We start from the raw sequence: 144,179 nt of genomic DNA on the forward strand, positions 1-144,179 counted from the left end.
ACCCAGTTGCTATCAATGGAAAAAAAGGTTTAGTTAAGGCCCTCTGACCTCCATGTCATTTCCAAGGGGCATTGGAGTGCCTCAAAATTTTTGGTAGGCATTGCACTCACTGTATGCCCATTAACAGTGTAGCCGAACCGCTCCTTTTATTACAGAAACATATCCTACAAGACATATGTGGTTGACTGGCCTGATATTGATGTGAATGGTCCCTGTTCCTCCTGCTCTTTCTCCTTTGTCCATCATTTATCACCTGAAGCTTTGTTTTAACGGGAGTCATAGAACTTGGATAGTAGCAGGAAAACATCCAGCAATCGTCGGAGGAGGTAGGATATGCGCCAAAACGCTGACCACCTCAGGCTTAGCCGCTACTACATACATGCACTTGCATTTCTTGAAAACAAAGCAGATGCTAACTTCTATCATCCTCATCATGCTCCTCACCTTGGCACTCTCAACTCCCCTGATGGAGAAGCCAGGGCCTCTGGTTCTCTGGAGGGCTCGTCCAATGCTGCCCTAAAGCAGGCCGGGCTAAGAAAAGTGTGTGGGGGGATGTTCCAAGGAGAAATAGGGGCGGCTGGGGACCGAGTATGGACACCCGGCCGCCCCCAGGCGACTGGGGACCGTGTGTGGACACCTGGCCGTGGGGCGGCTGGGGACCGAGTATGGACACCCGGCCGCCCCCTGGTGGCTGGGGACCGAGTGTGGACACCCGGCCGCTGGGCGGCTGGGGACTGAGTATGGATTCCAGGCCGCCAACGCAGCCATGACGTGGTGGCCAGATTCCGCCTCCACATGCCTAAAAGGCCCAATTTCAAGTGCAAGCAAGCAAGCAGTATGGTATTGCAGCCTGGGGGTGGGTGGGTGGCAGACTGCATACTTGCGCTTGCATTGCAAGGAATGGGAGAGGTACAATTGAACACGGCCCTGGGACAAGGACTTGAACGGGGATAGTTGCAAGTCTGCGACGTCAGGTGCAGGGTGGGAGGCATCTTCGCATGTACCATGAACAGGGGTTTGGCATGCACACACTACAGCGGAATAGGCTGTCCTTCCCACTAAATGCACTGGGGAGGGCACAGGTAATATTTTGGTATGCGCGCTTAATCTTATGTATAAGGCACGCCGAAGCCGCAATGAGGTAGTGGCCAGCTTCGGCCTCCTCCAAACTAAATGGTCCCATTTCAAGTGCAAGCTAGCAGTATGGCATTGCAGCCTGGGGGTGGGTGGGTGGCAGGCTGCACACTTACGCTTGCATTAAAAGAAAACAAAGCAGATGCTAACTTCTATCATCATCATCATGCTCCTCACCTTGGCACTCTCAACTCCCCTGATGGAGAAGCCAGGGCCCACCGGAGGAGCCTGGTTCTCTGGTGGGCTCGTCCAATGCTGCCCTAAAGCAGGCCGGGCTAAGAAAAGTGTGTGGGGGGATGTTCCAAGGAGAAATAGGGGCGGCTGGGGACCATTTATGGACACCCGGCTGCCCCCAGGTGGCTGGGGACCGTGTGTGGACACCCGGCCGCGGGGCGGCTGGGGACCGAGTATGGACACCCGGCCGCCCCCTGGCGGCTGGGGACCGAGTGTGGACACCCGGCCGCCGGGCAGCTGGGGACTGAGTATGGATTCTAGGCCGCCAACGCAGCCATGACGTGGTGGCCAGATTCCGCCTCCACATGCCTAAAAGGCCCAATTTCAAGTGCAAGCAAGCAAGCAGTATGGTATTGCAGCCTGGGGGTGGGTGGGTGGTGGGCTGCATATTTGCGCTTGCATTGCAAGGAATGGGGAAGGTACAATTGAACACTGCCCTGGGACAAGAACTTGCACAGGCATAGTTGCAAGTCTGCATCTTCTGATGTGGCAAGGATGACTTCTGATGGGCACACTTTTAGGCAGTGACCTGGGTGTCAGAGATGCTTCCAGGGGTCTTCCCCATGCTGTTCCCATGTCTTTTCAGCACTGTATGCATGTATCACACAGCACATGGCCAGATAAGGATTGTAAAATGTTAAAATGACATTTCCCGGTGAATGCATTTGTCTGGTTCTAATTTGTTTTACATAGGACTGCAGGTACATGGATTGCATTAATACAAGACACAAACAAGACAAGACACAAACTCAGAGGTATTTACCCTTTCGCTGCCAGCTAGCTAAACAATCCCTTGTCGCACCCACTTCGCCCAACGTTAATGAAAGTGTCTCAGTCATCAAAGAAGAGTCTTTGAAATAAATGAATAGATAATGAAGACCATATATATTACTTTTTCCCACCCCATGGGATTGTTTGCATGGGGAGCTTCTGCCATTTACAGGGAACTCAATGAAAGAATAAACCGACTGATTAATCTGGTGATCTGAAGAGGTTTTTTTTTTTAACTAATCCAAAGTGAAAAGAAACCACTCGTCCTTTTTTTCAATCACAATTAGAAGTAACAGCTCAGAAGAGGATTACCCTGTATAGCGATATCCTATAGCCTGGGCAGGGGTGGCGGTGGTGCGTGTGGTGTAGGGGGGGTGGGATATAAACTGGATTAAATAATAATTGTATTTATTGATTTTTTTGAAACAGGTTGAAATGAGATATGAAGGTTGGGATAATAGTATTTCACATGACTGGGAGTTTATTTGATAAAGAATTGACCTTTTTGGCCCAGGTTTTAAATCTGTTGAAAAAAAAAAGAATAAAAAAATAAAATAAAAAATAAATAAATGCTCCACAGTTGATTAAACTCTGATGTTATGATGTGCCGGTTAAGATGATTGATAGTTTATAAGAAGTAATAAATTGAGATGTTGTACTTTTAAATTGGATTCTAAATGGCTTGTGTGCCAGTTTGCATTGGTTAAACACTTGTGCGTGACGTCACGTTTTCCTGACTCATTGACATAGGAGTAAACTGTGTCAGGACTCCGGCCCATCAAACCGATAAAGAACGGCTGATTTCCCAGGAGACAACACAGGAAATTAACTATGTGATTGCGTCTCATAGTCAACTGTCTAGATTATCTTCAAAAAGTTTCTTAGACCCTAAGAATTAACGGAGATAACAAGTAGAAATTTCCATGAGACTAGCAATTTTTATTTTTTAATGCTTAGCAAAAAGCAGTAACAAATCGTTCTGGGTGATATTCTGAACAAGAGGTAGTCAATGATCAGGTGAAGAACTTGTAGCAATGGAGACTTGCAGCGCTAATGTCCTGGGTTCAAGTCCCACCAAGGACAACATCTGCAAGGAGTTTGTATGTTCTCCCCATGTCTGTGAAGGAAGGCACAGGGCCGGTTTTAACACATTGTGGGCCGAAACTGAGTTCTCTGTGCCCTGAAACCCCCTTCTAAAAAGGACTGAGAGTGGAGTGTTTTGTGTGATGGAATCTGTTCTTTACTCACTGTTACTTCGGGAGTCCCCGTTACCTCTCTTTCCTCAGGACTGGTACCGGCTGCAAACGAGGCAAGAGACTTGCAGTCCGGGTTAACAGGTTCATCTTTACTGTACAATTCATTTACACATGGCTGCAGCATACAGATTAAGACAGTCTTTTTGTGGTGATGTTCCCTTTGTTTTGTGTTCTAACAGTCTTCGTCCGAATCCTGTCCAGAGATTCACTATCTGTTTCTCACCTGTGACCCAGCTGACATTTTCCTCTTCTGGGAGAAAGCGTCCTGATTATCAGGCCCTCTTCCGGACTGTAAACCCAAGACTGTCCCGGCATCCAGTTGAAATATTAGTCATGCCCTCATTCTTCTCAGAAAGCGCACACTGACAGAACACTTTCCTTTCTTGCTGTATCTGCTTCTAGAACATGTTTACCTGCTTGTTCAGCCTGCTTTCTCCCACTCCACTCTCTTTTACAGGACATACACTAGTCCTGTGCAATATGAGTCATGGACTCAGAACTGTGGTATGTGTGTCATGAATGCCATACCCTGACTACACTGCCTTCAACTGGAAACCTTTTCTATATCTACTCTCAACCCCTCCTAACTGGTGAGCTAATTCCAGTGTTAACAGTCTAGTGTCCTATGCAGTGTAATGAAACATATGTCCCTATTTATTGTATTGTTCCCCTAGTGGACAGACCTCCTGCATTCCCAGAAATGGCCTTAGGCAGAGCCTGCAGGAGAACCGGCATATAATAACGGCCATAGGGATAAAACATAGCACAACTTTATCACACAAATCATAACATAAAACATAGCACATAACTTGCAACACATTTAACCCTTATGTTGCCATGGCATCTTCTTCAGCCCACCATTCTCCTTCATCTGCGTGGGTTTCCTACTTGTTCTCCAGTTTTCTCCAACACTCCAGACACATACTGATCGGGAATTAAACAGGGACAATAGGGACAGCGATGATGATGTCTGTAAAGCAAAGTGAAAATTAATATAAGCAAGTAACATTAAATTAGCCCAGAAGAGAATACTTTCACAGTTCATAGAACAGATTACAGGGGCAGATTGGGGCACCTTCTTAGCTTCTTATGTCCTAATGATGACCCTTCATCATCTGATGCTTCCACCTATGCAAGAGTAAAGATACCTGAGATATGTCCACGTAAAAAAAATTTTTAGAGAACAATACTAGGTTTCCATAAACCTCTCACACGTTGCTGTATTATTGGGCTTCCATGAAGGCACATGAGGCTCAGTCTCCGATTACATACAGTATGTACTGCAACATAGTCACTCAGCTGCCTGAGAGATACTTCACACTAAAAACATCTTCAGAACTTTATGGAATCTCACCAAGTCCATACATCATCAAATCGAGGCCATATTGCTCCATATAAGTACATTTGTGTGCCTATTGTGAATTGCCTTGCAAGTTCTGAGCTCATGGCTACTCTTCTCTAAAGATGGGACTGATTTATCAGTCCTGTCTAATTTTTAGTTCTCAAAAACGAATAAGTCTAAAAAAGTCTTTAGAGACTTTACACCACACTTTACCCCATTTATTGTTTGGCTTAGTTTGCTCCGATTTTGGTTAAATGGTGTCATTTTAAAACCAAGCCTCATTTACTGTAAGTCGTATCTGTTTTCCAGAGAGATCATGCCACCCTTGTTGAGCATTTCTCAAAAGTGTTTAAAATCTTATAGGCAAGTATTAAAGGGGTTGTCCATTACTAGAAAATCTCTTCTTAAATGCTATAATCCCTTACATAACATAAGAACATATTGTGACAACACAGTATTTATTCTTAATTATGCCAGACTTATTGTTCAGTAGGTCCAAGGGACATGAGCCATTTTTCATATGAGCCTATACGTTGACTCTTGTTTGTTAATCTGTGGAATTTCTGCTGATAAGGTATCGTATCAGCCCCCTGCGGTTTACTAGTCTACAAACCTTGGAGGACAAATACGCAGGTTAATGGAATAATCAATGTTTGTTAATTTGTTCAAGGCCTGCTGATTACATATTGTATCAGCCTCTGTGGTTTACTAGTCTACACAACTTAGAGGACAAATATGCAGGTTAATTGAACAATAGAACAATGAGGGATTACCTTCCCCCAATCCTGTGGGAGAAACCCTGAATGAGAGCTCTGGGTTTAAAAGGGGCCTGTCTCCCTCTCCAGTGAGACTCTACAGGACAGCAACCAAGGGACCATGGCTCCAACTGGTGGAATACAGATCTGCTCCACTGCCCATCACTGAACCTACAAAGACGTTTGGAGAACCCAGGTTGGAACAATCTGGTCACCTGGTTACATACCTCAGTGTACTCGGTCAGCTTCCTAAGCTTGCCACTATCTCCTCTCTGTGGGTGCCCACCAAAAGTGGGGTTCTAGTGGTTGGGGTAATTGGCCCAGGATGCCCTGAACTCCCAGATGTTCTAATCTGCAGCAAGCCAGTAGAAGGGAGAGACTCTGTCATTTGCACCATCTTGTGTACTTTCTCGGACTGTAGCATATGTTGTTGACTGTTGGTGAACCAATAAAGTATTACCGCAGTGTGTTACCCTCACCCTGTTTTGTCCGAATAGTATTTTGGCCACTGGGAAGGAGTACGGACGTTCAGTGGGATGAGCCCTAGCCCATGCGGTCTTTCTAAAGATAGCCAGGCCAGCAGACAAGAGCACCCATTGACCCTCGTGTCTCCACACATATACTTACCTCCCGGGCCGGCACAACTCCAGTGATGATGCTCTGTTTCTCCCAGTGCTCACATCATAATATTATGACAATGTTGTGTTAGTGCCAGTAAACACAGCGCTGTCATCACTGAAAAATTCCCACTCCGGGAGGTGAATATAAGTTTTTCTTATTTTATAAGGGGGATTATAGCATTTAAAGAAACCCCAAAAAAATTAGTTTGTTACCTTGACAACGTCCCAGTGCTCCTCTGAACTTACCGCTGTTTTCCATTTAACATTTCATCCCTTTGTTCAGAGATACGCCCTTTTTCTTTTTTGCCGCAAAGTATGCTTGTTGTCCAAGTGGGCATGTCACAAAAATTTTCTCTGTGAGCGTGTAGCTCTTCCATTCTATGATGCTGTCCAACCACTGCGCGGTGATCTCACACTGTAGCCTTTCTCCTCTATGAAACTAACCAATCACTGATTGGTAGCTTCTGAACATGGTTGAACAGCGTGAACTTTTTGATGCCTGTAGAAGAAATTATAAATTACCCTTTAATGTGGTACAAGACATTTATGCCATTTTGGGGCAGCAAATTGTGCCAGACAAGTGTAAGGATTGTGCCTTCTCCCAATAAGTGTGAAGCACTTTCTTTACTCTGACCTTGGCCATTGTGGGCTTTATGCTCTGGGAAACTCGAGGGGGCAGAATGTTGGGAGGACTATATTTAGGACTTATGCCAAAAGCCTAAATTATTCTGCTGTTCGTATAGTTCCTGCCATATCTGATTTTATCTGTTTATTTAAAAAAAAATTGCTGATTTTCAGTCAAGGACTTGAAGAATATTTTCCTGACTCCCAACAGTTGGACCTCACGCCTCATCTGCCCCCGGCGTAAGCTCTTCATGGATAACAGGGTTTTTCAGCAGTAACGTAGTAAACCGGTGAGACAAACACAGACTTCTTATCCCAGTATACACCTGTGCTCTGGTAAGGCAATGTTCTTGCATTATACATGACAGGATAGTCTGGTCTGTATGATGGACATTCTGTACACTGTGCCAGATAGCACAAACATAAACTTGAATGTCAGGCAATGTGATGTCTAGAGATGTATCATTTACTCTGTAATAGAACTGACATGTAGTCCATTCTCCGGTGATTTCGCTGTAGTAAAGAAATGGACAAGGCAAATAAGGATCTGTCTCCTCGTAGAAAACAAAAGAAATGAAACATTCAAAGATACTGATTCCAAACACAGATTATTATTACATAATATTTTTGATAAAAAAAAATAACATGCACAATGCGACGAACAGTGCAACTAATTTCTCCCACTGAGGCTCGAAAAGGCAAAAATCCTTGTGTTCGTTGGGGGTGACACACAAAATTATTAATTTTTTTCTTCTCATAAAATAAAAAGCTTTAGTGATAGATATAATTATTAATAGATATTCCCTGATATATTGTGTTATAAGAAGTTGAACAGGCAATGTAACCCCATCCAATATGTCCTGTTAGGTTACATTTCAAAATGAGGTTTTCAGACTTGGATCCTCAGATCATGCGCCAATGCCGAGAATCACTAGAAACTAAGGCATATAAATGGGGCACAGAAATATAGCATGTGGTTAGAAATACATTGGATGCATGTAATTTTACACTTTCCAAGCTTTCATTCGTTTTGGACAAGCTCACCAAGATGGACCTTCATTTTACCAGACTTGTTGGATCTATAGCTATCTTAGGACCCCTTTACATGGTCGTATAAAACCAGTACCGGAAAGAACAGCAGCGGTATAAGTGTTTTGGATCAGTGTATCATCCGTATTTTTCCGATACGGATAAAGAAAGTATTAAATTACAAAGCTTCTCCTATACATTACAGTGTTAAACACGTACAGCACATAAAGTACACACTGATGCCATTTCTGTGCTGTACGTGTTTTTCACGGATCCATACACTTGTATTGTCATCTGTGTGGTCAGTAAAAAACGGACATGTCTCCATGTGGTTTACACAGACACATGATCCATGTAAGGACAAGGACATGTGCACCGCAACATAGGTTATAATGAGTAGTGTTGAGCCACCCCCGTAGTGTTCAAGTTCGGTTCGGTTCGTCGAACACCCGTGTGTTCGCCGAACTGTTCGTCGAACTGTTCGTCGAACACCTTCGAACACCGTTAAAACCAATGGCAGGCAAACAAAAACACACAGAAACACATAGAAAACACCTTCAAAGGTGTCCAAAAGCTGACAAACTGCTCAGAAGACACAACTAACATGGAAAAGTGACAAGTACATATAGTCATGCGAAAAGAAAAGAGGTGGAGGAGTAAAAGGAGGGGGAGACACAGATATAGGCATGTCATGCCTTTCTAAAATCCAAAAAGTGAGAAGCCGACACGTTCAGTCCGCTCCTGCCCGTGCCACCTCCGTGTCGCCGGGTTTGTGCCAGAGCCGCGGTGAACCCTGACGGCCAGCCCTCCTCTCCCAATACTGGTGCCTGTCCGCTGGTGGGTCGAGCGAGCCCCCCTGTGGTGGAGGCAGCTCTAAGCTTTTTAATTTAAATTGTCTCTCTAATTTGAATGAATACACTTTAAATCCATTTACAAGGATCTATTGGAGGGCAAGTCTCATGCCAGCAGCCGCGTAATTCCAGCTTCAGTAGCGTCCACTAAAGCTGCTGCAGTTAAAAAGCTTTTATAAGGATCGAGCTCGGATGTCCACCGCAAGGCATCCTACTGCCAGTCCCAGCCCCTATGCCTTGGGGTGCCTCCTGATGCTCTTCACTGAGTATCCCGTGGTCCCGAAGCATTTCCTTTGAAAAAATTAAGTGTCCAAACTACAGGTGGTGTAGCTTGCTTAACAGCCGGGATAATCCGCTGACTAGCAGACACTGCTACTAGGCACAAAGTATTTCCTGGGCTAGATGCAGTTAAAAATTTGTAATTAGATACTCTCGTTGGATGCTGAGAAAGCATTCCATAGAGTCTCCTGGCATGCCATATATGATTCTCTTAAAAAGCTTGGGGTAGGGGTCTAGGGGACCCTTTTATAGCCAAAATCACGGCCCTGTATCACAATACGTCACCTAGGCTGAAGATAAATGGAATTGTAGCACCCTGAGGGCTCGGTTGCTACAGAGGTATTGCACCTCACCCAGAGGTGTGATATCTCACTCTCAGGTAAGGATGGAGTGTGGATCAGGACCCGACACCTGCATGCATTACACCACATTGCTGTGGGGCAGGGCGACCAATATGCCTCTGAGATGGGCACGACAGTCCCTGTCCCTGGCTGGAGTGGGGGGAGGGAACACTGAGGAAGGGGAACCCTGTAGTGCAGGAGCAGGGAGGAAGCAGTTCCTGGGTGCATTGAGAAGGGAGTATAAAAGGTGGGCACCATCTTAGTTCAGTGCAGAGAAGTCTGAGCAGAAGTGGCAGGGAGCAGGGGCTCTGCATGAGCTCTGCTCCGGAGGCGGGCCTAGTAACAGAGGCCCAGGCCTGGAAGAGGGAGAAGGAAGGAAGAGGAGCGGAGAAGGCTCCAGGAACGAGGAATGAAGGGATCCCAGGGGTGCGGACGGGCGAGTTGCCACCGCACACCCGAATCCACCTGCGTGGAGGGGTCAGGCCAAAGGGGGAGACCGGTCCCCGAAACTAGTGGAGGCAGGAAACGACCCTCAGGTAGAAACCGGAGGCTGTGACATTTTATGTGGCACAGCCCCTCGCTACACCCGCTAGGAAGGCACCACATAGGGTCAGGGAAACTGGCGCCAAGTTTACCAAGAGGAGGCCCGAGGCAGCCGGACAGAAGGGTTGGTAAGAAAGGTCAGACAAAGGACGCACAAAGGGGGTCCTGTGAAGCGCTCCAAAGTTATCTGGGAGTTGTCTGAGCCCCTCACTTGGTGAGCACAGTAAGACGTGGGCAGCCGTTACCTGCAGACGTGGTCTGGATAATAAGAACTGTGAGTAAAGGCCCTGGACTGCATCACTGACTCCGTGTCGTTACTGCTGCTGCCCTGCACCATCACCCCCATCCTCCGCATACACTGCCCTGAGGCTATACTCCTCCCGTGGGGAGTTATGCTACACTTTGCTGCACCCACAACACCAGCCTCAGCGGTCTGCCCTGCAGCGGCGGTTCACTCTGACCGCAATCCACGGGTGGCGTAGTCGGACATTTAAACATCAAAACCACATAAATAGTTCCGCCACTGGTTTGAACACCCTGAGCCACGGAACCGGGTCGCCGCCACGAAGACTACAACCACCAGCATCCACCAAAAAGGGTCCGGCTCCGGGTGTCCCAAGGCCCAGGGGGTGCATCAGAACATTTTCATCACCTTTCACAATCACCAATGGGACAAGGCAGGGATGTCCTCTGTCCCCTCTCTTATACATCCTAGTGACGGAGCACCTGCTCTCATCAATTCGCCATAACCCCAATATTAGGTGGATTGAGGTGGGAGGCACCGAGTACAAGTGCTCTCTATTTGCTGATGATGTCCTAGTATATATCACTCAATCACATATATCCATCCATGCTGTTATGGCTGAAATAGATCACTTTGTTACATGGTCAAATTTTAAAATCAATGCAGTGAAGTCTGAGGCCCTCGATGTCTCCCTCCCCAAATCCATATAGGATTCCATCCAGTCCAACTTTCCCTTTGCCTGGCCCTCACAGGGTATCAAATACTTAGGAATTCCTATTCATAGAGACCTCTCCCATCTATGTTATCTTAATTTTGGGCCCTTCATTGAACAACTCCATACAGACCACGGTTGGCAAGTTAGAACTGTAAGATTCACTACGTGAACCACTGGTGTTTTGTGGAAAAGCACATGTACACTGTGTTCCAAATTATTATGCAAAAAGTGTTTAGGAGTGATAAGGGAAGAATTTGTTTGTTTGTCAGTTAAACTCATTGATGGTGATGTGTGTCAGGGCTCTTTATATCACTGTAAGCAATTGCAGACACCTGTGCTAATTAGTTTGGCAGGTGTGTCCAATGAAAGGCAAGACTACTTAAGAAGGCTGTCTCACATTATTAAGCAGCCTACATTTTCTGCCAAAATGGGAAAGAAAAAGGATGTGTCGGCTGCTGAGAAGCAACAAATTGTGGAGTGTTTAGGTCAAGGCATGACTACAATCAACATTGTGCGATGATCAGGATGAAGTGTCTTGGCAATCAAGAAGTATGTAGCTGATTCACAGTACACACGTGTGCGTGCTGATAAGGGCAAATTGAGGACTCTTTCCTACAGGCAATTACGTCAGGTTAAAAGAGCAGTGGCAAAAAAGCCTTGTCATAGCAGCAGACAAGTTTTTGAAGCTGCTGGTGCCTCCAACGTCCCCCGAACAACAAGATGCAGAGTCATTCAGAGGTTTGCAGCTGTGCATACGCCATCCTGTCGACCTCCTCTATCCACTTCACACAAGCAGAAACGGCTCCAGTGGGCCAAACATTACATGAAGACTGATTTCAAAACTGTTTTGTTCACGGATGAGTGCCGTGCAGCGCTCGATGGTCCAGATGGATGGAGTGGAGGATGGCTGGTTGATGGACACCCCACGCAAACACGGCTACAGCGCCAACAAGGAGGAGGTGGAGTAATGTTTTGGGCTGGAATCATGGGGAGAGAGATTGTCGGCCCCTTTAGGATCACTGAAGGCGCTAAAGATGAACTCCATAATGTATGTGGATTTTCTCAAACAGCACTTCCTGCCATGGTTCAAGAAGAAGAACCGTGTATTTCACAGCAAGATCATTTTTTTGCATGATAATGCACCATCTCATGCTGCACATAAAACATCTGCATCTCTGGCTGATATGGGCATAAAAGGGGACAAACTTATGGTGTGACCCCCATGCTCCCCTGACCTCTACCCCATTCAGAACCTCTGGAGCATCATCAAAAGGAGTGTCTATGTTGGCGGGAGGCAGTTCACATCTAAGCAACAGCTCTGGGAGGGTATTCTGTCCTCATGCAAAACAATTGAAGCAGAAACCATCCAAAACCTGACAAATTCAATGGACGAGAGAGTTCAGAAGCTCCTTTCAAACAAGGGGTCCTATGTGAAAATGTAACATCACCTAGAATAAAGTTGTGAGTTGAAAACTGTTTGATTTCAGTTTCTAATAACCTGCTAATGCTTATAATTTCAAAAATGACCATTTTTTTGGTCTTTATTAAAATGAAAAGGTTGATCGAAAAGTTTGGGGGATCTAAGAGTGTGGCAACCCAGTAGTCATGATTACTTCGAATTCTGACAATATGAGGGTCATGTTGCAGGTAGTGCAGCAAGAAGGCAGTTATGTGTCTTGCGCATCTCGGAGCCCCAAAATTATTTTCCGGACTAGATGCAGCTAAAAATTATTATTAATTTTAAATCTGGTGGAGCTTAGTATAGATGGTCTAATAGGATCAGTGCTGCACACTGCTACAAAGCCCAAATTATTTTCCAGTCAAGATACAGATAAACATGATTAGTAATTTTAAATCTGGTGGAGCTTATTATAGATGGCCTAATAGAATCAGTGCTGCACACTGCTACAAAGCCCAAATTATTTTCCAGCCAAGATACAGATAAACATGATTAGTAATTTGAAAGCTTAAAACGGTTGGTAGGGTGATTTTAACCAATCATCATGCTTTTACTCTCCCCAGGATGACACAGGGGTAGAAAAGTCGTTTCGGATCCATGATTTGTTCATCTTTATGAACGTGAGTCTGTCTACATTATCAGTGGAAAGCTGCATGCGCTTATCTGTCAGCACACCACCAGCAGCGCTGAACACACGTTCAGACAGAACGCTGGCTGCGGGGCATGACAAGATCTCCAAGGCGTAAGTGGCTAGCTCCGGCCATTTATCCAGATTGGAAGCCCAAAAAGAGCAAGGGTCCAGTGACACAGTCATGGCTTCAATGTTTACTTGGAGATACTCCTGTACCATCGTCTCTAGGCGTTGACTATGTGTCAGACTTCTTGTCTCCTGTGGCCTTGCAAAGGATGGGCTAAAAAAGTGTGAAATGATTCCGCAAAATTGATGTTACCAGCAGATACTGTGGTTCTGTTACGGTTTGAGTGCTGAACACTTGACGGTCCCACTGTTGGCAAGTTGGAACTGTGAGATTCACTACGTGCACCACTGGTGTTTTGTGGAAAAGCACATGTAAGATTCTGCAACAGTCTCTGCTGATACTCCTGCATGCATGCATCCCTTTCTATGGCAGGAATAATTTCTGCAAATTTACTTTTGTACCGGGGATCTAACAGTGTGGCAACCCAGTAGTCAGGATTATTTCTAATTCTCACAATTCGAGGGTCATGTTGCAGGTAGTGCAGCAAGAAGGCACTCATGTGTGTTGCGCATCCAGGAGCACCAAGTCCCTGTTGTGTTGGTGGCGAGGTAACAATCATGCTTCCTTCCTCTGTCCTCTCCCCCCAACCTCGCACAACAGAAATGTGATCAAGGTCTCCCTCATCTGATGAGTCTTCCATCAGTTCGTCCTCCACTTCTTCCTGGGCTCCTGCACCTTCCTCACTAGTTTGGCTGCTACCATGCGCCCTGGTAAAACCATCTCCCCCACCCTCACATGCCTGCCGCCTTGGTGCTGCCGACCGTCTGGACCTTGCAGATGTTAGCCCTTCCGCATACAACTCCTCCTCTACTTCCTCCACCTCCTCTTGTGCCACCACCTGACTCCGAATTCTGTTTAACATGTGCTCCAGCATGTAAATCACCGGAATAGTCATGCTGATAATGGCATCGTCAGCACTAAACATCTTCGTCGCCATTTCAAAACTGTGCAGAAGGGTGCATAGGTCCCTGATCTGAGACCACTCCTCCAGCGTGATTTGCCCCGCCTCTGGATTTCGTTGGCCCAGGCTATACGTCAGAACGTATTGCACCAGGGCTTGTCGGTGCTGCCACAGTCGCTGCAACATGTGCAGAGTTGAATTCCACCGGGTAGGCACATCGCATTTTAGCCGGTGAAGTGGCAGGCCCAACGACTTCTGTAGAGATGTAAGTCGCTGAGCTGCGGGATGCGAACGGCGGAAGTGAGCACACAGCGACCGTGCCCTCTGCAGAAGGCCATCTAGTCTGGGATAGTGGGCTAAAAATTGCTGGACAACCAGGTTCAACACGTGAGCCATACAAGGCACGTGTGTGACATTGCCCCGGCGAAGGGCCGCACCCAGGTTTGCAGCATTGTCGCACACGGCCTTCCCTGGTTTCAGGTCCAGTGGAGACAACCATTCATGAAATTGGTTCTCCAGAGCTGACCACAACTCCTCAGCTGTGTGACTCACATTTCCCAGACATTTCAAAGTAAAAACCGCCTGATGACGTTGAGCCCTACTGCCAGCATAGTAAGGAGGTGTGCAGGATCCCTTCTGCGCAGTTAGAAAGCTTGTGGCATGACCAGACAGGCTTTGGGTGCAGGTGGAAGACCGAGAGGAGGTTGAGGAGGCAGAAGCAGTGGAGGAACTTTGACATAAAGAGGATTGACGCACAACTCGTGGGGACGGCAAGACTTGGACAGCAGCCCCTTGTCCTGCTGTCACCATAGTTACCCAGTGCCCAGTCAGCGACATGTAACGCCCCTGTCCATGCCTACTTGTCCAAGTGTCTGTGGTGAAATGCACCCTGTCACACACAGAGTTTCTCAAAGAAGCGGTGATGTTGTGTGCGACATGCTGGTGGAGCGCAGGCACACCTTTCTTTGAGAAGTAGTGCCGACTGGGCATCTGGTACTGGGGCACTGCGACGGACATAAGGTCTCGAAAATCCTCTGTGTCCACCAGGCGGAAAGGCAGCATTTCTGTAGCCAAGAGCTTGCAGATGGTGAAATTCAACCTCTTAGCTTTCTCATGGCTAGGAGGAAATGGTCTTTTACTTGTCCACATCTGAGGGACCGAGGGCTGGCTATTGTGCTTAGACGGGGTTGATAAGGGTGTCCCCGGCAAACTGCCGGTCTGTGAGGAAGATGCAGGCGGACATGTTAGGTTGCCTTGATCCAAAGGTGGTGCTGTCGATGTCGGACAGCGCTCAACACCAGCTGGTGTTACCACCTCCAAAGAAAATGATGACCTGCCAATCACGCTGGCTGTTGCGGGTAAAGAGGTGGCAGGTCTGCGCCCCAAAACAGGTGTGACTGCTGTCCCCCCAGTCACAAAGGATGAAGAGGCCGCGGATGCACAAGATATGGCAGACGGTGGTTGGCCCGGCCGGCTAGGCCGCATTGTAGCACACTGAGCTTCCCACTGCAACTTATGCTTCATGTCCATGTGCCGGTTCATGCATGAAGTACTCAAACTATGTATTTTTTGGCCTCTACTTAGCTTTTGCTGACAAATGTTACAGATAACACGAGTTGGGTCATCTTTATTGATCTGAAAAAATGCCCAGGCTATGCAAGGCTTAGCACCCATGCGACCTGAAGAGCCACCACGACTTGTGGTGAGAGGCAGAGTTGTGTTTGAGGATGCAGTTGTTGACGTGCTTCCAGTACTACGTCTCTGTCCAGGAAGGCGCAACCTGACCTCGTCGTCACTAGCATCTTCCTCCACCTCCTCTGCTGACCTCATCTCTTGGCTGACTGTGGGTTGACAGTAAGTGGGATCTCCAACCTCATCATCATCACCCTGTGCGTTATCACACCCGTCGTCCTCAGAGCCAACCTGTTCCTGCCCTGACAAAAAACTAAAGTTGTCGCTCCAATCAGGTATTTGAGTCTCATCATCGTCTTCCTCATTGTCTCCACCAACAGGAGTTACAGTTTGGGAATGAGGGTCTACATTATGGTCAGAACCTTCTGCGTCTGGTCCTGGATCCGACTCATAAAGATTCTGGGCATCAGTGCAGATCATTTCCTCGTCTGGATTCACAGAAGCGCTGGAGTCGACCTCTGATTCCCAGGCTATAGTATGAGTAAACAGCTCTGCAGACTCAACCATCTGTTCTACCTCATACTCAGACGGGCAGCTGGAGATTTGGGAGCTGTGAGGAAGCAAGTGCGATTGGGGTGACACCTTTGAGGACTGGAGTATTTGTGATGTTGAAGTTGATGTGGAGGAGAGCCCACTTAAAGGAGCACTTGATATCCGTTGAAGCACCTGTTGTTTTTGTGCCTCATCTGGAATTTGTAGCGATTGGCGTGGCCGTAAGAAAGGGATCTTATCACATTGTCCGCTAAAAGAAGTAGACATTTTAGTTTGGCTGGAAGATGGTCTTTCTTCTGCAGATGTTACTGTTGCTTTAACACCTACCCCACGGACACAACCTTTTTTCCCCTTCCCAACACGCCTATTCCCCTTTCCACCAGCAGCAGGCCTTTTTCCACTCATTTTGGTGGTTAACTAATTCACAACTCTGGAGTTGTTTGCACAAAAAAACAATGGATGGGAACCGAGCAGAGCTGAGTGGCCAAACTGTGGTATTAGGCTAAAACTATTGGCTGGGTTAGATGCAGAAAAAAATTATATTCAATTTGCAACCTGATGGAGGTCAGTATAGATGGACTAATAGAACAAGTCCCACACACAGCTAGAAGCCCAAATATTTTTTCAGAGGTAGATGCAGAAAAATATTGTATTCAGTTTGCAACCTGATGGAGGTCAGTATAGATGGACTAATAGAACAAGTCCTACACACAGCTAGAAGCCCAAATATTTTTTCAGAGGTAGATGCAGAAAAAAATTATATTCAGTTTGCAACCTGATGGAGGTCAGTATAGCTGGACTAATAGAACAAGTCCCACACACAGCTAGAAGCCCAAATATTTTTCCAGAGGAAGATGTAGAAAAAATATATATTCAGTTTGCAACCTGATGGAGGTCAGTATAGAAGACTAATAGAGAAAGTCCCACACACTGCTAGAAGGCCAAATATTTTTTCAGAGCTAGATGCAGACAAAAAAATATTTTGAATTTGCAACCTGATGGAGGTCAGTATAGGTGGCCTAATAGAACAAGTCCCACACACTGCTAGAAGGCCAAATATTTTTTCAGAGCTAGATGCAGAAAAAAATTATATTCAGTTTGCAACCTGATGGAGGTCAGTATAGATAGACTAATAGAACAAGTCCCACACACAGCTAGAAGCCCAAATATTTTTTCAGAGGTAGATGCAGAAAAAAATTATATTCAGTTTGCAACCTGATGGAGGTCTGTATAGATGGATTAATAGAACAAGTCCCACACACAGCTAGAAGCCCAATATTTTTTCAGAGGTAGATGCAGAAAAAAAATATATTCAGTTTGCAACCTGATGGAGGTCAGTATAGATGGACTAATAGAGAATGTCCCACACACTGCTAGAAGGCCAAATATTTTTTCAGAGCTAGATGCAGACAAAAAAATTATTTTTAATTTGCAACCTGATGGAGGTCAGTATAGATGGACTAATAGAGAAAGTCCCACACACTGCTAGAAGGCCAAATATTTTTTCAGAGCTGGATGCAGATATAAATTATTTTTAATTTGCAACCTGATGGAGGTCAGTGTAGATGGACTAATAGAGAAAGTCCCACACACTGCTAGAAGGCCAAATATTTTTTCAGAGCTAGATGCAGAAAAAAATTATATTCAGTTTGCAACCTGATGGAGGTCAGTATAGATGGACTAATAGAACAAGTCCCACACACAGCTAGAAGGCCAAATATTTTTTCAGAGGTAGATGCAGATAAAAATTATTTTTAATTTGCAGCCTGATGGAGGTCAGTATAGATGGACTAATAGAGAAAGTCCCACACACTGCTAGAAGGCCAAATATTTTTTCAGAGCTAGATGCAGACAAAAAAATATTTTTAATTTGCAACCTGATGGAGGTCAGTATAGATGGACTAATAGAGAAAGTCCCACACACTGCTAGAAGGCCAAATATTTTTTCAGAGCTAGATGCAGACAAAAAATTATTTTTAATTTGCAACCTGATGGAGGTCAGTATAGATGGACTAATAGAGAAAGTCCCACACACTGCTAGAAGGCCAAATATTTTTTCAGAGCTAGATGCAGATATAAATTATTTTTAATTTGCAACCTGATGGAGGTCAGTATAGATGGACTAATAGAGAAAGTCCCACACACTGCTAGAAGGCCAAATATTTTTTCAGAGCTAGATGCAGAAAAAAATTATATTCAGTTTGCAACCTGATGGAGGTCAGTATAAATAGACTAATAGAACAAGTCCCACACACAGCTAGAAGCCCAAATATTTTTTCAGAGGTAGATGCAGATAAAAATTATTTTTAATTTGCAACCTGATGGAGGTCAGTATAGATGGACTAATAGAGAAAGTCCCACACACTGCTAGAAGGCCAAATATTTTTTCAGAGCTAGATGCAGACAAAAAATTATTTTGAACGGACGCCATGTCACCTTTGGAGAGCCCCTGATGCGCCTAAATAGTGGAAACCCCCCCACAAGTGACCCCATTTTGGAAACTAGACCTTCAAGGATTTTATCAAGGGGTATAGTGAACATTTTGAAACCAGAGGCAGGACAGAGAATTTTAGGTCATCATATTGAATAAGTTGTCATTAGTCTTGAGCGCAAGTGATCGCTACTAGAGTTTCCATCGGGTACTCGGGTATGCACCAAGTATCGCAGGTGCTCAAGTGACATGCTCGAGTCCCCGCTCCGCATGTTTCACTTTTATTAGACACCCCAAAAAAAAACATGTGGGGATCGCTCATACATGGCGGGCAATCCATTCAACCATTTTTGGCCATGAAGCATATGAGGCGGAGACTCGAGCATGTCACCCGAGCACCCGCGATACTCAGTGCATACCCGAGCCCCCGATGCAAACTCAAGTAGCGAGCACATGCCCTCAACAGTGGTTGCCATATCGTCATAATTTTTTTTCTTTACATTAGAAAAAATCCCAACCCAAAACCTAACACAACCCTAACCCTAACACAACCCTAACCCTAGCACAATCCTAACTCTAGCACAACCCTAACCCTAGCACAACCCTAACGCTAACCCTAGCACAACCCTAACCCTAGCACAACCCTATCCCTAGAACAACCCTAACCCTAGCACAACCGTAACTCTAATCCTAACCCTAGCACAACCATAACCCTAACCCTAGCACAACCCTAACTCTAGTGACGCGCCCAGGGGATGGGGACGACTCGGTACCCGGGCCTTTGCCTGGTTTGGGGATGTCGCAGTGGTCGGCTCCCGGGCCCTTACCCTGGGGTCACTCTTGAAAAAGGGGATTGGAACTTGGATAAAATAAATAAACAGTTTGTGACGCCACCTGTGGTACCTGGTAATGATTACCAGCGCTGCTTCAGACCTCCGGGGGTGTTGGGATGGCAGCTGAGGTGTTTCTGCTCCCCACAGGTGGAGCGAGCCCCCGGGGCAGGGATGGTGTGAAGGGATGCAGGAGAGAGGGGACCCAGCCGGGTCAGAGGAAGAACAGACACACACACCGGGGCTAGTTTCAGTACCTTTACTGCAGATGGTAGTCAGGTATGGTACGGGGTACTTGTAGGTGGTGTGCACTTCTGGTCTTGCTCCTCAGTGAGCGGGTGTAAGGCCTCCTTTCTGTATCTTCCTGTCTCTCTCCCTGGAGCTTCTGACCTGCCTGGAACAGGGTCTAGCTCCCTTGATGTTTCTCTCACCCGTCTTGCTTGGCGGCGAGGGCTTTCCCACTGGTTACCACGATACCTGGACGCTGGGGCCTTCGTGGTACCTAGTCCTCTGAATGTGTGGTATTCACAGGTGGACTGAGGGATATGAAATCCTCCTCAGTATGCCGGATTCCCTACTGGGCATAGAGATCCCAATAGGCTCGGGTCCGGTGACCGGCTTGCATCAGGGGACGAACCTTCTGTGCTTCCTCTGTCCCTCATGGCTCTTTTCTTCTCCTTGCCTTCTAGCCCACTCGAGACTCTCACTGGCCAGACTAGCCCGCCACTTGGGCCTAGCCTGGCTTTCAGCCACACAGACCTCAGCTTGTCTGGTGCTGCAGCATGGTGTCACACTCACTGCTTCCCACTGACTGACTTCCTGAACTCCACCCCCCAGTATCTATATACCTTACAGGGCTCCATCTAGTAGACTTGGGTGGAGGTGTCTGCATGTATTGAGGCCACTGGGGAGAATCCGTCTGTGCAACACCCAAGAGTTCTGTGACAGCCTGAAGCCGCAGGGCGTCACATTCCCCCCTAGTAAAAGTCAGTATTCCCGGACTGAAACAAATTTTTAAATCAGGTTACAATGATATCCATAACAATTTTATGGGCATAACTATTTTCCTTCCCTTTATGGGAGGCACTTGGCTTGAACGTTGCAATAACAGATTTAATAAACATTATTTATGCTTTACTGTAGCGAAGATATTTTCTTTCTTTTTAATATGTATAAAATACTTTTATAACAATTGAGCACACGCACATTAGCAGCAACACAACTTTACTTTCTGCAACGGTCAGTTTTGATGAGATCCCTCCTCGGGTGTGTCCCTCTCATCCGGGTAAGCTGGCTTGTGGGGGATCTGCTCCAAATCCCCAACGAAGGTCCTGGGCGGGCGGCAGGACTGGTGTAGGACCACTAATTCGGCCACGCCAAGCAGGTTTCAGTGGTGGTGGTCTTGTGAAAACCACCAGGGGGCACCTCAGGAGGTGCAAACTATGTACAATGGTGGGACCGCTCATAGTTCACGGACTCCAAGTTCAGGTTAACTTATACTTAACATGAGAGCTACCGGGGGAACTAGTAGCTCAAGGGTGGCCCCTCCTGGGCTGCGCCTGGCTATGGGAGGTGGGTGACCCGTCCTGGTCATCCTCCCGTTCAGTCAGGGTGTCCTCCTGCAGAAGTTCCGTCACCCTCTGAACATCTAGGGCATACGGCAGAGCCATGGGCATGATCCGTGCCACAGCTCCTGCAGGTGCGGCGACTGCTCCTGCCCGAGCAGCACTGGACAAAGATACTCCTGTGGGGGCGTTGTCGAGGGCCGCAGCGTTCTGCCGATCATCCGCCATCGCTGCGCCCCCCTAGTTAACTGCGGCCTACCTTCCTTCTTGTAGAGCCGGCTGCGGTCCCCCGGACGGGAAGAGGAGAACTGCTCGACTAGCAGTTCCCGGTGCAGGACCTGGCGTCCCCTTGCGTCTGACTTCAGGGCATGCGCTTCCTGGCACGGCAGTCTCCTTCCAGGACCTGACGCTGCGTCAGTGCGTGAGGCGGGGCCTGGACTTCGTGCGTTTCCAGCAATCACGCCTCTCTGATTCCCGCGGTTACGCCCGTCTTCTTCCCGCGCGGCGACTCGAAAATGGCGGACAATGGTGGGAAACAGCGGCAATTGGCGGGAAAATTTCACCACGGTATGCGACACAGTTCTTTAAGGCGCACAGTACCCGGTGGCAACGGGCACGAAATCCTGTTCGTGACGCCAGAAAGAGTATGACGCACCCAGGGGATGGGGACGACTCGGTATCCGGGCCTTTGCCTGGTTTGGGGATGTCGCAGTGGTCGGCTCCCAGGCCCGTACCCTGGGGTCTTTCTTGAAAAAGGGGATTGGAACTTGGATAAAATAAATAAACAGTTCGTGACGCCACCTGTGGTACCTGGTAATGATTACCAGCGCTGCTTCAGACCTCCGGGGGTGTTGGGATGGCAGCTGAGGTGTTTCTGCTCCCCACAAGTGGAGCGGGCCCCCGGAGCAGGGATGGTGTGAAGGGATCCAGGAGAGAGGGGACCCAGCCGGGTCAGAGGAAAAACAGACACACACACCGGGGCTAGTTTCAGTACCTTTACTGCAGATGGTAGTCAGGTACGGTCCGGGGTACTTGTAGGTGGTGTGCACTTCTGGTCTTGCTCCCCAGTGAGCGGGTGTAAGGCCTCCTTTCTGTATCTTCCTGTCTCTCTCCCTGGAGCTTCTCACCTGCCTGGAACAGGGTCTAGCTCCCTTGATGTTTCTCTCACCCTTCTTGCTTGGCGGCGAGGGCTTTCCCACTGGTCACCACGATCACTGGACGCTGGGGCCTTCGTGGTACCTAGTCCTCTGAATGTGTGGTATTCACGGGTGGACTGAGGGATATGAAATTCTCCTCAGTATGCCGGATTCCCTACTGGGCATAGAGATCCCAATAGGCTCGGGCCCGATGACCGGCTTGCATCAGGGGACGAACCTTCTGTGGTTCCTCTGTCCCTCATGGCTCTTCTCTTCTCCTTGCCTTCTAGCACACTCTAGGCTCTCACTGGCCAGACCAGCCCGCAGCTTGGGCCTAGCCTGGCTTTCAGCCACACAGACCTCAGCTTGTCTGGTGCTGCAGCATGGTGTCACACTCACTGCTTCCCACTGACTGACTTCCTGAACTCCACACCCCCAGTATCTATATACCTGACAGGGCTCCATCTAATGGACTTGGGTGGAGGTGTCTGCATGTATTGAGGCCACTGGGGAGAATCCGTCTGTGCAACACCTTGGAGTTCTGTGACAGCCTGCAGCCGCAGGGCGTCACACTAGCATAGCCCTAACCCTTGCACAACCCTAACTCTAACCCTAGCACAACCCTAACCCTAGCACAACCCTAACCCTAGAATGACTCTAACCTTAGCACAAACCTAACCTTAGAGTTTATTTCTAACTCAGTTCCTCGTGCAGTATAAGTGATTAGATGCCATTATTCCTCGGGTCGGTGCGATTTCAACGATACCAGATTAATATCGGGTTTTTATGATTGACAGCTGTTGTATACTAAAAGACGTTTTTTTTTGTTGCAAAGACTAGTTTTTTTATCGCCATATTTTGAGAGCTATAATTTTTCCGTATTTCGGCCGACAGAGTCATATGACGGCTTGTTTTTTGCCGGACGAGTTGACGTTTTTATTGGTACCACTATGGGACTTTCACTTTTTGCAGCCTGATTGGCTGTATAGCATAGAGAGCAGCAGCTCCCTAAGCTATGCAGCCTGTCAGCGCTGTATAGGGAGAAGCTACTTTGGTCGCGCACTGCGCATGACCAAAGTAACTTCCTGCTGTCTGGTGACCCGGAAGTTGTCATGACGACATTGGGTCACCATGACAACATCCGGTAGACGCTGCAGACAGCGCGAGATACCGGCAGAGGAGGTAAGTATCGTCGCTTACCTCCCCTTGCCCCCGCAATGCTGACATCAACTTCGATCACAGCATTTCTGGGGTTAATGTGCCAGCAGCGGTGCAGGACCACTCCTGGCACATAGCATCGGGTGTCAGCTGTGAATATTAGCTGACACTCTGCGGCGATCACCCCGCACCGCTTGTGTACAGGCGCAATCGCAGCGTGGATAATAGTACGTAGGTGGTCCATAAGGCCCAGGGCGCAGCTACGTACTATTACTTACTTGGTCGTAAAGGGGTTAAAGTATCCACATATTCCAAAAGTGAAAACTTATTCATTTTCCTGTCTGAATTTTTTTTTTTTGCGGATTGGGGTGTATAAATCAGGGGCATCATTTTGGGTATTTGAATCGTTTTATTCCTTGTATAATATTTTAGAATAAGTAGTTATACACTGACTGCCAATCTACAGGTGCATCTCACAAAATTGGAATATCATAAAAAAGTAAATTTATTTCAGTTCTTCAATACAAAAAGTGAAACTCATATATTACATAGAGTCATTACAAACAATCTATTTCAAGTGTTTATTTCTGTTAATGGTGATGATTATGGTACCAACCAGGTATTGGTACATATAAATCTATCTATCTATCTATTGTTGTAGGTCGACTCACTCGGCTTCGTAAAAAGGTAGACACAGGAAATGTTTGTATTAAAGTTTAGTTTATTGCACTCCTCATAAACCACGTCACCAGAAAGCTTAAATACAGTCTTTGTCCGGCGCAAGGTAAAACATAAAGTAACAAGTCCATACAAAAGTGCTGGTTAGCCCACCTGGCTTAGAGTCCAGCTTCTATGTTCTCCAGCAAAGGACATTCAATCCAGGAGACCTGCAACCTCCATACGTCCAGCATGTGTGTAATAAACAGCTCTCAATTTACCCAGTGAATCCCACTCAGGGGTGGAGATATGGTGGTGAGCAGCCGTTCAGCTGCTCCTAATCAACCTGTCATGGCCAATTAACCTCTTTTAGTCCTATATGCATTAAAGCATTACTTCAAGTTTATCTCCCAACCACTAGGTGTCTAACAGCCACGTTACATACCTCCCTCCTGTGCCTAAAGCCATGGCTTGGAACCTTCTACCACTAGACAAGGGATTCTCAAGAGGGGATTAGCATTATCATGTAATTCCTGGCTCTATGTTCTACATGGAAGTGGAAATCCTGTAGGGCTAGAAACCAGCGGGTAAGGCTGTGTGCCCACGATGCATTTTTAAAGCGTTTCCGCAGCTGCAAAAACGCTGCAGAAATGCTTAAAAAACGCTTAGTAGAAGGCCTGCCATGTTCCCCAATGATAATCCGCATGTGCTGTGTACATGCTGCGGAAATTTCCGCTGCGGATTATCATTGCGGAAAAAAACGCAGCACTACCAATTATTTTGCGGAAGTGCTGCGTTTTCGCCGCCATTGACTTGCATTAGAACGCACCAATTCCGCAAGACTGCATCTGTACTTGCGTAATTGGCGCGTTCTAATGTGCGGATGGTACCCGGGTGTGGAGGACAGGAGACTCTCCTCCACACCCAGGTACCATTAAAAGCTGTAAAAAAAAGAATAAAATAAAAAATAAAGATTATATTCACCTTCCGACGGCCCCCGGACTCCTTCCCTGTGCTTGCCTACAGATCTCGCAGGACTGAAGGACCTGCGGTGTAGTCACAGGCATGTGACGGCAGGTCCTTCAGTACAGCGTACCGCGATCTGCCGGCAGCCAGCACAGGAGCGCAGCAAGTCTCGCGGGCCATCAGAAGGTAAGTATAGGTTTATTTTTAATTTTTTGACATTCTCTCGTGTCACACTATATAAATCCATGCCGTTTGCATGGATTTATATAGTGTGACCGAGTTGTCAAGCACTTTCCAAGTGATGCTAAAATCGCTTGGAAAGCGCTTGACACCCACATGCGGAAATGCAAGTGAAGAATGCTTCACATCCGCATGTCCCTGGCAGGAAAAACGCATGTACAATCCGCATGTACAATCCGCATGTACAATCCTCATGCGTTTTTTCTGCCAGGGAGATGCAGAACTGCTCAGGAAAAAATTCTGAGCATTTCTGCATCGTGGCACATAGCCTAATGACGCACCCCCTGGGCCGTGGGAGTATTCGGCAGCCGGGCCTCTGCGTATGCTGGTGGGGGATATCACGGTGGCTGGCCCGGTCCGTGACCCAGGGCGGTCAGTAAAAAGGGGAATATTTATAGGGGATTTGGAAAGTTTGTGACGCCACCTGTGGAATGTGGCAAAAGTGGTGCCGCCGCTGCGGAGCAGTCCTCTGGAGCTGGTGTTACGGCAGCAGGGATGGTGTGGCTCTCCACAGGTAGAGCTATCTCCAGGGCAGCGTAGGGTGTAATGGAGGATGCTAGGGAGAGACGGCAGGACGGTCCCGGAGGAAAGACGGACGCTCACACGGGGGTAAGCTTTAGTACCTTTACTGGTGATGGTGCAGGCACGGTCCAGGGTACTCCGGGCGAAGGGTGCACTTTTGGACTCTCCCCAGTGAGCGGGTATAGGGCCTCCTGATCCATGGCTTTTCTCGTTAAGCTTCTGGCCTGCCTGGAACTAGGCCTAGCTTGGTTACTGTCTCTCTCTCCCTTGCGCCTGCTGACCTGGTGGTAAGGCCTTCTCTTTGGAGATCACTCTCCCTGGACGCTGGGGCCTCCATGACTCCTAGCCCTGGTACTGTAGTCAGCGTTTGGCAAACCTGGGACCTATAGTCCTCCAGGGGTTCCGGTGGTTCCTACTGGGTGTAAAGAGTCCCTGTAAGCGCGGACCCGGTGTCCGGTATATATCTTGGGGTGAGCCTGGCATGCTCCTCTGCCCCCTTGCTACTTCTTCCTTCTCCTCTCGCCTTTGGCCCACTCAAGGCCCTCACTAGGCCCTCACATGTGCTGTAGGCCTTGGCTCGCCTAAGCACAGCAGCCAGCGTGCTGCCTCTTCGCTGCTCTCTGAGCGTCAGCACGCTCTCAGACTCTCTCTCAGTCTGTCTGAACTCACTTCTGACTAACAACTCACTGAGCTGCCTGGCTCCACCCTCCCTATATATGTCCCTAACGGGCTCCCTCTTGTGGTCTGAGGTGGTAGGGTGGAGGTGTGTGAATGTGTGAGGGCCTCTTGTGGAGAAGTCCATCCATGCACCCTTCTGGGTTCTGTGGCACCAATGCGCAGCAGGGCGCCACATTCCCCCCTTGTAAAACTCAGTACTCCTGGACTGAAGCATTTTTATCAAAACAGGTTAAACAATAACAACAGCATTATAATAATAACAATAATAAGGTTACAATAAGTCCCGTAACCTGGTGTCCATTTCACCGATGAAGGAACATGAGGAACATGAGGGACCCGCCTGAAAACCCTCAATGTAGGCCCTGGGCGTGGCTACAGGGCATAGGTGATCCAGGTGCTGGACCACTTCTTCGGCCACGCCAAACGGGTTTTTATTCCGTGGTCACTTAAGGGGCACTCCAGGTAGGGCAACTATGTAGATGAACAGTTTTTGGGCTGCTCACAGTCCTCAGCCACCGAGTCCTTTATATATACCCTTACGGGTTGCTAAATAAACACATATATTTCAGTTTATACAATAAACATTATGCAATACCCTACTGGGTAACTATTTATACTGCAGGTATTTTTTTAACTTACTCCTTATACCTGACAGGGGTCTGGCCTTTTGTGCTACGCGATGACCTACGTAGTACTGGGACGGGACTGGCAAGTATACTGGCTACTGGGCCTACTGGCTCTGCTTCAGCCGGTGACCCTTCTACAGGGGATTCTTCCTGAGCAGGCTCTTCTGGGGCACTTACAGGTCTTACTTGCAGTGGAGGGTCTTCTGGCTGTTGGTAGAAGTGTATCACAGGTATTATTACAGCTCCATCCAGTTGAGGCCAATCTGCCGGGAGACAGTATGGAGTACTTCTTCTTTAGGCTCCTCCAGTACGGTGAGAGGCACTTCCTCCTGGGCTTCAACAGTCTTGGGACAACTTCAGATGGTCTCTTGATACCGTTGCAGTTGTTCTTCCTCCGTCTTTGCTAATTAGACAGGTTTTCCTATTGTCGAATCTGGAATTCAACACAGTGTAAGGTTCTCTTTCCCACTGGTCGTCAAGTTTGTGGTTTCTACTTTTTTGTTTTAGCACAACCTCTCCAGGTGTTAAGGGTTCTGCTGGTGCACTCTTGTTGTACTGTGCTTCCTGCTTATCTCTCACCCTATTTAGACTGTCTTCGACACAGGCCTGTACTCTCTTGTACTGCTCCTGTCGAGTCGTATCCCAGTCTTCAGTGGACATATCTGCTTCTGCCTCTACCACTCCAAGCTCAAGGTCCATGGGCAACTTTCCGGGTCTTGCTCTCATGAGGTACGCTGGAGTACAATTGGTGGAACTCACATGTATGTGATTGTACAGATCTACCAGGTCATGTAGTTTGTCTGGCCACTGGTTTCTTTCTTCTAGAGGTAAGGTCTTCAACAGGTCGATGACTATGTTATTCATCTTTTCACATAACCCATTGGTTTGGGGGTGGTACGGTGTAGTCCGGAACTTCTTACACCCGTACAGATGGCAAAACTCTTTGAACAGCTCGGCTTCAAAGGCAGGGCCTTGATCCGTCAGCACCTTATCCGGGTATCCATGGGGCCTGCAGAAGTATGCTTGAAATGTCCTTGCTGCAGTTTCTGCTGTCAGATCCTTGACGGGGGCTACCACCAGGAACCGGGAGTAGTGATCCACCATGGTCAGGGCGTACGAGTAGCCTGACCTGCTGGGTGACAGCTTGACGTGATCCAGAGCGACGATCTCCAGGGGCTGGGTTGTCTTGATGGACTGCAGGGGTGCCTTCTGGCTGCTGTAGTCTTTTCTTCTGAGGCTACAGGGTCCACAATCCCGGCACCACCTCTCTATGGAACTCCGCATTCCAACCCAATAAAACCGATTCTTCAGGAGGGTTTCCAGCTTCTTCCAGCCAAAGTGCCCTGCTTGATCGTGGTAGGCCTCCAACACCATCTGGATGTCTGTCCTGGGCACTACGATCTGCCATACCGTCTCATGGGTCCTAGGGTTGACATACCTTCGGCACAGCTTCTCTCTATAGATGAACAGCCGGCTTCTCTCATTCCACAGTTGCTTGGCTTGCGGAGGAGCATCCTTCTCCAGGGAGGAACCTTCCTGGGTTAGTTCCTTGATACGGCTGACAACCGGGTCGCTGTCCTGGGTCTCCTCCCAACTGTGATGAGGTAAAGGGTTTAGTGTCTTACCACGATACCTCCTGGAGGTGCGCTGCTCGTGGACCATCCCATTTCTGTGGAAGGCAGGTAGCTCAATCTCCTCCAGGTCATCCACTTCTTCTTCAGTATCCGACTGGTGCGGAATTCTGGATAGGGCATCGGCGTTGGCGTTCTTGTGGCCTGCCCGGTACTTGATGGTGAACTGATAGTTTGACAGCCGGGACATCCAACGCTGTTCCATGGCTCCCAACTTAGCTGTCTCTAGATGAGTCAAGGGGTTGTTGTCAGTGTAAGCCGTGAATTTACTGGAAGCCAAGTAGTGCTTGAATCATTCAGTGATGGCCCAGACCAAGGTCAGGAACTCCAACTTGAAGGAGCTATAGTTTTCTGGATTCCTCTCGGTCGGACGAAGCTTCTTGCTAGCGTAGGCAATCACTTTCTCCTTGCCACACTGCTTCTGACTCAACACAGCTTCTAGTCCCTCATTGCTGGCATCAGTGTACAGCAGGAACGGTTGGCTGTAGTCAGGGTAGGCCAGGATTTCTTCGCCGGTCAGCATCTCTTTCATCACTGAAAAGGACTCAGCCTGCTCTCTACCCCACTGGAAGGGGGGGGGTTCTTGCCTCTGTTGGACTGTCCTACCAGGAGATCTTGCAAAAGCGCTGCCTTCTTGGTGTAGTCCTTCACAAATCTCCGGTAATATCCGACCAGTCCCAGGAACTGACGTACCTCCTTGAGATTCTTCGGTTCTGGCCATTTCTGGATGGCAGTGACCTTCTCCAGGTCTGGTGCTACTCCTTCTGGACTGACGATGTGCCCCAGGTACTGAACCTTCTTTTTGAGCAGGTGGCACTTGGAAGGCTTCAATTTCATCCCATACCAGGACAAGGACTCAAATACCTCCGCCAGGTGCTTCAAATGGTCCTCATACGTCTTGGAGTACACTATCACGTCATCCATGTATAGCAGCACGGTCTCGAAGTTACGGTGTCCCAAACAACACTACATCAATCTCTGGAACGTTCCAGGGGCGTTGCAGAGTCCGAACGGCATACTGTTGAACTTGCAGAGTCCCATCTGGGTAGTGAAGGCCGTCTTCTCCCGGTCCTCTTCTGCAACTTCTACTTGCCAATACCCACTAGTGAGGTCAAGGGTAGAGAAGTAATTTGCAAACTTTAGTGCAGCCAGGAATTCCTCTATACGGGGCAAAGGGTATGCATCCTTGTGTGTTATGTGATTAATCTGTCTGTAATCTACACACATCCTCATGCTTCCATCCTTTTTCCTGACTAGGACCAGGGGAGCTGCCCAGGGACTACAGCTATCTCTTATTACCCCTGCTTTCTTCATGTCATGCAACATTTTCTTTGCTTTCTGGTAGTGTGCTGGTGATATGGGCCTGTAACGTTCTTTGATGGGTGGATGGTCACCTGTGGGTATATGGTGTTGTACCCCTTTAATCCTCCAGAAATCAAGTGGTTGTTTGCTGAATACTCCCTCGTATTCCTGAACCACCCTGTGTACACCTTGTTTCTGATGGACAGGAGTGGCGTCAGTCCCAACATGGAGCTGTTGACACCAATCCCCCACCTGGGTTTCCGAGTCGTTATCCTCCACTCTGTCTGGTGAGGTTAAGGACTCCACGGTGTGGATAGCGTTGTTATTTACACTGTTCAATCTGGCAACAGTGGCATATCGTGGTAATTTGACTTCATCCTCCCCACAATTTAGGAGACGTACGGGTACCCTCCCATTGCGTACATCAACCACCCCTCTGGCAGTTAAGAGTGTAGGTCTGTGCTCGGAGCTAATGGGCTCCACTACCGCCTGGTAGTTCTGTCCCTTGAGACCTATTGCTGCCCTACACCAAATCAGCATTTCACTCATCGGGGGAATCACAATGGGTATCGGGTCTGTCACCCGTACATTACCAATTTCACCACCTGTTAGCTTTACCTGTTGCTGGTACATAAGGGCTCGGATCTCTTTCTGGGGAACCCTCCTATGCCCTGGTTTGGCGGTGTCAGCAATCTGTTGGAGCAAAAACAACACTTCCCCCAAACAGTTATCGACAATATTTGTACCAAGTATCATAAACAAGTCTGTATCACCAGGATTAGACTCCACTACAATCAGTCCTTGGTCCTTTAGTTCCGCTCTCCCCACCATCACTTCACGTTCTTAACCCCTACTAGGTTAAGAGGAAGGCTGTTAGAGGCATACACGGAGAGGTTCGGGGCTGGTGGCTGGAGTTCAACTACGGACCAGTACCTTTTGTAGAGGACATCAGGTATGATGGTTACCTGAGATCCAGTGTCCAGCAGGGCAGGTGTCGCGATGCCATCCAGCACAATGGACAGGAAAGGTCTTCCTCCCACGAACCGATGGTACCAGCCCAATGGGCCTGCTTGATCTACTCCTGGGTGTCGGCCCTCGGCCCCAGGGTTTGCTCGTTTAAAGGACAGTTCCGCACTGTGTGGCCTGCCTTCTGGCAGCGGTAGCAGATGAATTCTCCTGGAGGGTGACGTTGGTCGCTGGTCCTCCCACGGGGTGGCGTTGCTCTCCTTCTTCTCCTCATCCAGGGGACATCCTCAGGGCTGTCGGCTAGCAGGATCCTTCCCTCCGGCTCATGCTCCGTCTGTAGCTGCAGGGTGCTCAGGACAGTGGCCTGGGTTTTACCTAACTGGCGCACTTCAGAGCGCAGGCTGTCCAGCTCGCTAGGAGGCACTGTCTGCATCTTGGCTTCAGCTGTCAGCGAGGGAACGGTGGACGCTGCGGGCACTGGGGTGGCCCCACCCTGGTAACCTTGGATAGGAGTATCTGTTGTTTCCAGGGGCTGCAGCCCCTTTATAGCCATGTCCTTAAGGGTGTCAACGGTGGCATCTGGATGATCTAAGGCCCACCACCGTACAGTTCTGCTCTCCTCCTGGGACCTCAACCCCCGGATGAACTGTTCCATCAGCATTTTATTTTCGTTTTGTATGCTGGCTGGACTAACCTGTTTCAGGGCTTCCTGTAAGCGCCAGGCATAGTCCCGGATACTGTCCTCAGGATTCTGGACATTGTGGTAGAACCTCATCCGGAGATCTGTCTCAGTGCGGTTTTCAAACACAGTTTGCAGTCTCTTAAAGATGATGGATACTGATTCCTGGTCTGGCCAGGTTTCAACTTCCCGCTCTGCGGCACCAGTCAATTGTCCTAGTACAACAGCAGCTCTCTGTTTGCCAGTCATAGAGTACATATCCAGCACACCGCATATTTTTCTCTTGAATCCGGACAGGGTGTCTGGTTTGCCGTTATACTGGGGGAGCCATTTCACTCCAGGGATATACGGCAGGGCCATGGGTATCAATGGGGTCACGACCCCTGCTGGTGGAGCGGCCGCTCCGGCCTGTGCAGCGTCGGGCGCAGGTTGGGCATCAGGAGCGTTAACCGGTGCTCCGGCGGCTTGCTGGTTGTCGGCCATGGTTGCGCCCCCCTAGTGAACCGGAGCCTACCTTCTTCACTTCTCATCCGGTAGGCCGCAGATCCACAGGCGACGGTCTTCTTCCAGGACCTTGCGTCGCTTGCGTCTGACGTCAGAGCGTCCTCTGGGCTCCTTCCAGGACCTGACGCTTCCTGGTTCGACGTCAGGGGCGGGGCGTGTCCTGGGCTTCGCGTGCTTCCAGCGGTTACGCCTCTCCAATTCCCGCAGTTACGCCCCTCTTCTTCCCGCGCGGCGATAGGAAAATGACGGACAATGGCGGGAAATCTCGGGAATGGCGGGAAACCTTCACTACAGTGAGTATCACAGTCTTTTAAGGCGCACAGTACCCGGTGGCAGCGGGCACACAATCCTGTTCGTGATGCCAAAACATGACGCTCCCCCTGGGCCGTGGGAGTATTCAGCAACCGGGCCTCTGCGTATGCCGGTGGGGGATATCACGGTGGCTGGCCCAGTCTGTGACCCAGGGCGGTCAGTAAAAAGGGGAATTTTATAGGGGATTTGGAAAGTTTGTGACGCCACCTGTGGAATGTGGCAAAAGGGGTGCCGCTGCTGCGGAGCGGACCTCTGGAGCTGGTGTTACGGCAGCAGTGATGGTGTGGCTCTCCACAGGTTCGAGGGCAGTGTAGGGTGTAATGGAGGATGCTAGGGAAAGACGGCAGGACGGTCCCGGAGGAAAGACGGACACTCACACGGGGGTAAGCTTCAGTACCTTTACTGGTGATGGTGCAGGCACGGTCCAGGGTACTCCGGGCGAAGGGTGCACTTTTGGACTCTCCCCAGTGAGCGGGTATAAGGCCTCCTGATCCGTGGCTTTTCTCGTTAAGCTTCTGGCCTGCCTGGAGCTAGGCCTAGCTTGGTTACTGTCTCTCTCTCCCTTGCGCCTGCTGACCTGGTGGTAGGGCCTTCTCTTTGGAGATCACTCTCCCTGGACGCTGGGGCCTCCGTGACTCCTAGCCATGGTACTGTAGTCAGCATTTGGCAAACCTGGGACCTGTAGTCCTCCAGGGGTTCCGGTGGTTCCTACTGTAGGCGCGGACCCGGTGTCCGGTATATATCTCGGGGTGAGCCTGGTATGCTCCTCTGCCCCCTTGCTACTTCTTCCTTCTCCTCTCGCCTTCGGCCCACTCAAGGCCCTCACTAGGCCTTCACACGTGCTGTAGGCCTTGTCTCGCCTAAGCACAGCAGCCAGCGTGCTGCCTCTTTGCTGCTCTCTGAGCGTCAGCACGCTCTCAGACTCTCTCTCAGTCTGTCTGAACTCACTTCTGACTAACAACTCACTGAGCTGCCTGGCTCCACCCTCCCTATATATGTCCCTAACGGGCTCCCTCTACTTGTCTGAGGTGGTAGGGTGGAGGTGAGTGAATGTGTGAGGGCCTCTTGTGGAGAAGTCCATCCATGCACCCTTCTGGGTTCTGTGGCACCAATGCGCAGCAGGGCGCCACACTAACACAAGCATTTTTCTCTTTTTTCTCACTAATCCACCTGAATGATCCATGGTCTGACACTAATTTAAATTCTAGCCCTAAGAGATAGTATTGCAATGCATCCACTGCCCATTTTATGACCAGGCATTCCTTTTCTACAACGGAATAATTTTTCTCACATGCCAACAGTTTCCTACTCAGGTAGAGAACAGGATGCTTTTCTCTGTGTATCTCTTTAGAAAGTACCGCTCCTAATCCGACTTCTGAGGCGTCCGTTTGGGGCAAAAATTCATTCTTAAAGTTGGGGTTAATCAGGACTGGCTGCTTATACAGTGCTACTTTCAGTTCTTGAAAGGTCTTCACTGCCTCCATGTCCATTTAGTCATGACTGATTTTGTCCCCTTAAGGGGGTCACTCAGAGGCGCGGCCACCATGGAAAGTTTGGAATAAATCTTCTGTAGTACCCCCTAACTTGCTTCTTTGAGAGTGGTTTCGGACAATTCTGGATTGCATCCACTTTATTTATCTGGGGTTTGATTTCGCCTCTATCTACTACATATCAAAGGTATTTGGCCTCTTCTTTTCCCATGACACGTTTTTTTCAGATTTATAGAGGACCCCGCCTTCTGGAGTGCATCAAACACTGCCTGGAGCTTTCCCTGATGACTTCCCCATTCTGGCATGAAGATTATGATATTGTGCAGATATACCACAGCGTAATTCTTGTGGGGTGTGAGGATCCAGTCCATGGCCCTCTGGCCAGAGCTCCCTGCAGTCCGAACGGCATTCGGACATATTGGAAGCAACCGTCAGGCGTCGAGAAAGCCGTCTTCTACTTGGCTTCTTGTGACATGGGGATTTGCCAATATCCCTTTGTTAGATGTAAGGTGATTATATACCTTGCCGGCCCAAGTCTCTCGATCAGCTCATTGACATCGGATATCTGCCAAACTTGGAAACTTCATTCCGCTTCCGATAATCATTACCGAATCTCCATTCTATATCGGGTTTTGAAACAAGGACAATCTGGCTAGACCACCCGTTCTTAGATTTCTCAATGACCCAGAGATTCAGCATATGCTTCATTTCCCTGGAGATCTGTTCTCGGCGGGTCTCTGGAATTCGGCAGGGCTTCAAATTCACCAGCACATGGGGTTCTGTCAGAACCTCGTGTTGTATGACATCTGTACACTCCGGCAAATCTGAGAACAGGTCCCGATTCACACTTTGAACACAAACGTTGCCTTGTCACCATGGGTCAATAAACCACTGAAAATTGGACTTTGGAGTGCTGTCTTCATCTTTTTGAAAAAAAAAGTATATATATATTAATTCCATCTTTTCCAAAGTACACAGTTTAAGCCATCCATTGCTTGTCTGACAACTATCTTTCTTGACTTCCCCATACACAGGATCACCATTGGAGATCCAACATGCCAATTCTATTCTCCCTCCACATTGGGGGAAGAGTTGTGAGGCCACTATGCACATTAGGACCTCTTTCATACATCCGTGATCATTGATCCGATCTCAGATCACAATGTACAGACTGGCCGTGTGTTTCACGACCCCAAATGTAAAAGCCTCATAGATATATATGAAGCTGTCACGCTCGGGGGTGGGAGACACACAGCCAGTCTGTATATTGTGATCCAAGGTCGGGAGGATGATAACAGATGTCTGAAAGAGCCCTATGTCAGCCCGTTCCACCAATATCAGTGGGTTAGTCCAACTTTAGTCTAATGTGCATGAAGGACTTTAAATGATCATAATAATCTATAAAAATTTTATTAAAAAAAAGGTCTGCTATCTATCCATCTGTTATTTTTCTGGACATTAAACTTCATAACATGCACATTACATAAGTATTGGCTATTTCCTTTCTGACATTTAGTTTATATTTGTAAATCCAAATATAAATTCATTTTCGCACAAATCAAAAATTACATTTCCCATAATGGAATGAACAGTAAAAAGGTTAATACAAAATGTCTAATGTATCTAGACTCCTGGATAGGTGGACTTTTCAGTAATAGATTCAAATGTCAAAGATCAAAGTTGGATTAATTTTCATAGTCGGGAGAACTTTGACTTTTGAATTAAATAACTGTCAGTAATGCAATAACATAAAAACCCATTATAAATAATGTGATTTATAAAACTACAAATGAATAAATAACATCGGCTGTGGAAGAATTCAATGGAAAAAAAAACACGTATAAATACAATTATACCCAAAAACTTTTTGGGACGTGTCAAGTAGAAATAATAATAATAACAATAATAATAATAAGAGGAAGAAGAAGAAGATTTTTTTTGCAAACAGGAATGTAGAAAAAAAATTAAGTTTAGTCTACAATAAAAGCTGTGAAAAATAGAATACAAATAAATAAATAAAAGTGAAATTAGAATAAAAAGTTGACAAATTTTCTAAATAACATGAAACCACTATAATTCTCATGAGAAAAAAAAATACTTTTCCATGTTCATGTTGATACTTTGTGATAGGAAATGGCCCACGAGCTTATATAAAATGAATACTGCGCTTTATTAATAGACTTGACCTGGGTTTGCTGGTCTTTTACAGATAATGGAAGTCATTTATCTTTGCAGAATTTATCTTACAAAGGACTTGGCAAATGAATGTTAATTTCCATAATGAAATCTGTTTTCCATTTTAAATAAAGAAAATAAAGACGGCAAAATGTGGTGATTTTGAATAATAATTCTTGCAATTTTTGCTGGCCCGGATGAGCTCCGCAGAAGAGCAGGCAGAAATCTATTGGCACTTGCTGTATATAGTAGATAAATTTGTTAAAAATAAATAAAAAAAAATAGTAATTCATTATATTTGCAAAAATATAAAAATAATTTGTGAAATATAGCTTGTGAGATTCAAATACGATTAAAAAATAATTTAATATGAATCCACATAGGGTTTGTTCTCCGGGCATAGAATGCAAATTAAAAATTGGAAATTAAAATTCTAACCATGAAATGTTTAAGCTTTTTAGTTAATAACTATAATTAATGCACTTTAAAATTAAAATGTATCAGTTTGTTTTTGGGGAATAATTGGTATAAAAACACATTTCATGGTTATTTTTTTTTAATTTGTTCATTTTATTTTATTTCTTAAACTGCACAATTTAATTAAAGTTCTTGACTCATCAACCCAACTCAAGTGATCTTAAACCCTGCTAACTTTACATCTACACTGCAGCGTTCACTACAGTGAGAATGTAGTATTACATTATATGCATAGCCATTTAGGTCAGGTATTTACTAAAAAGATGAGACAGACAGTGAAAGTTTTTATTTTGTTTGCAACTTTTCAACTCTCAAGCAGGAGTCCTTCTTCTATGATGTCCATATGCTTTAATAAGACATATAGCATATAGACAGATATTGCGGTAAGACGACCTCTTTAAATATTTACATTTAAAGGGAATCCATCACCCCCAAATCTTGATTTAAAAAAGTACACAATCCTATAGGGGACAAAGTCCCTATATAGCTCATGCCTGTCATATAGATTTCCCATCTTTAATGGTACAGAAAAAAAAGCTCTAATTGCATATGCAAATGAGGGCTCCTTGGTGCACTGTTGCACACGGGATTACAAAGTAGTGTGCAGCTATAAGGAATAGCCCAAGGTTTCACATAGGATTTGATATGTGTAAGCACTAAAAATCCCTGTAGATTGGTGGCTTTTTAGACCCCAACTAATCACTCAATAAACTGATTGAAGCACTGAGCTCAGGATGCAGAAGCCACAAACCCCTGTAGGAGTACGAGTACACAGTGGTGTATAGGCTTCATAGAAAGTCTATGGGTCCCTAAGCTTGCATTCATGCAAGAGTTAAGCGCTTCTGTCTCCTGAGCTCAGCGCTTCTGCTTGCTAACGTGAAGGCATCTGAATGGTCTTTTGAGCAATCGGTGGGATTCTTAAAACAAAGACCCCACCAACTTCCCGGATGATTAAGCCTCCACAACACATAAAAAGTGTTATGAGCTCACCTTATGAGGTGGGTCAATTAAGCCCCAGGGCCAAGTGGGCACATGGGCGAAGGGTGTCGGTGCAGCAGGCAAGTAAGGCACGCGGGAGTGAAGAGAGAACACTGGAGGCCACAGGCAGACAAGATTCAGGAAAACAGATATCAAGCAGGTCGTGGTGCACAGATAAACTAAAACTCTTAATACCAAGACACAGGTGTGTGTCTTGGTAGGCCTTATATAGGCCAAGGTAGAAGATTGCATGGGAGCTCGCTGGGCCATCTGCAAAGCCAGACTTGGACCACCACTCAGTTTAGCGGGCCGGAGTGAAGGGCGCAGATCCCAGACCCAGGACAGGCATGCAGCAAAAAGACTTGTGAAGGTGTAGGTAAACTTCAAACATTTGAAACTTACTTTATTTCCAATTGAATCCAATTATTCTAATACTGGCCACATAACCTGATGTCCCCGACCTCCATTGCCAAGCTAGATCACATACCGTAACACATGAGGCAGATCTGCTTGTTTTTGCCCTTAATGTATCTTTTGTCTGATCTGACATTACTTACATGTGCAAGCTTAAACATGAATAGATTAGTTTTCACCGTGTGGTAGGACTCTTGGAAAACTACTCTAAATGATTGATTTCTGACTTCCTGGAGTTTCCACTAGAGAGAGCCTAAGAGCTCATCGCATACTGTTTCTACATTGAACTCAATAATAACAGAGTATGTAGTAAGCTCCCTCTAATGGCAGCTGAAGGTACTGTAGGAAAAATATTTAATTCAGGAGTTTTAGTTGCACTACATACAGATAAATGATGAAATTAGTCAGCTCGGAATGTTGAACCTAAAAATAAATTTATAATAAAAAGTGGAGGGATATTCACTTTAAAATATTTCACATTTAAAAAAACACATGTATTTAGCATGCATTATCAGCTGGCACGGACTTTGGCACCAATCTTGTTCAATTATCTGAGAATAAACTGTAATGATTCCTCCCTACAGTATGTACTTTAGCAAACAAGAAACACAAGGAATTGGCAGAGAATCGTAAACTGTCAATCTTCAAGTTCAATCTTATTAAAATGTCTTGGATGACACAAGCTAAGTGTGTATCTGCATTTTGAACAGTCCCAAAGAGACTTCTTAGTGACAGATTATATCCAGACATGGTCCCTGCACTGAGATAAGTCTTTTGTTGTCTTGCAAGGAGCGTGCTGGATTTCAAGATAATCAGCCGGTAATCACAATTTTGTTATGCGCTCTCATGATGGTCTACTCTCATTGACTCAATTTCTGCCCAGATAACAAATGATGTCTGTCTGTTTACCATTCACTTGCAATATTTAGTTTGCCCAGCAAATGAAGTTGGCATGCTGACATATGCCAAGGAAGGAAAGATTTAACCTTAGTATTCGGAAGTCACAATTGACATTCATACCGTCTGTTAAAGGATTTAGCAAATGATTCAGATTTGCATGTATGGAAATGATTTAAGGTTGAGCTGTGCTGCGGAGTTTTCTATAAATACAGTGAGATATCCTTCCAACCTATAGGAACCCTGTGTGTATTAATTAACTCTCTTCGTATTAGTAACGCAGAGACATCTCTGTCCTGGCTCCAGTGCTGGGCATTGCGCCCTCCTCTTGCCTCGGCCGACTCCTTCAGCTATTTTACCATTGCAACCTTATTCTCATTTGCACATGGAAACACGAGAAGAAATGGAATGAAACTGAATGGGGGAAGATACAGATTAGATATTAGAAAAAAAATTTAACAGTGAGGGTGATCAATAAGTGGAACAGGCGGCCATGAGAGGTGGTGAGTTCTCCTTCAATAGAAGTCTTCACACAGAGGCTGGACAGACATCTGTCTGAGATGGTTTAGTGAATCCTGCATTGAGTAGGGAGTTTGACACGATGACTCTGGAGGTCCCCTCCAACTCTAATATTCTTGGATTCTAACCCAACTTGCTCCTGTGATGTCACACCATCAGGCCACATAGATAGTTACCATCAATGCCACTGCCAAGGACTGCTTCTCTGTTTTGGAACCCCAGTCAGGTTACAGTATCTGTTTGTTTAGTCAGTTACTACTCTGGAGTCCAAAGGCGTGATCTGTCCAATTTTGCACACACTTCTGATTTTAAGTGGAGCCTCTTAGTGTGTGCATAGAATATGACCACATAATGAGGTCAAAAGAGAACATCTGCCTGCAGTTTACAATATAATGATCTGAATGATGTTAATCTCGTTATGGAAGGTTTGGAGTCATAGACACTTTAAGGACAAATTGAATGGACATTTTTGCAAATTAAGATGAGAATTATATTTAATAAAATAATATTTATTATTATTATTAATGTGACATGCAGAAGTAGTGCTGTTACTTTAAAAGCATTCAGCAACTATTAGAAGTAACACAAGCACATGAGACAGGAAGTGTTGTGCTCCAGAAGCATCAAGCAACTAGAGGGGTTAACACAGTCACAGGAGAAGGGGAATGTTTTAGCAGAGCCCCAGGGGGATTGTGGGGAAGTTGTTTACTGTCTGTCTGGAGCCGAAGAGAAAGGTGGCTTATGATCTGTATCTCACAGAAGGCAATTGCAAAGGATTCAAGTCAGGAGTGAAGCTAAGCACGGGTCAGGTAGAGTTCCTCAACTAGCAGTGCAGAGTATTGTCAGGCAGAAAGATAAGAACTGGAAGAAATGGCATCACAGGGATCATCTTCCTCAGCAAACCCTCCCCCCTCCTCCATCTCACTGTGCTGTAAGGAATGCTGTGTTCATTAATGTGCCTTTGCATTAGAACTGTGCTATCTTGTACTACTGGGAAGACTGTGAACTGCTATGCTGCTAAGGAAACTGTACTGTTTGTCACTGGAGCCTGTTGCTCATAAGACTTAACTTGCACTGGCTGTGCGGCTTCTTATTAAATGCTACTGTCCTACCGTTTATGAGGACACTTGTCAAGTGTGTCTGGTCAGCAAGTGAAACAACCTACGTGTCTGTGCCTGAGGGTCAATAGCCCTGTGTGCCTGAGAGAAGCTGCAGCACATGGTCTATGGTCGCCCAGAGTAACGGTTCCCCCAGGATTCCAAAGAATTCATGTAACCTGTCTCGCCCCTATCTGAACCTAGCGGTGTGCGTGTAACATTAATGATATTATATAAATTTTTTATAATGCACATCATTTAATAAAGTCATCATTGACTTTCAATCATCTGGGATAACAATGAAGTTTGCAGTTCCAACCCTACATTTGGCCAAGAAGCTTCTGACACCCGGTATGTACCAGCTCAAGGTACATACAACTCCAGCCCTGACTTTTTAATAGATGTATGCATTTCAATTTATATATAAGAATAAATAGCACACTGGTGTGTAGAAGTATGATGAAGGTCTACTTTGTGGTTCTTAAAGGGGTTGCTACTGATGGCAAAAGCAATACTCTACTATTGCATAATAACATTGTCTAGAGACACTAAATGGAGCTCTCATCATTGGCCAGTAGATGAAATGCCAAATAGGGACACCTCCATCTTCCCTGTCAATATAGGGAAGATGGTGGTGTCCCTATTTGGCATTTCATCTATTGGTCAATGATGAGAGCTCCATCTAGTGTCTCTAGACAATCATTAAAATACGTGAACACCTAGTTAACAACCTTCTTTAGCTCGACTGTATCCTTTTCACAGTGTGGAGCCAAAACTTACACGTAATACTCAAGACTAGGCTTTACAAGGTATTTCTAGAGGTTAAACAATTAATTTGATTACTAGATATATTTGCTTTTGCAGCTGCTGCTTGTCATTGAGCACTGCCGGTTATTTAGCTATTAACCAGTATAATCAAGTCCTTTGTCACCAGTTGTATCCTATCGTATAAGCACCCTTCTTACTACATCCTAGGTGAGCTACTTTTTATACATTTTATCTGCCATTTACCTGTCTAAACTGTCAAGTTGTCAACAGTGGAGTATCTTCAATGGTAGAAGGAGTAAGAGCACCATTGTGTAGGGACATGTGTGTGGGGGGCTCTGTGAGGGCTTCATAATGTATGCAAAGGAAGGTGATATGAGAAGGGGTGTAGTAGCATCATGATGTATGGGAGGAAAGTTGTGCGGGCATGTTTGTGGGCACACTGTGGAGCATCATAATGGGGCGGGTAATGCGCTATGGGGGTATCATACTACATGGGGTGACATTATACTGCCTTGGGGGTACTATGGGGGCATCATACTTTGTTTAGGGTACTGTGGGGCATCATACGTTGGAGGCATTGTGAGGCATCACATTGTGCTTGGAATGCACTGTGGGAGCAGTACGATGTGTTTGGAGGGAATCAGACTCCATGATGGCACTGTGGGGGCATTATACTGTGTTGGGGTCACTGTGGTGGCATCACACTGCATTGGGGCACTCTTGGGGATAACATATGTTTGGGGCATCAACTATGTAGAGGGTATCATACTTTGTGGGGGACATCATAATGTGTGGGGACACATCATACTGTGGGGGCCCTGTGAGAGCAGTATACTGTGTTGGGGCACGGTAAGCACATCATACTGCATTGGGAGTACTGTAATGGATATCATATGTGGCTGCCACTGTGGGGCATTATACGGTATGGAGAACAGTGTAATTTGAGTGGGGACATCATACTGTGGGGCATTATACTGTGTCAGGAGCACTGTACAAATATCATACTGCATTGGGAGCACTGTGGTGGATATCATACCTGGAGGCCACAGTGGGGCATTGTACTGTATGGAGGACATTATAATGTGAGTGGGGACTTCATACTGTGGTAGCATTATACTGTGCTGAGGGCACTGTTCACCATTTTGTGGGGGTAAAGCACTGTGGAAGTAATCATACTGTTTTGGGGACACCCTAGGTGCATTATACTGAGTGGAAATGTATGTGTAGGCATCATACTGTGTGGAGAGACAATATATTATACAGGAGCCGTGAAAATAGCTTTGTAGTGGATGGGAACACTAAGATGCTTCATTAGGGTGCTAGGGCTGGATTGGGTTAAAGAGGTTGCCCACTACTTTTATATTGATGGCCTATCAGACATTGATGGCCTATCCTAAGAAAAGGCTACCAATGTAAAACTAGTGGACAACCTCTTTAAGGGTGTGGCTTAGCATAAAAAATTGCATGAGACACGATACATATCCGTCTTTCTGGTCTTTATAAGTTGGGAGGAGAACACTTGTATGACAGTGACGCACCCAGGGGATGGGGGAACAACTCGGCGCCAGGGCCTTGCTGTTGGTTTTGTGGATGCCGCAGTGGCCGGCTCCTGGGGCCGTACCCTGGGGTCACTCTTAAAAGCAAGGAAAGGGGAAAAGGTGTATGGGAAAGGGGGAATGTTCGTGACTCTACCCATGGTGCCTGGTGAGAGTCACCAGCGCTGCTACAGTCCTCTGAGGCCGATGTTCAGGCAGCTTAGTTGATGTGGCTCCCCACAGGTGGAGCGGGGCTTCAGGGCAATGTAGAGAGGGTTTCAGAATAGAGCGCTGGCGGGTGGAGAGCCGCGGACGAAAGAACAGACAGAGACAGTAATTGAAGTCATCCAAGTCTTTACTCATGGTGGCGCTTTCTCAGCTCAGAGCTTCTCTCTGCTGTCACACGGTGAGCTGCGGCCGCCAGGGTGGGGTTCAGCACACTCCAGGTAGTTCAGGAGCGCTTGACAGGACCCCCGCTCTAGTGTGTTCCTCTCTTGTTGAACTTCTCCCGCCTTGAGCCCCCCACTGAGTCCCGTACGGGTACTGCGATGTCCCTTATGGGTAGCGTGTAGCTCCCGGACCGACTGGGTGCCCTTTTTGGTGACTTGTGGTGAGAACGTGGCGTAAGGCCAGGTCCCTCTGGATAAACTCAGATTAGGGCATTCAGGTAGCGACTCCGCTCCGTCCGTATCCCCCTGGGATCCACATAAGCCTCTGGACTTTTCCGACAGAGACGTGAAGTGCAAAGTCAGATAATCGGGGACCAGTACCCCCTCTTGCGGCAGGGTCTCTCTGGCAGGGCCAGAATAAGGTATGCAGGTGGCGACTCCGCTCCGTTCGCACCCCCTGAGATCCTTTAGCCTGTGGAGCCTATCTCCTCTGCTCCCCTCCTGGGCCCTCTTGGTTGGACCCTGACCGGGGCCAGAGCCGGTTATAACTCTACCCCGACCCCCAGTCTCGAGGCCTTAGACCGGGAACCGTGGACCCTCAGCCGGCAGCAGCTTTGTACTGACTTGCCGTACCAAGAACCCATGACCAAAGACCCGGTTATAAAGATGGCCTCTAGTTATATATGATTCTAATAAGTGCCTAAGTCAAGTGCTTCCTCCACCCTCACTCACTACGTGGTTCCCCCTAACTTTGGTTCCCCCCAACTCCTCCATTCAGGCCCGGGGCAGCACTATGGTGCTTTTAGGCCCCCTTCAGAACTGGAGTGGTGTAGTGTTGAGTGTGTGGCTGGGGTCCTGTGAGGTACTCCATCCTTACTTGGGAGAGGAGATACCACACATTGTTCTGAGGTGCAGTACCCCTGTGGCGACTGAACCCTCAGGGGCGCCACATTCCCCCCTGGTGAAACACAGCAAGTCCGCGGGCTGCAATAGAGCAAAGACAGGGTATTTTCAGAGATTCAAAAAATTTTAAAACAAAGCAATAACAATCTTCCCTTTATGGGAGGCACTTCACTTAAACGTTGCAGGTTATATATTAAAACATTGTATACATAGGAAACAGTAGAAAATTATTATTTAAGTGCAAGTTCAGCAGCATGAGGGACCTGTCCAAAGCAAACCCTCAACGTAGGCCCTGGGGTGGCTGCAGGGCATGGTGATCCCAAGTTGGACCTCCGCTTGTGCCACACCAGACAGGTTTTTGATCTGAGGTCTGGTGTTGTGCATATAAAACCAATAGTGGGCACCTTAATAGGTGCAAACTATTTACAATTCAGTTTGTTGACTGCTCACTGTCCGCAGGCACAATGTCTTAATAAAACAGAAACAGTAACTGAAAAATAAGGACGTTCAGCCTACGGGGCCGCACTAATGATGGTATCCCCACCAGGGGTACGGCTCGTGTTTGCCCACAGATCCGGACCGGTCTCCAGTGGCAATGCGCAGGGGGGCATCTTCCTTGAACACCCGGTGCACATCTAGGGCGTACCATCCACGGACTCCGTGGTGGCGGGTGTACGAGACCAAGTCTCCCGGGTAGAGATTGCGGTCGGGGTGTCTTTGCTCCAAGTGGGGCTCAACGTCCCGCCGATTCACAAAAACGTCATGTTTGAACTGGGGGCTGTGGATGAAGCCACATCCCGCTTCCTGGTGGAACCGGACGATTAGTCCTTCCTCCCGGGGGCTAGGACGGGAGGCCTCCGCCTGTCTGGCTTGGGCCTTGGTGGCTTTTGACGCACCTCCAACTGTTCACAGAGGACCCTTCAGGTACGTCGTTCCCTCTCTAGCTGGAGGAGCTCGCGTTCACAATGCTCCTCCCGCCGTCGAGCCTCAGCTTGGGTCTCCCGGGGAAACCCCATTAGATCCCCCCCTTGTTGTCCCATCTAAACTCCTCCCCTCTTTTGCAAGCAACCGGGGGTGCTGGCAATGGCATTAACGGGGGCCGCAGCTGGTCCTCCACCTTCCCGGACCAGTCCAGGTTCGGGTGTGTGTACTCCCAGGCGAGGGCAGGTGCTGTCGGTTGCGGGAGCGTGAGGGGTAGCAGGCTTCCGGTGGCTGCGGCGGCTTGGGCCTCAGGTTCCGGGGCTAGTAACTGTTCCCAAACGGTGGCGCCCGGAGATGGAGGTGACGGTAGGAGGTCCAGGAGCAGGTCGGCACACTCAGCGCCCGGGGCAGGGGTTTCACTCTTACCCGCTCCTGGGCTGCATGCGGCCTCCTGGTCTTCTTCCTTTTCCGCCTGGACTGGGGCATCGCTGGTGGGGCGCGACGTATCTTGGCGTCGGGCCGCAAGCTTCCCCAGCAGATCCTCTCTCCACTCCGAGACCGCTTTCCGCTGGGCCTCCTCTACTTGTCGGGTCAGGTCCTGCGTCTCACCGCGGAGGAACTCGGCCTCCTCTGCTGTCAAATGAACGCTGTATCCGTCCAGGGTGAGGGAGGTGGCTGCTGGTGGGCCAACGACGGAGGGCACATCCTCTTCTCCTTCCATCGCGGCTGCCAGGGGTGGTCTGTCTAGACTTGCCCAGACCACACCTTGTCTCCATCTCTTTCTCCTCCTCTTTCGGGGGCGGTTCAGTGGCTGCTCGCAGATGGGCACTCCTTGGGACGTCCCATCCGTCTTGACGGACACAACTATGCGGACAGTCTCTAAGGTAAGGAGCGGTCTGAGCTTTTAGCTCCATTGGGGAACCTGGCCCACGATGGGAGGGCTTAAGTTGTTGTTGTCTTCTCTGCACATAATGGTGCCCGTTCTTCTTGGGAGGGCGCCACATTGAATGTGGAAATACAGTCTTTAGGAAAGGCGCACAGTACCCAATGGCAATGGGTATAGATTTCTGCTGTTGCCACGGGCACGAAATCCGGTTGATGACGCCAGGAAGAGATGACGCGCCCAGGGGATGGGGGAACGACTCGGCGCCCGGGCCTTGTTGTTGGTTTTGGGGATGCCGCGGTGGCTGGCTCCTGGGGCCGTACCCTGGGGTCACTCTTAAAAGCAAGGAAAGGGGAAAAGGTGTATGGGAAAGGGGGAATGTTCGTGACGCCACCCGTGGTGCTGGTGAGAGTCACCAGCGCTGCTACAGTCCTCTGAGGCTGGTGTTCAGGCAGCTTAGTTGGTGCGGCACCCCACAGGTGGAGCGGGGCCTCAGGGCAGTGTAGAGAGGGTTGCAGAATAGAGTGCTGGCGGGTGGAGAGCCGCGGACGAAAGAGCAGACAGAGGCAGTAATTGAAGTCATCCAAGTCTTTACTCACGGTGGCGCTTTCTCAGCTCAGAGCTTCTCTCTGCTGTCACACGGTGAGCTGCGGCCGCCAGGGTGGGGTTCAGCACACTCCAGGTAGTTCAGGAGCGCTTGACAGGACCCCCTGCTCTTATGTGTTCCTCTCTTGTTGAACTTCTCCCGCATTGAGTCCCCCACTGAGTCCCGTACGGGTATTGCGATGTCCCTTATTGGTAGCGTGTAGCTCCCGGACCGACTGGGTGCCCTTTTTGGTGACTTGTGGTGAGAACGTGGCATAAGGCCGGGTCCCTCTGGATAAACTCAGATTAGGGCATACAGGTGGTGACTCCGCTCCGTCCGTATCCCCCTGGGATCCACATAAGCCTCTGGACTTTTCCGACAGAGACGTGAAGTGCAAAGTCAGATAATCGGGGACCGGTACCCCCTCTTGCGGCAGGGTCTCTCTGGCAGGGCCAGAATAAGGTATGCAGGTGGCGACTCCGCTCCGTCCGCACCCCCTGAGATCCTTTAGCCTGTGGAGCCTATCTCCTCTGCTCCCCTCCTGGGCCTTCTTGGTTGGACCCTGACTGGGGACAGAGCTGGTTATAACTCTGCCCCGACCCCCAGTCTCGAGGCCTGAGACCGGGAACCGTGGACCCTCAGCCGGCAGCAGCTTTGTACTGACTTGCCGTACCAAGGACCCACGACCAAAGACCCGGTTATAAAGATGGCCTCTAGTTATAAATGATTCAAATAAGTGCCTAAGTAAAGTGCTTCCTCCACCCTCACTCACTACGTGGTTCCCCCTAACTTTGGTTCCCCCCAACTCCTCCATTCAGGCCCGAGGCAGCACTATGGTGCTTTTAGGCCCCCTTCAGAACTGGAGTGGTGTAGTGTTGAGTGTGTGGCTGGGGTCCTGTGAGGTACTCCATCCTTACCTGGGAGAGGAGATACCACACCTCGTTCTGAGGTGCAGTACCCCTGTGGAGACTGAACTCTCAGGGGCGCCACAACAGCACCTACAGGCTATGACCCCTTCTGACCTTGCCAAATAATTGTTTTGTGGGTTCTTTGGGGTGTAGAGGGGACCTAATTTGTACTTTGCAATGGAACCTCATGATTTATGCTCTTAGTTATCCAGTTAACTAAGATAACAATGGAAAGAGATGATTGAAAAGAATTTGCAGAAGGAAGGTAAGAGAGGCAGACGAGTGAGGATACATTGCTCGGGAGCAGCTTTGAGTAAGCATTTGCTGTAAATAGATCTATATGCTGAATTGACACCGGCCACATAATGACTTGTTATGACCACAGATCCATCTATGTAATTTTCAAGTCGGCCATTAAACGTCAATACAACTCAGACAAAAGGCATTGTGTGGCCAGCTTTGTTAGGAAATCCCATATGGTTGATGTCTGGGACATGCTAACGTTTAAACCTCCTTAAGATTAAGTTGCAAGGAACAGAGGTTACGGAAAGTGCAGATTTGTTAATGGTCTGGACGGTAACCCTATCAGCAGCATATTGTTTCTAAGAAAGATTTTTCTTGACCTTTTCTTAAGATATTCTAAAATTACAGTTCACTTCAGCTGTTTTTGCTCTAAAGGGAAATCTGTCAGATCTTTCCCAGTGATGACGGTATCAGCTGCCGCAAAAGCCGCCTGTTCTGTAAAGTGATCATTCTAATGGACTATGGGGGGTACTGTCAATTTGTGAAGAGGTTTTCATTCTGTAGATGCAATCTATAGATATTGAAAGCGGCAAATCTGTCAAATGTAGCAGAGCTGAGATTGTTACCCATCCTCATTCGTTATGGTATCTTAAAGGGAATCAGTCTGCAAGATTTCACCCCCCAAACTATTTATATGTGCATGTAGCTCTTTCAAAAACAAGTCCAGCAATACTTTAACATGGCCAGTCCATTCCTAATGTTACTACGAAATCAGCATTTGATTTCATATGCAAATGAGGCTGAAGAGCTATGGTAGATGTAAAGATCTGAGGTTGTGGGTTGTAAGTAGTCACCTAGGCAGGTTAACGATGCAACAATATTTTATTGATCACATCAATGGTAATACAGAAATTCTAGGTAAATGGCCAAAATACGGTTCTCTCAGTCCTTAAGTTCCCAACCTGGGAAGTTCCACTGGCTTTGTATCAGGTGATACTCACTGTCTCCCAACTTTTGGTTGGCCCACAGATTTCGTATCTGCAGCCACAGTCCACAATCCTCCAGATGACAGATAAAATGATGGAAGCACAGGTATCCAGTGGCAACATTCCTTCAAGAAAGTTTAAATCCAAATGACATATCCACAACTGTAGCACGTTGTAGACATATTGAACTGACCTGGAGAATCATATTACCAAGTAATTTTTTAACACACAATGAACAACATAAAAACAAAACCCCAAAAAACAATGGAAATAGCATCTTTTTTTGTAATTTCACCACTCTGGGAATTTTTGTCTAAAATTTTCAGTACAACAAAACAAGATTTCATATTGCTATGTTAACGGAAAAAAAATAAAACAAAGTTATGGCTGTTGGTGTTGAAACAAGGTGATGAAAAAAAACAAAAGAGCAAAAATGAAAAAAAAAATCCTGTTCATTAAAGAGTTAATAGCTTTGGGCATGGTTACTTCTTTGGTGACACTATTACTTGAGGGAGCTTTCAGAGGGCATAACAACTTGTTAGGGGGGAATTTGGAACATTATTACTTGATATGGGGCACTTTAACTTTAGGGTTAACATAGGGGGCTGTAATACTTATATACAGTGGGGAAAATAAGTTTTTGATACACTGACGATTTTGCAAGTTTTCACACAAGGTCCACTTGCTTACGCCAGCACATATCCAGGCCCATTTAAAGTTCGCCATTGACCATCTGGATGATCCAGAGGAGGCATGGGAGATAGTCATGTGGTCACATGAGACCAAAATAGAACTTTTTGGTATTAATTCCACTTGCCGTGTTTGGAGGAAGCAGAAGGATGAGTAAAAGCCCGAGAACACCGTCCCAAGCGTGAAGCATGGTGGGGGAAACATCATACTTTGGGGGTGATTTTCTGCAAAGGGGACAGCATGACTGCACCGTATTGAAGGGAGGATGGATCGGGTCATGTATCATGAGATTTTGGCCAACAACCTCCTTCTCATAGTAAGAGCATTGAAGATGAGTCGTGGCTGGGTCTTCCAGCATGACAATGACCTGAAACACACAGCCAGGGCAATTGAGTGGCTCCGTAAGAAGCATTTCAAGGTCCTGGAGTGGCCGAGCCAGTCTCCAGACCTGAACCAAATAGAAAATCTTTGGATGGAGCTGAAACTCAATATTGCCCAGCGACAGTCCCGAAACCTGAAAGATATGGAGGAGTGGGCCAAAAATCCCTGCTGCAGTATGTGCAAACTTAGATAAGAACTAAACGGGAAAAACAGGAAACGTCTGACCTCTTAAACTGCAAACAAAGGTTTCTGTACCAAATATTAAGTTTTGTTTTTCTATTGTATCAAATACTTATTTCATGGAAAAAAATGCAAATTAATTATGTAAAAATCATATAATGTAATTTCCTGGATTTTTTTAAGATTCTGTCTCTCACAGGTGAAGTGTACCTACGATAAAAATTACAGACCTCTCCATTCTTTGTTGGTGGGGAAACTTGCAAAATCACCAGAGTATCAAATACTTATTTTCCCCATTGTCTGAACTATCTTCAGCGTAAAAACGCAAAAAAGCTTGAGGAGTCCTGGAAGTGATGCTAGAGCCCTACATCCAGAGAAGATCTGTGGTTAGTTCCTTCAAATATTATGTGCAAGTACAAGAGTTGATTCCATTTTGAAGACAAACGGTGGTCGCACCACATATTGATGTGTTTTAGATTTCTCTTTTGTTCATTCACTTAGCATTTTGTTAATTGATGAAAATAAACTATTAACATTTTTACTTTTGGAAGTTTCTTACTTTACAGTATTTTTTCCACACCTGCCTAACACTTTTGCACAGTATTGCATATAGATATATACAGTATATAATGGATCTCAGTGTATTCACTTGTCAGGGTGCTTAGCAATAAACAGATTCTACGTTCTGCCCTAATTAGAGAGTAATGACCGCATACAGAAATTCTCCTAGGGAAATGCCACTGATAGGGTTCAGAGTTGGGTTTAATTTAGCAGTACTGAGGGGCTACATCTGTTTCCATAGGCATTGCAGGATTATAATTGTTTTTAGCTGACAGCAGGTCACAAGAGTATTGGCTTTTTAATTACGACTGAAATTTATTTTCAACCTTGAGATCAAATTTAATTTCAATATTTTTGTGTTTTTGTTTGCCAAAAAATCCCCGCATTCTCGCCTCACCAAGCATTTCAATGAGACGGGGGAAATGATGTTGCCGTTCACACAAATCTGTCTTTGTTTTTAGCATTGGAAACGTGTTTTTCATAAAGACAAAATTAAACTTTATTGCAACACCTCAGGGTGCATCTGATGGAACCATTTCTGCTCCACCTTGTGCTGTACGCCCGCTGTTCCTGTCACACTCATCTACTCTATGGTCTGTTGCAGTTGAAGACACGCTGAGTTCTCTAAAACATCTCTCAGCATAAAAAAAATGTCATCAGTGAACCTAACTTTTGTCATTTCCCCTTGTCATTAAAATTTAATGATTACGTTAATATGACTGAATTGATTAAAATCTAATATGCCTTTTCCTATAATCATATCAGAAATGCGAAGTGGCAAATTTACAAGAAGATACAGGGCTTTCTCCCGGTGGATTAGGTCCTTTGGCAGCAAAGTCATGGTTGGTCGCCCGTTTTTCTCATATTCTGCTTGACTAGGGTATAGAATTTTTATCCAGATCCCCATGGGTCCTCCAAGCTAAGGGCTCATGTTGATCTGGATCTCTCGTTTGCCAGCTTCTGGTGCCCACCTTGAGAATACTGATACTGATATTGGTGAGTTTGTACAGGCTCCCAAACATGAGAGTTCTCAAGCTTGGAAGTTATCTCTTATATGTGAGATAGGGGAGAACTTCACAATCACTTGGGGTCTGACTAATGGAGCCACCAGCAATCCCGAGATATGGAGCTCTGGAGAGCCCCGTGTGAATGAAGCTGTGGTCGATCATGTGCACTACCACTTCACTCATTCTTAATAGGACCGCCAAGGTTAGCTGGTCTTAAGCACTCCCATAAGAATAAATGGAGTGATGATGCGAATGGTTAACCACAGCTCCATTATATTTTTCAGGATCACTTTGGACCCCACTGGTGAGGACTCCAGCAACTGGGAGGTTATGCCAGATAGAGGTAACTTCTAAACTTGAGAATACTCTTTTAACTAAATATTTGCCCAGATTGAATTTCCTGAAATCAGAATCACAAAAACATGGGTGTTTTTTTTAAAAAAAAAAAAAACAGTGTCACATCTGTTCACAAGATGTGTGTAGTATTGGAACTCAAGCCATTTTTTTTTTCAAAGTTATCTGTGCCATGATTTTCTAACCTTTACAAACCTTTTAAGGAGAATATCCTTTGAAGGCTGGTTTCACAAGGTCCATACTCAGATTTGATCACACTGGGTCTCCTGACCTGAGCTGATTGCCTCATAGGCATGTATAAGGCAGCTAGCTCAGGTCAGAAGAACGGGCAGTCGTCCCGAGTAGCTTTATCCAAGCACAGACTTTTTTGATGGGCTAATTAAAAATTGGAATTTTTTCAGTCCACAAATTATTCTCATGGGGTCTTAGGCCCCATACACACTCCTGTGTTTCACACATACCCATTATATTCTATGACTGAATTCCTATTTTTTTGTGAACTGTTGGACTGTGAAAGAAAAAGTGTAGACATGTCTGAGTGCAGTCTGATAGATGGACCAACTTGTCTATGAATGGAGCTTTGATTAATGGAAAACATATGCCATCTGTGTAGAATTCGTGTGCTATCTGATAAAATTCACGTGTGAATGGGGTCTTAAGCTTGTCATATGCATCAGATTGTTCGGCAGCTATCTCTGACAATTCCTCAATACACGGGAACACTCGGTTTATGTCCCCTGACATCATCTGTCTAGGGGCAGTCAGGAGGCCCCCAATACAATTAGATGTTCGGCCGATCCTGACGAAAGGGTTTAGTAGACTTTTATCTAATGTGTAAGGAGGCCTTTTAAGTTCAACCATTTCTGCATTTGGTCATTTTGTATATTAATAAAGAATACTAAATTTTCATTGTGACAACAGATGGTCCCAGGGCACTGCCATGATGTCGTAGTGGTCATCCGGTCCTTGGAGGATACAACATTGAGACAGATTTATGAAGCTGTCGTTGTTTTCCCCATAGCAACCAATCACAGCACAGCTTCCATTTTTAAAAAGCACTTTTAGAAATGAGAGCTGTGCTGTGATTGGTTGCTATGGGCAGCACGGTATATCTCTGTGCCTCACAACGTGATGGCATTCGATTAAGTGCTTTAACTCGTTCACACACCCTGTGCAGTGGGCTACAACCCTTCCCACAAACAAACAAGCCCTCATATGACTGTGTCGAGGGAAAGATTAAAAAGTTATGGTGCTTTGAATTAGTAAAAATTAAAAAATAAAGTACAAAAAACGGAAAATTATCCTTTAGGATAATTCTATCAATAAAATAATAAAATATAAAGAATATATAAATAATATTAGCTAATCATAATAATACTACTACTACTAATAATAGAAGAATCTATAAAGAATATTCTACGAAAAACTAGTTTCTCCGGAAAACTCCAGACTATCATATTTTTATTGCATTTTCTAAGCTGTAATTTTTCGCGGCCATAAATCACATTTTGTACAATAGATATCTATATTTCTTAGTCCTTTGACATCCGGATGTGCCAAAAAGCTGGGGCTTTGATTAATTAGGGCCACGCCACTGAGAAAAAAAGCCATCAGCGCTTCATATTATCACTTGTCGGCCTGAATTTCGTAGGCCCGAAAAAAAAAGCCTCATTGAATCTCCGTGAGTCTGACCTGAGGCGACGCTATTGTCTCTCGGATGGGGACGGCGAGGTTATTAGGAGGCAGTAAGATTACTGAGCAGTGTCAATTACAGTTAATTACATTGACTGGTCAGAATACATACAGTAGTTATATTTAATTAAGTGCGGAATAACTAGGTAGGACTCCATAGTAAATCCCACGGCGGTTTAATTAACAGGAGATAACAAGCGCTTGTGAGTTTATAGGGAGATTAGGAGATGGACAGAGTCGGCATAAATCTTGGTTTGCGACTGGAAATCTGATGTCACTCACACGGGGGTTTATTAAAACACTATTGCTAATAAGCGCCTTATTACATGGCTGTAATGCGGGCACATTTTAGCATCTGTGCTACGACTACAGTGCCCAGAACCCCTACATATATATCTACTGAACCAATTTTAAATTTCCCATATACGTCAGATAACTTTTGGCCAAATCTTCATCCAAACCACTCACTCCACACACATGTTCAACCAAGCGTAAGGATTGGGCATTGAAATTCAATATGTCCAATCTTACCCACACTCTCCCCATTGACATTAGTTGGTTATTTTTTCCTTTCGAAATCCACAGGATCAGCTGCCACAAATATATAAAGGTCCCTTTAGAAGAATGAACTTTGGCCATTAAATGATTGATGATCAGCTATATATATATATGTTTAGATAGGCTGCGTAGAATGATCATTTTTACGATTGCATAGAATGTCGTTGTTATCGGTAGCACATTTCCTATTTACACAGGACAATGTGCTGCTGAGAACTGATGATTTTAATGCAGGCATGAACTATGGGCACCACGCTGGCTCAGTGGTTATCACTGCAGCCTTGCAGCGCTGGGGTCCTGCGTTCGAATCCCACCAAGGACAACATCTACAAGGAGTCTGTATGTTCTCCCTGTGTTTGTGTGGGTTTCCTCTGGGTTCTTCGGTTTCCTCCCACATCCCAAAGACATACTGTTAGGGAAATTAGATTGTGAGCTCCAATGGGGACAGTGCCCATAATGTCTGTAAAGCGCTGTGGAATTAATGGTGCTCTATAAGTGCGTAAAATAAATAAATAAAAACAATCCAATCACCTGATGAATGAGCATTTTGTTCATTTATAGGGTGATTGTCAGTATGTTTATGCAAGCAGATGTTGCCGATTACCTGTGTCATGCCAGCCTCTCGCACACCTTCTCAGCGCCACCCCACTCACTGCGTTCACCACTCTGTTTGCCCGGCATCAGATGATCTCCCTGAGCTGCCTTGTGCTCACTGCCATCTCTGCTGCTAGGGAATCTCCACCTAGCTGTCGGGGAGCGCGGCCAGATCCTACCGGAATTTAACCCTGATGTGTCCTGCAGGGTTTGCCTTCTCCAGCCTATCCCTAGGCAGCAGCAGGTTTAGTAGGCAGCTCCTTCCACCACTCCTTGCTCGATCGTTGGTTCCCAGTTTTTTGTCTCTGGATCCTGTTGGTGCATGTTAGTTCTGTCTCTCCTGTTATTGACCCGGCTTGTATTCCCGTCCTGTTTGACCTAGCTGCTCCTGACCTTGGTTTTATACTCTGATAGTGTGCCGTCTGCCCTTACCCCAGATTGACTAACCACATCTTTGTCATCGTCCTCCTGTAACTCGTGCCCGTGTCTCTGACCCAGTAGTCACTTAGTCACGCTCCTTCAGGGTAAACCCGGCACGAGGTGCAGTGGGTCCACACCCATCAGTCTTACAATCAGCATGTCTAAATAGGCATTTAGGGATGGCTTTAGATCACCATAGATTTCTGTGATTCTCGAAATATGATTTAGAATAGTTAAGGAGGATCCTATCAGGGCATGATACAGATTGTTGGGTCCCTAGAGCCTACCTAACCCAACACAATGTGTGAACATAGCCTAAGTAGTAGGACCCCACTACCGCTAGTCTAAAAGCCATTAATGTCCACCTATGGAGTCCAGAACCAATTTGGATCCATCCCCTCAATCTCAAATATCATAGTTTCTACCCCAACTCCAAGGATTCCCTCCCATCATAAGGTTCCGGTGACAGTTAAAAACAACAGCTGACCAATCCTATTTATAAACTTACATATCCCCCTATCTTCACCACCCCTCACTATGAACTGATTTTATCCCATCAATCCCAATACCTGGAACCTACCAGCTAACACTTCACTTTCTCCCAAACCCAGTCATGTAGGCCATCCCCCTGTGCCTGGCCTAACTAGAATGACTCCCACAAATGATGGCATCGACTTATTCCCCTCTTCCTATCGATAACACATGCATTCTCTGCAGTTGGGAGGGATAGCTGCTGGCTGAAGCTTTTTTGGTCATCAGCAATCTAAAATGTATTAAAGTGCACCTGTTAGCAGGAATGTGCTCAGTAAACTACATACACTGTCAGGTGGGCGACATTACACTGATTAAAATGATAACTTGGCTGATGAAATCCATCCAGTGGTTCTTGTGTAATCTTTACTTTCAGTTTGGAGATAATGATATGCTCATGCTTTGGGGCGGTCTGTGGGGGGCGCTCTATATGGTGCTCTGCCTCCTATTTTACATAATGCATCTAGTAGTAAAGGGCTAGGTAAAATAGGAGGCAGGTCAGTGAAGGCACAGTGAGCTGTCATAAGAGCATACAGATGAATATGTAACGAGGGCTACAGATAGAGCGCCCCCCACAGGCCGCCCCGAAGCACAAGCATATCATTGTCTCCAAACTGAAAGTAAAGATTACACAAGAACTGCAGAATGGATTTCATCAACAAAGGTATCATATTAATCAGTGTAATGTCCACCACCTGACAGTGTATGTAGTTTACTGAGCACAGTCCGGTGTTTACTTGTAATCTTGGAGATGGGAATACCCCTTTAACACTTTTATAGTAGGATTATATGTTTTTTAGATCTTTTCCTTAAAGCGCACCTGTCAGCAGGATTGTGCACAGTCCGGAGGCCATAGGGGTTAACTTCCAAAGCTTTGCTCACTCAGAGATGTTAGCGGGAAGGCGACTCCCTGCTCCCCGCGGAGTCCTGCAGCCACCAGGGACGGGGGTCCGACCACCTCTGAGGAAGTCCAGTGTTTGGTAGCGACCCTGCACCAGAGTGTTCCTGCACTACAGACTTCACCCTTTCCCGTCTGTGCGTGTGTAGATAGGCCGGGTCTCCCTCTGAGCTCCTCTCAGGTGTAGGGCTCGGGTAGCAATTCCTCTCCATCCGACGCCCGGTGGGATCCTCAGGGCCTAACCGGGCTTTCCCGTCCTGGACGTAGAGTACGAGGTCGGGTGTCGGGGGCCAGTACCCCTCTTGCAGCCGGAATCCCTCTGAATAGATCAGGTAGGCGAGGACAGGTGGCGTGCTCCGCTCCGTCTGCATCCTCCCCGGGACCCATTTGCTTGGGAGCCACACTCTAAAGCTCCCGGGCCTTCTTGATCCTGGTCCTCGGCCGGGTTGAGACATTCCTTGCCTGCAACCTACTTCTCATCCCAAAGATCGGGGTACGAGGGCTGTGTCCCATGCCGGTGCAGGCCCACACAGGATCTGCGCTCCCGGAGGGAAGTCACATTACACACAGTATTTTGACAGCACAGTGACAGCCGACAGACTAGCAAAGGCTAGACTGATGGACCAGAGAAGAACCGACTAACTAACTAGGACCAAGATCAAAGATGGCATTCTATTAAATATAAAATTAGAAGTGTAACTAACTAACTGTTCCTCCACCCACACCCACTAACTGGTTCCTACCACTTTGTGTTCCCCAGTCTCCCTGTAACCAGGGGAGCAGCACCTAGTGCATACTAGCTCCCTCTGGTGGAAATGTGGTGTTGGATGTGTAGCGCCCCGAGGACTCGGTCGCTACAGAGGTATTGCACCTCTGCCAGAGGTGTGATATTCCACTCCCGGGTAAGAATGGAGTATGGGCCGGGGCTCAGGTAGCTGCATGCAGCACACACACCCCATTTCCGAGGGACAGCTCAACGGTGCTCCCATTAGACAGTAATGCAGGCACGACAGAATCTGTCCCTGGCTGGAGTGGGGAGTGGGGAGGAAAACCCAGTAATGTAGGAGCAGGAGGGGACGGTTCCTGAGCGTAGGTAGGAGCCCATTGGTTGCTGGTCACCTGGGCTCATGTTCTAGAGGGAGGTATATAAGGCAGGCACCATCTTAAGTCAGTCAGTCAGTCTGTTCAGTCAGAGAAGACAGGGAGCAGAGGCTCTGTAGGAGCTCTGCTCAGAGGTAGGCCAAGAGAAAAGGCCGGGGCCTGAGAGGAGAAGGAACAGAGGAGAAGAGAAGGAACAGAAAAGGGAAAGAAGTGGCCAAGAAACAGAAGGGCTCAGGAACAAGAAGGTGGAAGGGACCCTAAGGACCAACGTGAATCGGGTGACGGGTCAGGCAAGAAGAGGGTACCGGATCCCAAATTGGTGGAAGCTAATAATCTTCAGCCAAGAACCGGAGGTCGCGACCATCACTTGGTGCGACCCCTTGCTAAACCTTGCTAGGAAGGCATACCATATAGGGTAGCGGGAAACGGGGCCCACGTTTGCCCGCATAGACCCGCGGGAGCTGGACAAAAGCTTGGTCACTGGCGGGGCATGAGCCGAAGGAAGGATAGGAAGGAGCTCTGAACCATACTCCTGAAGTGCCTGGGGGTTGACCGAGTCCCTCACCTGGTGGACACCGCACGGCTTGGGTGGTCACTGCTGGTGCTGAAGTGACCCGGAGCATATGAACTGTGAGTAAAAGCCATTGGACTGCAGTACGTTGTCTATGTACTCCTTGCTCCTCCCGCACTAACGGCACTGGGACTCTCTGCACCATCACCCCCACCATCCTCTACACTGCCCTGGGGCTGCACTCTTCCCGTGGGGAGTAACACTACCTCAGCTGCAAACACCATCAGCCTCAGCGGTCTGCACTGCAGCGGCGGTTAGCCCTGACCGCAATCCACGGGTGGCGTAGTCGGACATTACCTAAAAACACATCATAGACTACCACTGCTCTGACCACCCTGAGCCACGGGACCGGGTCGCCACTACTACTCCCAGCATTGCCCTGAAGCCCGGTCCCGAGTGCCCCACGGCCCAGGGGGCGAGTCAGATGCAAAAGGCTAGATCACTACCATCACACTGGCCTTACCTCAGAGGAGGAACACCACACTCCATTGAAGAAGTGCAGCATTCCTGTGGCGGTTGAACCCTCAGGGGCGCCACAGGTTTATAATCTGTTATGATACCTGTGATATATATAGTATCTGTGTATAATGCCCATTAATTTGGTTCAGTACTCTGACCATTGTCATCACATTGGGACTGTATGAGATTTTGGGATAGACACCACCCCTGCCCAGGATACCGTAGATGGGCCTGTAGCCTTAAACACCTGAGCGTCTGATTGACTGTTTTTTTAATATGTATTGTTGTCAGTTTTGTTATTTTTATTCTTTGTAATAATTAATAAGCTTTGGTAATCTTTCTACTTATGGACTATGACTCCATGTCTCTTGTAGGATGCATATTGGGATAGAATCTTGGAGATGGGAATACCCCTTTAAGATTAAAGAGGGCCTGTCACTTGCAACAAATATGATATTTGTTTTACTTGGTCTAAAAGCCGCTCTTCTCCTGAATTTCTTTGTTCCTATGCCTCTCATTTCCTGAGATTTAGTACTTTCCTCCCTGTATATAAATCTAGTCTTTTTAGCCAACTGGGTGTGGCCATTCTCCCATAGAGAAAAAATGATGCACACGCCCATTTGGACAAAAAGACTAGATTTACTTACAGGGAGGAAGGTGCCATATCTTAGTAACGGAGAGGCATAGGAACAAAAGAAACACAACACCAAACTTAGGAGAAAAGTGGCATTTACACCAGGTAAAAAAATACAGATTTTTGGCAAGTGACGCGCCCCCAGGGCCGTGGGGGTACTCGGCAGCCGAGCCTCTCGTTGCCGGGGGATATCAGGGCAGTGTAGGGGATGTACTGGATGGTGGTGCAGAGGAGAGACGGCAGGTCAGTCCCGGAGGAAGGATGGACACTCACACAGGGGTAAGATTCAGTACCTTTACTGGTGATGCTGCAGGTACGGTCCAGGGTACTCCAGGTGAAGGGCGCACTTCTGGACTCTCCCCAGTGAGCGGGTATAGGGCCTCCTGATCCGTTGCTTTACTCTCTAGGCTTCTGGTCTGCCTGGAGCTGGGCCTAGCTTGATTACTGTCTCTCTCTGCACCTGCTGACCTTGTGGTAGGGCCTTCTCTTTGGAGATCACTCTCCCTGGACGCTGGGACCTCCGTGACTCCTAGCCCTGGTACTTTAGTCAGTGTTCGGTGAACCTGGGACCTGTAGTCCTCCAGGGGTTCCGGTGGTTCCTACTGGATGTAAAGGGGTCCCTGTAGGCGCGGACCCGGTGTCCGGTATATATATCGGGCTGAGCCTTCTATGCTGCTCTGCCCCCTGAGTTCCACTCTCCTTTTCTCCTCTTCTCCTCGCCGTCGACCACACTCGGGGCCCTCACTACTTGGCAGCTGGCGTGCTGCGTCTTCACCGCTCTCTGAGCGTCGGCACGCTGTCTGCTCACTCTGAGCCGTGTTCCTCACTGAACACTAAACTGAAACTAATCTCTAGCTGCCTGGCTCCACCCTCCCTTTATATATCCCTAACTGGCTCCCTCTGCTGGTGTGAGGTGGTAGGGTGGAGGTGTGTGAATGTGTGAGGGCCTCTTGTGGAGAAGTCCATCCATGCACCCTTCTGGGTTCTGTGGCACCAATGCGCAGCAGGGCGCCACAATAGACTTAAAGGTGATTCTTTACGGTTACTGCGACCAACAGGAACAGATAACAACATCAGGCAATAAATTCACTGTATTGCACTCTCATTAGATGGTGCGTCAGTGCATTATACCGCATTGGCTTGAAGAACAGTAGTTTATGATCTGGGTTGCTTAAGGAACATGTTCCTGAACAGCACTCCATGTGGTTAGGCATGGAATTGCAATAAAAAACTATTAATGGTTTCTTGTAAAACATTACTAATATATGAAGGATTATTATGAAGCTTGACCAATGCAAACGTTTTCAGTAAAATATGTTGTATCTAAACACATACATTGACTGCAAAATCTTTCGTACTAAATTACCATATGAGAAGGGCTTCTATGTAAATCACCAAGGTATTTGAAAGAGCAGCTATGTACAGTTCAACACTTTCTAGACAAGCTGTGTATTGGAAAAGGCAATTCCATCAGGACTTCAGTAGAACTGTTAAAGATTCAATTGATTTCTTTTGTAGAGCTGATAAAAGCCAAGCGGGAGGCCACAGCAGCAATTCTGTGACTGTGTGAATAGACCCTAATGAACGGCAGATTGCATGGCTAATTTGAATGTCTCTTGCTGGCACATTAATATGTGAAATTGTTAGCAAAATTTCATCCATGGAAACTAAACAAAATTACTGCACCATACAAAATATTTTCTACCTGCATTAAAAATATTTGTAGTGGAGGTGACTGATTGGCTTCGAAAGGAACAAGTGTGGGTGTATGGCTAGAGATCGTGTAGAAACCAAAAATAACCAATTAACCATGGTTTATGCTATATAAAGGTGTAGAAAATATTAAAGGGGTATTCTCATCTTTTACATTTATGGCATATCCAAAAAATATGCCATGAATGTATAACTGATGCGTGTTCCACCTCTGGGATCCATCTGTGTAGAGAACAAGCCTGGTCCTGCTCCCATGTCAGTAGAGAGGTGGCCACACATGTTTGTCTCTATTTGTTTGTAATGAAGGTCCGACCACCTTTCCTGTAACAGTGGCCGCAATAGGTCCTTATTCTCAGGATAGGTATGGGTCCCATCAGAAGGACCCATATCAGATATAGATTTATGGCATCTCTTGTTGATATGCTGTAAATGTTCATGATGGGACAGTCTTCTCTATATGACTGTGCATGCAGAGATAACTGTCTGTCACTATGTATAAGTAGGTCTGCCCACTGGACTCATATCAGTAGGACTGCCCACTGGACTCATATCAGTAGGACTGCCCACTGGACTCATATCAGTAGGACTGCCCACTGGACTCATATCAGTAGGGCCCCCAGTGGACTCATATAAGTAGGACCGCCCATAGGACTCATAAGTAGGGATGCCCACTGGACTAATATAAGTAGGATCGCCCATTGGACTCATATAAGTAGGACTGCCCACTGAACTCATATCAGTAAGGCTGCCCACAGGACTCATATAAGTAGGACTGCCCACTGGACTCATATCAGTAGGGCTGCCCACAGGACTCATATAAGTAGGGCTACCCACTGAACTCATATCAGTAGGGCTGCCCACAGGACTCATATAAATAGGGCTGCCCACTGAACTCATATCAGTAGGGCTGCCCACTGAACTCATATCAGTAGGGCTGCCCACTGAACTCATATCAGTAGGGCTGCCCACAGGACTCATATAAGTAGGGCTGCCCACTGAACTTATATCAGTAGGGCTGCCCACAGGACTCATATCAGTAGGGCTGCCCACAGGACTCATATAAGTAGGACTGCCCACTGGACTCATATCAGTAGGGCCGCCCAGAGAACTCATATAAGTGGGGCTGCCACTGAACTCATCAGTAGGGTGTCACGCTGTCTCTGTATACTGGAGGTAGGGGGCCTAAGCTGACCCTAAGCTGGGGCCCTGACTAATCCCTCAACCAGGAGGTACTGTTAAAGGTACAGAGGTCCAGGCCGCCAGCGTAACCCCTACCTCCTGAGGATCCCTGCACCTAAGTAATCTAGTCCTGAGAAGGACCCCGATCACAACAAAAGGGGACAAGTAATAATATGCCCACACACAGTACTTAGACGAACGAGACAGTACAAGGGAAAAACCAAAACCACCTTGCATACAAAAACTACACAACTACAACAGAGGGAACACCAACGGGAAAGGAGATAAATGATAAAGCGAGGAAGGGAAAAAACTCACCGAATACACTTATCTCTGAAACTCCAAATACCACGATCCACTCTGTTAGTCTGCATGAAATGCTTTCACCGACACTTCCCTAACAGACCAGCAGGCATTTGAAGGAGTCTCACTACAGCAGCATTGATTGCAGCTGGGCGAGGCTGGACCTCGTCTAGCACAGAGAGAGAGAGAATTAACTCCCTCACTGCCGAAAAACACAAAGCACCAAAAAGTCAGCTGCGAGAAGTCAGGCTGTGTAATCGTGACGATCTTCGTGGCGACACACCCGTGACAGTACCCCCCCTTCTACGAGGGGCCTCCGGACCCTCAGGGCCAGGTTTATCCGGGTGAGTCGTGTGGAAGGCCCGAACTAATCGGTCTGCGTTAATATCCAACGCAGGAACCCACATCCTCTCCTCAGGACCATACCCTTTCCAATGAACCAGGTACTGAAGGGACCGGCGATTAAAGCGTGAATCGATGACCCTCGATACCTGGAACTCCAAGTTACCCCTGACCACCACTGGAGGGGGAGGTAAAGGTGACGGTACCACCGGCGCCACATACCTCTTAAGCAACGATCTGTGGAACACGTTGTGAATTTTAAATGTAGGGGGGAGGTCAAGACGGAATGCCACCGGATTAATAATAGAACTGATTCTGTACGGCCCGATGAACCTGGGACCCAGTTTCCAGGAGGGAACCTTAAGTTTTATATTCCTGGTAGACAACCATACCCGATCGTTCACACTTAGGTCCGGACCAGACACTCTCCTCCTATCAGCCATACGTTTGTATCGGTTCCCCATAGTATTCAGATTCTTCAGCACCCCTCTCCATACTGAAGCGAGTGATGAGGAAAATCGTTCCTCCTCAGGAACCCCCGAAGAGCCCCCCTACTGAAAGTACAAAACTGGGGGTGAAAACCATATGCCCCAAAAAACGGGGACTTACCAGTGGACTCGCTCCGCCTATTATTAAGAGCAAACTCTGCCAGAGGTAAGAAAGAAGCCCAGTCCTCCTGGTTCTCTGACACAAAACACCGGAGATATGTCTCCAAGCTCTGGTTCATATGACGCACCCCCTGGGCCATATTCTTTAGGGGGAATACCCGGAGCCGGATCAGATGGGGGTTGTAGTCTTCCGAGTGGCTGTGACCCGGTCCGTGCCCAGGGTGTCAAGCTCAGAGTATGTGGCAGTCCTACAGATGTTATAAAGTTCTTTATGTCGACTACGCCACCCGTTGTATTGCGGTCACTACGGCCGCCGCTGCAGCAGGGTCCGCTGAGGCTGATGGTGTTGGTGCAGCTTTTGATAGTATAACCCCCAACGGGTGGGGTATAGCCTCAGGGGGTCAGGTGCAGAGGATGGGGGTTGTGGTGGTGCAGCGTAGATGTTAAGTGAAGACAGAGTCGGGTTGTGCAGTTTAGGGTATTTACTCACTGCTGATGTTCCGGTCACTCCAGCTTCAAGTGACCACCCGAGCCGTGCTGCGTCCACCAGGTCCTGGATTCAGCAAACCCCCAAACAAGTCCGGAGCGTGACCCTGAGCTCTCCTTCTGTCCTTTCCTCTGGCCGTCCCCACTAGTGATCCACCTAGGTCCAGCTCCCTCGGGCCTTCTGTTGGGAGACCCTTGGCCTTGGGTTCCCTGACCCTCCACGTGGTCTGCCTTCGGGGTGGATGTGGTGGGTGGCCGTGGCAGACGCTGCCCACGGCCTCCGGTCTCTGGCTAGGGTGTGCTTTTGCCCCCACCAGTTTGGGATCCGGTACCCTATTGCCGACTCTTCACCCGGGGATTGAATTTGGGTTCTCAGAGTCCTTTCTTTTTCCCTCTCTGGGTCTTTCCTTCTCTGCTCCACTCTCTCTCTGCAGGCTCATCTGGACCTCTGCTTCCTACTGACTCTGACAGACTGACCCTGATCTTTGATGGTGCCCACCTTATATACTCCCTCTATGTGTGAGCTCAGGTGACCAGCACCCAATGAGCTCCTAACTTTACCCAGGCTGCTCCCCCTATCTGCCCCTACACTACTTGGGATGTTCCACCCCCCTCCCACTCCAGCCAGGAACAGACTCGGTCGTACCTGCACATTTCTAAGTGGGAGTACCGTTGGTCTGCTCCTCGGAAATGGGATGTGTGTAGTGCATGCAGCCTACCGAGCTCAGGTCCACACTCCATCCTTACCCGGGAGTGGAATATCACACCTCGGGGTTGAGGTGCAATACCCCTGTAGCAGCCGAATCCTCAGGGTGCTACATTCCCCCCTGGTAAATCACAGCACGTCCTCGGGCTGTAAGAACAAAACACCACAAAACATACAAATTTTTGCATAAACATATAAAACATCATACAAAACATTATATATATATATATATATATATATCAATAAAACTTTTCATATAAAACATTCTTGTAGACTTTTCCTCGCTTCTAGCTCCTCCTCCGGTCACTGTGCAACTGGTGACCGGGCAAAGTGCGACAGTCTCTAGAACTCGTGGCTTTCCTATAAAACCAGTAGGGGCGCTTTAGGACGCGCAACTATTTACAAGGGAAGGTGGCCGCTCTCAGTCCTCGGCCAGGTATTAGGGAGGAATGACCGCTCTCAGTCCTCGGTCAGTGGGATTTAAGGGTTAAACGGGTAAACAGTTCACACTTGCTGGTCCCAACGGGGACTATGATAGCAGCAGTAACAGTTCACTGTGCCCCGACGGGCAACTATATACAGCTTTTGCTTCGCTGTACTTAACGACGACGTCCTCCTGCTCTTTCTTTATGGTTACCTTTAACTTCAGACCCGTCCGGGTCCTCTTGTTCTTCCTCCTCACACCGCAGCTCTTCCTCCGTCAGGCGATGCACATGGAGGGCGTAGGGTCCTTTGGCACACTTGTGCCGGGTGAAGGTGACCTCGTCCCCGATGTAAAGGTCACGACCTCTGTGTCCCTCCGGTAGGTGGGATTCAACGTCTCTCCTGGTTACAAAGACGTCGCCTGGGGTGCGGTGGTCTCGGATGAAGCCCCACCCATGCTGCATGTTAAACTTGATCACAGTCCCGGTGGTGCGGGGACTATGCGCTGCACGGGGGTCTCTCCTGGCCCGGCTCTTCTGCTCCGCGCTCCTTATTTGAGCTTGCTGTTCCCGGACCCGCCTCTCTCTCCGCTCCCTCTCGAAGACCTCGAGCTGTTGGCGGCAGCACTCAGCACGCTCCGCTGCAGCTGCCCGAGTCTCCTGAGTGAACCCCATGAGATCTTCTCCGGTGGGGTCCCACTCAAATTGGGCCTCTTCTAGCGGGGGCGAGATCCTCTTTACGGGCTTTGGAGCCGGGATCAGGGGTGCACACATGGCCCCAGCCTTCCTCTGCCGTTCCAGTTCATGATATTCCTGGGGCCAGATGAAAGGCTGCCCATCCGGGCACGTGTGTTGGGTAAACAGGTCCTCTCCCAGATGCGGCACTCTTGGTCTTATGGGCGCGGTGGTGTTAGCGCCCGGGTTGCCCGGGCCTTGCGGCCAGGCCTGGGGTATCTGGAAGGTGAAGGGCACCGTAAGGACGGCGGCACCCTGGGCTACTTGGCCCTGCGACCAGGCCGGGGGCTCCGCGGAGGTAGGGGGCGCTGTTGGTATTGCGGCGCCCGGGGGTACTAGGCCTTGCGACCAGGCTGGTGGTACTTCCTGCTTGGTCACGCTCGGGGTCGAGGCGTGTGACGTCACAGGGGTCGCGGCTCCCGTTTGAGGCCTAGTCTGCGGCGGTGACGTTGCAGCGACGGGCACGGCAGGGGATACTTCGGGCTCTGCGACGGGGAGCTGGGGCAGGTACGCGGTTTCCCGGTTTGGGGTATAGACATCCCCTTTACCTGCCTCCACTCGTTCGGCTCCCTTCTCGGCGCCGTCTCCGGCCTTCAGTCCTCCCACGCCATCCTCAGAGGCGGTCTGTCTCCTCGTCTCGGGTGGCGTGCTCCGCTGACAGGTCTCGGTCTGCTGGGCCATCTCACGGCTCCACGCCGCCAACGTCTCTCGCTGCACCCGGGCCATCCTCCTTGCGAGGCCCTCCAGAGCGGTCTGTGCACACTCCCGGTCTCGGGGGAGCTGTGCTAGGACCTCCACTAGGCCTAGTGGGGTCGTTGTTTCCAGCAGGCTCCTGACCAACGGGTCGGTGCTGCTCTGCTCTCCTTCCACTGTTTCCAGCAGGCTCCTGGCCAACGGGCCGGTGCTGCTCTGCTCTTCCTCCTCTGTTTCTAGCAGGCTCCTGGCCAACGGGCCGGTGCTGCTCTGCTTTCTCGCCATCTCCGGGTAAGCTCCTCCGATACTCTTCTCCAGGCTTCTTGCCTCCGGGTGCGCTCTCTCCAGACTGCTCCAAGCGACACCCATCTTTGCTCTCCTCTTCTCAGTCCTCCCACTTCGAGGGCGGTCCCGGGGCCACTTGGTGATTGTCAGCTCCAGGGGCAGTTCTTTCACGCTGACAGACACCTCTAGCATCACAGTCTCTGTTGGTGGGGGCGGTTTCCAGTTTTGGCGCCATTTTCGGTCCTGGCCCACGATGGGAGGTGGCCTCTTGCCATCCTCTGGCACGCCCATAATGGCGTCCGCTCTGACAAGGCGGGAAACCTTTGGAAATGGCGGGAACCGCTTCCCAGTGGCGGGAAACTCTGCAGATGGCGGGAAAAAGCTGTTAATGGCGGACAACCGGCGGGAATCGACCTGTGATGGAGTCCGATGGCGGGGACCCTCCGGAACCGGCAGGAGACTTCTTTTTGAGGTAAACTTGCACTTTTCTTCAGGCACGCAGTACCCGGGTGTTGCGGGCACGTGATCCTGCCGACTACGCCAAAGTTGACGCACCCCCTGGGCCATATTCTACACATACGTTCCGTCTGACCATTGGTCTGAGGATGAAAAGCCGATGAGAACGACAAATGCATACCCCGCCGTGCACAAAACGCCTTCCAGAACTTGGACACAAACTGAGACCCCCGATCAGACACCACCTCGGAGGGTACCCCGTGAAGCCTCACAATCTCCCCAATGAACACCTGCGCAAGAGTTTTAGCATTAGGGAGAGCCGGAAGAGCGATAAAATGTGCCATCTTGCTGAACCTGTCCACTACAACGAGTATGACCGTTTTACCCGAAGACGGAGGGAGGCCCGTAATAAAGTCCATAGACAGATGAGTCCAAGGATGCTCCGGGATCTTCAAAGGTAAGAGGGCCCCAGACGGACGGGTATGTGAGGTCTTAGAGCGCGCACAAACCCCACAGGACGCGACAAAAGTTACCACCTCCTTATGTAAGTTAAGCCACCAAAACCGACGCGAGAGGAGATCCACAGTTGCTCTACTCCCCGGGTGTCCTGCAAAAACTGAGTTATGGTGTGCCTCGATCACCTTTTGTCGCAACTGATCTGGAACAAACAGTCTCCCCGGAGGTCCAACAGGGGCGTCCCCCTGAGCCTCCAATACCTCCTCCTCCAGCTCAGAGCATACTGCCGAAACCACCACCCCCTCCTGAAGGATAGGAATCGGGTCGTCCGTATTCCCGGCCCCAGGGAAACTACGAGATAAAGCATCCACCTTTACATTTTTTGACCCAGGACGATATGTAACGACAAAATTAAACCTGGTAAAAAACAATGACCACCTAGCTTGTCTGGGATTCAGACGTTTCGCGGACTCCAGATATAGCAGGTTCTTGTGATCGGTGATGACGGTGACCGGATGGACTGCCCCCTCCAAAAAATGGCGCCACTCCTCAAAAGCTAACTTAATGGCCAAGAGATCCCTATTGCCGACATCGTAATTCCTCTCAGCGGACGACAATTTTTTAGAGAAAAAGGCGCACGGATGCCACTTACCAGGGGACGAACCTTGTGACAATACTGCTCCCACCCCTACCTCGGAAGCGTCTACCTCTACAATGAATGGCTGTGACGCATCCGGTTGAATGAGTATGGGTGCCGAGGCAAAACATTTTTTCAAGGAGGAGAATGCTTGACAAGCCTTGTCAGACCACCTAGAAAAATCCGTCCCCTTTTTAGTCATGTCTGTGAGAGGCTTAACCATGGACGAGAAATTACGAATGAACTTCCGGTAATAATTAGCAAACCCCAGGAAACGTTGTAGTGCCTTAAGATTCTCTGGCCGATCCCACTCAAGAACTGCCCGCACTTTCCCAGGGTTCATACGAAAACCGAACGCTGAAACCAGGAAGCCTAAAAACTGGAGTTCCTGTACGGCGAACACACACTTTTCCCATTTGGCATACAGTTTATTATCCCGCAAGATCTGTAACACCTGCCTAACGTGCTCCTGATGAGACACCAGATCCGGCGAGTAAATTAAGATATCATCCAGATATATGACAACAAACTGTCCCACCAGGCGGCGAAAAATGTCATTAACAAAGTGTTGGAACACCGCCGGGGCATTAGTCAGACCGAATGGCATGACAAGGTTCTCATAATGCCCCTCCGGAGTGTTAAACGCCGTCTTCCACTCATCCCCCTCCTTCATCCTAATCAGATTGTACGCCCCAACTTAGAGAACCATTTGGCGCCCACGATCTGATTAAAGAGATCGGGAATAAGTGGGAGCGGATACGGATCTCGGACCGTAATCCGATTAAGTTCACGGAAATCCAGGCAAGGGCGTAGGCCTCCATCTTTCTTCTTAACAAAGAAGAACCCTGCAGCCACCGGTGAAGATGAAGGTCTAATATGCCCCTTAGCCAGACTTTCTGAAATATAATCCTTCATGGCCTGCCTCTCAGGACCAGAAAGGTTATACAACCTAGCTTTAGGTAACTTGGCCTCAGGGAGCAGTTTTACAGAACAGTCATACTCGCAATGAGGAGGTAGTTCCTGACACCCTTTCTCCGAGAATACATCCTCAAAGTCCGCCAGAAATGGAGGTAAGACCCAAGGAGTAACCGCACCGATGACCGTGTTCATGCAGTTTTTATTACAGAATTTACTCCATTGGCTTATCTCTCTGGTTTGCCAATTAATAACCGGGTTATGCTTAGTTAACCAAGGAAGGCCCAACACTATAGGAGTGGGAAGACCCTCCAACACGTAGCAAGACAACAGTTCTTTATGTATCGCCCCCACTTGAAGTTTTACGTCATGCACAGCTTGCAAAAAACTTCCCTGACCGAGAGGCCTGGCATCGATCGAGAATATGGGGATGGGTTTAGCCAACTCACTCAATCGCATACCTTGAACCCGGGCAAACCGAGCATCAACCAGATTAGCCCCGGCCCCACTATCCAGAAGAACAGATATCCTCTCAGTTCTCGTACCCACCACCACCTCCGCCGGTACGAGAAACTGAGACGAACCTAGGGACGAAATACCTACTCCCAGATTGCCGTCCACCACACAACCTGGGATCAACAGTTTTCCGACGACTCTTCACTCTGCAAGGGACGGGATGGACACCCCCCAATAAAATGTCCCTTTCTCCCGCAGAAGAAACACCTTCCTGTCTTATGGCGCACCACCGGTCCCCTCCCCCGAAATGATGTCCCTCCTAATTGCATAGGCTCCTCTGGACTGACCAGGGGAACCACCATATGAGGGGACCTTGTAGGAGGTGGAGTCATCACAGGGGGTAGAGTTATCCCGCACCTCTCCCGAAGCCGTCTGTCAACGCGAATAGCAAGGGCCATAGCGGCTTCCAGTGACGCGGGAGAGTCATACTGTGCCAACACATCCTGTAATTTGTCAGATAAACCTTGACAAAACTGGCTCTTAAGAGCCGGGTCATTCCACTGGGTGTCCGTGGCCCACCTACGGAACTCCGAACAGAATTCCTCCGCCGGACGATCTCCCTGCTGGATCCTACGTAACTTAGACTCAGCAAGGTAGATCCGATCTGGGTCATCATATACGAGTCCCAGAGCAGCGAAAAACCTATCCACTGACTGGAGAGCCGGGGAGCCCGGGGGAAGAGAGAACGCCCAAGATTGTGGGTCCCCTTGTAGGAGCGAGATGACAATTCCCACCCTTTGTTCTTCACTCCCCGATGACCGAGGCCGCAGCCGAAAGTACAACTTGCATGCCTCCCGGAAAACAAAAAACTTGTCCCGCCCCCCAGTGAACCTGTCAGGGAGAGCTACTTTAGGTTCTGGTCCGGCTTGCTCCTGAGGATGCAAAACCTTGGACCTAACGTCCGCCAGCTCCATGGACAAACTCTGCAACTGCCGAGCTAGACCGGCTACTGGATCCATGGTAGCTGGAGAAAAACTAAGTGGTCGGTGAAAATGTCACGCTGTCTCTGTATACTGGAGGTAGGGGGCCTAAGCTGACCCTAAGCTGGGGCCCTGACTAATCCCTCAACCAGGAGGTACTGTTAAAGGTACAGAGGTCCAGGCCGCCAGCGTAACCCCTACCTCCTGAGGATCCCTGCACCTAAGTAATCTAGTCCTGAGAAGGACCCCGATCACAACAAAAGGGGACAAGTAATAATATGCCCACACACAGTACTTAGACGAACGAGACAGTACAAGGGAAAAACCAAAACCACCTTGCATACAAAAACTACACAGCTACAACAGAGGGAACACCAACGGGAAAGGAGATAAATGATAAAGCGAGGAAGGGAAAAAACTCACCGAATACACTTATCTCTGAAACTCCAAATACCACGATCCGCTCTGTTAGTCTGCATGAAATGCTTTCACCGACACTTCCCTAACAGACCAGCAGGCATTTGAAGGAGTCTCACTACAGCAGCATTGATTGCAGCTGGGCGAGGCTGGACCTCGTCTAGCACAGAGAGAGAGAGAATTAACTCCCTCACTGCCGAAAAACACAAAGCACCAAAAAGTCAGCTGCGAGAAGTCAGGCTGTGTAATCGTGACGATCTTCGTGGCGACACACCCGTGACATAGGGCCGCCCACAGGACTTATATAAGTAGGGCTGCCCACTGAACTCATATCAGTAGGGCCGCCTACAGGACTCATATAAGTAGGACTGCCCACTGGATTCATATCAGTAGGGCCGCCCAGCGGACTCATATAAGTAGGGCTGCCCACTGAACTCATATCAGTAGGGCCGCCCACAGGACTCATAAGCAGGGCTGCCCACTGGACTCATATCAGTAGGGCCACCCACAGGACTCATATAAGTAGGGCTGTCAACTGAAATCATATCAGTAGGGCCGCCCACAGGACTCATATAAGTAGGGCTGCCCACTGGACTCATATCAGTAAGGCCACCCACTGGACTCATAAGTAGGACTGTCCACTGGACTCATATAAGTAGGGTCACCTACAGGACTCATATAAGTAAGGCTGCCCATTGGACTCATAAGTAGGACTGCCCACTGGACTCATATCAGTAGGGCCGCCCACAGGACTCATATAAGTAGGGCTGTCAACTGAAATCATATCAGTAGGGCCGCCCACAGGACTCATATAAGTAGGGCTGCCCACTGGACTCATATCAATAGGGCCGCCCACAGGACTCATATAAGTAGGGCCGCCCACTGGACTCATATCAGTAAGGCCACCCACTGGACTCATAAGTAGGACTGCCCACTGGACTCATATAAGTAGAGTCGCCTACAGGACTCATATAAGTAAGGCTGCCCACTGGACTCATAAGTAGGACTGCCCACTGGACTCATATCAGTAGGGCCGCCCACAGGACTCATATAAGTAGATCGATCTGCATGTACAAAGTGACAGGATCCCTATAAGGGGTGAGTGTGGGAATTTTATAACTCATATGATATTTGCAATGGATTCAAACAAGATGGATAAAATCCAAACTTTTTCTTTGCACACTGATGATGGTGATGTAGTCTGTTCATGTTACCAATGTTAACATTTCTAATAACAAGGTGTAATTTTATGGAAATTGGGGAGGTGCGGAGCCGTTATTTCTTGTCCTGTGTTTTCTCAATGAAAGCTTTGTATAAAGCCCAGTTCGTCGGTACATCTGCCACCACAGCTGTCCCTGCCGCACAAGCCGCTTTCATCCAGCTAGATATGACTGCTGTTACATTTCATTATGACTTTACTGCAAAGAATTCATAGCCCATTGGTTTTTATTAGAGGAGACTTATAGTTTACTTCTCTCCTAGTGAAAGGACAGCTGTTTTATATGTACTTTGTGGAACACTGGGCGCATTAATTATGATCTGAAGGTAATATTTTAACAAGCACCTTTCCTGAAAATGCCAAATGGTTCAATCGTGTTTCTGCTAATGTGAGTGTGTGGAGAGAACTGGACCAAGGAAAGCAGTGAACCAGAAAGTTTCTATTTAGTCGCCTGTTATACTATGACTTCATGTCATATGTCAAAGTATTCCAGTCTGCAAACCGAATGGCCGCTCATATGACATTTTAACAGTACAGTGCAATGCAAGGTTGCTTAAATTGTGTCCCACCATGATGTTCTGTGCGGTCACTGACTATGGGGAAATGCATGTCCTATAAATCTCCTTATAACAGCTTGAAGGTTTTTTTAAGGAGTAACATTACCATTTAGACCTTGCACCTAGATAACCACCATATTCTTACTTGGCACTGATTAGGGGCAAGTAGAACAAAACAGCTATCTGCAGGTGGAGGTATTGACTTAAGGCATGGATTAACAAAGCTTTGGATGTTTTATATTAATCAGTGAGTAAATAATGGCACCACCATGGCGGCTTTGAAGTTCTTTGGAGAAGCGAATAAGAATGCCCTTCAAAGTTTCCAGATAAGCATGTAAGATCCTAAAATAACAGTACCATGGGAGGTGGAATATCACAAAGCAGGTTCCATAGACACTACACATAAGGATTGCACCGCACTCTCTGCTACGTCTCCCTTCTTCTTCCTAATATTTACACCTGTTGGTCCCATCCTATACAGTGATGCCCAAGTAGAATGTTATACACTAACACTCTACATCAATTTGCCCCTAACGTCAGCACTGAGCCTTGGATCTAAGCCGGTAGACTTTTTCTTCTCCATGCAGAAGACTATGTCTCCCAGTGACTCATGATGCTGGCAGGGTACAGCATACAGAGGCCCATCCGACACGGGCCACACACAGAATCAGTCACACAACGTAAGTGATGGTCAACACACAGGAGAAGCAGTGGAGGCACAAAAAACAACCAAGCTGGGAATCCAAATTTCATCAGCCTTTTATCAAGAGACCCTTCTAACGAAAAGGAATCCACTAATGTTCCACCCCTTTAAAGACCGATTGAGCAGTAAAAGTTGTAAAATTGCAGGAAATTGTAAATGGACACACACATAAATCTTAGAAATGTCTCATTTATCACAACAAATCTTGACTAACCGGACTGTATCTCTGCTATATTTTTGACTACTAATATCAGAAACAATACTTAAAGATTGGAAAAATCATGGCAAATGTCCTGGTCAAAAAGGGACAGCATTTCACAACCTTCACCAAAAAGTTGGTGTTTCTGTTGAGAATTGGTCATTCTTGGTGGCATGAATTAAAACTTTCTGTTTTACCAACTGAGATATTTGTAAGTATGTAGGTCCTTGTGTCTCTCACACCAACCATGTGCCCTTTTTAAAACTAGTGTCTACTTATGTCGCAGGGTCAATAAGACCCAACTATGACTGCGCCACTATAACTAAGACTCTGGCTAAAGTTCTGAGCTGTTGTGGCTGGTCGTTGACTCCAGTAGCCTAAAACGCGTCATCATTCAGGTATTCTTGCTGCTTTAGTGACCCTTTTGATACCTTGTACTGAAAAGTTTGCATCTCAATGTCAAGAGAAAAGCCAAGTGAGCTGGATCTTGTTTGCAGAATTGCAGAAGACCATGATAAAGTAACCAAGATGCCGCACTGGGGAGATTTGTTGCAGGAGATATAAGCACCAGCTTAGTGTGTGATGTTGTAAAGTCCTTTTCTGTAATAATGAGCAGTGAAGCACTGAGAGATCCGGTGGGAGGTGTTACCTATAATCTATGTAATTTGCTGTATGTTAGGGATGTGACCTTGGTCTGGCGCTATAACATTTTATTATCATATAAACTAGAATGACTTACAATGTCGTCAGCTCTCAGGCATAAAATGTCAAGATTGGGGCGTCCTTAAACTTCACAATCTGAATTTTTAATTACAAAGGATCTTTCTAGATATAGAATCACTTTATCCTTCCAGGTAGTGATACAGATTGCTCCAATCTTTTATTTCAGGTGTTAATGATGGTACATACATTTTTTCATGTTATTTGCGTTAGATGTGACGCGCCCCCTGGGACATATTCCTTTTTGAGGGGAATACCCGGCACCGGATCAGATGGGGGGTTGTAGTCTCCGAGCGGCTGTGACCCGGTCCCGTGCCCAGGGCGTCAAGCTAAGTGTTATGTGGCAGCTTTACAGATGTTACTAAAGTTCTTTTGTGTCGACTACGCCACCCGTTGTGATGCGGTCACTGTGGCCGCCGCTGCAGCAGGGTCCGCTGAGGCTGATGGTGGATGCGCAGCTTGGTGGGATAACCCCCAACGGGAGGGGTATAGCCTCAGAGGGGACAGGCGCAGAGGATGGGGGTTGTGGTGGTGCGATGCAGCCGGCAATGAAGACAGACTCGGGTTGTGCAGTTAAGGGTGTTTACTTACTGCTGATGTTGTACTGGTCACTCCAGCTGCTAGTGACCACCCGAGCCGTGCTGCGTCCACCAGGTCCTGGATCCGGCCAACCCCCAAACAAGTCCAGAGCGTGGCCCTGAGCTCTCCCTCTGTCCTTTCTTCAGCCGTCCCCACCAGTGATTCACCTAGGTCCAGCTCCCTCGGGCCTTCTTTTGGGACACCCTTGGCCCTGGGTTCCCTGACCCTTCATGTGGTGTGCCTTCGGGGTGAATGTGGTGGGTGACCGTGACAGACACTGCCCACGGTCTCCGGTCTCTGGCTGGGGAATGTCTTTGCCCCCACCAGCTTGGGTTCCGGTACCCTCTTGCTGACTCCTCACCCGGTGCTCTAATTTGGGTTCTTGGGTCCCTTCAGTCTTCCCCCTCTGGGTCTTTCTCTGCTCCACTCTCTCTCTCTCCAGGGCTGCTGTTTCCTTCTCTCTCCTCTCCAACTGACTTGTTCTCAGCGTCTGACCCTGATCTAAGTTGGTGCCCTCCTTATATATCCCTCTATGTGTGAGCTCAGGTGACCAGCACCCAATGAGCTCCTAACACTACCCAGACTGCTCCCCCTATCTGCCCCTACACTACATGGGATGTACCACCCCCCTCCCACTCCAGCCAGGAACAGGCTCGGTTGTACCTGCACATTTCTAAGTGGGAGTACCGTCGGCCTGCTCCTCTGGAATGGGATGTATGTAGTGCATGCAGTCTATCTGAGCTCAGTTCCACACTCCTTCCTTACCCGGGAGTGGAATATCACACCTCTGGGTTGAGGTGCAATACCCCTGTAGCAGCCGAATCCTCAGGGTGCTACATTCCCCCCTGGTAAATCACAGCACGTCCTCGGGCTGTAAGACATAAAACACCAAAACATACAAAATTTTTATATGAACATATAAAACATATAAACATTATATATATATAAAACTTTTTATATAAACATTCTCGTAGACTTCTCTTGTCTCTGGTTCCTCCTCCGGACACTGTGCAACGTGTGTCCGGGAAAAGTGCGACAGTCTCTTAGAAAAACTGGTTTTCTATAAAACCGGTAGGGGGCGCTTTAGGAAGCGCAACTATATACAGGGGAAGTTGAAAGTTGGCCGCTCTCAGTCCTCGGCCAGTTAGAGGAAAGGGAATGGCTGCTCACAGTCCTCAGCCTGTAGGATGAAGGGGTTAACGGGTAAAACAGTTCACTGGTCCCAACGGGGACTATTTTAGCAGCAGCAACAGTTCCAGTTTCAGTTCCTTTATACCCCGATTGGGTAACTATTTACATCACTTCTCGGCCGCACTCAACGGCGTCTTCCTCCTGCTCTTTCTTGATATGATGTTTCTTCAGACCCGTCCGGGTCCTCTGGCTCCTCCTCCCCGTACCGCAACTCCTCCTCCGTCAAGCGGTGTACATGGAGGGCGTAAGGTCCTTTGGCACACTTGTGCCGGGTGAAAGTGACCTCGTCTCCGACGTAGAGGTCACGGCCTTTGTGACCTTCCGGCAGGTGGGACTCGACGTCTCTGCGGGTCACAAAAACGTCACCGCGGTTGTTACGGTCCCGAATAAAGCCCCACCCATGCTGCGGGTTGAACTTTATCACTGTCCCGATGGTGCGGGGACAATGCGCTGCACGGGGGTTCCTCCTAGTCCGGCTCTTCTGCTCCGCGCTCTGGATTTGGGCCTGTTGTTCTCTGACCCGCCTCTCCTCCCGTTCTCTCTTAAACTCTGCCAGCTGTTGACGGCAACACTCTGTACGTTCAGCTGCGGCTGCCCGAGTTTCTCCGGTGAACCCCATCAAATCTTCTCCCGTGGGGTCCCACACGAATTGGGCTTCTGCTAGAGGAGGCGAGACCCGAGCCACGGGCTTCGGAGCCGGGATTAGGGGCTCACTCAAGGGCCCTAGTCTTTGCTGCCGCTCCAGCTCAGGGTACCCTTCGGGCCAGACGAAGGGCCGCCCGTCCGGCCATGTGAGCTGGCCGAAGAGGTCCTCCCCCAGGTGTGGCACCCTAGGTATTGCGGGCGCGGGCGCGGTGGTGGTGGCGCCCGGGTTGCCCAGGCCTTGCGGCCAGGCCTGGGGCACCTGGAAGGTGAAGGGCACCGTTAGGACGGCGGCGCCCTGGGCTACCTGGCCTTGCGGCCAGGCCGGAGGCTCCGCGGAGGTAGGGGGCGCTGTTGGTATTGCGGCGCCCGGGGGTACTAGGCCTTGCGACCAGGCTGGTGGTACTTCCTGCTTGGTCACGCCCCGGGTCGGGGCGCGTGACGTCACAGGGGTCGCTGCGGCGGCTTCCGGTCGGGGCCTAGTCCATGGCGGTGACCTGGCGGCTACGGGCACAGCAGGGGGACTTTCGGGCTCTGCGACGGGGAGCTGGGGCAGGTAAGCGGTGTCACGGCTTGGGGTATAGGCGTCCCCTTTACCTGCCTCCATGCGTTCGGCTCCCTCCTCGGCGCCGTCTCCGGCCTTGGGTCCTCCTGCGCCATCCTCAGAGGCGGTCTGCTTCCTCTTCCAGGGTAGCGTGCTCCGTTGACTGGTCTCTGGTTGCTGGGCCATCTCCCGGCTCCACTCCGCCAGTATCTCGCGCTGTACCCGGGCCATCCTCCTTGCGAGGCCCTCCAGAGCGGTCTGTGCACACTCCCGGTCTCGGGGGAGCTGCGCTAGGATCTCCGCTAGACCTAGCGGGGTTGTGGACTCCAGCAGGCTCCTGACCATCGGGTCGGTGCTGCTCTGCTCTGCTTCCGGCAGGCTCCTGGCCAGCGGGCCGGTGCTGCTCTGCCCTCCTTCCTCGGTCTCTAGCAGACTCCTGGCCAGCGGGCCGGTGCTGTTCTGCTTTCTTTCCATCTCCGGGTGAGCTTTTCTGCTGCTCCTTTCCAGGCTTCCTGCCTCCGGGTGCGCTCGCTCCAGACTGCTCCAAGCGACACCCATCTTTTCTCTTCTCTTTCGTCTCCTCCCACTTCGAGGGCGGTCCCGGGGCAACTCGGTGACTGTCAGCTCCAGGGGGAGTTCTTTCACGCTGACAGACACCTCCAGCATCACAGTCTCTGTTGGTGGGGGCGGTTTCCACTTTTGGCGCCATTTTCTGTCCTGGCCCACGATGGGAGGTGGCCTCTTGCCCTCCTTTGGCACGCCCATAATGGCGTCCGCTGCTCTTCCAAGGCGGGAAATCTGCGGTTTTGGCGGGAAGCGTCGCCCAGTGGCGGGAAACTCTGCAGATGGCGGGAACAAGTTGGAAATGGCGGACAATCGGCGGGAAACGACTGGTGATGGAGTCCGATGGCGTGGACCCTCCGGAACCGGCGGGAGACTTCTTTCTGAGGTAAACTTGCACTTTTCTTCAGGCACGCAGTACCCGGGTGTTGCGGGCACGTAATCCTGCCGACTACGCCAAAGTTGACGCGCCCCCTGGGACATATTCCTTTTTGAGGGGAATACCCGGCACCGGATCAGATGGGGGGTTGTAGTCTCCGAGCGGCTGTGACCCGGTCCCGTGCCCAGGGCGTCAAGCTAAGTGTTATGTGGCAGCTTTACAGATGTTACTAAAGTTCTTTTGTGTCGACTACGCCACCCGTTGTGATGCGGTCACTGTGGCCGCCGCTGCAGCAGGGTCCGCTGAGGCTGATGGTGGATGCGCAGCTTGGTGGGATAACCCCCAATGGGAGGGGTATAGCCTCAAAGGGGACAGGCGCAGAGGATGGGGGTTGTGGTGGTGCGATGCAGCCGGCAATGAAGACAGACTCGGGTTGTGCAGTTAAGGGTGTTTACTTACTGCTGATGTTGTACTGGTCACTCCAGCTGCTAGTGACCACCCGAGCCGTGCTGCGTCCACCAGGTCCTGGATCCGGCCAACCCCCAAACAAGTCCAGAGCGTGGCCCTGAGCTCTCCCTCTGTCCTTTCTTCAGCCGTCCCCACCAGTGATTCACCTAGGTCCAGCTCCCTCGGGCCTTCTTTTGGGACACCCTTGGCCCTGGGTTCCCTGACCCTTCATGTGGTGTGCCTTCGGGGTGAATGTGGTGGGTGACCGTGACAGACACTGCCCACGGTCTCCGGTCTCTGGCTGGGGAATGTCTTTGCCCCCACCAGCTTGGGTTCCGGTACCCTCTTGCTGACTCCTCACCCGGTGCTCTAATTTGGGTTCTTGGGTCCCTTCAGTCTTCCCCCTCTGGGTCTTTCTCTGCTCCACTCTCTCTCTCTCCAGGGCTGCTGTTTCCTTCTCTCTCCTCTCCAACTGACTTGTTCTCAGCGTCTGACCCTGATCTAAGTTGGTGCCCTCCTTATATATCCCTCTATGTGTGAGCTCAGGTGACCAGCACCCAATGAGCTCCTAACACTACCCAGACTGCTCCCCCTATCTGCCCCTACACTACATGGGATGTACCACCCCCCTCCCACTCCAGCCAGGAACAGGCTCGGTTGTACCTGCACATTTCTAAGTGGGAGTACCGTCGGCCTGCTCCTCTGGAATGGGATGTATGTAGTGCATGCAGTCTATCTGAGCTCAGTTCCACACTCCTTCCTTACCCGGGAGTGGAATATCACACCTCTGGGTTGAGGTGCAATACCCCTGTAGCAGCCGAATCCTCAGGGTGCTACAGATGCACTTAGAGGGCATATTTTTTGTAGAGAACCAACAGAACCATAACATAGCATCTATAGACAAGGGTGCAGTTGCTAATGGGACCTGGAGCCTAAGAGGGAACCTATGTTCCTGTGGCCCATAGAAATGATCAATACTAACAAGGGGCCCTGTTTGAACCTTTGCATTGGGATACAGGATCTTCAAGTTACATTCCTAAATCTAGAAGTCTATGGGTCCATGGCGTACCTCTGTATACCTTCAACTTCCTATCAATGAGGTGTAATATCTTCCATAGGATGACGTTTTACTAAGATATACTCCTCTTGAACTCTGGTATTTAAGCAGAGTGTCTGCGGAGCCATAGGGACACCTGCACCACAGTTCTGCCTTGTCCATGAGATCTTGTAAAGACACCATGCTTTATCTGTATGGGGTTCATTGGGCCAACCATAGGGCATGGTTGTAAGGGCCCACCATACATTTTGCACAGCATATTAAAAGGATACAGTCTTATACAAATGAGCCCCAAAACAGACATTTCTGAGAGGTCTTTTGGGTGTCGTTGGCCTGTGCAGTGGTGCCAGTTGGCATATCCTATGAATGGGAATTCGAATGTTGAGAGGTGTGTACCGATCATATACATGTACTTTGTTTTGTGGTGTTTTCGCTTTTTAGATTGACCTGAACCTAAGGTTGTGATGCTCTGCAGTGAAACCAAGAAAATTTGTGGTGGTTGACTGCACAGTTTATAGTTTTCTTGGCCATCAGCCATAGAAAGAAGAGTCATGGAAGCTGGCTAGGCCCAGAAAGAGCTTGCTCCTTCAGGAGGAAGATGTATGAAGTAACACCAGTGCACTGCATCGCTACGCAGGCTGGAGTAATGAAGGATGAATGGAATGGAGAGTTTGATGCCAGTAGAAGAAAGCATTTGTGAATATCTTGTGATGCCTATTGGAGCTATTGTCGAAATTCAAGTCATTCAAGGTTGAATTGTTTTCCTTTAGGTTACGTTCCCACAATGAGTTTTTAGTGAGCTTTTAACACTGCGCTTTTTTGCTGTATGTCTTGCGGATATGCTGAGTTTTATGCTTGAATTTTCCCCACGTAATTGCATTAGATGCAGAAAATCCTTTGGGAAAAATGCATGTAATCTGCCCATGACTGCATAAGAAGGTTTCTGTTAAAGCGAAATACCAAGAAGTATCAAAATCAAAGCAGCTTTATTTGAAGCATCTCATGCCAAAAACAGATACTAAGTATGGTGTCAAAAACGAGATTAACACACTTGTAAAAAAAATCCAAGTTACCTAATAAGTGCAGAAAATCTGCAACATCAAGACCTCACCAAATACTCATCATGGAAGCATAGCCTTAGGCTATGTTCACATTAGGCATTTTTTAAGCGTTTTTTTTCTGCAGCAAAACCTGATCTCTTGGCAGGAAAGTAGCTGCGTCAAAAACGCAGGTTTTGGTGGATCTTAGTGAGTTTTTGTGCGTTTTTCAGGATCCCAAAGTTCAGCTTTGCTTCCACCACAGAAGCATAAACACAAGTCACCAATGCAAGACATATTAGAAACCACATTAACCATACCATTACAAATATAACAGTGAGGGGAGGTGAATTTTTCAGGACTAGTTTTTCTAAGACATTGGCAGTACATTGAGTTTGTAGGACACTATTTATTTTCACACTATGGTCTGACATTGAGTTGCTCAGAGATTGTTCAATTTCACACCTCTGTGGGCCACAGGTATTTGTTCAATCTCATACCTAGCTCAGCCAATGTTTACATTTTACACATCACTAATTTAATTAAACTGTCCTAATCCAAACTGCCATCTCAGGTGACAAAGACAAGATAAAGGTAAAATCACAAAAAATAAATGAGTTTCACATACTGCTGTACTTGCTTTTTTTTCACAAAAAATGCAGCAAAACCTGATAGTTATGTTCACACTAGGCATTTTTTCAGCGATTTTTCACCACCCATTACTTTCAATGGGTGAAAAACACTGAAAAAACTAAAAAAAAAAACGCTGAAAGTGAATCTATTGTGCAAAAAAAAACCATGCAAAGCACAAAATCCTGATGACACAGCAACCAATGTGTGTGCATGAGATTTCTGAAATCTCATAGACTTTGCTGGTACTGTAAAATGCAGCTGAAAATTTGCATAAAAAAACTGAAAAAATGCCTAGTGTGAACATAGCCTTAATGTGATCTTCGATTATCTTCTTTAGTGATCAGCCACCCATGCAACTCCACTCAATGAGCTCTGCTCCGTCTGTGTGATCAGTTCACGCTTTAATAGTTTCTAAATTTGTTATTGATAATATTCCTATTGATTGCTTGCTAGGAATTTTGGCCGGGGCACTGAGATTCCTTTCCACTTTCATACGTATTGCACATGTTGCTTATAAAACTTTAATGAATACCAAACCAGTAAGGGATTGGCACAGGGATTGTTTTTCTGTCTGTGTTTACTTCTCTGATTCACTATGTGAGTGCACAGAACAAATTCATGAAAACTGCAGCTGGCAGCAGGGTAACGTTTTCTTATTAAATCCTGCAATATTTATTGTGAATTATTAGGAACTATCATCCAGGAAATTTTAGTTCTATATGGATATGATATGACTACATGGTGTTACACAAAGCAGGTGCATACTATGTGTGCCGGATCAGGTGTCATTTATGGATCTAATATAATATACAGTTTATATACAAATCCGCTGTTCCCCGCCAGCCTTTATTTACAGGTGTACCGTTTACAATGTGCGACCACTGCAGCCAATCACTAGCCTTAGCTTTCTCATGACATAGTCTTTATACTCACCCTTTAGCCCAGTGATCAGTAAAAGTTGGCCATATTTTTTATGAATACAGACAATCACCATAAGAGCACATGCAATAGAGTATACTACAATGCCATAGCTTTAAGTCATAAAGAGCAGTAATATGGCACCTATAGATTTCTATGGGGCTGTATGGTACCCCTGTATTCCTCTAACTTTTTAAGAACAAAAACGACCCTAAATGCGTCAAAAAAGTAATGTTATTTGTTAGCTGAATACTATACTACCTCAATACTCTGGCAGCAGGTGGCTGCCTCAGCCGACCTTAATATGCACTCTGTAACGGGTCCGGAAGGTGGAACCTCTGAGCTGCAATACAAAGGGGAAGTCCTTGTAAGGAAGCGGGTGACTCCCAGGGAAGGCAAGCAGGTAGTCACAGCAAGTGACGGGGACAGTCTCTGGGTAAGCAGGCAGGTGGTCACGGCAAGTGACGGGGACAGTCTCTGGGTAGACAGGCAGGTGGTCACGGCAAGTGACGGGGACAGTCTCTGGGTAAGCAGGCAGGTGGTCACGGCAAGTGACGGGGACAGTCTCTGGGTAGACAGGCAGGTGGTCACGGCAAGTGACGGGGATAGTCTCTGGGTAGACAGGCAGGTGGTCACTGCGAGTGACGGGACAGTCTCTGGGTAGACAGGCAGGTACCTTCAACCCAGCGGGCAGATAGACACGGCAGGTACTGTCAGGTGCTTCCGGGTAAGCAGGAGGATAGCCGCGGCAGGTGCTGGCGGGTGCTTCCGGATAAGCAGGTAGATGAACTCAGCAGGTGCTGGCAGGTGCGTCCAGGTAAGCAGGTAGATAGACTCAGCGGGTGCTGGCAGGTGCTTCCAGGTAAGCAGGTAGATAGACTCAGCGGGTGCTGGCAGGTGCTTCCAGGTAAGCAGGTAGAAATCAGGCTGGACTAGTCAGGCTAGCGGAGGGACCTGATGGCTGAAGCAGAGGTGAAGACACAGTGCGACAACTGTTGCTCGGGCACCTCCATTTTGGAGGAGGTGCCTTAAATGTGGGAAGTCCTCTGGCCATTGGCCGGGGACTTTTTAGGAAGACGCGCGCAGTCCCTTTAAGAGGGGGGGAGTGCACGTGCGCCCTAAGCACTCTGCTGGAGGAGGGACGCGCGCCGGCCACAGCAGGGAACGGAGCGCAGGGAGAAGCCGCGCCAGGAGCCGGGGGGCGAGAGAGATGGTGTCCCTGTCTAACATGGGGCAGGGACGCCGCTGCGACGACAGAGAGAGGAGCGCTGGAGGGACCCACGTGAGGAGCGCGGAGGCGAGAGGGACGGCGTCCCTGCCTAGCAGAGGGCAGGGACGCCGATGCTACACACTCAATACTTGCAGATGCCAAGACAGTTCTTCCTGGTCGATATACAAGGCTGACAAAATTTTAATCCACTTTTGTCCTACAGATAAAGAATTTTCTTGGTTATGTTGGTTATTGGTTTGTGGTTAAGAAAGTTTAAAATAAGGCTGAGAACATCCTACTCCATTGGCCCCCTATTCATTCGGGGTATGAAATCCCACTAATTTGAGTTTACACCTATGGAAAAATAGTATATTTCACGGAAGGGAAAAATAAGGAAATAGAATGTGAATAGGATCATCCTTTATTGTTTAATATTAAAATGACTTTCATTTCACCGGTGTTAACAATTTGTTCTAGGAGACCCTAGAAGAAGCCGGTGACATTGGCGAAACACGTCATTTTAATCTTAAATAGTAAAGGATAATTTTATTTGTTTTATTCCCTTTTTTTTTCCTTCCGTGAAATGTTTTACACTTCAATTAGTGGGATTTCATACTCAGAATGAATATGATTTTCTTGATCATGATGTTTTTTTAAATAGTTTGTAGGTAAAAGAGGACAATATCCAGAGCTGACAATGTCCTACTTTATTTTTCACATTACCTACAAAGGATCTTCTTGGCTGTGATGGTTCTTTATTACATTGTAGGCTGGATATACAATCTTATAAAATCCTACTTAATTTTTACCCTATTTACAAAAGGATCTTTTTGGATCTTTTTGGTTTAGATATTGTTTTTTTCTGGTTGGTTGACAATATACTGTATAGAGTTGACAACATTTTTCACCCTATCTACTTTAATGGATGGTTCTTTATTGGGTTGTGTTCATCCATTTGGCCAATATCAGCTGTTTTTGCCTCTTGTATCGACACCTTATTGATTACCTTGTTTTTCCTGGCTTATAAAAAGCAGCAGAGAGGAAATAATTATAAAGACTCCCAACTTTAAATTCAACCATATTACAAGATATTGTCAAGGAATAGGGAGAACCTGTCATACCACACGCCTCCCACTTTGATGGGACAACGACTCGCCGATAATTTCAAGTGATCTCTCGAAAAGGACTTCAACGATGACCTTCTGACAGACCTTCTGCCATCATGGTTTCTATATAGTAAACCACAAAAAAAAGACGGCAACGGCTTGCGATCGTATGTTTCTAAAATAGCCGACTGGCTGTCTGCCTAAATGTATTTGGTCCTCATCCAAATGAACTTCAAACGATAAGCACAAGGCACAAGAGGATTTCGAGAAGTGCTCCGGCAATTACATATAAAGAAGTATTCAGGGATTTCTTGTATATTTTTATTACTTTTCCTCCCTTCTCCATCCTTCTGTACGGAATTTCTAAGGTTATAAAAGAAATCATAAAAAAGATAAAGAGAAATAACAGACCTATGTTAAAGGGAAGTGCAGCGCGAAATGTGTCCTCCTTTAGTTCTAACTAGTTGTGCATGTAAATATTATGGCCGCCATAAATATGATATATTGACGTTCCTGCGGCGATAGCGCTAATGTGAGAGGAGAGAGAAGGAAATGATCATCATGCATGGAGCAGGGAGGGATATTTGGTTTATAGAACACGATCCTGTTGTTTAACATATGTTAGCCCCATTTACTGCAGACTTCTAACTTTTATTACCTTTTACTTCCTATCCATATAAACAGCCATAAAAGTAGACATCCCAGTAGAACCATAGCGGGCCTTGTTTGTCTCTGAAATCCAGCTGTTATCGACATAAACCAGAGGACAATGCATGTTCGACTAGGTTCTTAACACTCTTTTAATTAATCATAGGTAATCTTTATTAAAAAAAAAACAATATATATACCTATATTTTTTTACTTTTTCTATTGTTAAAAAAGTTTGACAAATTTAAAAAGTTTTGTATAAGTGACATCTTTAAAGGGGTTATCAAATGGTGAAAGCCCAAGAGATCAGATATATTCTACTAGGGAACACAGAACGAAGGGCCTGATTCATTAAAGGGAATCTGTCAGGAGGTTTGTCATATGTAATCTGATAGCAGCATGATCTAGGGTCTGAAACCTTGATTCCAACAATGTGTCACTTGCTGGTCTGCATGCTGGTATTTTGATACAATCAGTGTTCTCTGCTGCAGATCTTGCAGAGCTCAGAATGCTGAGCTGTATATAACCCCGCCCACACCACTGATTGTCAGCTTTCTGTGTATAACCCCGCCCACACCACTGATTGGCAGCTTTCTGTGTATAACCCCGCCCACACCACTGATTGGCAGCTTTCTATGTATAACCCCGCCCATACCACTAATTGGCAGCTTTCTGTGTATAACCCCGCCCACACCACTGATTGGCAGCGTTCTGTGTATAACCCCGCCCACGCCACTGATTGGCAGCGTTCTCTGTATAACCCCGCCCACACCACTGATTGGCAGCTTTCTGTGTATAACCTCGCCCACACCACTGATTGGCAGCTTTCTGTGTATAACCCCGCCCACACCACTGATTGGCAGCTTTCTGTGTATAACCCCGCCCACACCACTGATTGGCAGCTTTCTATGTATAACCCCGCCCATACCACTAATTGGCAGCTTTCTGTGTATAACCCCGCCCACACCACTGATTGGCAGCGTTCTGTGTATAACCCCGCCCACGCCACTGATTGGCAGCTTTCTCTGTATAACCCCGCCCACACCACTGATTGGCAGCTTTCTGTGTATAACCTCGCCCACACCACTGATTGGCAGCTTTCTGTGTATAACCCCACCCACACCACTGATTGGCAGCTTTCTCTGTATAACCCCGCCCACACCACTGATTGGCAGCTCTCTGTATATAACCCCGCCCACACCACTGATTGGCAGCTTTCTGTGTATAACCCCGCCCACACCACTGATTGGCAGCTTCTGTCTACACTGTGTATTGACAGAAAGCTGCTAATCAGTGCTGGAGCGAGGTTGGACCATGAGACACCAGACACCTAGTCCTCTAGTGATAATCTACTGCTGATAAAACACTGATTTTATTGAAACAGCAACACACAGTCTAGTAAGTGACACATTGCTGGAATCAGGGTTTCAGCCCCTAAATTACGTTGCTCTCGGATTATATAGCAAAACCTGCTTATAGATTCCCTTTAAGAATGGCATTTTAAAGTCCTAAAGTGTATCCGTCATTTTAATTTTTATTTCATAAATCAATAGTACACCTGAAAATTAGATATAGATAAATCTGATTCTTTCTCCTCCTGGACTGATCTTTGAGACCGACACAGACATTCCGCTGCCCATTCTCATGAAACAACAGTTTCTATATAGACGCTTATAAGCACCAACTGCCATTTCCTTCCTCATTAATGAAAAAATCTGCATTCAATCAAGTCAGATTTTACCTGCTAATAGGGAATGATGATCAGTTCAAGAAGAGAAAGAAGCGGATTTCTCTGAATACATATTATAAAGTTTCTTATTTTCACGTGTGCTATTGATTTATGAACTAAAAATTAAAACAGCGGTTGCTCTTTAATGAAAGGAACTGCCGGAGTAAGACGTGCCAAATTCATTACGACGCCACTTTATGAATTAGGTGCATCTTCAGTTTTTGTGCAGGGACTGGTCAAATTTACAGCAACAAAATGGCATCAATTTTTGATAATTTCCAAGAGGACTTAGCCACACTTTGTCCTGCCCATTCTTTGCCCACTTTGGCAAAAAAAATGCCCAAAGTCACAAAAATTTTTACACAAATTTCTTTACTTTTTTTCAAAATTTCGATTTGCGCAAAAATTTGGTGACATTTCAAATTGTTTTACGAAAGAAAACTTGCATATACACCTTGATAAATCGGGTCCTAAGTGTTTAATTTTCCTACAGCGCCACTGCAGGGAAAATGAAACATTTTACTATTCTCAGACACTGCTATAAGGCGGCAAATTAGCACCAAGATCACTTCTGAAATGTTACAAATATTGCAGCCAATGGCCACTATTACATAACAAGTATTTATTTTACTCACTTATATAGTGCCATTAATTCCTCAGCGCTTTACAGACATTATGGGCACTGTCCCCATTGGGGCTCACAATCTACATTCCCTATCAGTATGTCTTTGGAGGGTGGGAGTAAACCGGAGTAGCTGGAGGAAACCCACACAAATATGGGGGGAACATACAAACTCCTTGCAGATGCTGTTGTGGTGCCCCTGAGGGTTCAGTCGCCACAGAGGTACTGCACCTCATCAAGAGGTGTGGTGTCTCCTCTCAGGTAAGGAGGGAGTGCTGCCCGGAACCCCAACACCTACATCCAACACAACACTGCTCCAGGCCGGCTGGAAGGGCAAGATGCAATGTGTTTTCCTGCTGAGCCCTGTCCCCGGCTGGAGTGGGGGGAACCAGTAGTGGGTGAGGGTGGGGGAGGCAGTTTAGGGGAGCACTATAGAGTGAGGTATATAAAGGGAAGCCATTTTAGGGTGGCAGTTCAGTTCAGAAGAACAGTTCAGGAAGACAGTCTGGGAACAGAGGCTCTTTAGGAGCTCTGCTCCACAAGTAGGGCCCAGTCCTAGAGGCCCAGGTGGGGAGCAGAGGAGTAGGCTCCGTTCAAAGAAGGGATCCTAGGGGGTACGGCGAGTGCAGGACGGCACCCGTGCGCCCCGCATCTGTCAGAAGACAGAGGGATCGTAGGCCGCAAGAAGGGGACCGGCCCCTGGACCAGTCGTGTAACTTCAAGTCTCGGCTGGAAAAACCGGAGGCTTCTGGCTTATATAGTCAGTTGCTGAAGCCTCATTCTAATCCCCGTGAGGGTCAAGCAGGTCTAGGAACTCCGACGAGACAGGAGGGACTTCAGAGCACCCGAGCGGGATTGAGAGTGTGAAGCGCAGGGCAGGAGGGAGAAAGACCCAGCGTGAAGTTGGTCTAGCTAGGAACACAAGAAAGTGGGGTTCTGTCCGGTACTCCTAATCTGCCTGAGGAAGAGCTGAACCCCTACCTGGTGAACGCAGCGTGACGTGGGAGGCTGGCACCCGTACAGTGCACCAGTGGAACTGTCATAAGAACTGTGAGTAAAAACTCGGATGACTGCACCGCACTGCCTCCGTCCATTCTTTATCTGCGCCACCTTTCCCTCCCTGCACTACAACGCCCAGCGCAACCTACACACCTTACACTGCCCTGGAGCTAGCTCTGCCTGTGGAGAGCCACACAATCCCTGCTACCGTAACACCAGCTCCAGAGGACTGCTCCGCAGCGGCGGCATCCCTTTTAGCCGCATTCCACAGGTGGGGTCACAAACTTTCCAAATCCCCTATAATATCCCCCCTTTTACTGACCACCCTGGGTCACGGACCGGGCCGGCTACCGTGATATCCTCCAGCAACCAGAGGTCCGGCTGCCGAGTACCCCACGGCCCAGGGGGCGCGTCACTGTCCTTGGTGGGATTTGAACCCAGGACCCCAGCGCTGCAAGGCTGCAGTGCTAAATATAAACTTTCAATTTATGGAAGACCTTGCAGGTACTCCAATTAGGCATTTACATAAAATAATACATATATTGGGTCACGATTAAAAAAAATCCTGTTTCCCTTCTGTGTTTTGTACAGGTTATTGGAGAATGGAAGAATAATATACTTTCCGGTTACAGGAGATGTTGGAGGTCCATATGGCCCTCTACGATCATATTCAGTACCCAATTTTTTTTTTCAATTCTTTAACCCTTGCACTTGTTGGCTTAAGGCAAGGATGGGGAACCTCAAGCCCGCGGGCCATTTACTGCACACGATGACCTTTTCTCCGGCCCCTGGGCAGATTCCTGGGAACTACAGTGCTTGGGCCTCTGATTTCCTTGGGCTTCTCCTAATCCTCTCCTGGATGTCTACAACATCAACAAGTGTCTCAGCATGAAGTTGTCCGGTGTTATGTCACTTCACCACCAAACCTCATATACTGCTTCAAGCTTAGCCGACATTATCCAGTAAAGGGAAACAGAGGGCTGGTCTTCGAATCGTGACCCAACTTATATAAATCTTTTCTTTCTTACCGCCGGTGATTAACCAGCACATCTCACAACCTTAGCTGATATTTGATGTTCCTTTGGTCACGATCCAAGTTCCTTGCCATGAAACCATGACGTTTCTTTGGTCACGATCCAAGATCCTCGCCATGAAACCATGCAGTGGATTTAATCTCTATCTCCCGATTTCCCAAACACCTACATCACTGACATTTTCTACTAAGGACTTTCAGATTTTGTCGATGGCCGGCTGCCATCTTTCCCAGACTGAAAGTGCTTGTCACTTCAAGCTTTTCTTTTTTGTGATTATTCCAATGAAAACCATCAGACCAAAGAAGTGAAATTAATATGAAAGTTTAGGTGAATTCTTAACAAATACTCAACTTCAATGAAATATTTGTCTAGAGCCGGAGGAATGGACTCGGACATACACTTCCCTATTTATATTGGCCCTTGCCCTCCATGCTCATGGACTAGGATTAAGTTTTGGATTTTGATAGGAATGTTAATTGAACCCATATCATTTGTATATGGATTTACTATAATGCCAGACATGGCCCATGGACAAAAGGCTCACATTTTTATTTTTCCTTGAAAAATGTAGACTAATTTTTTTACTACTGGACAAACATGGATATATTTACCGTATATTTATTTCCACCTATATATTCCTGAAAGGGAATGTATGACACATATTGTTTGTTTTTTTAAATAAAAAAATAATCATTTTGAATCTGATTAGGTGGTGACCATCTTGTAAGAGCTTCCATTGTAACAGCATTCAGAGATCTGCTTTATAGCTGTCACATGGACGTAGGAAAGAAAAGACTAGACCAATGGTTTCTACATGAGATTGCTGTGGGCATTCTCTGTGATCTGTGCAGAGGTCAGTGTGCAGAGAGGGGAGGAGGTGAGCTGTGATATCACCTATTTGAAATGGTCTGGATCCTGTGTGATCTTTATTTTAATTGTTATCTTTTCTTGTAATCCCATCTGTGATGATAATGAGTATGGTAATGAGCCAATTAGGCAAATATCAAGATTACAGGATTTAAAAAAATGCAAAAACCATATATAGTAATATGAAAATTGTAATCATTGGTGGACATGTTTAAAAAATATATTTCAAGCATACTAAGCTTATTTTGTTATTATGTTTCATTTGTTTATTTTTAATGGGGTAGGGAGGTGGTGATGCCAACTTTTATATATTTTATTTTTACATTTGTTTTATAATATATATATATATATATATATATATATATATATATATATATATATATATATATATATGCATATTTCAGGGTTTTACTCACTCAGCTGCGGTTGGGGTAGGCACAGGAAAACGGTTTCATTAAAATGTCCAGGCAGGTTTATTAGAACTTTATAAACCACTCAGCATAAGCGAACAAAAAGACAGCCTTTTTCCAGCACAGAGTGAAAACAGAAAATAAATAGTCCTTACAGTATCGTGGGTTCACCCGCTCAGGTCAGTGTCCTTTAGCAAACACGCTGGAGGTCTCCACACTTCCTGTCATAGACACTGAATGAGACACTTGGTCTCCATTTCAACTGCCAAACCATGCCCCCGGGGTGGGGATATGTGAGCAGCCATTCCCACCCATCTCTTTGACTGCTCTTAAAACCCGGCCCTGATACGCCCTATTAACTCTCTTAGCACTATACGTGCTGGAGCATGCTTTCCCAGGCTTACTTCACCAAAGCTACCAACCTCAGCGATACATATCTTCCCTCAAGGACCTGTCCAGCGGCCATCTTTCTATATATATATATACAGTACAGACCAAAAGTTTGGACACACCTCATTTAAAGATTTTTCTGTATTTTCATGACTATGAAAATTGTACATTCACACTGAAGGCATCAAAACTATGAATTAACACATGTGGAATTATATACTTAACAAAAAAGTGTGAAGCAACTGAAAATATGTCTTATATTCTAGGTTCTTCAAAGTAGCCACCTTTTGCTTTGATGACTGCTTTGCACACTCTTGGCATTCTCTTGATGAGCTTCAAGAGGTAGTCACCGGAAATGGTCTTCCAACAATCTTGAAGGAGTTCCCAGAGATGCTTAGCACTTTTTGGCCGTTTTGCCTTCACTCTGCGGTCCAGCTCACCCCAAACCATCTCGATTGGGTTCAGGTCTGGTGACTGTGGAGGCCAGGTCATCTGGCGTAGCACCCCATCACTCTCCTTCTTGGTCAAATAGACCTTACACAGCCTGGAGGTGTGTTTGGGGTCATTGTCCTGTTGAAAAATAAATGATGGTCCAACTAAATGCAAACCGGATGGAATAGCATGCCGCTGCAAGATGCTGTGGTAGCCATGCTGGTTCAGTATGCCTTCAATTTTGAATAAATCCCCCACAGTGTCACCAGCAAAGCACCCCCACACCATCACACCTCCTCCTCCATGCTTCACGGTCGGAACCAGGCATGTAGAGTCCATCCGTTCACCTTTTCTGCGTCGCACAAAGACACGGTGGTTGGAACCAAAGATCTCAAATTTGGGCTCATCAGACCAAAGCACAGATTTCCACTGGTCTAATGTCCATTCCTTGTGTTCTTTAGCCCAAACAAGTCTCTTCTGCTTGTTGCCTGTCCTTAGCAGTGGTTTCCTAGCAGCTATTTTACCATGAAGACCTGCTGCACAAAGTCTCCTCTTAACAGTTGTTGAAGAGATGTGTCTGCTGCTAGAACTCTGTGTGGCATTGACCTGGTCTCTAATCTGAGCTGCTGTTAACATGCGATTTCTGAGGCTGGTGACTCAGATAAACTTATCCTCAGAAGCAGAGGTGACTCTTGGTCTTCCTTTCCTGGGGCGGTCCTCATGTGAGACAGTTTCTTTGTAGCGCTTGATGGTTTTTGCAACTGCACTTGGGGACACTTTCAAAGTTTTCCCAATTTTTTGCACTGACTGACCTTCAGTTCTTAAAGTAATGATGGCCACTCGTTTTTCTTTATGTAGCACCCCGAGGGCTCGGCTGCTACAGGGGTATTGCACCTCGAACCAGAGGTGTGGTATTCCACTCCCGGGTAAGGATGGAGTGTGGACTAGAACTCAGTTAGCTGCATGCACCACATACATCCCATTTCCGGGGGACAGATCAACGGTACTCCCACCAGATAGATGTGCAGGTACGACAGCGTCTGTCCCTGGCTGGAGTGGGAGGGGGGGAGGAATATCCCAGTGGTGCAGGAGCAGAGAGGGGAGGGACTCTGGGCATAGGAAGGAGCCCATTGGTGGCTAGTCACCTGGGCTCGGGTGTCAGAGGGAGTATAAAAGGTGGGCACCATCTTAGGAGTTCAGTCAGACAGAAAAAGAGGAGAAGAGTAGTGACAGGGAGCAGCAGCCCTGTCTGGGTGCTGCTCCTGAAGGGAGCAAGAGAGAGAAAGACAAGAGGAAAGGAACAAGGAAGGAATGGAACCTGGAGAAAGGCCCAGAGACATGAAGGAAGAGGGAACCCGAACACGCTAGGAGTCAGCGGGTGAAGGGTTGGCAGATCAGGGTACCGGATCCTGAACTGGTGGAGGCCACTTATCCTCAGCCAGGAACCGGAGGTCGTGGCCACGTCTTAGCGCGACCACTCACTACACTCACCACGAAGGCACGCCACATAGAGTCAGGGAAACCGGAGATAGGTTTCGCCACCAGAAGGCCCGAGGAAGCTGGACATGGGTGGGTCCCTAGTGGGGACGGCCAGAGAAAGGAACGGAGAAAGGAGTTCAAGGTCACACTCTGGAACTGCCTGGGGGTTGGTCGAGCCCCGTACCTGGTGGACGCAGCACGGCTCGGGTCGTCATCACCTGCAGGACTGACACTGATAACATCTGTGAGTAAAGCATTGAAAACTGCAATCAGTCTCTGTGTTCCATCGCACTACCAGCACTAAAGGTACCGGGACGCCCTTTCTATCACTCCCTTCACCCGCACCAGCTGCCCTGAGGCCATACCTCTCCCGTTGGGGGTTATACCACCATTGCTGCACACATACCACCGGCCTCAGCGGACTGTTCTGCAGCGGCGGCCTTGCGACCGCAAATCAACGGGTGGCGTAGTCGACACTTAAACAACATCTACAAAGACTGCCACACACTTAGTTTGACCACCCTGGGCACGGACCGGGTCCCCGCCACTCGGAGACTACTACCCCCATCGGATCCGGCTCCGGGTATTCCCCCGCGCACACGTGCGCCGCACTACAGCACTGGCCCAGGGGGCGTGTCATTTACTTAGCTGCTTTTTTCTTGCCATAATACAAATTCTAACAGTCTATTCAGTAGGACTATCAGCTGTGTATCCACCAGACTTCTGCACAACACAACTGATGGTCCCAACCCCATTTATAAGGCAAGAAATCCCACTTATTAAACCTGACAGGGCACACCTGTGAAGTGAAAACCATTTCCGGTGACTACCTCTTGAAGCTCATCAAGAGAATGCCAAGAGTGTGCAAAGCAGTCATCAAAGCAAAAGGTGGCTACTTTGAAGAACCTAGAATATAAGACATATTTTCAGTTATTTCACACTTTTTTGGTAAGTATATAATTCCACATGTGTTAATTCATAGTTTTGATGCCTTCAGTGTGAATGTACAATTTTCAAAGTCATGAAAATACAGAAAAATCTTTAAATGAGAAGTTGTGTCCAAACTTTTGGTCTGTACTGTATATGTATACATATATATATATATATATATGTATATAATTATTTATTGTATAATATAATTGATGTATATTATTTTGTTATATATTATAGTATTATTATTTTATTTTTACTGTATTTTTAGAACCAAAGTATTGCAGTATTTAGTAAAAATCTCAGTCTGCTATGAACGTCAGCCACAGACTGATTTTCATAGAAGTGCCATAAGGACTGCGCGGCACCCTACCACTTGCAGACATGGAAAGAAGAGGCCCCCTGTGCAAGAATAATATATGGGCCGTTAGCAGTTCAATAGGTAATCATAATAATGTACAATTCCACCTTCTTTGGAGGCAGAAGACCCCTTACCTGTTGGGGCTCACGCATCAATGGTATGTTTGCCCCTGCACCCCATTATCATCCCCTAGTCTGTGCACTGTAAATGCCGTTGTCAGAGATTGACAGCGGCATTTAACAGATTAACAGCAGCGGACAGAGCTCAGCTCCACTTGCGGCTGCTGAAGGCAGATGATGGCTGTACAGCACAGCCAGTCTCTGCTGGAAGTAAAAGGACCTGATGTATGACGTAAATGTACGTTTTAGGTTGGGAAGGAGTTTTTATATCTTTTAACTTTACACCCACAATCTAATATCTTTAATCCTCGACTTTTTTTAGTTTTAAAATATTTTTGTTAAGTTTTCAATTAACAAAACTGTAAATACTTTATATATTATATTATACAGAATGGTTATTGTAGATATAACATATGTGAGTTATTATCATATAATACAGATATATCTATGCAATATGTTTTAATCACAGATTTACAAGGAAAGAACATAAATTTGGGGAAAGGGGAAAAACAGACAACATAAAAGGAACTTACAACATAATCATACAAATTGGTTAACCAAAAGGGTAATACATTACTTTTAACAATGACTTTTTTTTAACCATAAGAGAAATGAATATTTAATAGGAATAGTTAAAAACCATTTGAGGTCAACGAATACATTTTTTTACTGTCAAAGATAGATTATTTTAATTTGTCAGATATGGTACTGAACAACTAATCCACAAACATTAATGGAGTTGTATGAATTTAGAAAAAACATGGCTACTTTTTTTTTTTCCAGAAACAGCGCCACTTTTGCCAATAGGTTGTTTTTGGTATTGCAGGTCACTTTGTTTCTAGTGAATTGAACAAAGGAACTGTTTTTTGGGGAAGGAAAAAAAAAGAAGCCATTTTTTTGTAAGCTCATAAAACTCTTTTAAGACAAGCCAATGTGTTCCTGATCCCTTACTTAGAAAAATGTATTTGGAAGTCATCTCTCCGCTCAGACCACTTATCGTGCCGTACAAGCAGCACATTTGTTCTGATGATTATACATACATTTTGGCGGGTGAGATAATTTCATAAAGTCTTTTATAATAGTGGCGGCTTAATCTCCTCAGAGCTGATGGGAGTCGTAATGCAGCTCCCTTTGGTGGATCTTTGGTATTTGAGGCACTGAAGCATTACCGTATATTCGAGTCGATATACTGTATGGAATACATCAATGGCTTATTATCATTATGCTACTGAAACGCCGCGGTGCTATCTATGGAGCTGGCTGAGGAATGATCCCTGGAGACACAATGGCTAGAGAGCAAAGAACAGTCAAATGATTGAAACTTTCTAGATTTGGGATTTTGGAGTGAAGCTTTTATTATAGCGCCACCTGCAGGGCTATTTGCTTCATTCTGCGCCATTTGTTTATGTTTTGAGAATTAGGGAAATTTTGTGCTAGGGTTTTATCAGACGTCGGTATTTTCCACGTACGATAAATACGGACTGATTATTCTGATGAGAGTTTGATCAGAGTGTGGTCCGAGTGTCATCAGTTTTTCTTGTACATGGAGAGAGAAAGAAAAAAAGTTTCTCCTTCTGCTTCCTTACAGTCTGTGAAAATTGGACCATACTCGGATGCCATGCTAGTGCAGTGTAATTTTTTCATGGACCCATAGACTTACATTGACAATTTTAATCCGACCTTTGGATTAAAATCTGACATGTTGTCATGGGTGTGTCAGGTGTGACAGACAGTCTTCCTGGATCCAGCTGTAGAAGGTCCTTGGCGCTTGGCTCTGCAGGCACCTTCTTGATATTTCCATCTGTGTAGTGATATCCTTCTCCCTCTAAGACCCAGCAGTAACCTCCACCTTCTGCTACTAATTGATACACCCTTGCTGGATGTTTAAATACCTTCAGTCTCTCCAGAGAGTCACCGGTGATAGCTCTATGTTCCTCTGTGCAGGCTTGGAGTACTAGCAGTCAGCTAGTTTCTTCTTGGAGTCCCTTGGAGGATAGTTGGTGTGATCTCTCTGGTGTTTTCTCAAGCTAAGTGTATTTCCTTGTCTGTTTACCTGTTTGTCTTTAGTTGCAGTGGGGGCTGACTAGTGCTCACCCCGCCCCCCCTATCTAGGGCCTATCGCTAGGGGCAGTCAGGGATTAGATTTCCTGCTCGGCAATAGGTGTGGAACCTATTTAAGGACTATAAGGGAGTCAGGATATTGTCAGACCTGCCTAGGGGTCTCCACGCCCCCTTTCCCTAGTGTTTGGGTTTCCTTCCCCTCTTCCCGTTGTTGTGCACTTAGTCTTTCCCTCACCTTGCGTGACACATGTCTCCGATATTTCACGAGGACCACTCGATCCAGGGGAAAAATCGGAAATGTGCACAGCCCCATAGAATATCATAGGTATGAATGCTATCTGTGAAAACCACAGATAGAACTCGTATGAGAAAATTGGCCGTTAAACTAATGTGATTGAGTTTTCTCCATCTTCTCCATTGTGTCTGTGCCTGGAAATCAGACTGCACTCAGATGTCATCCGAGTGCAGTCTGAAGTTTTCCATGGACTCATTGACTTGAATAGGTGCGTGGCTTCCGATTTCAGAGTGAAATGGCAGCATGTTGCGATTTTCCCAGTTCATTTTTACCGCACAATGAACATTGGAAAAACAAAACCCAAGAAACAATGGTGGAATTGCATTTTTTTTCAACATTTCACCCCAGTTAGGATTTGTTTTCCCATTTTCCAGTACATTATAAGGCAAAATGAAAGATGCCATTCAAAGCTACAACTCGTCCTGTAAAAAGCAAGTCCTCCTAAGGCTATGTTGGCGGAAAAACAAAAAAAAAGGGACTCTTGGCTGAAAAGGAGGAAAAAATAAAAGTTGCAAAACAAAAAAATTGCTGAAATAGGTTAAAGGGAATCTGTCAGCAGGTTTTTACCACCTAATCTGACAGCAGCATAATGTAGGGGCAGAGACCCTGATTCTAGTAATCTGTCACTTACTGGGCTGCTTGCTGCAGATTGGATGCAATTGTTGTTTTATCAGCATCAGCTGATGCTGTTTTATCAGTTTTATCAGTAGAAGCTTATCACTAGAAGACTAATAAAACTGCTGCCATGTATCCTCCATATTCATGAGCTGTGTAACCCCATCCCCATCACTGATTTGCAGCTTTCTGTCTATGCACAGTGTTTACAGAAAGCAGCCAATCAGTGATGTAGGCGGGGCTATACAGAGCTCAGCATTCAGAGAACTGCAGATAAAACAGTTTTTTTAATCAAAACTACAGCAAACAGCTTTCACAGGTGTGCTGGGTGTGACAGACAGTCATTCTGGATTGACTGTAGAAGGTCGCTGCACTTGGCCTTGCAGACACCTTCTTGATCCTTTCACCATCCTTCCCTCTCTAGGACCCAGCGATGAGCTCCACTTTCTGCTGATAATTAGCACACCCTAGCTGGACCTTTAAATAACACCCAGTCTCTCCAGAGAATCGCTGGTGATAGAAGTATATTCCTCTGTTCAGGCCTGGAGTTCTAGCAGTCGGCTAGTTTCTTCTTGGAGTTCCTTTGTGATCGTTGTCGTGATCCCTCTGGTGTCTTCTCAAAGCTAAGTGTATCCCCTTGTCTGTTTCCCTTGTTTGTCTTTAGCTGCAGTGGGGCTGACTAGTGTTCACCCCTCCCCCTCCCTACCTAGGACCTAGATCCAGGGACAGCCAGGGCTAAGGTATCCTGCTCGTCGATAGGTGAGGAACCTATTTAGGGACGATAGGGGAGTCAGCATGTTGTAAGATCTACCTAGGGGGTCTCCACTCTCCCTTTCCCTAGTTGCTGGGCTTCCCCTCCTTTTCCCCTCGTTGTACGCTGGGTCCTTCCCATACCTAGCATGACAACAGCGTAGTAAGTGATACATCGCTGAAATCAGGGTCTCTGCCCCTACGTCATGCTGCTCTTAGATGGGGGAGCAAAAACCCGCTGATTGATTCCCTTTAAAGAGTATGCAGCTAGCTCCCACTAGTGGTGGATATAGGTAGGTCACATTTTATTATTTCTATGTTTATGCAGGTTTGAAACTATGTATCAGAAATAGTGTTGAGCGAGCACTAAAATGCTCTGGTGCTCGAAGCTCGGGCCGAGCTCGCCGTGATACTCGGGTGCTCGACCCGAGCAACAAGCCCAATGTTAGTCTATGGGAGACCCGAGCATTTTTGCGACGGCACCCCCGGGAGTCTGTAGAAAGCCTAACAAGTGCCCAAAACGATAGTGACAGAGCTCAAATGACATGGGGACAGTATGGGGATCGCCCCAGGAAGCATTTCTGACCCCCAGGTCACTGCTGTCAACAACGTGGTCAGAGGTATTAAGCCACTTTTACGGGCTCACAATAAAACGTTCAAAAACGAAACTGAAACGGTTTTCCTGTGAAATATGTTAAGGAACTTCCTTTCCAGGGTAAAGACTTGTGTATAAGGTAAAATAAGTAACCAAAAACAAAAATACTCCTCCACACCTTGGGCTATGTTCACAAGTAGCATTTTTTATGCGTTTTTGCACTTTTGTATTGCTTTCAACCGTGACAAATGCATTCACCGGGAAATGTCATTTTAACATTTTGCAATCTTATCTGGCCATGTTCTATGTGACACATGCATATACAGTGCTGAAAAAACATGGGTGTTATGAACTGCTACAAGCACTAAGGAAAGAAAGGAAAACTATCCCTACAATAGGACTAAGCTGATTCCCTACGATGCAGCGGGGGACCTGTTCCTTGTGAACAGACCCGCCTAAGTCCTCGGCTAGTCTGAACACAGACCCATAGATATAAGGGAGGGGTCCCTACAAGAACTAAGGACTGGGATATAGTTGGACACCTCCTAGCAGAAATTGTAGCAGAGCAAAGACAAACAAACAAAAAGTACTAGTGGCCAAAAGACCAAGCAAACTACAGTTAGGTACAAGGCACCTGGCTAGCTTAAGAGTAAATGTAACACTGACGTCCAGCAAGGCCAGAAGGGCGGAGCTGGATTATATAGGCAGAAAGTCATGTGACCAACAAAATAGAAAAAGAACTAACAGGAGGGTTCTAACAATGGGAACAGCATGGGGAAGACCCCTGGAAGCATCTCTGACACCCAGGTCACTGCCTAAAAGTGTGCCCATCAGAAGTGATCCTTGTCGCATCAGAAGATGCAGACTTGAAACTATCCCCGTGCAAGTCCTTGTCCCAGGGCAGTGTTTAATTGTACCTCCCCCATTCCAATGCAAGCGCAAGTATGCAGCCTGCCACCCACCCACCCCCAGGCTGCAATACCATACTGCTAGCTTGCTTGCACTTGAAATGGGGCCTTTTAGTTTGGAGGAGGCCGAAGCTGGCCACTACTTCATGGCTGGTTCGGCAGCGAGGTATCCATACTCAGTCCCCAGCCGCCCGGCGGCCGGGTGTCCACACTCGGTCCCCAGCCGCCAGGGGGTGGCCGGGTGTCCATACTCGGTCCCCAGCCGCCCCTCGTCCGGGTGTCCACACATGGTCCCCAGCCGCCTGGGGGCGGCCGGGTGTCCATAAACGGTCCCCAGCCGCCCCTATTTCTCCTGTGAACTTCCCTCACACTTTTCTTAGCCTGGCCTGCTTTAGGGCAGCATTGGACGAGCCCACCAGAGAACCAGACTCCTCCGGTGGGCCCTGGCTTCTCCATCAGGGGAGTTGAGAGTGCCAAGGTGAGGAGCATGATGATGATGATAGAAGTTAGCATCTGCTTTGTTTTCTTGGAATGCAAGCGTAAGTGTGCAACCTGCCACCCACCCACCCCCAGGCTGCAATACCATACTGCTAGCTTGCTTGCACTTGAAATTGGGCCTTTGAGGCATGTGGAGGCAGACGCCGGCCACCATGTCATGGCTGCGTCGGCGGCCTGGTATCCATACTCAGTCCCCATCCGCCTGGCGGCCGGGTGTCCACACTCGGTCCCCAGCCGCCCCGTGGCCGGGTGTCCACACACGGTCCCCAGCCACCTAGGGGCGGCCGGGTGTTCATAAACGGTCCCCAGCCACCCCTATTTCTCCTGTCAACTTCTCCCACACTTTTCTTAGCATGGCCTGCTTTAGGGCAGCTTTGGACGAGCCCACCAGAGAACCAGACTCCTCCGGTGGGCCCTGGCTTCTCCATCAGGGGAGTTGAGAGTGCCAAGGTGAGGAGCATGATGATGATGATAGAAGTTAGCATCTGCTTTGTTTTCTTGGAATTCAAGCACATGTATGTAGTAGCGGCTAGGCCTGAGGTGGTCAGGGTTTTGGCGCATATCCTACCTCCTCCGAGGATTGCTGGATGTTTCCTGCTACTATCCCAGTTCTATGACTCCCGTTAAAACAAAGCTTCAGTTGATGAATGATGGATGATGTGGTGGCAAAGGAGAAAGAGCAGGAGGAACAGGGACCATTCACATCAATATCAGGCCAGTCAACAACACATGTCTTGTAGGATATGTTTCTGTACCAAAAGGAGCGGTTCGGCTACACAGTTATAGGGCATACAGTGAGTGCAATGCCTACCAAAAATTTCGAGGCACTCCAATGCCCCTTGGAAGTGACATGGAGGTCAGAGGGCCTTAACTAAACCGTTTTTTCCATTTATAGCAACTGGGTCTCCTGTACACTGTTGGCCTAAACAGTGAATGGAAGGCTTTCCAAAAATTATGAGGAACTGCAATGCCCATTGAAACAGACGTGGATTACAGCATACTAAAAACCTTCTACCCATTATTGGGGAATGGGTCTCCCTTAGTGTTCGCCTATGCATTGAAAAGCAAAAGCTAACTAAAATTAGGAGGAAATGCAATGCCCGTTGGAAGAGTCGTGGAGGTTAGAGTTAATTAAAAACAACATTGCAATGCCCCTTGGAAGAGCTGTGGAGTTCAGAGTGGTTTAACAAGGTGGTTTTAATGCCCCTTGGAAGAGACGTGAAGGTCGCAGTAGCTTAACAAGACGGTTTTAATGCCCCTTGGAAGAATGGTGGAGGTCGCAGTAGCTTAACAAGACGGCTTAAATGCCCCTTGGAAGAGACGTGGAGGTCGCAGTAGCTTAACAAGACGGTTTTAATGCCCCTTGGAAGAATGGTGGAGGTTGCAGTGGAATAAAAAGACAATATCAATGCCCCTTGGAAAAGTGGTGGAGGTCGCAGTAGCTTAACAAGAAGGTTTTGATGCCCCTTGGAAAAGTGGTGGAGGTCGCAGTAGCTTAACAAGACGGTTTTAATGACCCCTTGGAAAAGTGGTTGATGTTGCAGTAGCTTAACAAGATGGTTTTAATGCCCCTTGGAAGAGACGTGGAGGTCGCAGTAGCTTAACAAGATAGTTTTAATGCCCCTTGGAAGAGACGTGGAGGTTGCAGTAGCTTAATAAGACGGTTTTAATGCACCTTGGAAGAGACGTGGAGGTTGCAGTAGCTTAACAAGACAGTTTTAATGCCCCTTGGAAGAATGGTGGAGGTCGCAGTGGAATAAAAAGACAATATCAATGCCCCTTGGAAAAGTGGTGGAGGTCGCAGTAGCTTAACAAGACAGTTTTAATGCCCCTTGGAAGAATGGTGGAGGTCGCAGGCGCTTAACAAGATGGTTTCAAAGCCCAATGGAAGAGACGTGGAGGTCCCAGTAGCTTAACAAGACGGTTTTAATGCCCCTTGGAAGAGACGTGGAAGTTGCAGTAGCTTAATAAGACGGTTTTAATGCCCCTTGGAAGAGATGTGGAGGTCGCAGTAGCTTAATAAGACGGTTTTAATGCCCCTTGGAAGAATGGTGGAGGTCGCAGTGGAATAAAAAGACAATATCAAAGCCCCTTGGAAAAGTGTTGGAGGTCGCAGTAGCTTAACAAGATGGTTTTAATGCCCCTTGGAAGAGACGTGGAGGTCGCAGAAGCTTAACAAGACGGTTTTAATGCCCCTTGGAAGAATGGTGGAGGTCGCAGTGGAATAAAAAGACAATATCAATGCCCCTTGGAAAAGTGGTGGAGTTCGCAGTAGCTTAACAAGACCGTTTTAATGCCCCTTGGAAAAGTGGTGGTGGTCGTGGTAGCTTAGCAAGACAGTTTTAATGCACCTTGGAAAGGTGGTGGAGGTCGCAGTAGCTTAACAAGACTGTTTTAGTGCCCCTTGGAAGAGACGCGGAGGTCGCAGTAGCTTAACAAGATGGTTTTAATGCCCCTTGGAAGAGACGTGGAGGTTGCAGTAGCTTAACAAGACGGTTTTAATGCCCCGTGAAAGAGACGTGGAGGTCGCAGTAGCTTAACAAGACGGTTTTAATGCCCCTTGGAAGAATGGTGGAGGTCGCAGTGGAATAAAAAGACAATATAAGTGCCCCTTGTAAAAGTGCTGGAGGTCGCAGTAGCTTAACAATACGGTTTTAATGCCGCTTGGAAGAAAGGTGGTGATCGCAGGAGCTTAACAAGACGGTTTCAATACCCTTTGAAAGCGACGTGGAAGTTGCAGTAGATTAACAAGAAGGTTTTAATGCCCCTTGGAAGAGACGTGGAGGTTGCAGTAGCTTAACAAGACGGTTTTAATGCGCCGTGAAAGAGACGTGGAGGTCGCAGTAGCTTAACAAGACGGTTTTAATGCCCCTTGGAAGAAGGGTGGACGTCGCAGTGGAATAAAAAGACAATATCAATGCCCCTTGTAAAAGTGGTGGAGGTCGCAGTAGCTTAACAATACGGTTTTAATGCCCCTTGGAAGAAAGGTGGCGGTCGCAGGAGCTTAACAAGACGGTTTCAATGCCCCTTGGAAGAGACGTGGAGGTTGCAGTAGCTTAACAAGACGGTTTTAATGCCCCTTGGAAGAGACGTGGAGGTCGCAGTAGCTTAACAAGACGGTTTTAATGCCCCTTGTAAGAATGGAGGAGGTCGCAGTGGAATAAAAAGACAATATCAATACCCCTTGGAAAAGTGATGGTGGTCGCAGTAGCTTAACAATACGGTTTTAATGCTCCTTGGAAGAAAGGTGGCGGTCGCAGGAGCTTAACAAGACGGTTTCAATGCCCCTTGGAAGAGACATGGAAGTCGCAGTAGCTTAACAAGACGGTTTTAATGCCCCTTGGAAGAGACGTGGAGGTTGCAGTAGCTTAACAAGACTGTTTTAATACCCCTTGGAAGAGACGTGGAGGTCGCAGTAGCTTAACAAGACGGTTTTAATGCCCCTTGGAAGAATGGAGGAGGTCGCAGTGGAATAAAAAGACAATATCAATACCCCTTGGAAAAGTGATTGAGGTCGCAGTAGCTTAACAAGACAATTTTAGTGCACCTTGGAATAATGATGGAGGTCGCAGTAGCTTAACAAGATGGTTTTAATGCCCCTTGGAAGAGACGTGGAGGTTGCAGTAGCTTAACAAGACGGTTTTAATGCCCCTTGGAAGAATGGTGGATGTGGCAGTGGAATAAAAAGACAATATCAATGCCCCTTGGAAAAGTGGTGGAGGTCGCAGTAGCTTAACAATACAGTTTTAATGCCCCTTGGAAGAATGGTGGAGGTCGCAGGAGCTTAACAATATGGTTTCAATGCCTCTTGGAAGAGACGTGGAGGTCGCAGTAGCTTAACAAGACGGTTTTAATGCCTCTTGGAAGAGACGTGGAAGTTGCAGTAGCATAACAAGACGGTTTTAATGCCCCTTGGAAGAGATGTGGTGGTCGCAGTAGCTTAACAAGACGTTTTTAATGCCCCTTGGAAGAATGGTGGAGGTTGCAGTGGAATAAAAACACAATATCAATGCCCCTTGGAAAAGTGGTGGAGGTCGCAGTAGCTTAACAATACGGTTTTAATGCCCCTTGGAAGCAAGGTGGCGGTCGCAGGAGCTTAACAAGACGGTTTCAATGCCCTTTGAAAGAGACGTGGAAGTTGCAGTAGCTTAACAAGACGGTTTTAATGCCCCTTGGAAGAGACGTGGAGGTTGCAGTAGCTTAACAAGACGGTTTTAATGCCCCTTGGAAGAGACGTAGAGGTCGCAGTAGCTTAACAAGACGGTTTTAATGCCCCTTGGAAGAATGGAGGAGGTCGCAGTGGAATAAAAAGACAATATCAATACCCCGTGGAAAAGTGATGGAGGTCGCAGTAGCTTAACAATACGGTTTTAATGCCCCTTGGAAGAAAGGTGGCGGTCGCAGGAGCTTAACAAGACGGTTTCAATGCCCCTTGGAAGAGACGTGGAAGTCGCAGTAGCTTAACAAGACGGTTTTAATGCCCCTTGGAAGAGACGTGGAGGTTGCAGTAGCTTAACAAGATGGTTTTAATGCCCCTTGGAAGAGACGTGGAGGTCGCAGTAGCTTAACAAGACGGTTTTAATGCCCCTTGGAAGAATGGAGGAGGTCGCAGTGGAATAAAAAGACAATATCAATACCCCTTGGAAAAGTGATGGAGGTCGCAGTAGCTTAACAAGACAATTTTAGTGCACCTTGGAATAATGATGGAGGTCGCAGTAGCTTAACAAGATGGTTTTAATGCCCCTTCTAAGAGACGTGGAGGTTGCAGTAGCTTAACAAGACGGTTTTAATGCCCCTTGGAAGAATGGTGGATGTGGCAGTGGAATAAAAAGACAATATCAATGCCCCTTGGAAAAGTGGTGGAGGTCGCCGTAGCTTAACAAGACAGTTTTAATGCCCCTTGGAAGAATGGTGGAGGTCGCAGGAGCTTAACAAGATGGTTTCAATGCCCCTTGGAAGAGACGTGGAGGTCGCAGTAGCTTAACAAGACGTTTTTAATGCCCCTTGGAAGAATGGTGGAGGTTGCAGTGGAATAAAAACACAATATCAATGCCCCTTGGAAAAGTGGTGGAGGTCGCAGTAGCTTAACAAGACAGTTTTAATGCCCCTTGGAAGAATGGTGGAGGTCGTGGTAGCTTAGCAAGATGGTTTTAATGCACCTTGGAAAGGTGGTGGAGGTTGCAGTAGTTTAACAAGACGATTTTAATGCCCCTTGGAAAAGTGGTGGAGGTCGCAGTAGCATAACAAGACGGTTTTAATGCCCCTTGGAAGAGACGCGGAGGTCGCAGTAGCTTAACAAGATGGTTTTAATGCCCCTTCGAAGAGACGTGGAGGTTGCAGTAGCTTAACAAGACGGTTTTAATGCTACTTGGAAGAATGATGGAGGTCGCAGTAGCTTAACAAGATGGTTTTAATGCCCCTTGGAAGAGACGTGGACGTCGCAGTAGCTTAACAAGAAGGTTTTAATGCCCCTTGGAAGAAAGGTGGAGGTGGCAGTGGAATAAAAAGACAATATCAATGCCCCTTGAAAAAGTGGTGGAGGTCGCAGTAGCTTAACACGATGGTTTTAATGCCCCTTGGAAAAGTGGTGGAGGTCGCAGTAGCTTAACAAGACGGTCTTAATGCCCCTTGGAAAAGTGGTGGAGGTCGCAGTAACTTAACAAGATGGTTTTAATGCCCCTTGGAAAAATGGTGGAGGTCGCAGTAGCTTAACAAGGTGGTTTTAATGCCCCTTGGAAATGTGGTGGAGGTTGCAGTAGCTTAACAAGACGGTTTTAATGCCCCGTGGAAGAGACGTGGAGGTCGCAGTAGCTTAACAAGACGGTTTTAATGCCCCTTGGAAGAATGGTGGAGGTCGCAGTGGAATAAAAAGACAATATCAATACCCCTTGGAAAAGTGGTGGAGGTCGCAGTAGCTTGACAAGACTATTTTAATGCCCCTTGGAAGAATGGTGGCAGTCGCAGGAGCTTAACAAGACGGTTTCAATGCCCCTTGGAAGAGACTTGGAAGTCTCAGTAGCTTAACAAGACGGTTTTAATGCCCCTTGGAAAAGACGTGGAGGTTGCAGTAGCTTAACAAGACGGTTTAAATGCCCCTTGGAAGAGAAGTGGAGGTCGCAGTAGCTTAACAAGACGGTTTTAATGCCCCTTGGAAGAATGGTGGAGGTCACAGTGGAATAAAAAGACAATATCAATACCCCTTGGAAAAGTGATGGAGGTTGCAGTAGCTTAACAAGACAGTTGTAATGCTCCTTGGAAGAATGATGGAGGTCGCAGTAGCTTAACAAGATGGTTTTAATGCCCCTTGGAAGAGACGTGGAGGTCGCAGTAGCTTATCAAGATGGTTTTAATGCCCCTTGGAAGAATGGTGGAGGTGACAGTGGAATAAAAAGACAATATCAATGCCCCTTGGAAAAGTGGTGGAGGTTGCAGTAGCTTAACAAGACGGTTTTAATGCCCCTTGGAAAAGTGGTGGAGGTCGCAGTAGCTTAACAAGATGGTTTTTATTCCCCTTGGAAAAGTGGTGGAGGTCGCAGTAGCTTAGCAAGACGGTTTTACTGCCCCTTGGAAGAATGGTGGAGGTCGCAGTGGAATAAAAAGACAATATCAATGCCCCTTGGAAAAGTGGAGTAGGTTGCATTAGCTTAACAAGATAGTTTTAGTGCCCCTTGGAAAAGTGGTGGAGGTCGCAGTACCTTAACAAGACTGTTTTAATGCCCCTTGGAAAAGTGGTGGAGGCTGGAGTAGCTTAACAAGACAGTTTTAATGACCCTTGGAAGAGACGTGGAGGTCACAGTAGCTAAACAAGACGGTTTTAATGACCCTTGGAAGACACGTGGAGGTCGCAGTAGCTTAATAAGACGGTTTTAATGACCCTTGGAAGAGACGTGGAGGTCGCAGTAGCTTAACAAGACGGTTTTAATGACCCTTGGAAGAGACGTGGAGGTCGCAGTAGTTTAACAAGATGGTTTTAATGCCCCTTGGAAGAGACGTGGAGGTTGCAGTAGCTTAACAAGACGGTTTTAATGCCCCTTGGAAGAGACGTGGAGGTTGCAGTAGCTTAACAAGACTGTTTTAATGCCCCTTGGAAGAGACGTGGAGGTCGCAGTAGCTTACCAAGACAGTTTTAATGCCCCTTGGAAGAATGGAGGAGGTCGCAGTGGAATAAAAAGACAATATCAATACCCCTTGGAAAAGTGATGGAGGTCGCAGTAGCTTAACAAGACAATTTTAGTGCACCTTGGAATAATGATGGAGGTCGCAGTAGCTTAACAAGATGGTTTTAATGCCCCTTGGAAGAGACGTGGAGGTTGCAGTAGCTTAACAAGACGGTTTTAATGCCCCTTGGAAGAATGGTGGATGTGGCAGTGGAATAAAAAGACAATATCAATGCCCCTTGGAAAAGTGGTGGAGGTCGCAGTAGCTTAATAAGACAGTTTTAATGCCCCTTGGAAGAATGGTGGAGGTCGCAGGAGCTTAACAATATGGTTTCAATGCCCCTTGGAAGAGACGTGAAGGTCGGAGTAGCTTAACAAGACGGTTTTAATGCCCCTTGGAAGAGACGTGGAAGTTGCAGTAGCATAACAAGACGGTTTTAATGCCCCTTGGAAGAGATGTGGAGGTCGCAGTAGCTTAACAAGACGTTTTTAATGCCCCTTGGAAGAATGGTGGAGGTTGCAGTGGAATAAAAACACAATATCAATGCCCCTTGGAAAAGTGGTGGAGGTCGCAGTAGCTTAACAATACGGTTTTAATGCCCCTTGGAAGAAAGGTGGCGGTCGCAGGAGCTTAAAAAGACGGTTTCAATGCCCTTTGAAAGAGACGTGGAAGTTGCAGTAGCTTAACAAGACGGTTTTAATGCTCCTTGGAAGAGACATGGAGGTTGCAGTAGCTTAACAAGACGGTTTTAATGCCCCTTGGAAGAGACGTGGAGGTCGCAGTAGCTTAACAAGACGGTTTTAATGCCCCTTGGAAGACACGTGGAGGTCGCAGTAGCTTAATAAGACGGTTTTAATGACCCTTGGAAGAGACGTGGAGGTCGCAGTAGCTTAACAAGACGGTTTTAATGACCCTTGGAAGAGACGTGGAGGTCGCAGTAGTTTAACAAGATGGTTTTAATGCCCCTTGGAAGAGACGTGGAGGTTGCAGTAGCTTAACAAGACGGTTTTAATGCCCCTTGGAAGAGACGTGGAGGTTGCAGTAGCTTAACAAGACTGTTTTAATGCCCCTTGGAAGAGACGTGGAGGTCGCAGTAGCTTACCAAGACAGTTTTAATGCCCCTTGGAAGAATGGAGGAGGTCGCAGTGGAATAAAAAGACAATATCAATACCCCTTGGAAAAGTGATGGAGGTCGCAGTAGCTTAACAAGACAATTTTAGTGCACCTTGGAATAATGATGGAGGTCGCAGTAGCTTAACAAGATGGTTTTAATGCCCCTTGGAAGAGACGTGGAGGTTGCAGTAGCTTAACAAGACGGTTTTAATGCCCCTTGGAAGAATGGTGGATGTGGCAGTTGAATAAAAAGACAATATCAATGCCCCTTGGAAAAGTGGTGGAGGTCGCAGTAGCTTAACAAGACAGTTTTAATGCCCCTTGGAAGAATGGTGGAGGTCGCAGGAGCTTAACAATATGGTTTCAATGCCCCTTGGAAGAGACGTGAAGGTCGGAGTAGCTTAACAAGACGGTTTTAATGCCCCTTGGAAGAGACGTGGAAGTTGCAGTAGCATAACAAGACGGTTTTAATGCCCCTTGGAAGAGATGTGGAGGTCGCAGTAGCTTAACAAGACGTTTTTAATGCCCCTTGGAAGAATGGTGGAGGTTGCAGTGGAATAAAAACACAATATCAATGCCCCTTGGAAAAGTGGTGGAGGTCGCAGTAGCTTAACAATACGGTTTTAATGCCCCTTGGAAGAAAGGTGGCGGTCGCAGGAGCTTAAAAAGATGGTTTCAATGCCCTTTGAAAGAGACGTGGAAGTTGCAGTAGCTTAACAAGACGGTTTTAATGCTCCTTGGAAGAGACATGGAGGTTGCAGTAGCTTAACAAGACGGTTTTAATGCCCCTTGGAAGAGACGTGGAGGTCGCAGTAGCTTAACAAGACGGTTTTAATGCCCCTTGGAAGAATGGAGGAGGTCGCAGTGGAATAAAAAGACAATATCAATACCCCTTGGAAAAGTGATGGTGGTCGCAGTAGCTTAACAATACGGTTTTAATGCCCCTTGGAAGAAAGGTGGCGGTCGCAGGAGCTTAACAAGACGGTTTCAATGCCCCTTGGAAGAGACGTGGAAGTCGCAGTAGCTTAACAAGACGGTTTTAATGCCCCTTGGAAGAGACGTGGAGGTTGCAGTAGCTTAACAAGACTGTTTTAATGCCCCTTGGAAGAGACGTGGAGGTCGCAGTAGCTTAACAAGACGGTTTAAATGCCCCTTGGAAGAATGGAGGAGGTTGCAGTGGAATAAAAACACAATATCAATACCCCTTGGAAAAGTGATTGAGGTCGCAGTAGCTTAACAAGACAATTTTAGTGCACCTTGGAATAATGATGGAGGTCGCAGGAGCTTAACAAGATGGTTTTAATGCCCCTTGGAAGAGACGTGGAGGTTGCAGTAGCTTAACAAGACGGTTTTAATGCCCCTTGGAAGAATGGTGGATGTGGCAGTGGAATAAAAAGACAATATCAATGCCCCTTGGAAAAGTGGTGGAGGTCGCAGTAGCTTAACAAGACAGTTTTAATGCCCCTTGGAAGAATGGTGGAGGTCGCAGGAGCTTAACAATATGGTTTCAATGCCCCTTGGAAGAGACGTGGAGGTCGCAGTAGCTTAACAAGACGGTTTTAATGCCCCTTGGAAGAGAAGTGGAAGTTGCAGTAGCATAACAAGACGGTTTTAATGCCCCTTGGAAGAGATGTGGAGGTCGCAGTAGCTTAACAAGACGCTTTTAATGCCCCTTGGAAGAATGGTGGAGGTTGCAGTGGAATAAAAACACAATATCAATGCCCCTTGGAAAAGTGGTGGAGGTCGCAGTAGCTTAACAATACGGTTTTAATGCCCCTTGGAAGAAAGGTGGCGGTCGCAGGAGCTTAACAAGACGGTTTCAATGCCCTTTGAAAGAGACGTGGAAGTTGCAGTAGCTTAACAAGACGGTTTTAATGCCCCTTGGAAGAGACATGGAGGTTGCAGTAGCTTAACAAGACGGTTTTAATGCCCCTTGGAAGAGACGTGGAGGTCGCAGTAGCTTAACAAGACGGTTTTAATGCCCCTTGGAAGAATGGAGGAGGTCGCAGTGGAATAAAAAGACAATATCAATACCCCGTGGAAAAGTGATGGAGGTCGCAGTAGCTTAACAATACGGTTTTAATGCCCCTTGGAAGAAAGGTGGCGGTCGCAGGAGCTTAACAAGACGGTTTCAATGCCCCTTGGAAGAGACGTGGAAGTCGCAGTAGCTTAACAAGACGGTTTTAATGCCCCTTGAAAGAGAGGTGGAGGTTGCAGTAGCTTAACAAGACTGTTTTAATGCCCATTGGAAGAGACGTGGAGGTCGCAGTAGCTTAACAAGACGGTTTTAATGCCCCTTGGAAGAATGGAGGAGGTCGCAGTGGAATAAAAAGACAATATCAATACCCCTTGGAAAAGTGATGGAGGTCGCAGTAGCTTAACAAGACAATTTTAGTGCACCTTGGAATAATGATGGAGGTCGCAGTAGCTTAACAAGATGGTTTTAATGCCCCTTGGAAGAGACGTGGAGGTTGCAGTAGCTTAAAAAGACGGTTTTAATGCCCCTTGGAAGAATGGTGGATGTGGCAGTGGAATAAAAAGTCAATATCAATGCCCCTTGGAAAAGTGGTGGAGGTCGCAGTAGCTTAACAAGACAGTTTTAATGCCCCTTGGAAGAATGGTGGAGGTCGCAGGAGCTTAACAAGATGGTTTCAATGCCCCTTGGAAGAGACGTGGAAGTTGCAGTAGCTTAACAACACGGTTTTAATGCCCCTTGGAAGAGACGTGGAGGTCGCAGTAGCTTAACAAGACGTTTTTAATGCCCCTTGGAAGAATGGTGGAGGTTGCAGTGGAATAAAAACACAATATCAATGCCCCTTGGAAAAGTGGTGGAGGTCGCAGTAGCTTAACAAGATGGTTTTAATGCCCCTTGGAAAAGTGGTGGAGGTCGTGGTAGCTTAGCAAGATGGTTTTAATGCACCTTGGAAAGGTGGTGGAGGTTGCAGTAGCTTAACAAGACGGTTTTAATGCCCCTTGGAAAAGTGGTGGAGGTCGCAGTGGCATAACAAGACGGTTTTAATGCCCCTTGGAAGAGACGCGGAGGTCGCAGTAGCTTAACAAGATGGTTTTAATGCCCCTTCGAAGATACATGGAGGTTGCAGTAGCTTAACAAGACGGTTTTAATGCCCCTTGGAAGAATGATGGAGGTCGCAGTAGCTTAACAAGATGGTTTTAATGCCCCTTGGAAGAGACGTGGAGGTCGCAGTAGCTTAATAAGACGGTTTTAATGCCCCTTGGAAGAATGGTGGAGGTGGCAGTGAAATAAAAAGACAATATCAATGCCCCTTGAAAAAGTGGTGGAGGTCGCAGTAGCTTAACACGACGGTTTTAATGCCCCTTGGAAAAGTGGTGGAGGTCGCAGTAGCTTAACAAGATGGTTTTAATGCCCCTTGGAAAAGTGGTGGAGGTCGCAGTAGCTTAACAAGACGGTCTTAATGCCCCATGGAAAAGTGGTGGAGGTCGCAGTAGCTTAACAAGATGGTTTTAATGCCCCTTGGAAAAATGGTGGAGGTCGCAGTAGCTTAACAAGGTGGTTTTAATGTCCCTTGGAAAAGTGGTGGAGGTTGCAGTAGCTTAACGAGACGGTTTTAATGCCCCGTGGAAGAGACGTGGAGGTCGCAGTAGCTTAACAAGACGGTTTTAATGCCCCTTGGAAGAATGGTGGAGGTCGCAGTGGAAAAAAAAGACAATATCAATGCCCCTTGGAAAAGTGGTGGAGGTCGCAGTAGCTTAACAAGAATATTTTAATGCTCCTTGGAAGAATGGTGGCAGTCGCAGGAGCTTAACAAGACGGTTTCAATGCCCCTTGGAAGAGACTTGGAGGTCTCAGTAGCTTAACAAGACGGTTTTAATGCCCCTTGGAAGAGACGTGGAGGTCGCAGTAGCTTAACAAGACGGTTTTAATGCCCCTTGGAAGAATGGTGGAGGTCACAGTGGAATAAAAAGACAATATCAATACCCCTTGGAAAAGTGATGGAGGTTGCAGTAGCTTAACAAGACAGTTTTAATGCCCCTTGGAAGAATGATGGAGGTCGCAGTAGCTTAACAAGATGGTTTTAATGCCCCTTGGAAGAGACGTGGAGGTCGCAGTAGCTTATCAAGATGGTTTTAATGCCCCTTGGAAGAATGGTGGAGGTGACAGTGGAATAAAAAGACAATATCAATGCCCCTTGGAAAAGTGGTGGAGGTTGCAGTAGCTTAACAAGACGGTTTTAATGCCCCTTGGAAAAGTGGTGGAGGTCGCAGTAGCTTAACAAGATGGTTTTTATTCCCCTTGGAAAAGTGGTGGAGGTCGCAGTAGCTTAGCAAGACGGTTTTACTGCCCCTTGGAAGAATGGTGGAGGTCGCAGTGGAATAAAAAGACAATATCAATGCCCCTTGGAAAAGTGGAGGAGGTCGCATTAGCTTAACAAGATAGTTTTAGTGCCCCTTGGAAAAGTGGTGGAGGTCGCCGTACCTTAACAAGACTGTTTTAATGCACCTTGGAAAAGTGGTGGAGGCCGCAGTAGCTTAACAAGACAGTTTTAATGACACTTGGAAGAGACGTGGAGGTCGCAGTAGCTAAACAAGACGGTTTTAATGACCCTTGGAAGACACTTGGAGGTCGCAGTAGCTTAATAAGACGGTTTTAATGACCCTTGGAAGAGACGTGGAGGTCGCAGTAGCTTAACAAGACGGTTTTAATGACCCTTGGAAGAGACGTGGAGGTCGCAGTAGTTTAACAAGATGGTTTTAATGCCCCTTGGAAGAGTCGTGGAGGTTGCAGTAGCTTAACAAGACGGTTTTAATGCCCCTTGGAAGAGACGTGGAGGTTGCAGTAGCTTAACAAGACGGTTTTAATGCCCCTTGGAAGAGACGTGGAGGTCGCAGTAGCTTAACAAGACAGTTTTAATGCCCCTTGGAAGAATGGAGGAGGTCGCAGTGGAATAAAAAGACAATATCAATACCCCTTGGAAAAGTGATGGAGGTCGCAGCAGCTTAACAAGACAATTTTAGTGCACCTTGGAATAATGATGGAGGTCGCAGTAGCTTAACAAGATGGTTTTAATGCCCCTTGGAAGAGACGTGGAGGTTGCAGTAGCTTAACAAGACTGTTTTAATGCCCCTTGGAAGAATGGTGGATGTGGCAGTGGAATAAAAAGACAATATCAATGCCCCTTGGAAAAGTGGTGGAGGTCGCAGTAGCTTAACAAGACAGTTTTAATGCCCCTTGAAAGAATGGTGGAGGTTGCAGGAGCTTAACAATATGGTTTCAATGCCCCTTGGAAGAGACGTGGAGGTCGCAGTAGCTTAACAAGACGGTTTTAATGCCCCTTGGAAGAGACGTGGAAGTTGCAGTAGCATAACAAGACGGTTTTAATGCCCCTTGGAAGAGATGTGGAGGTCGCAGTAGCTTAACAAGACGTTTTTAATGCCCCTTGGAAGAATGGTGGAGGTTGCAGTGGAATAAAAACACAATATCAATGCCCCTTGGAAAAGTGGTGGAGGTCGCAGTAGCTTAACAATACGGTTTTAATGCCCCTTGGAAGAAAGGTGGCGGTCGCAGGAGCTTAACAAGACGGTTTCAATGCCCCTTGGAAGAGACTTGGAAGTCTCAGTAGCTTAACAAGACGGTTTTAATGCCCCTTGGAAAAGACGTGGAGGTTGCAGTAGCTTAACAAGACGGTTTTAATGCCCCTTGGAAGAGACGTGGAGGTCGCAGTAGCTTAACAAGACGGTTTTAATGCCCCTTGGAAGAATGGTGGAGGTCACAGTGGAATAAAAAGACATTATCAATACCCCTTGGAAAAGTGATGGAGGTTGCAGTAGCTTAACAAGACAGTTTTAATGCCCCTTGGAAGAATGATGGAGGTCGCAGTAGCTTAACAAGATGGTTTTAATGCCCCTTGGAAGAGACGTGGAGGTCGCAGTAGCTTATCAAGATGGTTTTAATGCCCCTTGGAAGAATGGTGGAGGTGACAGTGGAATAAAAAGACAATATCAATGCCCCTTGGAAAAGTGGTGGAGGTTGCAGTAGCTTAACAAGACGGTTTTAATGCCCCTTGGAAAAGTGGTGGAGGTCGCAGTAGCTTAACAAGATGGTTTTTATTCCCCTTGGAAAAGTGGTGGAGGTCGCAGTAGCTTAGCAAGACGGTTTTACTGCCCCTTGGAAGAATGGTGGAGGTCGCAGTGGAATAAAAAGACAATATCAATGCCCCTTGGAAAAGTGGTGGAGGTCGCAGTAGCTTAACAATACGGTTTTAATGCCCCTTGGAAGATAGTTGGCGGTCGCAGGAGCTTAACAAGACGGTTTCAATGCCCTTTGAAAGAGACGTGGAAGTTGCAGTAGCTTAACAAGACGGTTTTAATGCCCCTTGGAAGAGACGTGGAGGTTGCAGTAGCTTAACAAGACGGTTTTAATGCCCCTTGGAAGAGACGTGGAGGTCGCAGTAGCTTAACAAGACGGTTTTAATGCCCCTTGGAAGAATGGAGGAGGTCGCAGTGGAATAAAAAGACAATATCAATACCCCGTGGAAAAGTAATGGAGGTCGCAGTAGCTTAACAATACGGTTTTAATGCCCCTTGGAAGAAAGGTGGCGGTCGCAGGAGCTTAACAAGACGGTTTCAATGCCCCTTGGAAGAGACGTGGAAGTCGCAGTAGCTTAACAAGACGGTTTTAATACCCCTTGGAAGAGACGTGGAGGTTGCAGTAGCTTAACAAGACGGTTTTAATGCCCCTTGGAAGAGACGTGGAGGTCGCAGTAGCTTAACAAGACGGTTTTAATGCCCCTTGGAAGAATGGAGGAGGTCGCAGTGGAAAAAAAAGACAATATCAATACCCCTTGGAAAAGTTATGGAGGTCGCAGTAGCTTAACAAGACAATTTTAGTGCACCTTGGAATAATGATGGAGGTCGCAGTAGCTTAACAAGATGGTTTTAATGCCCCTTGGAAGAGACGTGGAGATTGCAGTAGCTTAACAAGACGGTTTTAATTCCCCTTGGAAGAATGGTGCATGTGGCAGTGGAATAAAAATACAATATCAATGCCCCTTGGAAAAGTGGTGGAGGTCGCAGTAGCTTAACAAGACAGTTTTAATGCCCCTTGGAAGAATGGTGGAGGTCGCAGGAGCTTAACAAGATGGTTTCAATGCCCCTTGGAAGAGACGTGGAGGTCGCAGTAGCTTAACAAGACGGTTTTAATGCCCCTTGGAAGAGACGTGGAAGTTGCAGTAGCTTAACAACACGGTTTTAATGCCCCTTGGAAGAGACGTGGAGGTCGCAGTAGCTTAACAAGACGTTTTTAATGCCCCTTGGAAGAATGGTGGAGGTTGCAGTGGAATAAAAACACAATATCAATGCCCCTTGGAAAAGTGGTGGAGGTCGCAGTAGCTTAACAAGATGGTTTTAATGCCCCTTGGAAAAGTGGTGGAGGTCGTGGTAGCTTAGCAAGATGGTTTTAATGCACCTTGGAAAGGTGGTGGAGGTTGCAGTAGCTTAACAAGACGGTTTTAATGCCCCTTGGAAAAGTGGTGGAGGTCGCAGTAGCATAACAAGACGGTTTTAATGCCCCTTGGAAGAGATGCGGAGGTCGCAGTAGCTTAACAAGATGGTTTTAATGCCCCTTCGAAGAGACGTGGAGGTTGCAGTAGCTTAATAAGACGGTTTTAATGCCCCTTGGAAGAATGATGGAGGTCGCAGTAGCTTAACAAGATGGTTTTAATGCCCCTTGGAAGAGACGTGGAGGTCGCAGTAGCTTAACAAGACGGTTTTAATGCCCCTTGGAAGAGACGTGGAGGTCGCAGTAGCTTATCAAGATGGTTTTAATGCCCCTTGGAAGAATGGTGGAGGTGAAAGTGGAATAAAAAGACAATATCAATGCCCCTTGGAAAAGTGGTGGAGGTTGCAGTAGCTTAACAAGACGGTTTTAATGCCCCTTGGAAAAGTGGTGGAGGTCGCAGTAGCTTAACAAGATGGTTTTTATTCCCCTTGGAAAAGTGGTGGAGGTCGCAGTAGCTTAGCAAGACGGTTTTACTGCCCCTTGGAAGAATGGTGGAGGTCGCAGTAGCTAAACAAGACGGTTTTAATGACCCTTGGAAGACACGTGGAGGTCGCAGTAGCTTAATAAGACGGTTTAAATGACCCTTGGAAGAGACGTGGAGGTCGCAGTAGCTTAACAAGACGGTTTTAATGACCCTTGAAAGAGACGTGGAGGTCGCAGTAGCTTAACAAGATGGTTTTAATGCCCCTTGGAAGAGACGTGGAGGTTGCAGTAGCTTAACAAGACGGTTTTAATGCCCCTTGGAAGAGATGTGGAGGTTGCAGTAGCTTAACAAGATGGTTTTAATGCCCCTTGGAAGAATGGTGGAGGTCGCAGTGGAATAAAAAGACAATATCAATGCCCCTTGGAAAAGTGGTGGAGGTCGCAGTAGCTTAACATGACGGTTTTAATGCCCCTTGGAAAAGTGGTGGAGGTCGCAGTAGCTTAACAAGATGGTTTTAATGCCCATTGGAAAAGTGGTCGAGGTCGCAGTAGCTTAACAAGATGGTTTTAATGCCCCTTGGAAAAGTGGTGGAGGTCGCAGTAGCTTAACAAGATGGTTTTAATGCCCCTTGGAAAAGTGGTGGAGGTCGCAGTAGCTTAACAAGATGGTTTTAATGCCCCTTGGAAGAGACATGGAGGTCGCAGTAGCTTAACAAGACGGTTTTAATGCCCCTTGGAAGAATGGCGGAGGTCTCAGTAGCTTAACAAGATGGTTTTAATGCCCCTTGGAAGAGACGTGGAGGTCGCAGTAGCTTAACAAGATGGTTTTAATGCCCCTTGGAAGAGACGTGGAGGTCGCAGTAGCTTAACAAGATGGTTTTAATGCCCCTTGGAAGAGACGTGGAGGTCGCAGTAGCTTAACAAGACGGTTTTAATGCCCCTTGGAAATGTGGTGGAGGTAGCAGTAACTTAACAAGATGGTTTTAATGCCCCTTGGAAGAGACGTGGAGGTCGCAGTAGTTTAACAAGATGGTTTTAATGCCCCTTGAAAAAGTGGTAGAGGTCGCAGTAGCTTAACAAGACGGTTTTAATGTCCCTTGGAAAAATGGTGGAGGTCACAGTGGAATAAAAAGACAATATCAATGCCCCTTGGAAAAGTGTTGCAAGTCGCAGTAGCTTAACAAGACGGTTTTAATGCCCCTTGGAGAAGTGGTGGAGGTCGCAGTAGCTTAACAAGACGGTTTTAATGCCCCTTGGAAGAGACGCGGAGTTCAGAGTAGCTTAACAAGACGGTTTTCATGCCCCTTATAAGAGCCATGCAGTACAGCATATTAAAAACATGATTCCCATTATTGGGGAGTGGGTCTCCCATAGTCTTTGCCTATGCCTTCCAAGCAAAAGCTGCCAAAAATTAGGACGGAGGATTTTGCAATGCTGGCAACACGGACCACGGTCACCCTGGTGGTATAGTGGTGGTGGAGGCTTAGGATAAGGAGAAGAGCAAAATACAGCCGAAATGAGGAAGCGTATACCCATGTGTGGGTGTGAAGCGGTGCATGGGAATACACCTCCCGAACTAACACAGTGGATTTGACTTTATGTTACTCTGCTGTCATTTGGTTGTGATGAGAAGTCTGGCCCAATCCAGCCCTTGTTCATTTTGATAAGTGTCAGCTTGTCAGCATTGTCAGTTGACAGGCGAGTGCGCTTATCAGTTATAATTCCCCCAGCGGCACTAAAAACACGCTCCGATAACACGCTAGTGGCAGGGCAGGCCAGGACCACCAAGGCTTACAGAGCAAGTTCATTCCAAGTGTCCAGCTTGGATACCCAATAATTAAAAGGCACAGAGGAATCACGGAGGACGCTGTTACGGTAGGCAAGGTACTCCTTCACCATCTTTTGAAACTTTCCACTCCTTGTGAGACTACCCCGCGCCTCAGGACCTGTAAGCTGGGTGGGTCTCAGAAAACTGTCCCAGAATGTTGACAGTGTTCTCCTGCCTCTGCTGGATTTTAGTTGCGTCTCTCTCGCCTGTACGCCTTGGTTGGTCAGCGAACTGTGACCTCTGTCGCTTGCGTGTTCAGATGGGAAGTTTTTAACAGTTCTGCAGCAAGGGCCTTCTGGTACTGCCACATTTTTGTAGACCTCTCCACCTCAGGAATAAGAGAGTGAAAGTTCTCCTTGTAGCGGTGGTCTAAAAGTGTCACCAACCAGTAATGACTGTCACCCAACATTTTGACAACGCGAGGGTCACGGTTAAGGCAGCGCAACCTAAAGTCAGCCATGCGTGCCAGACTGGTAATGGGCAAGACTTCCGTGTCCTCACCAAGATGGCGACTGACCATGCTCTCCTCTTCCTCCTCCTCCTCCCCCCTGTCCTCAGGCCACCCACGCTGAACCGACTGTATGACAGTTGTACAGGTACTACCGTCTACAGCGCATGATACCAGCTCCTGTTCTTCTTCCTCCTCCTCCTTTCCCTCATTGTCCCCCAATGCACGTTGGGATGAGATGAGGCTGGGCTGTGTGTAATCGCCCATTACGGCTTCTTGATCCATTTCATCATACTCTGGCTGCAATGCCTCCTCTTTAATTCTCTGCAGAGAGCGTTGCAAAAGACAGACTAGTGGGATGCTGACGCTAATGATGGCGTCATCGCTACTCACCATCTTGGTGGACTCCTCAAAGTTTGTTAGGATGGTACATATGTCAGTCATCCAGGTCCACTCCTGAGGTCTTATGTGTGGAGTCTGACCTGAATATCGATGGCCTTGTTGCAGCTGGTACTCCACAACTGCTCTCTTCTGCTCACAAATCCTTTGCAACATGTGGAGGGTACAGTTCCAACGTGTAGGGACATCACACACCAGTCGGTGTGCCGGAAGCTGCAAACGCTGCTGCAACACAGCAAGGGCGGCGGAAGCTGTAGCCGACTTCCGAAAATGAGATGACAGGCGGCGTACTTTGACGAGCAGATCTGGCAATTCAGGGTACGATTTAAGAAACCGCTGAACCACAAGGTTAAGCACATGAGCCAGGCATGGTACGTGTGTGATCTCGCCTCGCCTCAGAGCCGCCACCAGGTTACGGCCATTGTCACACACGACCATGCCTGGATGTAGGTTCAGCGGTCTCAGCCACAGATCTGACTGCTCTTTTACAGCTCTCCACAACTCACAAGCAGTGTGAGGTTTATCACCTAAGCTTATGAGTTTCAGCACAGCCTGTTGCCGCTTGGCTGAGGCAATACTGCAGTGCTTCCAGCTTGTAGCTGATGTGGTGATATCTGAGATGGAGGCTGAACATGAGGAGGAGGAGGAGGATGATGCGCAGGAGCTGTACACTGTGGGGGCAACTCTGACTGACATAGGGCCTGCAATCCTCGGTGTGGGGAGGATGTGTTCCGTCCCAAGGTCCGACTGGGTCCCGGCTTCCACTGTGTTTACCCAGTGTGCCGTCAGGGAGATGTACCATCCCTGGCCACAAGCACTTGTCCACGTGTCCGTTGTCAGGTGGACTCTCCCAGTAACTGCGTTGTTGAGGGCACGGCAGATGTTTTGGGACATGTGCTTGTGTAGTGCGAGGATGGCACACCGAGCAAAATAGTGTCGGCTAGGGACCGAGTACCGAGGGAAGGCCACCGCCATAAGGTTGCGGAAGGATTCCGTCTCCCCCAGCCTAAAAGGCAGCATTTCCTACGCAAGCAGTCGTGAAATGTGCGAATTTAGGACTGTGGCCTGTGGGGCGTTGGCTGCGAATTTGCGCTTTCGTTCAAAGCTCTGGGATATGGACAATTGAACGCTGCAGTGGGATGTGGACGTGGACGTTGACGCTGTTTCTTGAGAAACTGCCATAACAAGTGAAGACTGAGAGGAGGGGGCATCTTCGCATGCAGTATGGACAGGCGATTGCCTTGCACGCACAACAGGGGGTTCTATTACATGCACAACAGCGGAATAAGCAGTGGTGACACCCGCTGACACTGGTCGTGGACCCTGGGGTTCGCCCCACAAAGTCGGGTGCTTTGCTGCCATGTGCCTGATCATGCTGGTGGTGGTCAGGCTGGTAGTTTTGTCACCCCTGCTGATTCTGGCATGGCAGGTGGTATAAATGGCCTTTTTGGGGTTATCAGCAGAGTCTTTAAAAAAATTCCAGACTCTGGAAGACCTACAGGTTGTACTGGCAACGTCCCTCGTGTTGGTGTTACGGGGAACTTTTGCCCGCCTTCTGTGTGCGGCCACCACACTGCTTCTTCCTGCCTGTTGGGGTACTCTGCCTCCCTCCCCCTGTGTTCTGCTGGCCTCGCTCTGCATGTCCTCCTGCCACGTTGGGTCAGTTACTAGATCATCCACCACCTCCTCCTCTTCCACTTGCGCACCACAATCCTCCTCCTCACTTCGTGGCAATTGTGTCTCGTCATCGTCCACCTCTTGTGACAATTTGCCAGCGTCGACTTCCTGTGGCCGTGGCTGTTCAAATATTTGGGCATCGCTACATGGGAGCTCCTCTTCCACCACTTCAAGCGGAGCAGGCGAGGGGCACTAATATGGAAATGGACCAGTGAACAGCTCTTCAGAGTGTCCAAGTGTGGGATCAGTTGCTGTCTGACGACACTCGGCATGGTGGGAGGAAGGAGCATCAGGGTGAGGAGGAGTATGCGGTCGAGACTCGCGGCTACTAAAACTTGACCATGTGGAAGACAGACCGGAGGTGGTGGTGCCCAGGTAACTGGAAGTATTATCTGCTATCCAATTAATAACCTGTTCACACTGATCAGTTCGCAATACTGGTGTTGTAGTGTGCTTCCCTAGTAATTCGGTCAAGAAGTGGGAGCGAGAAGATGTGGCTGTTGGTTGTGGCACATTTTCACCTGGGCCACGGCCCCGTCCTCTACACGCACCATCACCAGAACGTCCAGTTCCACGTCCCTTGCCACACGCCTTCCCCATTGTAAATGAAGTAAAATAGCTTACACTCGCACTATCAATGTAAAAAGGGTAATAAAAAGGAGATTAGAACCGTGGAAGAGGAAAACCACAGTTCTATTTCTCTGGCCTACACCAGACTCTTTTAAACAGATATATTGGTGTCTGAACAGTCAGGGAGACACTATTACAGTGTTTTTTTTACGGCAAAAAATGCCAAAAAGCAGGATAATACAGAGATTTGACCCGTGGAGCTGCAAAACCACAGTTCTATTTCTCTGGCCTACACCAGACTCTTTTAAACAGATATATTTGTGTCTGAACAGTCAGGAGACACTATTACAGTTTTTTTTACGGCAAAAAATGCCAAAAGCAGGATAATACAGAGATTTGACCCGTGGAACTGCAAAACCACAGTTCTATTTCTGTAGCCTACACCAGACTCTTTTAAACAGATATATTTGTGTCTGAACAGTCAGGGAGACACTGTTACAGTTTTTTTTTACGGCAAAAAATGCCAAAAGCAGGATAATACAGAGATTTGACCCGTGGAACTGCAAAACCACAGTTCTATTTCTCTGGCCTACACCAGACTCTTTTAAACAGATATATTGGTGTCTGAACAGTCAGGGAGACACTATTACAGTTGTTTTACGGCAAAAAATGCCAAAAGCAGGATAATACAGAGATTTGACCCGTGGAACTGCAAAACCACAGTTCTATTTCTCTGACCTACACCAGACTCTTATAAACAGATATATTGGTGTCTGAACAGTCAGGGAGACACTATTACAGTTTTTTTTTACGGCAAAAAATGCCAAAAGCAGGATAATACAGAGATTTGACCCGTGGGACTGCAAAACCACAGTTCTATTTCTCCGGCCTACATTAGACTCTTTTAAACAGATATATTGGTGTCTGAACAGTCACAGACACACTTAATTTTTTTTGGGGGGGGGAATACCAAAAGATTAATAAGACGAAAAAAAAAAATACAGGATTTAGATGAAAAAAAAAGGATTTTTCCTGGCCCCTGAGACCGGGAGATAAGTGTAGCAATTTGACCAACAGGAGTACACAGGACTGTAATGCAGCGTTTGCTGGTATAACCACTGCGTCTCCTATACAGCCTGCCTGCCTGATATCTGGGATGGATATTAGTCCTGAGAAGGACTGTTTGTTTGATTTTGCAGGCTTTAGAGACCCTACACTACCTATTTCGTACTATATATCTCTCCCTAACTCAGCAGCACTCTCCCTACACTGTCTGATCCCGGGCAACTGTGTCCAAGATGCGGCGCCCGGTTTTAAATACTCGAGGTGACGCTGTGCGGCCAGCTAATCACTGTAATGCCCACAACCAACATGGCTGCGGCATTACAGTGACTGGCTGGCAATCCCTGCATGTTCATTGGCTCTGTAAAGAGCGCCAAACGTGCAGGGCGGAGACCCGAGCTCCCGCCCGAGTAACCCGGAAATGCTCGGTGCTCGCCGAACATCCCGAGTAGTGAGATGCTCGGGTGAGTACCGAGCAGTGTCGAGCATGCTTGCTCAACACTAATCAGAAACCCTTATAATGATACAGTAATAAATGAAACAGCACAGAATAGACTAGTAGAGAGAAGACGTTCCCTTTTAGCTTTTCTTAGTAGAAAATTTACCATCCGTCCAATTATTTGCAGAGCAGGGGTCCCGCTGGAAGTTTTTCTGCTTTTTCAGAGAACAGCACATTTTATTTTCTGGAGCAGAAGAAGATAGCAGTTTTCTGTGCAGAAGAAAGCGGCAGGTCCGGTATCCGCTCTCTGCTTCCTGCAGGTCACCTAATTGCCGTTTCTTGAAATCTTCTATCAGATGTTATTTCAATCAGTCTCCTGAAGGCTTCTCCTACCTCGAGGTTCTCTCCAGTCTCTCTCTTTCTTCACAATGCATTTAAGCTTTTTTTTTTTTCTATATTCCCAGCATTGTGTGGTCTCTGAGGGATCAGTCATGGGGCAAGCGATGCAGCAAGACCCCTCTTTGATTGTAGATGACCTGCTCCATTCAGATTAGGTAGATATCTCCACCACTGTGAACCTAAACCATGCACTGCAGCGGATGAATAACTCTTTCCAGTCATGGTGTCTGACTCACCTAATCTTTCTCAAATTCCCAAACTGAGATCGTTCATGTGTTATCTGTTACATGAAACGCTGCATAAATTTCCAGGGCTGAGATTTTATTTATCTGGCAGATGGAAACTAGGAAGACTTTGCTTCTTTCTGGCTTAAGCTATTTCCCCGTTGCACTCATTTCGCTTCAATATTTTTCTGAGTTAGGATGTGTATTGGGAATATAGGAATATACTTATGTATAAGGGTGACCATAAAATGAAGAAAAAAAATGAACGTTAAAAAACTAAAACTCCCATCATGCTGGGCGTTATAGCTTGCCTCAGCCAAAAGTTGAGGGCGAGAAAGTGTATATGTATTCAGTGGGCAGAGGGTAATAAGTCACTACCTCTATCAATAGATTACCAAGATGTGAGCAGCCCTTTAAGGATGAACAATTCTAACAACAGATTACTCCAAGGGGTAAATAAATCCTATTTAAGGGATTCATGTCACGGGTGCGTCAGGTGTGACAAACAGTCGCTCTGGAGCCGGCTGTAGAAGATCACTGCGCTTGGCATTGAAGACGTCTTCTTGATTCCCTCATCTCTGTAGTATAGTTATATCCTTCTTCCTTTAGGACACAGCAGCGACCTCCACCTTCTGCTGCTCATTGACACACCCTTGCTTGGTAGTTAAAAAGTCTCAGTTTCTCCAGAGAGTCGCCAGTGATAGTTCTATGTACCTCTGTGCAGGCTTGGAGCACTAGCAGTCAGCTAGTTTCTTCCTGGGGCCTTTGGAGGACAGTTGGCATTATCTCTCTGGTGTTTGCTCAAGCTAAGTGTATTCCCTTTGTTGGTCGACCTTGTTGTCCTTAATTTGTAGTGGGGCCTGACTAGTGCTCTCCCCGTCCCTTCCCTATCTAGGGCTAATCTCTAGGCACATTCAGGGCTTAGGTTCCTGCTCGGCGATAGGTGTGGAACCTACATAGGAATGATAGGGTAGGCAGGGTGATATTAGATCTGCCTAGGGGTCTATACTCCCCCTTTCCCTAGTGTTTGGGCTACCCTCTCCCTCTTCCCTTCATATTGCACTTAGTCTTTCCCTCACCTTGCATGACAATACACTAAAACGTGACTTTTATTGATTTCAATTAAAAAATGGTCTATAATTAAAATTACTGAAGTGAACCTATATTATTACAATATTTGAAAGGATTCCTAACATTGGAGACCTCCTATACTTAGTCAGTAATACTCAGCTTAATACTATGTCTACCCTGTCTTAACTAAATCTTGACTGTAGTCCATGGTTCTAACTGACATTAATCAAATACATAGATTTTTTGCACATAAGTTATACTGGAGCAAATAAAGGAAACACATACAGTTGTGCTGAAAAGTTTACATACCCCGGCAGAATTTTTCCTTTCTTGGCTTTGCTTCAGAGAATATGAATGATAACAAAAAACCTTTTTCTCCACTCATGGGTATTGGTTGGGTGAAGCCATTTATTGTCAAACTACTGTGTTTTCTCTTTTTATATCTTATTGACAACCAAAAACATCCAAATGACCCTGATCAAAAGTTCACATACCCTGGTGATTATGGCCTGATAACATGCACAGAATTTGACACAAATGGGTTTGAATGGCTACTAAAGGTAACATCCTCACCTGTGACCTGTTTACCTGTTTGCTTGTAATCAGTGTATGTGCATAAAAGCTGAGTGAGTTTCTGGGATCCAGACAGACTCTTGCATCTTCCATCCAGCCACTGACGTTTCTGGATTATGAGTCATGGGGAAAGCAAAAGAATTGTCAACGGATCTACGGGAAAAGGTAGTTGAACTGTATAACACAGGAAAGGGATACAAAAAAAATCCAAGGAATTGATAATGACAGTCAGCAGCGTTCAAACTGTGATTAACAAATGGAAAATCAGGGGCTCTGTAAAAACCAAACCACGGTCAGGTAGACCATCTAAGATTTCGGCCACAACTGCCAGGAAAATTGTTCGTGATGCAAAGAAAAACCCACAAATAATATCAGCTGAAATTCAGGATTCTCTGAAAACTAGCGGCGTGGTTGTTTCAAGATGCGCAATAAGGAGGCACTTGAAGAAAAATGGGCTGCATGGTCTAGTCACCAGAAGAAAGCCATTACTGCGCAAATGCCACAAAGTATCTCGCCTACAATACGCCAAACAGCACAGAGACAAGCCTCAAAACTTCTGGAACAAGGTAATTTGGAGTGATGAGACAAAAATTTAACTTTTTGGCCACAACCATAAACGTTACATTTGGAGAAAGGTCAACAAGGCCTATGATGAAAGGAACACCATTCCTACAGTAAAGCATATAGGTGGATCTCTGATGTTTTGGGGATGTATGAGCTACAAAGGCACAGGAAATTTGGTAAAAGTTGAAGGAAAGATGAATGCGGCACGTTATCAGCAAATACTGGAGGCAAATTTGCACTCATCAGCCCGGAAGCTGCGCATGGGACGTACTTGGACGTTCCAACATGACAACGATCCAAAACACAAGGAAAAGTTGATATGTCATTGGCTACAGCAGAGCAAAGTGAAGGTTCTGGAGTGGCCACCTCAGTCTCCTGACCTCAATATCATTGAGCCACTCTGGGGAGATCTCAAGCACGCAGTTCATGCTAGACAGCCCAGGAATTTACAGGAACTGGAGGCTTTTTGCCAAAAAGAATGGGAAGCTTTACCATCTGAGAAATTAAAGAACCTCATCCACAACTACCACAAAAGACTATAAGCTGTTATTGATGTTAGAGGGGGCAATACACGGTATTAAGAACTGGGGTATGTGAACTTTTGATCAGTGTCATTTGGATGTTTTTGGTTGCCATTAAGATTTAAAAAGAGAAAACACAGTAGTTTGACAATAAATGGTTTCACCCAACCAATAACCATGAGTGGAGAAAAAGTTTTTTTGTTATCATTCATATTCTCTGAAACAAGGCCAAGAAAGGAAAAATTCTGCCGGGGTATGTAAACTTTTGAGCACAACTGTATAGCCTCCCCAACAAGTTTTGCCAGCCCCCTGAGGAAGCCCGTATAGGCGAAACTTGTTGTTAAAATAGGATAGACATAGTATTATGCTGAAAATTACTGACTGAGTATAGGAGGTCCCCAATGCTAGGAATCCTTTCAAATATTGGAATAATATAGGTTCACTTCAATCTTTTTTATTATAGACCACTTTTTAATTAAAATCAATAAAAGTCACGTTTTAGTGTATCCCTTAAATAGGGTTTATTTACCCCTTTGGGTAATCTGTTGTTAGAAACCTCTATCAATGGCTTATGCACTGTGATGAAAAAAAAAATCACCCCTTGTGAATAAAGCATCCAGACAGCGACGTGGTCTTTGAATCAGCTTCCAAGCTGCAGTAGGAGAATCGGTGTGGACAATCCAAGCGCATAGTAGCGTGGTGCTTCAAACAGCAGAAAGGCAGAGACGCTACCTGACGATCCACGGGAAGCAGACCTGCGGCAATGTTTTGGGGACCTCCCCTCTGGGTGCTTCCCTTCCCGTGAATCATCAGGTAGCGTCTCTGCCTTTCTGCTGTTTGAAGCACCGCGCTACTATGCGCTTGGATTGTCCACACTGATTCTCCTACTGCAGCTTGGAAGCTGATTCAAAGTCTGCATCGCAGTCTGGACGTTTTATTCACAAGTGGTGATTATTATAATTATTCACTAGTATTCAAGAACTTTGAATGTGTGATAATGTGGATGAAGAAAAAGGATGAAAATTATGCTTTCGTCTGTGCTTTTTATAAAATGTACTGTATGAACCACCATCCCCTAATGGTTTGCACTTTCGACAGTATCAGTTGCCTAAATGGTCAGTTCCTCCGTGACACAGAGGACTGCAGAGTGTTACCGGTTATTTTTTGTGTTACTATATGCTTATTTTTATTTATTTTACTAGCTTATATAGCGCCATTAATGCCGCAGCACTTTACAGACATCATCATCGCTGTCCCCATTGGGGCTCACAATCTAAATTCATATCAGTATGTCTTTGGAGTGTGGGAGGAAACCGGAGGAAACCCACACAAACACGGGGAGAACATACAAACTCCTTGCAGATGCTGTCCTGTCGAACCCAGCAGCTCTTGTGCACCAGGCGGAAGCTCTTTCCTCTGAGCAATTCAGCTCGCTGGACAGTTCCTTGCTAACTCAGATACTGATACCTGTGTTGTTCCTGAGTGGCTGCATCGTGTATTGTTCCTGATTGTTTTCATTCTGTGATTTCCTGAATAAACACCCTATATAAACCTGGCCTGGAACCTCCTTCCTTGCAAAATTATTGAGCTCCCAGTTTTAATCAAGCTCACCTCTCATCTGCTGCTTCATCCAAGACTATTGTGCTGTTCCCGTGTATCAACCTCTGGCTATTCCTGACTACGCAACCTGCTTATCCTTCAAACTATACTGCTGCTCCTGTGTACCGACCTCTGGCTTTCCTGACTACGCAACCTGCTTATCCTTCAAACTATACTGCTGCTCCTGTGTACCGACCTCTGGCTTTCCTGACTACGCAACCTGCTTATCCTTCAAACTATACTGCTGCTCCCGTGTACCGACCTCTGGCAATTCCTTACTACGCAACCTGCTTATCCTTCAAACTATACTGCTGCTCCTGTATACCGACCTCTCGCTATTCCTGACTACGCAACCTGCTTATCCTTCAAACTATACTGCAGCTCCCGTGTACCGACCTCTGGCAATTCCTGACTACGCAACCTGCTTATCCTTCAAACTATACTGCTGCTCCTGTGTACCGACCTATAGCCATTCCTGACTACGCTACCTGCCGGTGCTGCTCCTAGTGGTTGCAACACCACTACTCCAACCCAGGTCAGTTCCTAACACCTTGATTGGATTGGAACCCAGGACCCCAGCGCTGCAAAGCAAGAGTGCTAACCACTGAGCCACTGTACTTATTAGTCCTAACCCACAGAGTATCTCTGCCATTTAGCCTAAAAACCCATTTCCGGTACCTTAAAATCAATGACTTTTCACGACACACTAAAAAGAAAATTCAATGATGAATCCATCAAAAATTTCATAAGTGTCCAGAACACCCTGCATCGGTACAGAAATAGACCTGCCATGTTCCATCAAAGCAATGCTAGAATTTACCTTCAACATAAGGAAGACACAAAGTATTTGATCACAACACAGAAGAGCAGTAAACATCAAGTCATGGTACCGTGCATATGTCACCAAGAATAGATTTACCGCTGTGCAGCCCAGAGCAGTGAAAAATCAGTATCTGACTAACACAAGACAGCGGTATATCTGCTGTCACTCTTTGAGGGACTCATCATAGTCTCCCCAGGAAGACAGATGTATAGACAATTGGATCCGAGCTTCAAAAAAAAATCTGTGCAGTAAGCAAGTACCGAAGTGTGTGCAGGCAGGAGAAAATGAGAGCAGAGCACGACCGCCTGTTTATTACATCTGCCTGGATATATGGTCCTTTTTTAATGAGCCGGTCCTGGAATTGGAGACCAGTTTTCCCATTGGGGCGACATTTACCTCCTTTTTGTGGGTGCAAGAATTTATCAGAGTCCATTCACTATGTTGTAGAGCCACGGAATATATTATCTCCATATATAGATATTGTGAAATAAGAATATAAATAGTAATAATAAAGAGATAACATAGTAATAATAATAATTAGAGAATATTGAATCTTCCCAATATTTGTTTCCAGCATAATCAGACAGCAGATTCAATAAGGTTAGAATAAAATACATTTACCATGCACCGAGGGCTCTCCAAACGCCCAAATCATAATAAGCCTATGAGAATGAAGGGGGTTAAAAAATATATAAGAAAACGCATTATACTCACCTGTCCTGGACCTTCACTTTACTCCTTCCTCCACATTTCTGCCATCTCCGCAGCTCCCCCCCCCCCCCCCCCCCCGTCCTCAGTGCGGGTCTTCGGCTCTTCTGGCACCAAGGCTCAAGAGGTCACGTGAGGGGTGCATTGACATCAATGAGGTGCGTCGGCCTTGTCCACTTGACCACAGAGTCGATTGAGGGCTTATATTTGGTGAGTATAAACTTTTTTTGTTATTTTTCTTCAGTTTTAATCCCTTTCCGGCCTTCAAAAAAATCCTGAAATTTTGCTAAAATCCAGAACTAGCGGAAAATTCTGAACTTTTTTGATTTATTATTAATCGATCCCCTCATCTCTAATAATAATAATAAAAATAATAATAATAATAAATTATATGGATATTTGTATGGCAGTATCTCTAACACTTACTGGAAGCTAAACTTGGAGCCGCTAAGACATGATGTCATCTACAATAAGGTCCCACATGCCATGTGCAATTTATTATGTAGGTGCATTCTAATGTGAAAAATAGAATAAGTGTCAATTCAGCTCACCACTTATGTGTTAGAGATAAGTATCTCAGGAAACTTCCAGGGTGACAGTCAGTGGTCTGGGTGTGGTGCATGGCATATGCATTGGTATGGGTGTAGGGCACGTAGTATGCACTGATCTGGGTGTGGTACACGGAGTATGCACTGGTCTGGGTGTGGTATACGGAGTATGCACTGGTCTGGGTGTGGTGCACAGAGTATGCACTGGTCTGGGTGTGGTACACAGAGTATGCACTGGTCTGGTTGTGGTGCATGGAGTATGCACTTGTCTGGGTGTGGTATATGGAGTATGCACTGGTCTGGGTGTGGTGCACAGAGTATGCACTGGTCTGGGTGTGGTACACAGAGTATGCACTGGTCTGGTTGTGGTGCATGGAGTATGCACTTGTCTGGGTGTGGTATACGGAGTATGCACTTGTCTGGGTGTGGTACACTGAGTATGCACTGGTATGGGTGTGGTATACGGAGTATGCACTGGTCTGGGTGTGGTGCACAGAGTATGTACTGGTCTGGGTGTGGTACACGGAGTATGCACTGGTCTGGGTGTGGTGCATGGAGTATGCACTTGTCTGGGTGTGGTGCACAGAGTATGCACTTGTCTGGGTGTGGTGCACAGAGTATGCACTTGTCTGGGTGTGGTGCACAGAGTATGCACTGGTCTGGGTGTGGTATACGGAGTATGCACTGGTCTGGGTGTGGTGCACAGAGTATGCACTGGTCTGGGTGTGGTACACGGAGTATGCACTGGTCTGGGTGTGGTGCATGGAGTATGCACTGGTATGGGTGTGGTATACGGAGTATGCACTTGTCTGGGTGTGGTGCACAGAGTATGCACTTGTCTGGGTGTGGTACACAGAGTATGCACAGGCCTGGGTGTGGTATACAGAGTATGCACTTGTCTGGGTGTGGTACACGGAGTATGCACTGGTCTGGGTGTGGTGCACAGAGTATGCACTGGTCTGGGTGTGGTACACGGAGTATGCACTGGTCTGGGTGTGGTGCATGGAGTATGCACTGGTATGGGTGTGGTATACGGAGTATGCACTTGTCTGGGTGTGGTGCACAGAGTATGCACTTGTCTGGGTGTGGTACACAGAGTATGCACTGGCCTGGGTGTGGTATACAGAGTATGCACTTGTCTGGGTGTGGTACACGGAGTATGCACTGGTCTGGGTGTGGTGCACAGAGTATGCACTGGTCTGGGTGTGGTACACGGAGTATGCACTGGTCTGGGTGTGGTGCATGGAGTATGCACTGGTCTGGGTGTGGTATACGAAGTATGCACTTGTCTGGGTGTGGTGCACAGAGTATGCACTTGTCTGGGTGTGGTACATGGAGTATGCACTGGTCTGGGTGTGGTGCACAAAGTATGCACTTGTCTGGGTGTGGTGCACAAAGTATGCACTTGTCTGGGTGTGGTAAACGGAGTATGCACTGGTCTGGGTGTGGTACACGGAGTATTCACTTGTCTGCGTGTGGTACATGGAGTATGTGTGGCACCCCAGAGGGTCTTGTTGCCACAGTGGTATTGCCTCCCTTAAAAGAGGTAATGCCATGTCTGGAGGCAAGCAGGGGTTTCCTGGTCAGGTACACTATACATGCAACACTTTCCTGGCTCCAGGCCAGCAAGGGGAGCTCCTCCCCTTGGCAACTGGATCTGGAGGTGGGGTTAGTTAAGTTCAGTGTGAGGAGTCGAGTTGTGGACACGAAGGAGCAAGGAGCCAGGGACTGGAGCTGGAGATAGCTCGTCCTGGCCAGTATACACAGAGTACCGGACACCGGAATCCGAGGCTGTGGGGATTGCAAACCCAGCAGCAGATACCGCAGGGCAGGAGATTGCAGGTCTCCTGGCCCCATCAGAAGCCCGGAGGCTCAGCAGCACAAAGGGACCAGTATCGCCAAGGAGGAGCGAGGCATCCACAAGGCCCGAGCTGCCAGCCATACGGGTGAGCACAGCACGTTACACTCAGGGACGTGGGCTACAACACAGCTATAAGCAGGATAGCCAAAGAGCATAGTAAGAACGGCAGGCCTACAACTCCACCTAGCCAGGGGGACTCTATGCTTGCTCCCAGACCGACCGGACCCTTATTACTAGCCAGTACTCCTGTTGGGACCTGTATAATTGCCACGAGTAAAGACCCTGGGACTGCACTATCTGACTCCATGTCATTACTGACTACCTGCATCATAACCACCATCATCTACACTCGCTGCCCTGGAGCTACACTCTTCCTGTGGGGAGTTACACTACCTTAGCTGCTATACCACCAGCTTCAGAGGACTGTTCCGCAGCGGCGGTTCCTATTGACCGCATTCTGTTAGAACTCTCCTGTTAGGTTTTTTCTATTATGCTGGTCACATGACCTTTTTTGCCTATTTAATCCTGCTCCGCCCTTCTGGCCTTGCTGGACTTCATTGTAATTTCTACTCTTTAGCTAGCCAGGTGCTTTGTTACCTTTCTCAGTCAGTTTAGCTAGGTCTTTTGACCTCTATGTTCTATGTTGTTTGTTTGTCTTTTTACTGCTACTATTTCTGCTAGGAGGTGTCCATCTTTCTCCCAGTCCCTAGTTCTTGTAGGGATTCCTCCCTCACATCTATAGGTCTTCGTTCAGACTAGCTGAGGACTTTAGCGGGTCTGATCGCAGGATCAGGTTCCCCGTTACATCGTAGGGATCTAGCTTAGTTCTATTGTAGGGACAGATCTCCTGTCTTTCCTTAGTGCTTGTAGCAGATCATAACAGTAAGTCCAGCCTAAAAAAATTTTCTCTAAGGAAAGACCTCCAGTTTCCATCATGGTGTCGGTTCAGGATTTGGCTCAACGCCTGCAGGGACTCTCTCTGGAGGTGGGCGAGCTCCAACAACATGTGAGTAGCTGTTCTGGAGCGCATTTTGTGGAGCCAAAGGTACCATTGCCGGATTTATTTTTTGGTGAACAACAAGATTTTTTTTCCATTAAAAATGCTTGTTTATTGTATTTTCGTTTGAGACCCAGATCCTCTGGTGATGAATCACAGCGCATAGGGTTCATAATGTCACTTTTGCGCAAAAAACCTCAGGGATGGGCCTTTTCACTCCAACCTAGTGATCCGTGCTTTAGATCAGTGGATAGTTTTTTTCTGCTTTGGGGTTGTTGTATGATGATCCTGATCGTGTCTCATCAGCTGAGACAGAATTGAGACATTTGAGGCAGGGATCAGGTAATGTGGAAAATTATTGTACTCACTTCCGTCGGTGGTCTGCTCAGGTGGGGTGGAACGATTCAGCTCTGAAAAGTTTATTTCTTGCTGGGCTAGGTGAAAAGGTTAAGGATCTGCTGATTTCTTATCCTACACCTGGAAACTTGCAGGAGGCAATGCAATTAGCTATACGGGTGGACAGGAAACTGCGTGCAAGGGTTAATGAGAGTAAATCCTCTGCCATGTCAGCTCCGAGTCTTGAGAGAGTCTGTACTGACACTGGAGAGCCGATGGAGATTGGGGCGATGTCACCCCGCTCTCAGGAAAAAGACCGCAGGTTTTCTGAAGGTTTGTGCTTTTATTGCGGCAAATCTGACCATTTCATTAAGAACTGTGTGCTTCGTATGAACAAAGAAAAAAAAAAGGTCAGTTACGCCCGTATAGCCTGTTTAAACACTAAGGGTGTATTTCTTTCTGCTACTACCGCAGCTCAGGAAGAATTAATTGAATTTCGGGTATTTGTGGATTGTGGTTCAACTCTGAATGTGATTGATGGGGGATTCTTGGAAAAGCTTAATTTAAAACCCAAACCTTTGTCATCCCCTATTGCCGTGGTTTCTGTCGATGGCTCTCCCTTGAAATGTGTTACTCACAAGGTTTATGAATTTTCCCTCACTATTAATGGTATTCACCAAGAAAATTTGGATTTGGTGGTATTAAATAATTTGCCTTCTCCAGTAGTTTTGGGGTTGCCCTGGTTAAAATTGCACAATCCTGTACTGGATTGGTCTACCAATGAAATTAAGTCCTGGAGCCCTAAGTGTTATGACAAGTGTTGTAACGGGCGCATTGCTGCTGTGGATAAAGTGGAATTACCTGTACCTATTCAGGATTTTTGGAAAGTTTTTTCTGAGGAGGAGTCGCAAATTTTGCCTCCCCATAGAGACTATGATTGTACCATTGAATTTGTCCCTGGAGCGACTCTTCCTAAAAGTCGTTTATTTAATCTGACTATTCCTGAGAGAAAGGCTTTGGAGGAATACATACAGACGAGCTTGGCCGCCGGTCATATCAGACCCTCTAAGTCACCTGTGGCTGTTGGATTTTTTTTTGTTAAAAAAAAGGACGGCGGTTTATGTCCTTGTTTGGACTTTCGCGAGATTAATAAAATTACTGTACGCAATCCCTACCCACTGCCATTGATGCCTAATTTGTTTAACCAGTTAGTGGGGGCCAAGTGGTTCTCTAAAATTGATCTCCGGGGGGCATACAATTTGTTGCGCATGAAGGAGGGTGATGAATGGAAGACTGCTTTTAACACTCCTGTGGGTCATTTTGAGAATTTGGTTATGCCTTTTGGTCTTACCAATGCACCAGCATTTTTTCAGAATCTTATTAATGACATCCTTAGACCTTTGATCGGCAAATATGTGGTTGTGTATTTGGATGACATTTTGATTTATTTGCCTGACCTGGAGTCTCATTGGCGGAGCGTACGTGAGGTATTGCAGTTATTGATTGACAATTCGCTTTTGGCTAAGCTGGAGAAATGTGAGTTCGCTGTACAGAGAATTTGTTTTTTGGGCTACATTATCTCCAGCGAGGGCTTTGAGATTGACCCGGTGAAAGTTCAAGCTGTGCAGGAATGGCCTAGGCCTATTGGTTTGAAATCGATACAGAGGTTTTTGGGTTTCGCCAATTATTACAGAAAATTCATTAAAAAATTTTCTATTATTGTTAAACCACTGACCGATCTCTCCAGGAAAGGTTCTAATACGGTTCAGTGGACTACTGAGGCCATTGAAGCTTTTGTGTTTCTAAAGGAGAGGTTCAGCTCTGCCCCCATCATTATGCAGCCTGATGTGACTAAGCCGTTTTTGGTTGAGGTTGATGCTTCTTCTGTGGGGGTCGGTGCGGTGTTGTATCAGGAAAACAAGTTTTCACTGATCATAAAAATCTGATCTATCTTGATGCTGCCAAGTGCTTGAATGTCCGTCAGGCTAGGTGGGCACTTTTTTTCTCGCGGTTTAGTTTTTCCGTTACTTACATCCCGTGTACCAAGAATGTTAAAGCTGATGCTTTGTCTCGCAGCTTTTCTCCCATGGTCGGTGCTGAGGAGGAGGAGAGCATTTTACAAGAAGGTGTTGTGATTGCTGCATTGGACTCCGTTTTGGAAGATGAGATTCTTAAAGCACAGGAGAATGCCCCATCTAACACTCCCCATGGGAGGTTGCTTGTGCCTAGGACCTTTAGGAGAGATTTGTTTGTTGCGTGTCATGAGTCTCGGTTGGCAGGTCATCCTGGAATTTCTGAGACCAAGAGACTTGTGGGTCGCAGTTTTTGGTGGCCTGGATGGCAGAAGGAGGTCATTAAGTGGGTGCTTCAATGTACTGTGTGTGCTAGATCTAAGTCTTCACATACTCCTGCTGCGGGGTTGCTTTGCCCTCTGGAGGTTCCTAGTGCACCTTGGACACATCTGGCTATGGACTTTATTACTGACCTTCCCCCCTCTGAGGGTTTCACGGTCATCTGGGTGGTCGTGGACCGTTTTAGCAAGATGTGTCACTTGGTTCCCTTCATCAAACTGCCCTGCGCTAAGACACTCGCTAAGGCCTTTGTCAAGGAGATTGTCAGACTCCATGGTGTTCCTACTGACATTGTTTCTGATAGGGGACCTCAGTTCGTGGCTCATTTTTGGCGTGCCTTTTGTGACAGGTTGGGAGTTCATTTGTCATTTTCATCTGGATATCATCCGGAGTCTAATGGCCAGACAGAAAGGAAGAACCAGGATGTTGAGCAGTTCTTGCGTTGTTTTGTGGCAGACAATCAAGAGGGGTGGTCTGAGTTTCTGCCGCTTGCTGAATTTGCTCTTAACAACCATACATCCTCTTCTGCTGGGTGTTCGCCTTTTTTTTGTTGTTCTGGTAGACATCCGTCTTTTGGGTCATTCTCCAAATTGGTATCGGCTGTGCCTGAGGAGGAGAGTTTTTCCGGTGATTTGGAAAGAGTTTGGACGGATGTGCGTGGTAATCTTCAGGAGGCTAACAAAAAATCTAAGAGGTACTTTGACAGGAAACGTCAAGAGGTTTTGTTTACGGTTGGTGACATGGTTTGGTTGTCCTCTAAGAATCTGCGGTTGAGGATTCCTTCTAAAAAATTGGGTCCCAAGTTTGTAGGGCCCTTTAAGGTGCTTCGGATAGTTAACCAATCTGCTGTTAGGTTGGAGGTTCCTACCTCCTGGAAGATTAATACGGTGTTTCATGCTTCTCTATTGAAAAAAGCTTATGTATCAGATAGAGACGCTACTGCCACTGTTCCTCCAGTGGTGGAGGACGGGGAATATGAAATTTCCCGCATCCTTAAATCTAGACGGTATAGAGGGAGTTTGCAGTATCTCGTCGCTTGGAAGGGTTTCGGTCCCGAGGATAACTCATGGGTGAGGGCAGATGATGTTTCTGCTTCCAAACTTGTCAGAGCGTTTCACAAGAGGTTTCCTGATAAGCATGGGCCTAGGGGATCTGGAGGATCCTCATAGAAGAGGGGGTACTGTTAGAACTCTCCTGTTAGGTTTTTTCTATTATGCTGGTCACATGACCTTTTTTGCCTATTTAATCCTGCTCCGCCCTTCTGGCCTTGCTGGACTTCATTGTAATTTCTTCTCTTTAGCTAGCCAGGTGCTTTGTTACCTTTCTCAGTCAGTTTAGATAGGTCTTTTGACCTCTATGTTCTATGTTGTTTGTTTGTCTTTTTACTGCTACTATTTCTGCTAGGAGGTGTCCATCTTTCTCCCAGTCCCTAGTTCTTGTAGGGATCCCTCCCTCACATCTATAGGTCTTCGTTCAGACTAGCTGAGAACTTTAGCGGGTCTGATCGCAGGATCAGGTTCCCCGTTACATCGTAGGGATCTAGCTTAGTTCTATTGTAGGGACAGATCTCCTGTCTTTCCTTAGTGCTTGTAGCAGATCATAACACATTCCGCAGGTGGCATAGTCGGACATTAAACACCTTCACACATAGACTACCCTTGGTTTGACCGCCCTGGGTCACGGACATTAAACACCTTCACACATAGACTACCCTTGGTTTGACCGCCCTGGGTCACGGACCGGGTCGCCGCCACAGTGACTACAACCCCCAGCGTCTACAGCTCCGGATCCGGGTACCCCACGGCCAAGGGGAGCGTCAACTTTTGGCGTAGTCGGCAGGATTACGTGTCCGTTACCACCGCCTTCACAAACTGTGTCACATACCGTGGTGAAGTTTTCCCGCCAATTACCGCTGTTTCCCGCCAATGGCCGCCATTTCCGGATCGCCGCGCGGGAAGAAGAGGGGCGTAACCGCTGGAAGCACGCGAAACCCAAGCCCCGCCTCACGCACTAATGCAGCGCCAGGTCCTGGAAGGAGCCCCAGCGAGCGCTGACGTCAGAAGCAAACGACGCCAGGTCCTCAACGGAGACCATCGCCTGCGAAACTGCGGCCTATGGAAGAAAAGTGAAAGAAGGTAGGCCACGGTTCACTAGGGGGGAAGCAGACGCCCAATATGGAGGGAACTTCAACCGCCGGCGCGGCCGCTGCCGCAGTGATGCCATTCTCCATGCCATATATACCGGGAGCGGCGTGGTTGCCCCAGTACTCAGGAGAGTCACACACCCTGAGTGACTTTAAAGAAAGACTGAGCAGCTTATTTAAAGTATACCCCCTGTCTGAGGAGCAGAAAGTGAGCATCCTCATAGGCCAGTTGATTGGTGCAGCCCAGAGAGTAGTAAAGTCCTGGTCAACCGGGGACAAAGGGACTGTGAAAGAGATACTGGCCCGCCTAAAGGACACTTTTGACACTCGCACTACGGCTGAGATAAAAATGCAGTTTTATGGGTGCAAACAACGGGCGCAGGACAGTGTACGGGACTATGCTTTAAACTTGCAGGAGGCGCTGAGGGCCATCAAATAGGTAGACCCCGACAGTGTGTGTGCCGCCCAGGGGATGGGGACTACTCGGCGCCCGGGCCTTAATGCCTGGTCTTGGGGGATGTCGCGGTGGTCGGCTCCCGGGCCCGTACCCTGGGGTCTCTCTTAAAAAAGGGGAAAATAAAATGTCAAAGTTCGTGACGCCACCTGTGGTGTCTGGTGAGGATCACCAGCGCTGCGGCAGTCCACTGAGGCCGGTGTTACGGCAGCTTTGATGGTGTAGCTCCCCACAGGTGGAGCTGGGCCTCAGGGCAGCGATGTTTGATAAGGTGCACGATATGGCGGTGACCCAGCCGGGTTCAAGGAAGAACAGGGGACACACACACACACGGTTTGCTTCTGTACCTTTTACTGGTGGAAATGCAGGTACCGTCCGGAGCACTGTAGGGTGAGGGGTGCACTGCAGGACTCTCCCCAGTGAGCAGGTGTAGGGCCTCCTGTTTCTTCGCCGCTTAGTGTTAGTCTCTGGCCTGCCTGGAGCTAGGCCTAACTTAGTCTCTGTTCTGCACTGGCTGATCCTGTGGTAGGGCCTTCTGTTGGAGTACACACTCCCTGCTTTATGGGGCCTCTGTAACTCCTGACCCTGGTATAATAGTCAGCGTTTGGTATTCCTGGGACCTGTAGTTTGCCAGGGGTTCTGGTTGTCTTCTGCTGGGTATAAAGAATCCCTGCAGACTTGGACACAGTGTCCGGGATATGGTTTCTGGGGTGAGCTGGTAAGGCTCCTCTGCCCCCAATGCTACTCACTCCTCTAGCCTTCGGCCTACTAGGGCCCTCACTAGGCTATACACACTGGCAGTTAGGTGGCTGCCTCTTCTGCTGATCTCTGAGCGTCAGCAACGCTCCTAGCTCACTTAACTCGAGCTGCTTGAGTCTGACTGAGCTCCACTGCAGACTGACCTGTTTCTCTGTGTCTCACTCTGCAGGAACTGGCTGTGGACTCCAGACTGTTCTTTCTCCACTCTCTTCCTGAGGAGAACTCATTCACAGACTCTCTCCTTCTGTGTCTGAGCAGAAACTAAAAACTACTGAATCACTCCACCTTCCCTATTTATATCACTATCAGGCTCCCTCTGGTGGTCTGAGGTGGAAGGTGGAGGTGTGTGTATGCTCTGAGGGCCTCTTGTGGAGAAAACCTGAAATGCACCCCTCCAGGATCTGTGGCTCCATGCACAGCAGGGTGTCACATTCCCCCCTAGTTGAACTCAGCACTCCCGGGCTGAAGCACATTTTGTAACAACAACAATAACAAGCTTCCCTTTATGGGAGGTTAGGACACTTGAACGTTGCATAACCAGAACATGGATAAATATACATATATAGTTCAGTAAACAGTAGGCAATGAGCAACCAGAAAGTCCAAGTTTCTTCCGGAGAGGTAGCTCAAAGGGGCACTCCAGGGAGCACAAATATGTACAATAAAAGTCTTTGGGCTGCACATAGTCCTCAGCCACAGAGTTCTTAGATACCCAAGCGGGTAATGGGAAGCAAATAAGTAAAGTGTCCGTTTCACTTGGATTGTCCATTAGAGGGGATAAATATAAGTTAAAGGCATGTAAAGGCAATAAATACGTAGCAATACATACGCAGGATAATGCAACAATATACAGTATTATACAATACAATACAATACAATACCCCAGGGGTACCTATCTACATCTGCCGAGGTTTAACTATTTTACTTAGTGTACCTGACAGGGAGTTGACCTTTCGTGCTACGTGTAGATCTGCGTAGTACGGTGGTCTGTGTAGTGTCAGTGTTTCTCTCAGCTACCCTGTTTGTTCTACTAGCGATGGTATTGAAAAACTGCCTTAACCTCGCTACTGGGCTGGCAAGTTCACCATTGGCTGGGCCTTCTTGCTCTGCTTCTGCCGGGGATCATTCTTCCGGGGATTGTTCCTGAGCAGGCTTTTCTGCGGCACTAGGCTCTTCTGCAGCACTTACAGGTTCAACTTGCTGTGGAGGGTCTTCTGGCTGTTGGAAGAATTGGAGTACTGGAATTATGACTGCTCCTCCGATTTGAGGCCAATCTGCCGGGAAGTCTCCTAAATCAGTATGTATTACTGCTTCATCAGGTTCCTCCGGGAAAATGAGAGGCACTTCTTCTTGGGGTTTTAGCAGATCTGGACACAACTTCAGGTGGTCCCTAGATACTGTTGCAGTTGTTCTTCCTCCATCTTTGCTGATCAGACACGTCTTCCTGTTGTCAAACCTTGAATTCAGCACAGTGTAGGGTTCTCTCTCCCACTGGTCATCAAGCTTGTGGTTCCTCCGCTTCCTTTTCAATACCACTTCTCCTGGTGTGAAGGGTTCTGCTGGTGCACTTCTGTTGTATTGTGCTTCTTGTTTATCCCTCACCCGAGTGAGACTGTCTTCGACACAGGCTTGTACTCTTCTGTACTGCTCCTGTCTGGTCGTGTCCCAGTCCTCAGTGGTCACATCAGCTTCAGGTTCTACAACACCAAGCTCCAGGTCCATGGGCAACTTCCCAGGTCTTGCCTGCATTAGATATGCCGGAGTGCAATTGGTGGAACTTGCTGGTATGTGATTATACAGATCCACTAGGTCAGGTAGTAGGTCTGGCCACTGGTTTCTCTCTTCTAGTGGTATGGTCTTCAGTAGATCGATGATGATGTTATTCATCTTTTCACAGAGAGCGTTAGTTTGGGGGTGGTAGGGTGTAGTCCTGATCTTTTTACACCCGTACAGATGGCAGAACTCTTTGAACAATTCAGCCTCAAAGGCCGGGCCTTGGTCAGTCAGTACCTGCTCAGGGTATCCATGGGGTCTGCAGAAGTACGCTGGGAACGTCTTCACTGCTGTCTCTGCTGTCAGGTCTTTGACAGGGGCGACCACCAGGAACCTGGAGTAGTGATCCACCATGGTCAGGGCATAGGTATAACCTGACCGGCTGGGTGACAACTTGACATGGTCCAGGGCCACGATCTCCAGGGGACGAGTCGTCTTGATGGGTTTGAGGGGTGCCTTCTGGCTGCTGTAGTCTTTTCTTCTGAGGCTACAGGGTCCACAGTCTCTGCACCACCTCTCAATGGAGCTGCGCATTCCCACCCAGTAGAATCGAAACTTCAACAGGGTCTCTAGCTTTTTCCAGCCAAAGTGCCCCGATTGATCGTGGTAGGCCTCCAACACCATCTGGATGTCCGTCTTAGGGACCACTATCTGCCATACCATCTCGTGGGTCTTGGGATTGACGTACCTCCGGCACAACTTCTCACGGTAGATAAACATCCGGCTCCTCTCGTTCCACAGCTGCTTTGCTTGAAGAGACGCATCCTTCTCCAGGGAGGAACCTTCTTGGGTTATCAGTTCCTTGATACAGCTGACAGCCGGGCCGCTATCCTGGGTCTCCTTCCAGCTGTGGTGAGGCAGGGGGTTTAACGTCTTACCGCGTTGCCTCCTGGAGGCTCGTAGCTCGTGGATCATCCCATTCCGGTGGAAGGCAGGTAGCTCAATCTCCTCCAGGTCATCCACTACTTCTTCTGTGTCTGACTGGTGAGGCATCCTGGACAGGGCATCAGCGTTGGCGTTTTTGCGGCCCGCCCGGTACTTAATTGTGAACTGGTAGTTTGACAGCCGAGCCATCCATCGTTGTTCCATGGCTCCCAGCTTGGCTGTTTCAAGATGAGTTAAGGGGTTATTGTCAGTGTAGGCAGTGAACTTGCTGGAGGCTAGGTAGTGCTTGAACCTTTCTGTGATGGCCCAGACCAAGGCCAGGAACTCCAACTTGAAGCTGCTATAGTTCTCTGGGCTCCTCTCGGTCGGGCTGAGCTTCCTGCTTGCATACTCGATGACTTTCTCCTGGCCATTCTGCTTTTGACTTAGGACAGCTCCCAATCCTTCATTGCTGGCATCAGTATACAGCAGGAACGGTTGGCTGTAGTCAGGGTAGGCTAGGATCTCATCACCTGTCAGGATCTCCTTCATTTCTTGAAATGATTCAGCCTGTTCTTTACCCCAGTGGAATGGGGGATTTCTGCCCTTGGGAGACTGTCCTACCAGGAGGTCTTGTAGAGGCGCTGCTTTCTTCGTGTAATCTTTTACAAACCTCCGGTAGTATCCTACTAGTCCCAGGAACTGACGCACCTCCTTGAGGTTCTTCAGCTCCGGCCATTTCTGGATGGCAGTGACCTTCTCCGGGTCTGGTGCTACTCCCTCTGGACTAACAATGTGCCCCAGGTACTGTACCTTTTTCTTGAGCAGGTGGCACTTTGAGGGCTTCAACTTCATCCCATACCGGGACAGTGACTCAAATACCTCCGCCAAGTGCTTCAAGTGGTCCTCATACGTTTTGGAGTACACAATCACGTCATCCAGGTACAGTAACACAGTCTCGAAGTTGCGGTGTCCCAGGCAGCACTCCATCAATCTCTGGAACGTTCCGGGGGCATTGCAGAGTCCAAACGGCATACTGTTGAACGCGCACAGTCCCATCGGGGTGGTGAAGGCCGTCTTCTCCCGATCCTCCTCAGTCACAGCTACTTGCCAGTACCCACTAGTGAGGTCAAGGGTGGAAAAGTAATTTGCAGACGTTAAGGCAGCCAGGGATTCCTCAATACGGGGTAAAGGGTATGCATCTTTATGTGTAATGCGATTTACTTGTCTGTAATCTACACACATTCTCATGCTTCCATCCTTTTTCCTGACTAGAACTAGGGGAGCTGCCCAGGGACTACAACTATCCCTTACTACCCCTGCCTTCTTCATGTCATGCAACATCTCCTTGGCTTTCTGGTAGTGTGCTGGAGGTATAGGCCTGTAACGTTCCTTGATGGGGGGATGGTTGCCTGTGGGGATGTGATGTTGTACCCCCTTAATCCTCCCAAAGTCAAGTGGGTGTTTGCTGAATACCTGCTCGTATTCCTGAACCACCCGGTGTACTCCCTGTTTCTGGTGGGCAGGAGTGGTGTCTGTCCCAACGTGGAGCTGTTGACACCAATCCTCCTCCTGTGTTGTAGGGTCATTATCCTCCACTTGGTCTGGGGAGGTTAAGGACTCCGCCGTGTGAATAGTTATTATTTATAGTGTACAGTTTGGCAACAGTGGCATAACGTGGTAATCTGACCTCGTCTTCCCCATAGTTGAGAAGACGGACGGGCACCCTCCCATTGCGTACGTCTACTACCCCCTGGCAGTTAAGAGTGTAGGTCTGTGCTCTGAGCTAAGGGGTTCTACTACCGCCTGGTAGCTCTGTCCTTTAAGACCTATTGCTGCTCTGCAGATGAGCATTTCACTCATTGGGGGAATCACAATGGGTATCGGGTCTGTTACCCGCACGCTACCAATCTCACCACCGGTCAGCTTCACTTGCTGCTGGTACATCAGGGCTCGGATCTCCTTCTGGATCGCTCTCTTCTGCCCTGGTCTGGCAACGTCAGCCAGCTGTTGGAGTAAAAACACAACCTCCTCCAAACAGTTACCAACATTGTTCGTGCCTAGTACCACATTCAGTCCATTTTCCTCATTGACAGTCTTCACTACAATGAGTCCCTGGTCCTTTAACTCTACTCTCCCCACTTTTACTGCTACATTCTTAACCCCAAGTAGGTCAAGAGGGAGGCCGTTAGAGGCATATACTGAAAAGTCTGGGTTTGGGGGTTGGAGACTGTCCATGGACCAGTATTTGCTACAGAGGATATCAGGTATGATTGTTACCTGGGATCCGGTGTCCAGCAGGGCAGGTATCGCAATGCCATCCAGTATGATGGATAGGAAAAGTCTTCCTCCCACGAACCTGCGTTGCCAGTCTGAGGGGCCTGCTGAGTCTATTCCTGGGTGTTGGCCCTCGGACCCAGGGTTTGCTTGTTTAAAGGACACTGGTGCACTGTGTGACCTGCCTTTTGGCAGCGGTGGCAGACGAACTCTTGGTGAGGATGGCGCTGGTTGTTGGTCCTTCCTGGGGGTGGCGTTGTCCTCCTCCGGGGTGGCGATGTCCTCCTCCTCCTCCAGTTCATCCAGGGGACATCCTCAGGGCAGTCGGCTAGCAGAATCTTTCCCTCCGTCTCTGGCTCCATCCGTAGCTGCAGGGCACTCATCACAGTGGCCAGGTTTTTGGTT

The sequence above is a fragment of the Phyllobates terribilis genome, unplaced genomic scaffold (genome assembly GCF_046119375.1).
Source record: "Phyllobates terribilis strain yellow unplaced genomic scaffold, ASM4611937v1 Scaffold_7__3_contigs__length_470593459, whole genome shotgun sequence".
NCBI lineage: Eukaryota > Metazoa > Chordata > Amphibia > Anura > Dendrobatidae > Phyllobates > Phyllobates terribilis.